This window comes from Neolamprologus brichardi, chromosome 17 (genome assembly GCF_056152115.1).
Source record: "Neolamprologus brichardi isolate AB-2024 chromosome 17, ASM5615211v1, whole genome shotgun sequence".
Lineage (NCBI taxonomy): Eukaryota > Metazoa > Chordata > Actinopteri > Cichliformes > Cichlidae > Neolamprologus > Neolamprologus brichardi.
Genome location: NC_142120.1, coordinates 34,590,198 through 34,712,093, shown reverse-complemented (window position 1 = coordinate 34,712,093; position 121,896 = coordinate 34,590,198). Strand labels below are relative to the sequence as shown.

Genomic DNA, 121,896 nt, shown 5'->3' with positions numbered 1-121,896 from the left:
AGTCACGATCTACCATATTAAGGAGCTGGGGTTGACACATTTGCTTAGGTGCCAACCAAAGAAGCTGGATTTTGCGGTACTAAACATTACTGTCTTTGGAACAATAGGTCAGGGTTTCAATCCTGGTCAGGGAATGCATTCTGTAAGAGTATCCACAAAACACTATACTAGCCTGGAAGTCAGCTGTTGAGGAACAACGACAAACTGAAAAGAAGTATGTCTGAAACAAGGCATACATGGACTCGATGAACTGGCAGCTGACTGCAAGTTCTGGCAGGTAACTGGCAGGTTACTGCACAGCATTTAGCATGAGCAGCATGGATATGATGAGGCAGCCCTGGTAAAGGACATCAGTCTAATAAGTCTAACTGAAGCACATGATGCCCAACCACTTGCAAGGAGAGATGCTGAGGATCAAAATTGACGGCAGAATAAAGGTAGCAACCGAGGCGATGACACACAGCAGAAATAGAGACTCATCAGAACAGGCAACATTGTCCAATCTTCTGCTGACGAGTATTGCTTAGCCTGTATGAACTGTAGCCTCAGCTTCCTGTTCTTAGCTGACAAGAGTGACACCTGGTGTGGTCTTCTGCTGCTTCAAGGTTCAGTGTGTTGTATTCTCAGAGACACTCTTCTGCATACCTTGCATACAAGTGGTTAATTGAGCTATTGTTGCCTTCTTATCAGCCCTTATTACTGCCATATGATTGGTTCATAGACATATATCTTAAACAGTTGAACAAATGTACCTAATAATGTGAGCAGAGAGTGTAACTGCAGGCCGATCGTATCTGTATTTTTTTTAGCTTGATGCACTTAATGAACTGGAGTCAGTGCGATTGTGTGTGTGTGTGTACATTTATATTTTTAATCACAGACTGGAGTTCATCATTAGCTAAGCTTTGTATTTACCCTTTATTTAGTCTTTATGATCACGATCAGATTTTGTGATTTGCCCCCTCCCCCCAACAGCAAATACCCCGTGTCACATTTCAGCAGACAAGCTCGTCCTTATTTGCAGGTCAAACTGGATGTTTACATACACGTTTCAGTTTCATAATGATGACAAGTGGTGAGGCGTATTCACAATATTTGTGTCATGCACACTGTTGCTGCTCGTCCACAGCGGTTTACCTGGCGAGCTGTACCTCCGACACCCACTCTTTCATCTCCCCATAATTGCTCCATCAATCCAGTGAAGAGGAAAAGGGGAAAAAAAGGAAATGAAACAAAGTACTGCCCTGTGTCGTGCGTGCGCAGCTCATTTAGCTCTCGGGGTAATGAGAGCTGTTGCGTAAAAGTGCAATCAATTTCTAATGTGCTGGTTTACAGCACCCACCAGACTGACAGCCGAGTCAATACATGACAAAGAAGTTTAATGGTGTTCTTTGGAGCAACAGTCTACATTGATGCGTGATGAGGGGAGAAAAAAAAAGAAATAACAGGACTCCGAATGAGCGCTGGGAGCAATGACTGTGTCAAAACTGCTCAGAGGAAATTGGCAGGGAAAGATGGAGGAGCTGGGATTTCTGGCAAGAAAATTAAAGGTGACTCAGTGATGAAGGACTTTAGTGTTAAATAGAGAAGTCTGTCAGCCCCATAGGTAAAGAAACAAACTGACACTGTGTGTGTGTGTGTGTGTGTCAGATTGATTTCAAACCAAGAGAGACTGTTTTTGAGATGTGATACAGATACACAGACTACTGCACAAGTATAAAAGCAAACATTCTTTACATTGTTAATGAATACATCATTTTACAGTAACACAGTCCCCGCCCACACAAAAAGTGAAATAACCAACCCCTGGACACGGCAGAGGCCTCTATTAAGATCGGCAATAAGGCGCTAGGCAGTGTTGAGGGAAATGAGTCCCTAAGGAACGGGTAACACGATCTGCTAATTTAACCATTCGAGTAATGTGAAGGAGCTATTTAGGAAATCCCGGGTACACCGCGTACCATTCTGAGATTAAAAAAAAGGAACTGGTGCTGAAACAGAAGAGAGGGTGAAGAGTCACTTCATGCAGATTTCATATGGAGAGCCGATGACGCTGATGTCACTGTGGCGCGTTCTCCTGCGCGTCCTCCTCCTCCTCAGACTCTTCCTGTTGGCTTTTCTTCTGTGAACAGGAGAAGAAGGAGAGTTTAACCCTTCACTGCAGTCATCTGTCATTTTACACTAGTGTAGTGTTTGAGTTGAGTATAACATTAGAAATTAGTACTTTTCTTGCACGTTTTTTATGGTAATGCTAATCAAAAACTCTCCACATCATATGATTAAGTTTAGGGGAAGATCGCAGTAACGGAGTCAGCACCAGATGAGCTCAGCATGTCCAGTGGTTACTGATGGGATGCTCTCTAAAGGTCCCAGCTGCGAGTACAATGGTGGTCAGTCAGTGGTCAAACTTTAGAGAACCTGGGCTACATGCTGGTGCAAGAAGTTGAGTTTTTTCTGCTGCAGCTGCAGCTGAAAATGCACTGACTGTCTTTTGTTTCAACGCCTGAATGGCAAACAACGTTTGCGTTCATGCATGACGAACACGTCGTCATGCATGAACGCAGCTTTCCAGAACCTACCAGCTTGAGGAAGTCGATGAGTTTGTATGCATCCTCTCCTGTGGAGAGGTCGACAAAGTCCCGTGGAATTCTGTAGCTCAGACAGGGGCTGGGTTGCACCGTCACCTCGCTGGTGGTGTAGCGGAACGCCGGGCCTTCCTGCACAGGTCCACAGACACACTGAGCATTCATTAAGACTCCAGAGTGTGTTGCAATACGGGACATACAGTATACAATGACTGACCTGCTGCTCTGCGACCTCTCCAGACGTCAGCTCGCCCCAGGTGAACAGCAGCGAGTCAGTCACCTCTCCGAATGGGTTCAGGTCGATGAGCCACACCCTCCCCTGCGACACACACGAAGACACATACTACACGTAAATGCAGCTCACAAAGTGTGTGTTGGTTTTTTTTGATTTATCAAGAAAAACATTCAGTATCGAGTTACCTGGCTGTCTCTGTAAACATCAAACACAACTGTAAAGCAGAAAAAAACATCTGAATGAGTAATCATTTAACATTCACACTATTGTCTCGCACAACTTCAAAAAGCAAACTTTTAATACCACCTCACATTAAACATTAAAATCACAATTAAGTGAAATGTCATCAGTCTTCGCTTTCATTTCCGTCCTGCCTAAATGACCCCATTTTTAACAGTACATATTTAATGACTTTCATTACTCCACAAAAAGTCTGTTTCTGTCTGAGGAGAACTTACGAAACTGAAAATACTGCATTAATATTTACATGTACAGGGAAAAATAAAAGCAGGCTGATGCTCACAGTCTTCATCCAGGACGTTGTACTGGATGTGCTGGCTGAAGAAGTCCTGAATGGCCTGGCTTATCTGCTCCTCCTGCTTCAGGATGTGCTGGTAATACTGCGTGTAGTCTCTCTGGGAGATAGCTGGGAGATCGCACAGACACATCGTCAGCACACTTTAGATTACATTTTATAATTGGTTCTAAATTAGCCTCCTGAATAACTGTACAGAGAATTTTTAAAAATAATTCCCGTCTCACGCATGAAGCGTACTCTCTTTTTGTCCATTTGTAGCCACTCGGTGGCTAACGTGATCAAACGCAGTGCAGACATTTATGGACAACACTCGTGTAAAAGAAGAAGAGGGACAGTTTTTACCAATCAGTTTGTTTTCTTTGACAAAGCAGCGAAACTCTCCGCCAGGAATCAGCTCACTCCACTTCCTCAGTACCAGCTGAAGAAAGAAGACAAGTGTTAGAGTGTGAGACAACCATTAAAGAGGAGACACTGGCGCTAGTAAGCCACTAGAAATAGTTAAATACGGCAGCAGATTTGTTGATAATACAAGGAAACCCAAAGAATGTGTTAGTGCTCTGCATGCAAATTACTCCCAACTGAATCAATATGTAATGAAGTTTTCAGATGACTCCATTATTCTTATTTTACTCACATGCAAGTCTGACATTTTAAACCAGGACTGGACAGGCCTGTGAAACGATGGTAGGTGCAGGATCCTTTGCAGATCAAACCTCTCTAACTTTTTTATTTGATCTTATTTAGTTGCACTACAGTATTTTTTACCCAGTCCTGTTATGTGCATGCAGTTCCACTGAGCAATGCATATAAACAACAAAGGGATGTGAATATCACTGTACACAGCAATGACATTACACAGGTTACTTTGTACAAACACACTGAAAGTGCGTTTACTTGGCTCATAAACGTGGCCGTGATTGTAAAGCAATCAATCAGCATCTCCGTTTCCTTGGAGACTCCAGGATTTCGGTTCTGCTGCAATGTCTTTTTTTTCTTTTTCCCCAGTGTGCTTCTATAGAGTCCACCTCTAACACCTGTAGTAGTCAAGTTTTTAAGTTAGTTGAATGGCGGGAAAAATCATGGGATCGACCTCCCCGACATTTTTGTATTTTCGCTGTCTGGCAGGATTTTAGCCAATCCTTCACATGACTGAACTCCAAGTTTGTGCTAATAAATGCTGGTAGGAAGTACAGACTCCTTTTGTGTAAGCATATCAGCTATAAACACTCATTGTTTCCCTCTGTCAGTTAAACTGATAAATAAAACAGCTCATGCAGAACAATTCTTTCCCTCCTTAGTTACGTATTAAGGATAAACCTTGTTTCTCTCTTTTGAACTGACATGTTTCTGTTGGATTTCAGGCCTCCTTCCAGAACTAAATGACTGGATGTGCATTAGAAGTTAGTGAGGGTGATCTTTGCCTGTATAGCTTATCTGGACTACCCTCGGGAAAAACCTAATACCCAATCTAATAGTTGACAAACTCCATCTTTATTGATATAAACTGAGGTGTCAAAACTTATTAGGGGAAGTCAGAAAAGGTCGCCACTTGTTGCTCTCATGTTTGTGAGTGTCTGTTTTTTGATGTAGCGGTTGGCTGACAATTATTAACTAATCCTATTTCATATGCAAACAGCCTAATGGCCAACACAGGATGACTCACCAGGTCACGAAAAACAAGCCTGTAAGAAAATGACCTCTCTTGACTCATGACCCAGTCATCGCTTTTCTGGTGAGTTTTCAGTCTCAGCTAGTTACTGAATACAATGTTTGTTTTTAAGAAACTACTGTTGTATTTGGAGTCAAACAGATCATAGAGATCAGGGTATGTTTTACAAGTGGCTGCTGTATGAGTCTGGAAAGTCCTCAGGCTTTTTAGTCAGAGCCAGCGCTCCCTCATAATCTCCAAAACCAAAATAAGCTCGGGGTTATAATAACAGGTGCTGTCACAATGCAGAGAGACTAACATGATTTCTTTTTCTGGAAATGTTGAGGAGTGTAAATGGTGAAGTTTTTTGTGAAACCGTTTCTCTCCAGTTTTTTGAATAAGTCTTAAATTTTAATCTTTGCATTTTTCTGTTGGGTTCTCAAAATGCCAACTTTGGGAGCCAGCGAGTGACTGAGGCGCCATAAAAAGACACATTTGTAGTTTGTGTTCATAAAGTGACAGCTCAGAAAAGGGTTTCACTTTTATTTTTGTCTAGGTTTTATTCTTCTTAATCATAAAGAGAGGTGGCATTTCTTGACTCCAGCTATATTTGTTATTGTCAGAGGGATTTACTCTGCTGTGACGGCTCAAATAGAAGAGCTACAACTGAACAGAAACGCTCTCTTGGTCTTGCTCTGAGCTCTGTATTACAGTGGGACAGCAGTATCACACTGTTTCACCCATCATCCTCACCATATGCTACTAACAGCTGCCACTGGCCCTCGGGCCATACTTTGGCAATCTTTTAACAGCGATGAGAACCACTGTGAGCTGATTTAAGTGCTCGAGTAATTTCATATTTCCATAACGACGCGGGGTCAGCAACCAGAGGGGTTTTTGTTCTATCAGTCCTTTTAAACAAGAAGCTAAACACTCAACAGCACCTTTAATATTTGCATCTGTTCAGCTGCTCATTAAAAGAATGATCTAAATTTGTACAGCTGCTGTTATTGTGTGCATATATATTTATATTTCTCTTACATTCTTATATATGTCTATACTTTGTATTTTGTTGTACAGTTATCTTATTTTCAACTTTAATTTATATATTTTATCTTATTCTTTCCCAGTTAAATTTACCCTTCATTCTAATTTGTGTTGTACAGTTATCTCATTCTTAACTTAATTTTTTATATTTTATTTTATTCCTTCCTGGTTAAATTTACCCTTTTTTATTTTCATATTTATTTATTTCCTATCTTATTCATAGCCTTTTCTTTTTTCTTTAGGTCACGAGCAGTTGTCCAAGCATTTCACTGCATATCGTACTGTGTATGACTGTGTATGTGACAAATAAAAATTTGAATTGAAATTGAATCACATGACAGAAATGCATTTAGGCATGTAGACATAGACAAGATGGCCTGTTGATATTCAAACTAAGTAAGGTGATTGAAAAGACTTTGAATGGTTGTTGCTGCCAGAGAGTCTAATCTGATTTACTTTTTTGTTGTCCCAGATTTATGTTGTATTATATTTTGTAAACATGTGTAAAGCAAGAGTAAATTAAGCCTCAGGGTAATGACACAAAAACACGTTTGGAGACTATTCTCTTAGCATGTGCTGCAGTGCTATTATGTATCTTCTTTATGGTGGGGAAAAAAAGTATATACCTCATAGTTGATGACTGGGTCTGGGGAGTCCTGGTCGCTGCATTGAAGGAATCTGAACATGGAAATGACAAAAAAATAATAATAAAAACCTTAAAAATTTACTTTTCACTTTCCCCGCACTGCTCTACAACCACTGCCCATACTGAATGTTTGTCATGGAGTGTGAAGCAGCGAGAGGTAAATCTACAGCCCAGCAAATTTTCCAGCCAACACTGCCAGTTCAAATGGGCCTGCGCACACCACACCAGGTGTTTTTCCTTTTTTCTTTCTGTAAACGAGCCCAGTTGTTTACGATTGTGATGTTGTTGTTAGACAACGGGACTTACGGCTGCGTGAGGTCATGCGTGATGAAGTCGGAACTTTTGAAGAGCAGAAATATATCACTGAGGCTGCGACACTGCAGGGAGCTGTTCAGAGCAATCCAGTTCGCATCCTGTAGGCATGGAAAACAAACACACACGTTAAGTTACACTGGATATAAAACGTGTGCATTCAGCTGTTAAAATGACAACATGCTGTGCTGCTAAAAAATGAGACCACAATAAATCATTTGAAAATGAGGCTGCCAAGAGTCCTACATGTTACAATCTCCCAGATTCTCCATGTGTCTCGACTATGAGGTAGGATGGCAATAAAAAAGCCTTTTCTTAGAAAGAAAAACATCCAAGCCAGGTTACAGTTTGCAAAAAACACATCACGTCTCCCAAAAGCATGTGGGAAAATGTGTTACAGTCTGATAAGACTATCTGGCCACAATTCCAAAGGCATGTTTGGTGCAAAAACCAAGGTAAAGCATGGTGGTGGCATAATCATGATTTGAGGTTGCTTTGCATTAGTCAAGGGGAAGGGAATTGTGAACACTCCCAAATAGCAGTCACTTTTAGCCTAAAACCTTCAGTATGACATGACAGAGAGCCTAAACGTAAATTCAAATAAAATGTAAATTCGAATGGCAAAGCTGGATTTCAGATCAAACAGAAAAATCAAATCAAAATAGAAGATCTGAGGGGAGATGTTAAGAGGATTGTGCAAAGGAGATGTCCTCACAATCTGACAGATCTGGAGGTTTTGCAAGGAACGGTGGAAAAATGTTGCGAAGTCAAGTTTTGCCATGCTGAAAGACTGAATGTTTTGATTATATCAAAAAGTGCTTCAATAGTATTAGCTTAAGGGTGTGCCCAATTATGCAACTAGCTTGTTGCACTTGGATTTATTTGGTTTTCACTTGAACTGTAAAGGTTATAGGTCACATCAAAGGTGGGAAACATGACTTATTATGGTTTCGTCACACTAACATCAGAAAAACCTGGCAGGACTATATGCCCTCATCCTTAATGAATAATTCATGAGGCATTTAGTGACAAACAGATGTTGGCCATGCTAACACTCTTCAATCTGAAGCAGAGGAAAGCAGTGTTTTTACCCGCGGTGCGCTCCAATTGAGTTTAGGGAATACACGCCCACCCAGGCTGTTTATGGCCTCCAGCACTTTAGAGGTGAACTCTGGAAACTCAGGAGCCTGGCAGAAACATGACATTTCAGGCAAAATGATACTACAAGCTTAAAGGTGAGGTCATACACATTTATTACATAGATACAACCTGATTTAAAGAAGAATGAGTTCACCTCTTTAGCTTAAATGCTTATATCTATATTAACATAACAGCACACATATGAAGAAACATATACATGGAAGTAATGTAAACTACAAACTGATACTCGGCTAATTTTTAGCAAAATGGTTTTATGTAATCATCCGAATTGACTGTCTTTGGTTTAACTGTAAATATATAATAATGAATACATAACATATATCCTAACATTTTAGATATAACAGAAAACCTTAAAAATGAGGCGCACTTGGACCCATTAAGGACACTTACAGTGACTGTTGTAGTTGTTTCATCGTCTGACCACTAGAAGGGAGGAGAGAGTTAGAAACATGATCGGCCATGCTTCACATGAGCATCCACCACTGTAACAGCACATATGTGACACCAAAGACATGAAAGCTTAATATGTCCCATTTAAGGTTTTAAATTTGTTTCACACTTATTTAGGTCATATTCAGTGCGATCCATTTATGATCTTTGTGACGTTCTTCCAATCTTGAAAAAAGGCTCCAGCTTACCTGAATGTCTTCCTCTGCATCTGAGTCGCTGTTGTTAGTTTGTGTCTGCTGTGTGTTGTGGTCACTTGAGGGAAGAGAGAATGAGGAAAAGGGTAAAATCAGAAGAGACAGCATGTAATCTGTGAGCAACTGTCATAACGCCCAATTACGTTTAAATCATGATTTCCACGACAGAACACGTTTGTGAAATTCCACATAGGAAACATAACCGTCTGTGTGTGCGTGCGTAGTTTGATACCTCCCAGAGACTACCAGTGTCCCATCGTCCAGTAAATAGTCTATTACATTCTGAGGCAGTGGAAGAATCAGACTGGAAAACAAGACGAACCACATCACGTATATAATACACAGAAAACAACAAAATATATTAAATAAAAGCACAGAAGTAGAAGAAAGGTGCACTGTTTACTATTTACACTCACGAAGACAGAAAGGGCAGCTGTCTGCTTTTTGTCTGTCGGCTAACGTTAGCAGCCGGCTAGCTGCCCTTTATTTTACAGCAACAATTATAAAAACGTTCAGTGGACTTGCTCTACAAACGTTAGCAGTTTACCTTTTAATCGTATGTTTCTTAAATATCGGATACCAAACCGAAAACTGACAGTTGACAACTTGCTCCTTCTTCATGCTGCAATATCCTGTAAAGGAAACGAGTCCATCAGTAAATAACTTCCGAATCTCTTTTAGAAACACATTAAAATTCTGGCTTGAAATTACACAAAATCTTCACAGTTATGAATCGATTTTAATTATTTTAATTTTACTCAGAAAACGGTGAAAATAAATACATTAGTTAGCTGTTGGTACAATTAAAAATCGTTTCATAAGTTTTCGCTCGGGGAATCATTTTCATGGTGCACATGTAGGCGTGCCGTGAGCTGACGGAGATCGTTTATTAAAAAGAAGACCTCACTGTGGATGCCTTAAACTACAATTGTAAACGTAAAAAAATAAAAAAATATTGTTTTTTAAAGAATTAACCGGATTCATATATAGGTGTATTTTCCGTGAAATGTCTTATTTTTTTTTTACTGCAAACAAAGACGATCATTAAAAGTAGAATGAAGTAATTGCTGGATTTGTATTGTAAATATTTCATTAAAAATGTTAACATTGAAACTGTTTAAGTCTCTCGGTTCTTCCCATTATTGTGACGTTTGTTGTATCAGGAAGTGGCAGCAGAGTGACTCATCTTCGTTTCTCTACTCTCTACAACTAGTCACAGACGAAAGGGAGTTCACGTGAGTTAATTTGAGTGTTTTTTACAAATTTACCGGATTGTTAAAAGTTTGAAATACTCGAGCTCTGGCAGTTTGTAGCACTGTGACGGGTAAAGCAGATACCCGCCGTTAAATAAACAAAGAAACACAGGGAAGGAAAGCTAAATGCGGAAAGGTAGGGGGAAATTGAACGGTCTTGCAGTTGCCTGGCTCTGGCAGCTAATTGAGTAGCTCATGATCTGAAACGTCTCTTCAGCGTTTAAGCACGGGTCGATACAACTGCTTTATTTTCCTGCCCAGGTCAGGCTTTCTGACTCGTCTTTCTTTCATTTTCAGTCGGACAGTAACAATGAGCAACCACGAAGAACCCAAAGACACTGCAGCTCCTCACATTGTGAAAGAAGAGGTGTGTGTGTGTTTAAATGTTTGTGAATGAGGGCGTTCAGAAAAAAAATGTCGACGCTAGCAGTATAAAATTGCTATAATAGTGCATTGGCTATAAATTGGCTTCACTTGTGTAATATAAAAATTGTGTTATACAGTTTAAAGTAATAAAGTTTCAATGTGGAGCTTCCATGTTAGTTTACTGAACAGTAGGCATGTGATGAGCTGTGCGTATGTGTTTGTTTGTTTTCTAGCTTATTGCGGCAGGGAAATGGGTGAAGCTGGAAAAGACTACATATGTGGACCCCGCTGGAAACACCAGGTATTGTTCTGTCTGTGGATTTCCATATTCTCAGTGAGATTAATTAACACTGTTAAAATAGTGGATAGCAATATAAGACATTGCCTGAGTTTAAAATAATGAGTGTATGTGCAGTGACAAAAATATCTTTATTTAATTTAGAAATTTGGGAAATGTTGGTGTTTATCCAGACAAAACAATACATTTAATGCGTAATATAATAGCTTAAATAAAATAGAGTAGCTTGATAGAATAACACAGAACACATTGCTGGTCTGTTGAGGTGAAGAGAGAGCCAAATGTGAAAGCAACGGTACTGTTTTACTGTTAGTGCTACATCCCTACCCCCACCAATGGTCATGATCTATGGGTAGCAATGGAAAGAATGAGATCGCGAAGCCACACTCTGGAAATAAGCATCCTCCGAGTGGTGGCTGAGCTGAGGGCGAGAAGGGGCTCTGGGTAGAACTGCTGCCTCTCCACAAAGGAGTCGTCTGAAGTGGTTTGAGCATCTAAGATAGTGCCTGGGTCCCTTCTAGGCAAGGTATGTCTTACTTGGAGGAGACCCCATGGTAGACCTAGGATTTGCTGCGGACGTTATGTCTCTCAGATGGATTGGGAAAAACTCTTTCCAATGGAAGATTTGGAAGAGGTGGCTAGGAAGAAGGAAGTCTGAGCATCTCTGCTTAGACTGCTACCCAGTGACGTAGACACATAATTCAGTTTTTTTTCACCATCATTCATTTTTACTCTTAGCGACGTACAAACCTGTCTGAAACACTCAGTTTCAGACAGGTTTTTTTCTGCTCTTGTCTCTATACGATGTCAGTAGATGGTTATGTGGATGTTTCCTCTCAGGAGCCCCACCCACCAACTGTTCAAAAATGTTGATTTTGATGGGCAGCCAATCAGAAGAAAGTTAGCTTAACTGGAAGAGGAAGGAAGGATGGTAGAGCAGCACAACAGGTCCACCCTTACTTTGATTACCTGTTTTAAACCTCCAGAACCTGGGAGACTGTGAAACGGACAACAAGGCGGGCCAACACTGAAGCAGATGGTGAGCGTATCTTCTTTCATTTTCTGGTTGTTCAGCTTTTGCCAGAGTTATTGAAGGCATAACACATATTTCCTCCAGGTGTGGGAATAATCGCTCTGCTGAAACGGACGCTGCATAAGGACTGCGTAGTGATGGTGAAGCAGTTCCGCCCTCCTCTGGGATGCTACACTCTGGAGTTTCCTGCAGGTCAGTTTTTTCACTCATGATGTGCTCGATGATGGAGTATGTTCCAGGGTAATGAAAAGTGCTTAATCATCTCCAAGTTGGCACTTTGTTATTTTTCTGTTGTTTAGGATTGATCGATGAGGGGGAAACTGCCGAGGCGGCTGCACTGAGGGAACTGAAGGAGGAAACTGGTTACACAGGAGAAGTAGTAGGAGTCACTCCAGGTACTATTACACACCATACTGCAGAAATTCAGGGATCGGCAGGATGACGTGTCCATACACATTTTATCTTTGAAAATTCCAATAAGAGCGATAAGGTTTTTAAGTAGACTGATAAGTTTGTTTTGGCTAACATTATTGCTGTGCTTGCAGCAACCTGTCTGGACCCTGGTCTGTCTAACTGCACCATTCAGACTATCCTGGTCAACATCAATGGTGACGATGTGGAGAATATCAACCCAACACAGAAGCTGGGTGAGAAAACATTTCATAACTCAGTTTTTTCACCATCATCATTCATTTTTACTCTAACTTGTTTAGGACATAATTCAGTTGGCCATGTTGCCTTCATCACTTTTCTTAGATTTACTTACAAGCAGAATTCCTGTGCAGTAATCTGAAGCCGGTGCTAAAATAATTAAACTCTATTCTAGAGAGAAAACTTGATGTCTTTCAAATATATATATTTTTTACCCTGAGCTATGCTTGATGGGTCACTGTTTCATCTGACATGATCACGGACAGAAAGTTGGTTCATCATTTTTCCAATCTGTAAATTGAAGTTTTTGTGATCTTTCTGTTAAAAATGAACAATATCTTCGTGACTTTGTGTCACTGTAGCTCACCTGCTTGAGCAGCTGATCTAATGCTGAAGCCTATTGCAGCAGTCTGGGTTAGTGTAATGACTCGAAAGTCTCAGTTGGTTTTGACATTCAAACCTTCCAGCCTCTGCAGTTCAATTGGCAATTTAGAAACAAAGTATCAATCCTGTCGTGTTGGTATTGATCCGATACAATACCAAGACTAATTGCATCTGCTGTCTCCTGTGAGTTTTACCTTTGTCATGAGCATCTGTACTCAAACATGAACTGTCCCTATCAGATTGTCCCACTGTTATCCAGCGTTCACGTGTTAAACCTCCTAAAACAGGGGTGTCAAACTCAAATACACAGTGGGCCAAAATTCAAAACTGGAACAAAGTCGCAGGCTAACATTAATATTTATTGAAAAAAAAAATCTTCCTCCAGATATAAGAATTAATCTTTTCTTATGGACTCAAATAAGTTTTGCTGGAAAACTGAATATGGAACAAGCAACGCTTAATACTAAACAATATATATATTAGCTGTATAATACCAGTAGGCCAGCTCTAATAGTAATTTGGTATGGCTTCGCGGGCCAGAGTTTGACACCTATGACTTATGGCAAAGTTACAGTCTCAATGTTATTTTTTATTTTTTCTCAGTGTCTTCTTGAGGGACAGTATGTGTACGCAATATTAAATTAATGTTTAAGTCCAGGTTATTGTGCAGACTCAGCACAGAGCATCAAAGAGTTGATTTGTAGTGTGTCACATCAGTGTGGCGGCAGCTGTCCTGGTAGCCATTTTTGGAATTCCATAAGATACTATGATTCATATCAGTATGTCACACATAAACACATTGTATTGAATGACACAAAAACAGAATCTTATGAGAATGATAAGATTCTGCTAACATTCTGTCCACATTTGATAACCTGGTTAGTGATGTGAAATCATCATCAATGTGTGTGGGCAAAACAGAAGCAACTTTGGATTTCTAACTACAAATCCATTCTCTCTTGTTTCTTTTTGTCTTTATCCCACTCTAAAAGTTGGATGTAACAGTGAGACCAAATTCACAACCCAATAGAAACAGATCCAGGTACATTTACTGCAATATTCAAACTGAATACAGGCTGCTGGCCATTGACATGTAGCATCCTTTCGACTTGAAGTCACCTGGAACTGTAGCTGTGCTGTAAACAAATAATGAAGCACAGTTTGACCAGAATAAGAACTAGAATCTTTAACACACTAAGATAATAAAATACACAAGCTATTTGGCTGGTAACTGGCAATAAGCCAGAGGACTAATGGCCCAGAAGGCCCAAATGAAACTAGTAATGTCCAGACATCTAGCCTATATTAGTTAATATTCATTAACCTATTTAAAAAGCACTTTTGCTCTGTTTCAGGTAAAGTGTAAATCTGCACCTCTGATTTGTGTGATTACATTTTCTCTTTGTCTTTTTCTGCTGCAGCAGCCAAAGTCTGATTTATTAATGACAAACCTGTGGTAGAAGCATCATAACATCAAGAAAACTGGACAGTTAAAGGATTTTTCTTTTTACATAAAAAAGAAAAAAAAGTTTGATGATGAGAAATGTTTAAGTGTGACAAACATACAAATAAATAGGAAAACGCTTTTTCACACCATTGTGATATAAAAGACTTACTTCCTTCATTCTGTTCATTGACCCCATTGTGGACCACTAAAATTTTGTATACTATGTAGTGTATACCTTATTTACTTTATTTATTAAATTTTGGGTTTGTTTCGTTTTTTATGCACTACATTAGACAACATCAAAATAGCGTTGTCAAAAATGACAATAGCGTTGGCATTTTTGTTATTTGTGTTTTGTAATCTTTATAAAAACCTAGAAAAAAAACCACCTCTTAATCTTTGGTATATGGCGAGGCGCTGTGGACATCCAAGTTTGTGATTGTGTAGATTTTTCAAATCAATACCATGGTTGCATCTACTGAAAATCTCTGTGAAGCTTAAATCTCAGTGACCTTGACTTCAAGGTCAGAGGTCAACTTTTCTGAAAATCGGAGGAGTTTCACATTTATAACACAGGTATGTCTACTAGGAGGCTGAAGGGTAGCACTATATATTTATAAACAATCAAAAACAACAATTTATTTCCAATTTGTATGGAATTTATTTCTGTAAACATGGTGTTTTAGGTCGGATTAAAGGACTGATGTGATGGTAAGGTGTCCGCTGCTCTGCTTTGAATATTGGTAGGCTTTTTTTTTTTTTTTTTTTTTTTTTTTAAATTTTCACAAGAATTGCTAGTTCCCCTAGAGTTTTGGCCACCCCAGCAATCAGAAGATTCCCTATGAGCAAGCATTTAGCGACAGTGGGAAGGAAAAACTCCCTTTAAAAAGGAAGAAACCTTCAACAGAACCAGGCTCAGGAAGGGACAGTCATCTGCCGCGACTGGTTGGGGTGGGGGGAGTGAAAATTTAAAAAAAAAAAAAAAAAAAAAAAAAGCCAAAGTGATAATTATTGGAGCAGCTTAATTAATGTTTCCGGTGTAATTTGCTGTTAACATCCTTTTCCAACCCTAGTTTGTGTTTTTATCACTTTTGTCCAGGGTGGAAGATGCCATGCTGGAGATTGACTCTGTATGGTTTTTCAATGTTGATACTTGGGAACCTGTTGGAGAGGCCAGGGCTGAAAAAGGGATGCCGTAGAACCTGAGAGGGTGTTATCCGCTGGTGTGCATCAAAGGCCAACATCTCTTTAATTAGGCTGACAAATAAGCGTTGGCCATCTTCTGGTCCTCGTCTAAGCATCATTATTTGTTCGAGGTCATCCAGACGTTTAAGTTTTATGTATCTTGTCTCCAAAGATTCATATCCTGTCTCGTATTTAAATTGTTGGGCGGTCTTAAATGTCCAGCGTTGTTGGTTGTAGTTGTAGTTGTCTTTTGTGAAATAGTCTTCAGTGTACACGCCAGGATCGAGAACATGATCTGGTGGCTGACCCTGAGTCTCTATGATGAATTTCAAAACATCATAATATTTTTTTCCAGGGTAGAGTGGCACCCCTGTAACAAGCTCAACAGCCACCAGCCCCAGAGACCACATGTCACATGCTTCGTTATAAGGAAGGCCAAGCATAACCTCAGGTGCACTATAACCAACCGTCCCCACACGGTCACCAGGCATCACTGCAGACACAGGACATGCGAGGCCAAAGTCTATAAGTTTGACTTTGATGGGAGACTCATGGCGGTTTACAACCATGATGTTTCCAGGTTTGAGGTCAGCGTGCACTATTCCCACAGAACCCAGGTGGGACAGAGCATTTGTGAGCTGACCTAAAATTGGCCTGACTTCACTTATGGGGAGACGCCGGTTATTCGGGTCCCATATGTAGTCCCACAGGCATTGATCGAGGAGTTCAAATTTCAGGCAAACTCGCTCTCTGTCAAGGAAAAAGCCGTTCCATTGAACAATGTTGGCGGCATCTGGATCCAACCTTCTCAGCTGCTCCAGGATGAAAATTTCCAGTTTTGCCTGTTGCAGAATATCAGGGCGGCTCTTGTTCACCTTAATAGCCACAGCTTGGTTGGTTTTGGTATCACGGCATTTGGCTACAATACCAAAGCCCCCTTCTCCGAGGAAAGCCTCTACCTTGTAGTGGTTTCCCAAAATGCTCCCTTCAACTATTTCAAGCTCATCTGAGCTGAAGGATGGGCTGGCTGACGTGTGGACGAATACTTGCTGAGAAAATTCAACCGAGTTTTGAAAACTGCAGTTGATTTTCTCTGATCTCTTGCATTTCAAGTTTGAAGGGTGCTGAAAGACCACAGGGTTTTGTGGTCTTTCAGCACTCATGTCAATGCAAGGGGAACTCTTAGGGTTGAAAAAGGGATGCCGGAGAACCTCCGCCGGTGTTATGCGCTGGTTTGCATCCAAGGCCAACATCTGTTTAATTAAGCTTACAAACAAACGTTGGCCATTTTCAGGTCCTCGTCTAAACATCATTACTTGTTCGAGGTCATCGAGACGCGTCAGTTTTATGTATCTTGTCTCCAGGGACTCATGTCCTGTCTCGTACTGAAATTGTTGGTCAGTCTTAAATGTCCAGCGCTGTTGGTTGTCGTTGTCTTCAATGAAATAGTCTTCAGTGTACACGCCAGAGTCTAGAACATGATCTAGTGGCTGACCCTGAGTCTCTATGATGAATTTCAAAACATCATAGTCTTCATTTCCAGGGTAGAGTGGCACCCCTGTACCAAGCTCCACAGCCACCAGCCCCAGAGACCACATGTCACTTGCTTCATTGTAAGGAAGGCCAAGCATAACCTCAGGTGCACTATAACCAACCGTCCCCACACGGTCACCAGGCATCACTGCAGATGCAGGACATGCGAGGCCAAAGTCTATAAGTTTGACTTTGATGGGAGACTCATGGCGGTTTACAACCATGATGTTTCCAGGTTTGAGGTCAGCGTGCACTATTCCCACAGAACCCAGGTGGGACAGAGCATTTGTGAGTTGACCTAAAATTGGCCTGACTTCGCTTATGGGGAGACCCTGGTTTTTACGGTCCCTTATATAGTCCCACAGGCATTGATCGAGGAGTTCGAACTTGAAGCAAACCCGCTCCCCGTCGTGGAAAAAGCCGTTCCATTTAACAATGTTGGCGGCATCTGGATCCAACCTTCTCAGCTGCTCCAGGATGAAAATTTCCAGTTTTGCCTGTTGCAGAATATCAGGGCGGCTCTTGTTCACCTTAATAGCCACAGCTCGGTTGGTTTTGGTGTCACAACATTTGGCTACAATACCAAAGCCCCCTTCTCCGAGGAAAGCCTCTACCTTGTAGTGGTTTCCCAAAATGCTCCCTTTAACTATTCCAAGCTCATTTGAGCAGAAGGATGGGTTAGCTGACATGGTGAAATGTGTCGGCTTGGTCAGTGAATTGCTAAGTAACGCGAAATTCTCTCAAAACTCTCCAAAAGGGTTTGCTTACTGTCAGGTCAAGGTCCGTTGAGCAGCAAAGTTTAACAGAGCAAAGCTCCTATTTAAGGGTTTTTTCTCTCAGCAAGATGATGACATCACAAGAGATCAAAGGCATTCTATTTTTGATCAATGGCATTCTATTTTTTTTCAGTTGAAACACTGGAAAAAAATAGTGTTTCAACAGGGCAGGCTGGCGCCCTGTGGGAGGCAGAGGTGATAGGGTAAGGATGCAGAGGATAAGAAAAGATCTTATCTGTCAGCTCATCAGCGAGCAGCCGCAGAATCTCAGGTGCAGCTTGGCAGGAGATGGAGAGTGAAGACAAAATCAACAATGACTTATGGCAGGGGTGTCAAACTCAAATACACAGTGGGCCAAAATTCAAAACTGGAACAAAGTTGCGGGCTAACATTAATATTTATTGAAAAAAAAATCTTCCTCCAGATATAAGAATGAATCTTTTCTTATGGACTCAAATAGGTTTTGCTGGAAAACTGAATATGGAACAAGCAAAGCTTAATACTAAACAATATATATATATTAGCTGTATAATACCAGTACGCCAGCTCAAATAGTAATTTGGTATGGCTTTGCGGGCCAAATGTAATTAGGCTGCAGGAGTTTGACACCTATGTCCTAAAACATGAAGAGAAACTCAGTCTTCCCTTTTTTTTATGCTTCTTAAAAAGCCAATATCATTATGTTAATCTTGTTCTCTTGTGTTGTTTTTTTCCCCCCCACAGATGATGGAGGTGAGTCATGTTTCAGTTCCCTTTTTAAGTAGCCCTCAGACATAAAGGCCCATGTGACCATTTCATTGATCTTCTCCTTCCAGAATTTGTCGAAGTTATTCTTTTACCGCTTGACGAGTTCCAGACCAAAATAGACGGTGCGACTTTTTTCACACACTAAAGTTTGTGCAAGCATTCAGACTGTAAGAATTTAAAGCCTAATATGAGCTTCCCTCATTTTACCCCACAGATTTGTTGCAGAAGGAAAAAATAATGGTGGATGCTAGGGTGTACATCTTCGCCATGGGGATGGCTCAGGCCTTCTTTAAGCCAAGAGAGCTGCCTGTGCTGAAGCAGTGAAGGCAACCCGCTGAAGATGAGGAATGAGAGGAAGAAATAGTCTCTTTTTTTTGTTACACGGGGCTTCTGCATAGGAGCACAAAATTTGGACGTGTGTTTTTAAAAATGAGGATTTTTTTTTTTATTTCAAGTTGTGAAATCAAAATATTTGTGCTTTTGGGACTAATAGAGCTATGTGTTTAAAATCATGCTCAAAACTGAAAACTTGAAGTCAGAGGAGGAATTCTGTGAGAAAGCAAACCTATGAAGAAGCCCTGTTTACACTACATGTGCTGGACCAGTTTTTGCTCTTGGTGTGAAGATTCCACTATAAATCATGGTTGGGCTTTAAGACTGACATATAGTAGTTTCCAAGTTGTTATAAGATAGCTTGACTTAACACAGGTTCTTGTAGGTTGTATTTACTGATTTGAAAACATTCCTTTACATGTACTTACATACGGTTTGACTTAATGAGAGAAAAATCCATCTCAAACTAATTACCCGTTTAAAAGCTGGCTGTTTGGGCTTTGTGGGGTAAAAAACAGACTTCACTAAGCTAAATAATTCCAGCTCATGTCTCCTTTGGTCATTTCAGAATGGAAAGGAGCCATTGGTCACAAAAAAAAGTGATAACGGTAACATAATTAGCAGATGTATTAACATTTTAAGAGTGTAACTTCGCTGTAATGTACAGCAAATGAACTCTATTGATTTCAGTGACTGCTGTGCCTCAAACATTGATGTGGTGCAATTACCTGGAGATTGGTACTGTATTTACCCTAGCACCTAGAAATTACTGACCCATGAATAAACATATTCCCCCTACTTGTTCTGGAATATGTGCTTCTGTTTTAAATTTTACTCTTTAACAAACAAAGATATGGAAACTACATGGTGGTTTTTTTTTTTGGTTTTTTTTTTAATTTACTTTTTACTGCTTTGGTGAGGAAATTTGTGGAACAAAAAATGATTTGAAGGCAAATGCTTAGAGTGCTCACTTTAATCAATATCGAACTATTATGATGCATTTTTAAAAATTATTATTATTATTTTTTGCTGTTACAGTTGTAAATGCTTATAAGAAACATGGCTGCCATTTCAAATAAGATCAGGGAATGTGTAAATGAGCCCTGTAAGCCAAATAGAGTTCTATCTGTTATGTTAAGGGTCTACTAATCAAATCAGTTTGTCATTTAAATAAGAGGATAATCGTTTATATTTTATTTAATCAGTTTTTAAATTGATTACATTAATCTTTCTTGCTCACTTTTGCAAAAACTTTGTGGCATCTGTATCAGTCTGGATCAAGCCATTGAAAAACTGGAACTTCGCTCGATGTCGCAAAATGCGAATTTCAGCTTTCCAGTAGGTGGCGATGATGCGCCTTTCAAGTTGGTTTGAGATTCAAAGAAGAACAAACCGACCAATTACACCAGACCTGCAACTTCAGAAGCTTTCCTCGAAAACAAAAACATACATGCACGTTTTCTCCAATGAATCCCTGTTAACGTTAAATTAGTCCGCTTACATTTAAGAGAAGTCGCGTTTTTAAAGTAGTTTTTGCATTAGCAGCACTTCTGGGAGAAGTAGTGCTAATGTTAGCAGGCACACACGGGCTAGCAGTGATCGTTTGTGGACGTTAGCTTGGACGGTTCGGGGGTATTTTCTGAGGCTGTTCGTGTGTAAAGACTTCTCTACGTGAAATTATGGGGCTTTGTTACTGAAAGATTGTAGGCGTAGCAGCAGAAAATGGAGGTGTCTGTTAAAGGTAAGTTCAGGATTTAAAGCTAAGTACACTGTATGTACTCATGTACTACTTTTGAAATGCACGTATACGAAAAATAAAGTTTTAACGAGATTTTTTAGACTTGTTGCCATGTTTTATCCCACAAAACTGAATATAATCTTTAAAGTTAAACTAGTTAGCAAACAATTGTAGGCTGAAAGCTAAAGAAAGGCTTACCTTGCATGCAGGATAATCCCAGTACTGTGATTTGAATTGTTCTGCCACCGCTGGATGTTGTGTGGTTTCCTAGGAAAGGCCAAGAGGAGGCACCTGAATGCAGAAGACTGTGATGGACTGGGACAAAGAGCAGTCCTCACCCGGCCTCACACCTTTAACCAGAGGATGGGCAACCGTGATCCGAACCGGGGGCTTTACCCCAGGACACCCACCAAGCGGCCAAAGTTTGGTAATGTGGTGTAAAGCTTTTATTACAGTGTGGTGTGAGAAAAAGAACACTGAGCATGTGACTTGGTAAATGTTAAATGGACTGGTTCTTATATAGCACTTTTCAACTCTATATGTGCTTTATATATAAGTGCTTTATACAACTAATTAATTCACCCCATCAAGCACTTTTAACTGTTAAGTCCTGACTGCTTAACAGATGACCTGCTCTACCACGTGAGCTACAGCCACCCCCAGCCAGACACAGTTTTTGTAGTGGACTGTAAACCAAGCAGTCAAGCGGTGATTGAAGTGCACTGCATTTAACTGTAAATTTAATGCAATTTTAAATATGTGACCCAAAGATATGTTGGAGCAAGTAAGGCTGAAAACCACCAATAAAACTATCAGAGATCAGCAAAGACTTTAGAATTTGATAAATCAGCAGCTCAGTGACACCAAAAGAAATGAAAGAACACAACAGACAACCTTACTAAACTAAACCAATGATTTATGGATGTATTTTTTGCCTTTTGACAAAAAGTCGAAGGAATCAGATTATAAATCTTTGTCCTTTTTCTCTTAGCACCTGCCACAGGAAGTCCTTCTGGGAGACAGAAGGGCATCAATGAATTTTTTTCTGTGGCGCGAGTCATCAGCTCCAGTCCGCACAAATCCTCCCTGCCTTCCACCTCCAAGGAAGAGCCAAGAGCTGCAGAAGAAGAGGAGGATGAGGATGACGATATCAGCCTGTTGGCTGTACCTTTGGCACCACAGCTCAGGGTAACAGCGGAGGAGGAGATCGATGACAGTCTTTTAGCTTCTGTGATGATGCCAGAGCCTGAGGCAGGCGAGGAGGAGATTGACGATGCCAGCCTGTTGGCTGTTGAGATGATGCCGCAGTCTAAGGTGAAGGTAGAGCAGCAGGTGGATTATCTGGAGGGAATGACGGCTGAGATGTTTGGGAATGATGATGAATTTGACCACTGTGACATTGATAATGAAGAAGAGGAGGTGGAGGCCCTTCCCGATGCCCACTTTGGGCTCCTGGGCAGCAGAAGCGGCTTGCTGAAACCCCAGGGCTGCATGGACGACCTTCCAGAGGAGGTGCTGAGAGAGGTGCTGTGCCTCCTACCTGCCCAGGACCTCTACCTCAATGTCAGGCTCGTTTGCCATCGCTGGAGGAACATCGTCCAGGACAGCACGGTAAGATGACACCAAACAACAATCGCAAAATAAAAATGAGCACGTGGAGCGAAATGTTAAAGTCATGTTGGATGTGCTTCTCTTCACAGTTTGTGCCTTTCAAGAAACAATACTATCGCTACATGATGAGAGAGAGGCATACAGAGATGGAGATCTGCTCCATCCTGAGGAACAGCGGTATAACAGGGCCAGCACCTTCAGAGCACAGCATACGAAAGCTAGTTGTGTAAGTTACTTTCTTTAATAAGAAAAATTACAAAACAGTTGAAGTTCTTGTAAAATATCCACCACATGAAGTCTCGCCTTGAACTGCAGAAAATTATTCATGTATTTCTGGTTAATATGATTCTAATATGACTGTTTCTGATCTGTTTGGGAAGTGATGCAAGTCTCTCCTGTATACGAGTTGCTGTGGCCACCCTCGCTGTAAAAAAAACAAAAAAGAAACAAAAGTGTAAATAAGCTGAGCTCACATTGTGTGTGACTGGAATTTGATATCAATTTCTCATTTTTAAAATGTCACTTTGTGTGTTTGTGTTGTCTTTATTATCAGTTTAATGGCTCAGCATAAGGTTGGAGAGCGCTTGAGGCCAGATGACGTTCTGGAGCGTGTAAAGAAACATCGCCTTTTCCCTCAGGCCGAGGCCTCCATCAGACTGCGTATTTCTGATGTTCAGAAGCACTTTAACCTTGGAATTACTGTATGACTCACTCATTAATACATAAAAAATGCCATGTGATCATATAGAGACAATCTGAGTTTTAAAGTGTGTCCACAATGGATCTGATTTCCAGGGTCCTAACCCGTATGCAGCCATGGCTGTCATACTGATCCTGAGTGAGGGTGTTGGTGATGTGCAGGCCTTGGTGTCTCTGCTCACGGGCTGCATGTCACACTCGGCCATCACAGAGTACCTCTGCCACATGGCCATGATGCTGCTCGCTTTAGAAAGGAACAAAGTCACTGTCAGTAACAGGTAAGATGAATAACGAGTAGCAATCCAGATTTCTGTTCTCATCATTCGTCACACTGTTTGTTTTTCTTTTTTCTGCCTGCTCAGGTTGCATTACAACATTTACTATGTCCTCCACCTGATGGAGAATGGCCCCTTCCCTGTCAGCTCTCCACAGAGCAGGTGAGGTCAAAATATGTTAGTTCTGTAATACCGATACAGGGACGCTAAATATCGATATTTTATTCAGTGAATTAAAATACTTTGAGAAGACTGAAGAAGAGCGGCTCAGCAAGCTTTCTTTCTGTATGTGATTTGAAACGTTTCTCTTGTTGCAAGAATTTATTCCAACTGGTCCTATAATTCTCAGCAGTTTCAGTCAGCTCTCGTAAACTCTCATTAGGTGAAGCCCATTAACCGATTAAGATAAGAAGAACTTTGTTTATCCTGAGGGAAATTCTTTTGTTGCAAACATGCTCAATGCAACGAGAAAAAATGAGCGCAGATAAAATAAAATGACATAACTATCACTACAAGTAATTATGACAAGTGACATAATGTTAGTGCAATGAATAAAGAGAGTAGCAGCATATGATGGGGGATGAAACAAACATTCAGTAACACACAGGTGATAATATTTCACAATCTGAGTGAGAACAAAATACAATCATATTAATCCTAGAAAATCATCTACCGATGAAAGAAGAGCTGTACAGTCTTATTGCCACCACAGGAAGGATTTCCTGTGGTGGTCAGTTCTGCATTCAGAGGCGATGAGTTTTTTCTACGTGTGCTCCGATGGCCCATCATGGAGGCGTAGAAGGGTTGTCCATGATACTGAGACACTTTTCTAGCATTTTCCTCTCAGACACCAGGTTCTCCAGTCTGACAGCCAGGACAGAACCAGCCTTTTTAACCAGGTTGTTCAGCCTCTTGCCATCAGCTGTCTTCACCCCACTGCCCCAGCACAAAGCTGCAAAGAACACAACATTCTCCACCACAGAGTGATAGAACTTGGTAAATATTTTCCTACAAACATTAAAGGACCTGAGCTGCCTCAGTAGGAAAAGCCAGCTCTGGCCTTTCTTGAAGACAGCTTCTGTGTTCTTGGACCGTCCAGTTTACAGTCAGTGTGTACCCCCAGATACCGGTAGTCCTCAACTACCTCCACAACAGCCCCTCTGATGGTTACAGGGGTAGGAGGAGGAGCATGCTTCCTAAAGTCGACAATCAGTTCCTTTGTCTTTGCGATGTTAAGTTGGAAATGATTTAGCTCACACCACACAACAAAGCTGTCCACCACACTGTTGTATTCCTCCTCCTTTCTGCACATGACATGACTGAGACGTGTACCTGAAGTCAGACATGTAGAGGGTAAAGAGGAATGGTGATAGGACAGTCCCTGTGGCACTGCCGTGCTGCTTAGGATGTTATCCGCGTGGCAGCTCTTCAACCAGACATGCTGTGGTCAGTTTGTTAATCCAAGCTACCATTGATGCATCCACCTGCATTTTCTTGCGCTTATTGCCCAGCAGTGATGGACTGATCGTGTTAAAAGCATTCGAAGAACATGACCCTCACGATGCTCTCAACGATGTCCAGATGAGAATAAGCCTGGTCCAGCAGGTAGGTGATGGCGTTCTCCACGGCGATACGGGGTTGATAAGCAAACTTTAAGGAGTTCAGCCAAGGCTCCACCAGCAGATGCAGGCGAGTCTCTCCAGCGTCTTCATGACGTGTGAGGTCAGAGCCACTGGCCTGTAGTCACTGGGGATCGACGGGTTGATCTTTTTGGGGACAGGAACCAGGCAGGATGTCTTCCAGAGTGATGGGGCCCTCTGCACTTTCAGACTCATGTTAAAGATCTGATGTAGAGCTCTAGACAGCTGTGCAGCACAGCACCTGAGGGCCCTGGAACAGACACTATCAAGGCCAGCAGCTTTACTGGAGTGGAGTATGCACAGTTCCCTTTTGATGTCATCTGCTGAGAGGGACAAAGAGAGACAGGCTGAGGGAGCAGGAGAGGGGGGGAGGAAAATGGAGAAGATGGGAAGAGCTGGGTGTGGGGACAGGAGATGCAGGGCAGTCAAACCTATTGAAGTGCAGATTTAGGTTGTTTGCGCATTCAACATCCCCATCCATCCACACACCTCTCTTTTGTCTCAGGCCAGTAATGGCCCACATTCCCTTCCACACCTCCCTGGTATTGTTTTCTTGGAGTTTGCTTTCCAGCTTTCTTCTGAGGGACTTCTTTCCCTCAGCAATCTTGGCTTTGAGCTCCTTCTGCACACATTTCAACTGTTCTTTGTCACAGTTTTTGAAAAATCTCTTTTTCTTGTTTAGTGTAGCTTTGATGTCTTTGGTTACCCAAGGTTTATTGTTGGGGAAGCAATGAATGTTTTTTTTTTGGGAACCACATTTTCTGCACAGAAGTTGCTATAGTCTGTAACACAGCCAGTCAGATTGTCAAAATTGTCCCCATGAGCATTACAGAGAACATCCCAGTCCGTTGCCTCAAAGCATCCCTGCAGAGTCTCTTCTGTCTTCTTTGTCCATCTTATAACAATTTTTGTGACTTCAGGTTGTCTCTGGATGATAGGTAAAAGGGCTGGAGGTGGACAAGGTTGTGATCAGCCCTGCCCAGGGGAGGGAGAGGATGGAGGTGTATGTCTCAGTAGCATTTGCATAAAACTGTGTTTTATTGACTCTGGTTTTGCAGTCCACATATTGCTTGAATGTAGGTAAAACAGTAGAGAGATTTGTGTGGTTAAAATCGCCCGTTACAGCCACAAAAGTGGATGGGCTTTGATTCAGGAGGTCTGCCGTCGCAGAGCTGATGACATCATATGCATGCGCCGCGTTAGCGTCAGGGGCGATGTAAACAATGATAATTATGACGAGGGAAAACTCTCAGAGTAGATAATACGGTCGAAGACCGATTGCTAACAGTTCAGTGTGTTTATTACGCACAGCCGTCCTCACCTTAACGTGACTAGAGGAACACCAGCGGTTGTTTACAGAAAGAGCGAGTCCTCCTCCCCTTATACCGTCATAATTACTTGCAAGTTGCTTAAACCTTCCTTGATGGAAGTTCAGTCCTTTTTTTCTGGATCTAATCAGGTTTCAGCTCATGATGTTTAACTGTCTTAACAGGGATTCAAACTGCAGACCAAACTAATTCACTGCAGACCATTTTTTTCTGATTGATTTTTGCTTATTCACATAATAAACTAACAGCCAGTGTGATTTTCTTTTTTCCTGAACTTGTATATGCAAATAATTAGAGCTGGACTGATGCTTGAGGAGTTTTAGCACTTTTTTTGTTTGTTTCTGGTGTCTCTGCTAGGCGGCCCCAGATCCACCTCACGCAAGAACAGCAGCAGATCCTCAGCCACAATATCCAGGATGACCACGTGGTTAAGATAATAGCATTTGCAGGTACAGTAAAGAAGTGGAATTGGAGACAGTGCCCTTACATGAATCTTTTAGGTCAGCCAGAGTATGTGTCACTGGCCAGTGGATTGAATGTTTAAGAACAACACTGCAATGTCCGTTTTCATTAACTTTTCCCATTCGTTCCCATTGCATGTACTGTCTGCACTAAATACGTTTAATGCTATAGGATTTGAGGCATCACCAGGGGGCGCTCTTTCTCCTTTATAACACCTTGGTAAAATGGGTCTAATATGCTCATTTTTATACGCTCATTTCTTTATGTTATAGCTGTGGGATTGCCCTGGAGGAGCGTTACATGATTTCATGAAGCCTTTTAGCCTGAAATGAGCCGTTTTACCTCTGTTCTCTTTAAGGTTCTGCAGCAGACAGTGGTATAAAGATGCCGTCAGCCCGTAGGGAACATAGATGTAAAATATGAATCTTTTGTCATCAGTGCAGCTTGTGTGATGTAGGCTACATTTGCAGATGATGGGTCTTTGTGTCGTAGCTTCATTAAAGGTCAGTGCTGTGTGACACAGGTACGGGGAAGACTACCACACTAGTGAAGTACGCTGAGCAGCGGCCGGACCTTCGCTTCCTTTATGTGGCCTTCAACAATTCTGTGGCTTCGGAGGCACGCCGCCGCTTCTCCAGGAACGTGGACTGCAAGACCGTCCACTCGTTGGCCTATAATGACGTAGGGAAGAGGTGAGAATCAGAGTTCTCAGATGCTCGTGATGGCAGGCCTTCGTTTTAATACTATCGTGCTCTCTTCTCTCCCTTTCAGATACAAATTCCGTGACAAGCTGACCTTTAACATGAAGGCTTTCGCCATCAGTTCTGTTCTGCCCAAAGGCCGCGGTGGCTTCACCAAGGCCAAAGTGGTTATGACAACCCTCAGTGCCTTTATGGCTTCTACAGATGAAACCATCACTATAAGACATGTTCCCAACTCTCGTGTGACTAAAAACAACTTCCGCAAGGATATAGATCATGATGAAAAACTGGTACAAACGTTTTAAAGTATATAAAGGATCGGCACTGTACCTATGAAGTAAATTATTATGAAGCTACATCTAAAGTGTGTTTTATGTTATCATGTTTCAGTTGGTCGTCCGTGATGCGCAGAGAATCTGGAAAAAAATGAAGGATCTGAATGAGAAGTCAAAAGATGCCTATTACATGACCCACGATGGTACGCCAACTGTGAAATGAAGAAATATAATTAAGTTTACTACGTTGTGTAAAGAAATGATGGAGGATCACTGGAACATTTCATTCCCAGGTTACCTAAAGTTATGGCAGCTCCAAGACCCAAAGCCTTGCCTGTCGGGTGCATACAATGCTCTTTTCATTGATGAAGCCCAGGACTGCACTCCCGGTACTGAAATACTCCCACAGGCTCACATGTTTGCAGAAAAGCAAATCCTTGACGATTTAGCTTTTATGCTTTCATGTTGTCCACTGACTGTTGTTTTTTTTTGTTTCAGCCATCATGGATGTGCTGCTGTCTCAGAGCTGTGGGAAAATCCTGGTTGGCGATCCTCATCAGCAGATCTACACCTTCAGAGGAGCTGTTAATGCCTTGAATGTTGTTGAACACACCCACATCTATTACCTCACCCAGGTACACACAACTACCCAAACACACCGAGGTAAACGTGGACAGAAAATGTTATTTAGCATCACATGTGTCAAAGTTGACAAATACAGCAAAAGAAGAAAGATACACTATACTGCCAAAAGTATTCACTCACCCATCTACATCATTGAATTCAGGTGTTCCAGTCACTTCCATGACCACAGGTGGATAAAATCACCCAGGCATGCAGACTGCTTCTATAAACATTTGTGATAGAATCGCTCTCAAGAGCTCAGTGAATTCCAGTGTGGTGCCGTGATAGGATGCCACATGTTCCTCGCTACTAAATATTCCACAGTCAGATGTTAGTGATATGATAACAAAGGGGAAATGATTGAGAATGACAGCGACACAGCCACGAGATGGTAGGCCGCATAAAATCACAGAACGAGGTCAGCAGAGGCTTTCTGAAAAATCAATCGCCGCAGACCTCCAAAGTTCATGTAGGCTTCAGATTAGCTCAAGAGCAGTGGGGATAGAGCTTCATGCCTGAGCAGCTGCATTCAAGCCTTGCATCATCAAGCGGAATGCAAAGCGTTGGATGCAGTGGTGGTGTAGAGCACCACTACTGCATTGGCCCCTTAGCACTGAAAGGTACCCTTAACGCTTCAGCATACCAAAACATGTTGCACAGCTTCATGCTCCCAACTTTGCGGGAACAGTCTGACCTCAAATGTGCTTTTGGAATAATCATCAAAAAGAATGTTTTTGTTCCCATAAACACACTCCTACATCTTGTAGAAAGCTTTCCCAGAAGAGTTGAGCTGTTGAAGTTGGAGGCATCAGATCCAGTCTGGTGACATGTAAACAAAGCTTAAACTCAGCTTTTTGGCCATCCGTTTTCCATTTTAGTACAGTGCGACCACACCGGCAGTTTCCTTTGACATGTTGTCAGTCAGTTTGGAGTTCCAAGGAAAAGTTAAAACCTTAAATCTAGCAGTAGCTAATATTAGCTAGTAGCTCATAGTCATGCACATCAGCAGTTACAATGCACATCAGGTTGCAGTAGAAGAAGATTAAAGCGCATGTGACCATCTCACTCATTCAGCCTAAACGTGGGAGATTGCAGCTTCACTTGGGATGATTCTTCCAAATATTCCAGCAGGAATTATGATGTCACTAAGAAAAACTGCTATCAGTTTCAAGTAGCATGTTATCTTCACTTAACCTGCTTATGTTGGCGTGTGTCAAGTAGCTGACTGACGCCTGCAAGCAGGAAGACAACTGCCTCGTGTGCATCTTTTCCTCCTCTCACCCTAAATAAATCAGTCACAGCAGATGGCCCCGCCCCTCCCTGAGCCTGATTCTGCCGGAGGTTTCTTCTTGTTAAAAGGGAGTTTTTCCTTCCCTCTGTCGCCAAGTACTTACTCATGTCGTATGATTATTGGGGTTTTCTCTGTGTTATTGTAGGGTCTTTACCTTCAAATGGTGACTGTTGTTGTGATTTGGTGCTGTATAAATAAAATTGCATGTTATAAAGTTTGCAGTTATACCTTTCCCCTGCTATTCAACTGTAAATGTCTTTATAAAAAAAAAGGGTCAAGCATGTATAATCCTTTTTGCTCCTATTATTAAACCTTCATGCCATTCATGTTGTCCAGAGCTTTCGATTTGGTGCTGAGATCGCCTATGTGGGTGCCACCATCCTCAAAGTTTGCAAGGGAGTTCAGAAAATTCTTGTCGGAGGAAACCAGAAGGGTAAACTTCTCCAATGTTTGGGGGTTTTTTTCACATTTTTTAATTTTGTGTTTATAAAAATGTAAAAATTTGTGGTTTTTCAGAACCAGTTTCAGTTTTTTAAAGACTTGAGCATAATTGATTTTGACTGTTTTGTTTATTCTGTAGGCGGGGTGTGTGACAATGCTGCAGACAGAGTCGTTGAGGCTGTGGGGGCAGGTGCGTGCCAAAGCCGAGGGAAGACAGCCATCTTGTCTAGGTGCAATTTCGGCGTGTTTAGTGAAGCCGTTCGACTAACAGATGCAAATCCCAGCTGCAGGCTCCACTTCATCGGCGTGAGTGTGTATCCACATATAATTATACGAAGGGATGCATTACGTTGCGGGTCAAATTTGATCAAAAATTAAGACTTTATAATGTTTGTTATCAATGTATGTAATCAGTATGTGATATTGACATTTTCTCTCAGGACATAAAGAACATCGGGCTGGACCGTATCATGGATGTATGGCACCTGCTGCAGCAAACAGGGCAGCAGCTCCAAGAAGGAGAACGAAGACCTCACTGTAAGAATAAAATGATAATTTCCCATAGCATGAGACTATTGTGACAGGAGTATATTTGTGGTATATTTGCTTTGCCAAGTCAATAAATTGTATGCATGTTTTAATCCATCTGCTCTCTTTCAAACTGCATTGAGCAATGATGCTCCCTGTTCTGCACTTTTTACACCATCTGCTCCATCTTCTGATTGGAGGGGCTCTATAGCTTGCCATTGATACCAGAGCCAAACATATCTTACCAGCCACTGTTAGATTGTGGGGACTGAAGGTGGCTGTTTAGCAGCAACTTTCAAAATCCTAATAATCATATTGTTGCTTTGTTTAGGGGAAGAAAAAAAGTAAATAACAAAGTGTATCATGAAAAGAAAGTTTTTATTCTGTAATTGTAATTTATTTCCTGTAGTTAAAAGGTTTATATTAGGCTTTTAGTGCTTTCAACTGCTTTGTTTGTGTAGGTTCTCAGTCATCCAGGTCAGGCGCTTAACTTGAAGGTAATGGGATTAATTTTTTTAGGTTTCCAAAGACGTTTCACTTCTCATCTGAAAAGTTTTGCTCAGTTCAAAAGATTTGGTGGGGAGTCCGGTTCTCAAGCACTTTCATTTACTGTTTGAAAGTTAAAAAACTCTTGAAAAGTTCCCAAATGTGTTTTGGAAGTTCAGGTATTCAAAGATCCACGAGGTAACATCTTTCCTCTGATCATGATCCAAATATTAAAGATGTCCACGAAGTCCTCAAGTCCATAACCCTGCAGTGATAATCAACCTTATTCATACTCCTTCTTTTAACCATGATCAGGACATATTTAATAATCTCTTTATTTCAACGTCCGCTGTTCTGTGCTGTGTTATTGCTCTAGTTTTACAAATGAAGTAAAAAAAGGAAAAACAGCGTTTCAAAGAACTCAAACTTCGGACACTAATGTTGAACTTTCTCTGCTTTCAGACATCAGGGACCCCCTGATCCGCTCGTTCGCCTCTCGTCGAAGTGAGAATCCCTTCTTTGCTTTCAAAAAATATGTTGAACAAACAGAAGATAATGAACTCCAAGCAAAGGTGACAATCGTGGAAAAGTATCGGAAACGAATCCCCGAGCTGGTGTCAAGACTGAAGGCCTGTTCTGAAAACGACTTATGCAATGCAGGTACACACACACACACACACACACACACACACACACACACACACACACACACACACACACACACACACACACACACACACACACACACACTGCATTATCCACAAAGAAGCCTGGAAAAATAATAAATAAAGTGACTTCAGTTACTAAAAAGAATTAAAAAAAAATTTTTTAACCTTTATTTAACCAGGAAGATCTCATTGAGATTAAAAACCTCTTTTTCAAGAGAGACCTGGCCAAGATAGAAACACTTATTCCTTTCCTCAAATAAGGATGGAAAATGTCTTTTTGGGTATCAAAAGCGGGGTTGATTTTAGAAGTTAAAATAATTTTGTGTTTGCTGAAAAATAAAGAAACGGCAGCTCAGTTTTTTCCTGATTCTTGCTTGTTTATTTAGGTTTTACTCAAAACCTGGATTTTGTATTTCCGTTTAGAACGTAGTAGGATACGATGTAACTGTACAATAGTGAGGAATATCGTGTCGTGGGAGGAAAAAAGACAACTTCTGCTTTCTACATGGTGCTATTTTAACCACACTCATAAAAATCCCCTTCAGATTTTTGCATGCAGCCAGATTCAAATGTTTATACAGCATTTCTGGGGAATTCAAACAAGCATAAACATCCATTACTTCATTTTAAGCTATTCTTGAATTTGCTTGTGTTTGTTGTCCATTTGAAAGCTCTGCTTCCAGTTCCACTTCAGTTTTTGGCTCATGATGACATAACACAATCACAGACTGGCTTCAGATTTGTCAGCTGCACGTACATGATGTGAATCTCCTGTTAGCGACGTAGATCGACCAGTAAATTGAGAGCTTCGCTTTTACACTCAGCTCTTTGATGGACCGGTACAGCATCAGCATCACTGCAGCTGCAGCACCAATCCGTCTGTCGAACTCCCGCTCTCTTCATCATTCGTGAACAAGACCCTGAGATATTTAAACTCCTCCACTTGGGGCAGAAACTCGTCCCTAACCCGAAGTGGGCGCTGCACCCTTTTCCGGCTGAGGACTATGACCTCAGATTTGGAGGACACAATGTATCCATTTTCTGATGGGTACATTGGGACTTCTTTCATGTGGTTGTCATGTTTAAACAATGCTCAGCTGTTGATAATGGACCCCAAGGTGTCTCAGGAAAATCCTCCCTATATCACTACACTACCAGTACCCACAGCCTCAATGCACAAAAGTTTATTCTGTTCATCTGGACGTAGCGTTTTCAGTGCGAGAAATGTTTTGTCACTCATCCAAGTGACTTCTTCAGTCTCAGCTCACTGCGAGTTGCCCCAATCTTATAAAAAGTACAGTTGCAGTCACTTGGATGAGTGAAGAAACGTTTCTCGCACTGAGAACGCTACGTCCAGAAGAACAGAATCAACTTTTTGGGATTTACTTATCTGGATGACTGAGCATGAATCAAGACACAGCCTGAATAGTTGACAGAAGGCAGGATGGATTCTTTCATGTTTAAACTGGCAAACCGACTCTCAGCTCTTATTTTGTCCTGCTGCGCCTTTGATTTGGGTCAGTTCTGCACTGTTCCTTTCTTTAACTGCATGTACATGTGAAAGCTCCTGAAATATGAATCTGCATCCAATAAAAACTTCTTCTACCCTGGTTTGTTGTGTTGGGGTGGTCAGTACAGACTCCATCACAGTAAAATACGGTGGATTTGTTCTAAATAATTTGAAGATGATTCCAAATCCCTTTGCTGAATCATTAACATTAACCTTATAGTGATGTCTATAAATCTTCTCGTGATGACTTCATGCGTCATGCCAGGGACTTAAATGACGTGGGTGACAGCCATCACTATAACCACTGCCGACACTCAATAATTTTTCTATGTGTTTAATAATTTTTTATTTAATTTGATGCTGATTTGTTGAAATTGGAACAAGCACCAGGAAGTGAAGCAAGAGGAAAAAAGCAGGGGACTCGTCGTCTTCTTACTCAGTGACAGTCTTTGTCTCTCAGACCTCACCATCAGCAACTATAGACTATTTATTTTATTGTTATGGAGATGTTCACATGAGCTGGAACATCTTTTCTTTTGTCTCTTTTTTCTTTCAGGATTAGATAGATGACTTTAATTGTCTGGAGGATGGAGTCTTTCTTTTAACGAGTGTTGTTTTTCCGCTCTGTTCTGGCTCTCCTTCCAGACTTCATAGTTGGAACTGTCCATAAGTCTAAAGGTCTGGAGTTTGACACCGTGATGGTCACTGATGACTTCGTCAAGGTTCCCTGTTCTAAGCACAACCTGCGCCACAGTCCTGAATTCTCATTTGGTATGTTGTGTTTTTTGGGTTGTTGTTTTTTTCTTGGACCTTTTTGTCATGAGAGGCATGAAGCACGTCTAGTAAGGAGGATGATTTCTACCTGAAAGCGGGAATGTTGTTTAACTGTTGTTGTTTCTCCCCCCGACACACAGCTAAAATTCCTGACGATGAGTGGAACCTGCTGTACGTGGCTGTCACTCGTGCCAAAACGACTCTCATCATCACAAAAAACATCCAGCGCATCATCACAATGGCTGGGGTACGAAACTCTCACACTGTGCATCTCACTTCTTATCCTGTTGCTGTGCAGTTTCAGTAACGCCTTCACATGTAAACCTCATAATGGCATCAAAACAACACGATCATGAGAATAGATGCACTTCATTTAAACCAAACCTTGAGAAATGACTGTCACAGCAGTCACAGCTTTAAACACAACCTGGAGCACATTTAAAAGAATGAAGAAATGAGAAAGTTTAAAGAACGAAAAAAAGCTGCCCCTTGCTCTCAACTCGGGACCCGCCCAGCTTCACGTTGTCAATCCTTTCGCCTTTTGTCGAAGCCACACAAGTTTCAGATTACTGCAATGCTGCTTCTCCCTTACTGTGTGTCCCGTAATTTCCAGTAAGTGGTACTGAGGGTGGTTTGGATCCATGTGTTTTCCATTATGATTCAAAGACAGAATTTCCTCCAAAAAACACATGGCAGTACAGTATTCAGGACAAAGAAGTATTTCTTTGCAGTAACATGACCAGGTTTGATACATTTTTGGACTGAAAGTCCAAAAATGTATCAATCCCTCTGCTGCCTTCCGGACTGAAAAACCCCAAAGCCAGGTTGAAGCCAGAATGTGGCCGGGAAGTTTAAATGCAGCTCCAGCTCCATGGAACAAATACAGTTGTGCTGGAAGTTTCCATACACTCATCATGGGCATGACTGTCATAATTATGTGGGTCTTTTTGGGGGGATTTCTTTGAACTATTCTTTTTCCAAGGTGGAATGATTACACAGCAGATATTTTTAATGACTTCCCAAAACAAGAATTGGGAAAATTAAATGGAGAATTGTAGATTTACAAAATTTGGTCATGTCTTTCTGAGCGATTTCTTAAAATCTGTACGTAAGTACAAGATGTTCGGATGGGTCACTCCTTTCAGGATCTGGAAGACGACCCAAGCTGATTACAGGATTTATTCCAGGCAGCTGAATTTTCAGTGTGAAAATAAAAAGAAGAAGAAGCAATGAAGTAGAACAGCGACTGCTATAACAGGCAGCTGTGCCAACAATTTTAAAAAAATCAGTTTTTCTTGGCTGATTGTTTTATCTTTTTTTAATACCACTTCTTGACAGTGATCACTGTTTGACAGTATATACAAACACTAATCACTCTTTCCTCAATACAAAATATAAGAAGGTGCTCAGTGTTTCCCTTTTGTCAGAGGAAAAAAAGACATGACTTGCTGGACACTGAAAGTTTTCCCTCCTTATCTTTTTTCCTGACTGTTTTTCCACTAGTTTAGCATTTGGCTAAGCTAGGGTCAGCATGAGGAGGTACCTTGGCCCTACAGAGGTCGAACAGGTAGTCCAACTCTTTCAGATGGGACATCAATGCATGTCTTTGCCAAAAGGTTTGCTGTGTCTCCCAGCACAGTCTGAAGAGCATGGAGGAGATTTCTAGGAGAGTTGTTACAAAAGGGTGTGGAGAAGCCATGGAGAACACTGTGCTTCATCATCAAACGTGGCTGGTTTGGTGGTGCAAATTGAAACAGCCTTCACTTTGATTTTCAGGGTGTCTTTAAATTCAGCCCTCTGTGGGATGATCATTTTCATTTCCATCAAATGATGTGACATCCTTTTGTTAGTTTGTTCCCATATCAGTATAGATATCCAGTAGGATTTTTCTTCTCATTGATCCGATGTATTTTGAAAGCACTGTATTTGTTAATTAGCATTTCCAGTGACTCAAAGGACTTTGATTTTCAGCCCTTTATATTTCCAGTACAGCTAAACGAAAACATTTTCTGTTTAGGGAGGTTTTATCAAGCTTTGATCTTTTGTAAACATAGACTGTTGCCTGAACTCCACGATAAAGTTTTCCCATTGTAAATGCAGCCCAGTCGGTGTACAGATGTTGGGAGCCGAGTCAGTGAGATCAGTTTTTGCAGAAAGCCAAACACAGTCTAAAACGCACACTCTAAAAGGAGAGGTGGGCAAATTGCATGGCCATAATAGTCTGTTGTTGTCTTTTCTTTTTGCTTCTTGGGTGGTTGTTGGATTCTGTTTGGGGAGGGGTATGTGGTAATGACACCTTCACCTCAGTTTTTTTGAAAAAAAAAAAAAGTGCACACAGACTTTGAAACTTTGGTAACACAACAGCAATGAAGTTAATGCCGCCATTGCAAGTGCAGTTTACGCTTACAGTTTACCCTCTGTCTCCTCCTGGATGGTTTAAGTATTTTATATAGACGTGTGATGGTTAAGGAAACAGATTCTGATACGATAGCAGCTTTAAACAGTGAAGCAATCTCCCTGAAGCAAGAAGAAACAGAAATAGCTGATCATGTTTGCTCTGCTTTTATACTTCCTGTGTTTTCTCAAGTGGCTTTCACTTCTCTGTCTATAAATTATTACCAAACCTTTTGGGCCCTGTATTGTTTGTTTTTCATGGAGTGTTGTTACCATGGTAATTTCAGTGTTCATCTGGAGGACGAACTGCACCACCGTAGGGTCTCGCCAAGAACTTCATCCCGATACATAATGGGAGTCAGGGTGCTTTTGCCTAACCTGTAGAGGTCTGTGTGTCCCTCGATGGACAGTGTTGGGGAGTAACGGAATACATGTACCGCCGTTACGTATTTAAAATACAAAATATGAGTAACTGTATTCCGTTACAGTTACCTTTTAAAAAGGTGGTATTTAGAATACAGTTACTTTGTTGAAATAAATGGATTACACGGCGGTACTTCCCTGTTTCATATTGTGGCGGGTCAGGACTGTTTGGGTTTTGTTTGACAGCTACGGTCTGTCGTTCCAGGTGGCAGCGTTACGGTTGCCATGGTTACAGGGTGACGCTCCCTCTCTGCTTGTTTCCTGGATGAGAGAGGCCTTTTTGTTGTTGTTGTGCTAAGCTAATAGGCAGAATGCTACCGGTATAGCTCTAAAGAATGTAGCATCATAGGCAGTGTAGTCCGTGCTGCAGGGAGAATGGACTGCCATACACGTTATGTGTCTGTGAGCGAGGGAGGGAGAAAAAGGAAAAGTACGAGCTGTCATCGAGCAAAAACGGGAGCTGGAAGCATGTAAATATAATAATAACCACTGCAGCCAAGAAGAGAGCCTGACGAGCCCAGTTGTAAGTAAGCTATTAAGACTCGACTGTACACCGTGTTCGTGTTTTCCTCCAAAAACAATAAGTTCTGTTGGAGCAGCCTTTCAACGCCTCTCTCTGTCTCTGCTAGCAAAGTTGACCCAGACAACAAAGTAAAGCTAGTTTTCGGCTACGAGCCGGACACAGAACCCACCGTATTAGTCAGAGGTCCCTTTACTACGGTTCGGAGCCGCGGACCTTCAGTAACAGTAATAAATCACAGCAATAGTACATTCACGTAGTTGTGAACAGCATGATAATATATTAAGTAATCCAAAGTATTCAGAATACGTTACTCTCATTGAGTAACGTAACGGAATACGTTACAGAATACATTTTGGGGCATGTATTCTGTAATGGAATACATTTTAAAAGTAACCTTCCCAACACTGTCGATGGATATGTTTCCCAGACCATCACTGATCCACTACCAAACTGGTCATACTGAACAATGTTACAGGCAGCATAATGCTCACTGTGGCTTCTCCAGACCCTTTCACGTCTGTTACATGTGCTCAGGGTGAACCTGTTGTTATCACACAGGGCATCAGTGGTAGAACTGCCAATTCTGATATCATATGACAAATACCAATACCAGGCAGTGAACACAGGGCCCAGTAGAGGATGTTGGGTCCTTAGGCCACCCTCACAAAGTCTGTTTTAGATTGGATTGTTACTATGGGCATATATTCGTTTTGTTCTTGTACATAGTTAGACGATTCTTTTCATGTTCAGCCTTGTGAAACTCAAAAGCTAAAAGCCACATGTAGTTTGACATGGTTTAATGCTTTACGAGTGTCAGTGCACATCACAGCAACAGCTGGCTGACACGGGTGGGCTGGATTTGGCTCATGGGTTTGGTTTTTAGCATGTGCACTCCCAGACTGTCTATCAAATGTCCTGCTCCTTGTATTCCAGGCGGTTTTATCCATATAAATGAAACTGTCTGCCATTTCTCACTGTTATCTCCAGGAGTACTTTTTTAGGTCAGAGATGCCCAGTTCCCTACTGAAGAGCGACCAGCCTCTCCCATGCTCCATCGCAAACTGTCCCAACTGCATCACCCCAGGCTCAGCCTTCATCATGTGCCGACAGCAGATGCGATGTGTAAGACCCTTCTTTGATGTAAAGGATAATATTATAATATAAGAATATTATTTAATTCTTATGTTTCTACTTTTGCCCTCCTGCAGACCGATGGGTTGTCTGAAGGCGGGCCGCTGTGTGAGAAGTGTGTGTGGACCCGCGTCGGGCCCATCGCCTTCCTCATGACCGAAGACGTGCTCTCAATGGCCGAAATCCCACAAAGACTCGACCTGCCGGTCCATCATGCATTTTTCCTGGAGCTTTTTTTCTAACTGCTCGTCTTTAAGGAGCTACGGTGATACGGTCCGGTCGGGAAAATAGATCGAAACGCTCAAAGCAGGACACAGACAGCTGGGGCTAATGTTTAGTTAAACAGACCGACTACTGAAAAAGTATTTTGTCTGTTGTGATTATTTTTATACTTTTTGTATAATTTGTGTGATTTTGAATTAGAGAGTAGAGCCTCCAGCCTTGTGTGACTATTAAAAAAGGTTTTTTGTGCCACTTTTTTTTAAGTCTTCCTTTCTGTAATCAAATCTGATTACATTTTAATAACAGAATAGTTTGTAACATTTTGCAGTTTTTAAGAATGGTCCTTGTTTGTAATCTCATTTGTTTCTCATTTTGTTTTGCTTTACAAGCCCATCTGGTTTGTGTTCAAAAGCAATGACCGATAATTATAACAGGAAACTTCAGTTTCTGTATTGTTTCATCATGAAGTTTACTTTTTAAACTTTGAAGTTAAACAAATTCCAGATGGCAGAACAGAAATGTGTTTACATGCACTAGTCTTGACTGAAAAGCTGTACAAGTTCCTTGAGTTATGGAAAACAACAAAGACAGGAAGAGCAAATGTTACTTAACGACACAAAATGTTGACATATTTCAAGTGAGGTTACTGTGGAAGTGATGTTATCAGTGTCCACTTCCTGCAGCCTCTCAGCAGTCTGAGGTTCGTTGTGAGATAGGAGACTGCAGCGATCTTATTTGCAGAAAAAGAAAGCTGTAAGCTCACACTCAATGCATTTAACACAACTTGTCAAACATGAGGCTTGGGGGGCCAGAATCAGCCCACCAAAGACTCCCAACATGGCCCACTGGAAAGCTTTGGAAAATGTGAAGGTAGGTAGGTCGATTTTGGACTTGCACAGCTTTTACGTACTGACAAAGACCTCAGGATCCATTCATATTGCACCAAAATAACTAAGTCATACATAAACATTTAAATGACAAAACACGATAGTTTTACTGCTCTGCCCATCTTAAGGGTTTAGTCAGTCCCTCATTTAAACATCTAGCACTTACGCCCAAAGTAATGGTACATATTTAGTCATGATTTGGATGTCAACCTGAAGCACCGCACAAACAACTTTTTTAGTTGCCATCATATAAAGGTCACAGTTACAAATGGAAACACCTGCTGTAATATTAACATTTTCCGTGATACTAAAGATATATATACAAAGAGGAGACTTTCAATTTCGATCTTTAGATTTTCTCAGGAAGGAGAGCAGGTGGTGCCACAAACATGTTTTGCCTTGTTTTTTTTTACCTTTATACAGAAAACTTTGGCGTGCCGCTGAGCAAAGTGAAATTATCTCTATAATCTATAATCTCTCTTGGTGGTTTTAACACTGGAAATCAGTAGCCTTGCAGACATATTGCATGCAAAGAAACACCTATGGTTGGCTGAAAAAAATATAGCAGATAAAAGAAGAAAAGGTACATTAAAAATATAATTAACATCCTAAGGCTACAAACATTTTTGCTTCAAATGCACTTATAGGGCCTCATTATGCAGAATCACGGATTGGCATGCAGACTGGACCACAGGGATCACACCACCAACCTACTGATTAGCTGATGACCTGTAATATCCACAAGGAGAGAAGAATTTTCTAAGGAGAAGGACTTTAACACACCACAGATTTCAGCTATCATCAGAGAGCCTTATTATAAACAAGCTGTCCCTAAATGCTTTTAGGTCATGACATGATGAGGAACAGGAGTGTAGGCTGATCACCTCCACCTTAGAGCAAGGGGAAAAGTGAGAGAAGACAAGAAAACCTTGAGAAGCCCAGACACTTACTAGATGTAAAAGTCTGGTACATTTCAGATTAATTATGTGCTAAATAAATCAAAGGATGCTGTTCTGTTTCTTGACTGGATATCAGTGGGGATAAACATATTTGGCTGGTTCAATAAAGAAACCAACTGCTGGCTGTTTGAACAAATGTTTCTTAAAGATATGCAGCTCAGCAGGAAGAAATACCATCAGTTGATGATTTCATCAGTGTAACTCACAGATATGTTTATGCACAAGTAAGAGTTTGTCTAGAGGCAACATACCAGTTTGATCTGGTTTCGGTACCATCAGGGTAACAGCCCCGCGTCTGCTAATAGCGGAAGCAACAGCTCTGCTCCTCATATGTGAAAAAAAAGTGTAGCCAAGTTCATCCCAGTTTGTAAAAAGGCAGATGCTACAGCACCAGAGGCATGCTTGACCCAAAGGAATGTCATCATTAAACTTGGTTAAACTTCCTTTGCGCAATTCTCGAGATCTGTCAAGACAAAACTTCCATTTTTAGTGTCTTCAGATGTGCAGTTGATTAATATCAAGCCAATCTGATTTGGATCTGGAGACCATTGCTTTCACAGAGGCTGCCAATGATAAAAGCTTGACTACATGATGTACAAGCTGTTCTTATCTCATCACCTCCTTAGTAGGTATTTGGATGTCATGCTCATGTTGCATTATGCTAGCTGAAGAGAGAGACATCACTTCGATCTCGTCCCAAGGATTACGTATAGGCCTACACTCGAACCTATACCTGTTACACTGCTGAACACCTTCAATTTGCATGCATCTACTGAACTTTGAACTCCCACACTTTCTTGTGGAATCCCTTACACGTGTAGCTGTAATTGCTAGCGATTTTGAATCAATCTATGTGTGGTTTAATGAAATTCCTTTGAGGAATTTCTGGACATGGAGCGTTTCTATCTGTAAGAAGAATCAACAAATCACAAAATAGAAGGAGCGCTCCACACACAGACAGGCAAAGGAAATATGAAAGAACAAATTTAAAAAATGACTAATCTTAGTTTTACTGAGCAGGGGGACAAATTTAGCTTATTTTGGTATTGAAACTTAACAGAACTTCAGATTAAACCTCAAGTTTGGTTAAACTATTTTAATGTCTCAGCCCAAGTGTGCTTGCTTTACTCTGAAAACTTCACTCATTATGAATGTTTACTACCTCAGGGTTCTGTTGGGTTCCAGTTAACAGGATGTGGCCATGACATTGCCTACCTTTATCAACATCTAACCTTGATACAGATTAGTTGACACTATTTGAACGCTTTACCAGGCGTTGTTGACTCTGTGATGGTAAAATGCTTCTGCTCTGCATCACATAACAGATGGAAGTGTGTTAATATCGCTCCAAGCCTGATTGTCTCTGTGGTTTGGAGCATACTGGGATATTGATTCTGCACTCTTACATGGACAGCGGTGGTGGGGTATAAAAGACTTTCATGCACTTTGCTGCACATTTAGAATTAATGTGATAAAAGCTGAAAGTACACGAGAGATTTTGCATTATTTTACACTGTTTAATACAACTGCTATGAACTCTTTCTTTAGTAAATGTAGTGTTTCTACTGCTCCGGTACCAGCACATGTAAAAATACTGCTGCCAAATCTGTAACAATTAAAGCTTAAGCTAGTGGATCTCAGTCTATATAAACACAGGCTTCATTGGAGGGTCCCCCAATATGACTATTACCTATTCTATTCATGGCTATTAGTTATTCCCATAGACAAAGACGTGTGAACTGTGATATAGCTACTGTTTAATAAATGTGCATTTACCATCTTCTGTGGTCTCTTTAAACGAACTCTTTTGTATCTAATCACAGACTGTGGTTAGATACATTTTCATTTAAGTTTTAGTTCAAGGTTCGAGGTTCAAGGTTCCTTATCTGTCACATGCATAGTTATACAAGTATAACACACAGTGAAATGTAGCCTGACACGCTCCTCAACATGTGCAAAAATGAGTGGGGGGGGGGGGGGGGGGGGGGGTAGAGGAAGAACATTACATATATATATATATATATATATATATATATATAGAGTATATACATTGGGTGAATGTGCAGTAGTAGCAGCAAGCAGGTGAATTCTGTACATTAATATGAATAGACATCTGACTATTTTACAGAATAGACAATATAAGCATATTTAAAATTAAAGGAATTTGGAATCTACATTGTGCCTGGGCTTAGAGTGTCTGGAAGAGAGTCCTGTCTCAGTCAATTATAGATGATGTGAGAGAGCGGGTGTGTGTGTTTAGGGCTCGGATGGCTTGGGGATAGACAACTGAGGAACTCCTACGACAACTGAGGAAATTCAGGGTCTCTCCAAAGATCCTCAGGATTTTCTATACAGGCGCTGTGGAGAGCATCCTCACACAGAACATGACATCGTGGTTTGGGAACAGCTGTGTTAAGGACCAAAAAGCTCTCCAGAGAGTGATCCGTACAGCAGAACGCTGCTGCAGGATTGCTCTCCCCCTGCTTCAGGACACCTACACCAGGAGATGCCGGACTAGAGCAGCGCAGATACTGAAGGACCCGTCCCATCCTGGCAACAAACTGTTCCAACTTCTGCAATCCGGCAGAAGGTTCAGCATCATGGCTTTTGGTAATGTTGATACATATTAATTATTTGGAGGGGACAAAAATATTTTCTCTAATAGATGCCATAGCACCTCTCCTGGGCTACTTATAAATCAAGGGTTATAAATCTAGTGTTTAACTAGCTTGAGAATAAATAGTGTGGAAATATGTTCGATCACAGTCATTAAGGTCGTTTTTCTTGCTAACCAGAATCTGGATATTTTTGATCTTGTGACTATAAAAATAAATAAGGCTTACACATACACTGGAGCAGGTACTTGGTCCATTTTGGACCGCCTTTACTTTCCTTGCATCTGAGACTTCAGATCCCTGCTCTCCTCGCATTATCTTCTATACACGTGAAGCTAAAAGCGCTCCCAGTTTGGAAGCAGGCGTCTTTTGGATCCCCATTTAAACTGCTTTGAGGAATTTCAGGGGATGGATAGCTGCCTTTGGAGAAGTCTGACCTGATGTTTTTGTTCCCACAACTTCAAATTCCAGCTTAAATAACTCTTACTATCCATAATACACTTCAGCCACTTTCCCCCACCTCAGGCTCCTCTGAAGCTAGGATGTCTCCCTCTGAGCTCTCAACTTCTTTTTTGAATCAAAAGGCTAAAAACGTTTCAGCATTCAGATGTGTTCATCTAACTGTTGTAGTGCTCATGAAATGAAAATACATTTAACAAGAAATCCACACAAAAATCAAAACAGCATAATCATATCACATCATTCTGTTATCAAGGAGGACCTATGTCCTCTACACGGACAGAAGATAAAGATAAAGGGGCTTGTAAAGATAAAGATGTAAAGATAAAGGGGCTTGTAGACTATTCATGTAAAGCAAAAGGTTGACACGTAAGCTGGATTGAACTAAGGTATCAGCTGGGTTCACAGGCAGAATTACGCATTGCAACGTGCGCATCGGACAATTTCTTACCACGGTTCATTGTTCATTCAGAATTATTCTTAAGCAGGGCTGGGCAACTCCAGGCTTTGAGGGCCGGTGTCCTGCAGGTCTTAGATCTCACCCTGGGTCAACACACCTCAATCACATGATTAGTTCATTACCAGCCTCTGGAGAACTTCAAGACATGTTGAGGAGGTCATTTAGCCATTTAAATCAGCTGTGCTGGATCAAGGACACATCTAAAACCTGCGGGATACCAGCCCTCGAGGCCTGGAGTTTCCCCACTCATGCTCTAAAGCATTGGGCGTGCCGGTTAAATGGGTGGAAATAGAAATATGTTTAGCTCGAGGTGTATTGTGGAGAACAATGTTTTAAGACAGCAGCATTAACAGCTAAAACAAACAAACAAAAAGGGAGAATTTCTGTGCATAAGGCACGAAAACAATGGTTTTCATCATGAGTGAGAGGATTCTGGCCCCATTCCAAGTCTGTTTGCAGAGCATCAACAAACCCAGGTAATTAAATATTGACAATTTCCTTCTTGCATAGTTTTGTGCAGACACACTGTGAATGAGACCCATGCTTTTGAATTCATTACTGTCAAAATGTCACTGATTTCAAAAATCCTTTTTCAGTTCTCTCTTGGTGGTTTAACACCTCTGTATGCCCATACAGCTGTCCTTCTAACAGATCTCCTTTTCTTGAATATCTGATTGTCTTCATCTCTGCCAGGATGAAGATCTTCATACTCTTTCTCTCCTTTACTAATCCATGTATCACAATACACACTACAATAACAACTGAAGTGATGCTGTTTACTAAAACTCTGGGCTTTTAATCACAGGAAATACATACATATATATATTTAATACAGGAAAGTTTAGTTTGTAAAAACAATAGAATGAAGTACCTTTAACAAGGTGGTAGTGAAGATAAAATATTAAAATACGACTTAATCATTCTCAAGTAAGAATGCTCCAATTTAGCGGCTGAATTAAATAAAACAACTTCACTATAAGTTGAAACAGAAGAAGAAGAAAACAACAAAAATTATGCCTTAACAGAGTTAATTATGTTTATTTTTTATTACATAAAAGAAGCAAACTGCTGCTAGGACAAAAACAACTGAGTAGTCTTTTTTTATATATATATATATTAAGCTTCTTAGGCTATATAAACAACTAAAATAATAGCAAGATAGCCCTGATGATTTGGGAATGGTGTTGTTGGAAGTTATTAGTCTGTGACAAACACCATCTGACCAGAGTCCAGTTCTATGTGAGGGTAAGAGTCAGTGGGAAAGCCACAGGGTACTACAGTATATACAAGTCCACTTCAGATGGGCCAGGATTCATGGGTTTTACTTCATCTGGTGTCTGCACTGGGATGTGCTTTTCTGACTTCCTGAGTTACAAAAGGGAGAGATGGCAATGAGATTGATTAAAAAACAATTAACTGTAACCTGATGGGTGCATGACAAAATTCATCCAAGCTCGCTGTTATCCAAACATTTTCTTTTACCTTTGAAACATTAAGGCGATGATGCCCAAAGAGCAGAGAATCACCAGTAAAACAATGACGGAGATGGATTTCAGCGTTGCTGCTTTAGAAGGTCCTGCTAATAAGAGAAAATAGTGAACATCAATTTCTACCCATGTACTCTTCTCATTCTCATTTTCTCCACAGAAAATAATACATATAATATGGCATTTTATCAGACATGATGGCTTTGTGAATCTTTCATGTGCTTCAGCGTAAACATCAAAGCCTATAATGAAACTCAGTGGGATTCTGTGCTGTGCCTGCAGCGTGTCCTAGTCTAAAAAAATCTGGGAGGGGGGGGGTATTTAATGCTAAATAGTGCAAAGGCTTACATGGTCCGAAAGCAGGAAGGAACGCTAGGGGAAACAAATAACCAGAAGCCACAAGGAATACATATACAGCTAACTCAAGGAGCAGAAACACTATGAAGGCACACAAGTATGTGGGGCAACTCAAAGGACAAGGGAGAGGGTGAGAAAATAAATACAAAATGTGATGAGGCTGGGGAACACAATGTGAACAAATCAGGGATGACAGACATGCAAACCTGTCACAGAGAAAACTAATGGAAAGAATAAGAAAACAACAGACTATACAAAATAAGCTTAACGCAGAGTATTCATGAAAATAACCGTAAACTGATACAAGGAAACGAGGAACTAAAACTCACGATACTTAGAAATGTGGCGAACAAGAATAAACGATAATGGTGAAGAGATTAAGATCAAAGTGAAAATAAGTTCGTCTTTACCTTTGGTAAAGCACTGCGGCCAAGATTGAGTTACAAGAAAGACTTTGACCATTTAGATCACACTGGAGTGCACAGATGTTCTTCTCACTATCTCGTTTTCTGCCAGAAAATCCCCCACAGTCCATGGTGTCAGTAAATGACCACAAATAGCAGCAAGGCTCTGTGGCAGTGTTAACTCTGTTATTAGAGCTGTGTGTTAGACAAGCATGTGAAACCTCAGATACACGCCTTTCTTTAGAGACTTAACAGCTAAAATCTAAAAACAAGATAACATAGCTCAGCTAGCTAGCTCAAGGTGAGGCTTCACTTTGACTTCACACTGCTTTTCTAAAGAATACACACCATTCATAGCTTAGAATCATTAGCAGGGCATATTTGACCTATGGGATGCCCTTGAAATCCTTTTATAGGTGTTTGTGTTTCATCTGTGGTGCTTTTAAGGCAGAAAGATGAATTATTTCTGGATGCTACTAACTGTTAATTGTCAGTGTTTTGTTAAACTGCTTTGATGACTTCCTTAACAACCCATGTTTATCTGTCCTCGATATGGTTGTTCAGCTCTGAAAGGTCGTCTGATGATGAATGTTCCAGTTCTCTTCTCTTCTCTTGAAGAGGACGAAGAGGTGAGTTCATAAGCACGTTGGAAAGGATGCGGTTAGTCATTAATTTTGGCTGTAACGCCAACTGGGCAGGTAAAAATAAGCTGTCAGCAACCGCGAAGCAGATAATTACTGCTCTGGTATTGCAGTTTGGAGCATTCTGGGAAATAGACAATGATTGCAAAAATATCTGGCACAACTTCGCCTACTTCCAAGGTGCATGGAGAGGATGAAAGAATTCACAATGTAGGAACTCCAGCAACACTTAAGGGAAGATGAACAAGTTTAATAATTGACTAACGCGTTTCAGCTTGTTGCCTTCATCAGTGATTGTCTGGCACAGAAGAATATCTCATGCACTTTGGTCATATATTTAGTCTAGAATGTATATATTTGATCAAAACTTGAGAGGATTTTGTGTCAGTTCACACAGTTTGTTTTAATGCTGATGCAAAGTCTGACATTTGTGACCTTGCGCCTTTCATGCATGATATGATAATATGCTTCAAGTTCAAAGTGTGTGGATTGCTGAATTTCTGTTCAAAGAAGTGCACATGTGAAACTAAATTATTTGCTCAGATTAGATTTTTTTCCTCTCATGATAGAAAATAACTAGTTTTTTTTTTTTCAAAGAAATGAATATTTAATATATTATTTGGTCTTTGCGTGGAGGCTACATTTCTTTTTTTTCTTTTTTTCCCCCCCCCTGTCCCGTTTGGCTCTTTTGCCATCAGAATTATTGTCTAAAGGCGAAGAAAGATGCCCAACAGATTTACTTTACCAAATTGACCATCCCAGCTTTGCCGTAATGGTCCATTTGATTCACCTTTTATTGTTTATTTTATTTTAACTTGCTGAATACGGGACAGACTTGAATGGGGGAAAGAAAAGGGAGAAAGAAAAACAGCTGAGAAGAGGGACGGGGGAGAAGGGCAAAAAACAAAAACCAACAGAATAGCAGAAAAAAAAAATACATACAGTGTGCTTTGAGGTATGAGCCAAAAAGGGTGTAGTTTGTGTGTGTGATCACCCGTGTGTACACCTGTGAGCATGGACGCGCTTGTTTTTTAAAAGGTTCCTTCATGTAATGATCTGCTAGAGGGTGTGGGGAGCCACTGCCCCGTCCTCCAGGGCATGAAGCAGGTATGCAGGAGATCAAGACTCCAGACATCCAGAGGCCCTCAGAACACAGGAGACCAAGGAAGACCAACAGAGGGGCAGCCGCGCCACTGTCCCAGAAAGAGCTGAGGAGAGTCCCAGATGAGGGGCCACTCAGCAGCCACGGAGCAGAAGCCAGGGGGGGTTGCAGTGACGTGCCCGTGAGCTCCGCCGGCAGCCAGCTGCGCCTGAGTGACCGAGCCCCAGGCCGCTGCTAAGGAGTGAGCCGGTGTGAGCCGGGGACGCCCATCCCCGGACACAAAGAACCACCAACGCACCGATGTCTGAGGGAGTCCGCCCCCGGCAGGGGAAGGCTACATTTCAAGGATTAAAAAAAAAAACAAAAAAAAAAAAAAACACAACCCAGAAAATAAAATACTTGAAATATTAGAATATTGCAGTATGTAAATTACTTTTCAACCCTAACTAGTCCGAGGATTACACTTCAAGTACAAGCAACCACTGGTCAACAAGGTCCAGTGGGCACTGCAGTCTTCCCTTGTGTAGATAAGCTACACAAGGGAAGACTGCATTGACTACCACATGATGCTCATGAACGCCCTTCACAAGGCGGGTAAGCACAGTATATGGAAGACCAGGAAAGTCAGTCCATGAAATAAAAGCTGTAAATCACTTTATAATTACTTCTATGTTGATAAAATATTTGATATGTTACCAGAGAATACAACTACTAATCCATCAATAAATACTTTATTAAACAATTAAAAGCCTTGATTACATGATTCATCAATGCAGAATTTAAAAAAAAAAAAAAAAAAAAAAAAAAAAGTGGCACAATGTGATCTCCATACTGTAGTTCATATCTTACTGCATTTCTTTTTTCCCATTCACAGTAACATGTAATAAATAATTTAGCTTCTTTAAGATCAATCTCCATGCCCAAGTAAAACTTGATGTACTTAAGTCAGACAAATCAGACTTGCCTGACTTAACAAACAGGCATAGCTAACAAAGTGGCCAGTGATCGTTTCTCTAAGGGGCTAAAATCCATTTGCCAGGTATAAATAAGGACCCACACAAATTACTGAGTGTTTGAGCAGAAAGCGTAGCAGCTCCAAAAGACATGTTGTTACTGGCCGAAATAATACTCTGCAGAAAACTGAACAAATAATTTGGTCTACTTGTGTCCATCGAGCCTGATTGATACTGAAGATAGGAAAGTATTATATAATTATCGTTTTTGTACAAGAGTTAATCTCTGTGACAAAGCAATACATTGCATCAATGCCTGGCTAGAGGCAACATTTAGTCTGAGTAACTCATTATCAGTTTTAGTATTTTCATGAGATCTGAATAATAAATAAAAGAAATAGAAATCAAACACTTCCCACCATAGCACCAGAGCAATGGTTGACCCAGAGGGATGTGAACAATAAAGTTCCTATAGAGTTGTTTTTTGGTAATGTGAAGCTAGAAAGCTGTTAAGATGAAAGTTTCAGATTGAGCCTCTTGCACTGCGATATTAAGATGGCTGTGATTCTTTGGGATGACGTCCACAGAAGTTCAAATGGGTTATCAGGCACTGATGACAACCAGTCCGACGTGGAGCTAAGAGTCTATTCTTCACTTTAGTGGGATGTTGCTTTTGGTAAAACACTGCTGCAGCTCTCTGCAACCGCAACAAAGTCTGTGTGTTTTACTGGTCCACTGCAGGTGGGCCAGGACTCATGCATTCAGTGTGTACAGCTCCTCTGGGTCTTGGTTCACTGGGGTGTGCCCTCTTCGCCTCCTGAGACAAAAAGGACAATCAGGATTGAAATGGATTATAACCAGCCAACTGCAAAACAATGAGTATATAGAAAGACAATCCAAAAAGTATTTTTGTTTTTACCTTTGATACAGTAAGACTATCCCTGCAGTACAGAGAGTCACCAGTAAAACAGTGATGACCGTTGCTGCTGTGGTTGTTGCAGCGTCTGCTGCAGCATCTGCAAATGGGAGAGAAAATCCTTAATGTGCTCCAATTCAGTTTCTTCACTGAAAAGAGGTAGAACATGACTGCATCTCATTAAATACATCAATTCCAAGTCTGTGTTGTGAGTTAAGTGTTTTCAAACAATCTCAGAGAATGTACTGTCCTAAACACCAATGAGGGAATCTACACCGAGTCTGCTCTGTGGCCTTCAGCATTTCTAAAACGTCTTGCTTCACAAACCGCGTTTAGCCTCAAGGGACTCCCTGCTTGTCCATCGAGAAGTTGCATCACTGACTTACAAATAATACACAGACCATTATCACCACCTGCTTCCTTTTGCTACCAAAGCAGTCCTTACTTTACTAGACTTGCTTTGGATGTATCACAGTGGGGCCTGCGTGGATTAAAGAAGTTTGATCCACACATGCCACAGATGCTTCATGTTCCTACTTGCTCACTAATATATGCCACATAACAAGTGCAGTGATGAAGAGATAATCAGTGTTATTCACACCACCTGCTAGTGGTTCTAAAATATGTTATGGCTGATCAGTGTATTAAATGAGATCATCTCAGATAAGAAATAATAACGCCGTTGAAGCTTACCAATTTCAAGCGCAGAATGGTTGGCGTTGTTCATTGTGTCAGTCTGTCCTGTTGTCTCCATCACAGGTTCTGCTTTTCCAGTACAAAATAAATAAAATTTATGCAAATTAGTGCAATTGTAAAGGTAAAAGACGTAATCAGTGTCATGCCTGAAAAGTTTCTTATGCATGCACATGCAGCTTTGTGAAATGCTGGGGGAAAAGCAGATATCAAAAGGTTAAGCTTTATGTACCACTTAGTAAATTACCACAAGGTGGGGTAAGGTTGGGTGGCAGTGCTTGTGTTTAAAACAAACAAAACACAAAACAAAACACCACACAACCCCCCCCCCCCCCCCAAAAAAAAACAAACAAACAAACAAACAAACAAAAAAAACACAACCCCTATTGCATTTATGGCTTATATAACCTATGCTTTATTTCACAGGCTTATCAGCTGAAATCCAAACATACACAGCCTTCTGTAACAGCTAACCAATTCAATATGTCTTCACTTTGATAACTCTTTGAAAGTCTTCTGACATTTCTCAAACAATCCTTGGTTCATCACAAATGATTCTCCTGAGTTTCATTCTTTTGATAATCTGCAGATTCAGGTGTGGACAGTTACTGCATCTGCCCAGCAGGGGGAGCTCCCAATGCAACAGTGTTTTTCCTTTTGCAAGCCTCACTTAACACTAGTATTTCTTCATACATTTTTAACAGTAAATGGTATGGTTACATGGAAATGGCTGTGTGTGTGTTTCAAAGTCAAATGATTTGTTGTCATTTTTGTTTGGCTTTTTGCAAAGAGTCTTAGTACTTGAACAGCAATCTGAACTATTAGCTCTCAGAAATGACTGTTTTTAATATGATAATTAACTAGTGTTACAGCATTTATGATAAAGAATAGTATAGGTCTCCTTTAAATAACTGCTTATATAAATACTGCAATGACAGCTGTCTGGATTCAATGGAAGAGACGGCACATTAGCAGCTTCAGCTGTTGTTTTGGTAATGATATCTGTACTGCTTTAAAAGCAAACAACCCACACACATTTATGTCAAAGTATGATATTTTTTACATTTTACGTTAATGAAGCCCTAGTTTTGAAACTTGAGCCTGTGATCACAAAAAATTATTGTTGAAGTAAATTCATTTAGATATTGTCTTCATATGGCCCAGAGAAGTTTCAAAGATGGCTTCAGAAGCCCAGACTTATTTCTCAAGCACTTTGATATCCTGTGAACCAGCATTAGCAAAAATATCATCCATTACATGATTTTATATGCTGAGGGCACCAAAGTCCTGCAGCCCAGGTGTTGTACAATTCACTTTTTAAAATCCAGTTTCAAGTGCAGAGAAAGGCTTATTCACCTCTGCCTAAGACTTTGACCTTGGTATTAAAACCTTAGATGGCAGTTTCGGTTTCAGTTCCTCCTAAATTATTGTCATAAAAACTTTCCTTTGGAAGTACAGCAACTAGAGATGCACAATCTTTGTCTCCCCCGACCTGCTGTTTGCTTAGAGTTTAGTTACACGGCCTGCACCCATTTAACCAGTTACTCTTTCCAGTGTACAGCTCTCTTTCACCATTTGTGGTTGAAGTTTAACTGGAACTGCTTTTGAGGTTTGACCTGTTTATAGCTGCTGTTTGTTATGAAACAGATCTGGGTTTCAGACTTTGTGTCCCGTGTCCTGGCTTTAGCATGACAGGTAGGGAAGACCCAAAGCTCTAAAGGCTACCAACCTTTTGAACAGCACTGTGCTATTCAACACCCAACCATAAAAACAAACCTGTGCTGTTAATGCTAATGATTGTGAATCACAACATTGTAGATTCTCTGTAAAACCTCAAAAACTACTTCAGTTCCCTTTTCACATCATATTTACAGTACACAGTCCATTAAGTGCCCATCCCTAGACGTCCCTTATGTCACCAATGTAGAAAGTAGTTTCTGCTACAGGACAATTTTTTTTTTAATTTGAGATTTTAACCAATTCATTGCATAGCTGTGAGTGCCTAAACTCATCTGCTTTCACCTAATACAAGTGACAGAGTGGTTTAGTCCACTACATGATCTGGACTTGGAACAGCTGATTTATTTCTATAGGTGACCAGATTACTAAAAGTAGTTTCAAAGAAATTTGTCAACAGTTTCTATTGAAATTTTGGCATCAATGTGGCAAGCGTAGCATTGAGGACGCCAGACTATTTTACCACATTGACACTTTGAGTCAGACAGATTTCGTTTCACTAGTTCTAACGAAACATGTCCACACTGCATGGATTACTAAAGCGTCCAGTTTGTATGTTCAAGAACACACAACGTTTGTGTTTGATTACTGGCCTGTATTGTTCATACTTGCAAAGGACTGTGAGCGATTGAGGGTTTAGGCAGTGAAGACTACAGGATGTTTATATATGATGACAGTCCTATAATGTATGAACAGTTACACACACACACACACACACACACACACACACACACACACACGGGAAATCTCTAAGGTTGGATTACAAATTAATCTTTTTGAATTTCCTTCAGTCTTATAAAAACACTGAAGCAGTTAAAGAAAAGCACATGCCCTCAAAAGTATTCAACTTAATCACTGCAGGCACTGACAGGTTAGAATAATTGTGCAGTAAGTGAGTGGAATTTGAAGCCTATCCATTCTCTTCTGCTTTGGCACAGAGTCAAACAACCATTCGCACACAGATTCACATCTATGGACAGTGTTGGGGAGTAATGGAATACATGTACCGCCGTTACGTATTTAAAATACAAAATATGAGTAACTGTATTCCGTTACAGTTACCGTTTAAAAAGGTGGTATTTAGAATACAGTTACTTTGTTGAAATAAATGGATTACACGGCGGTACTTCCCTGTTTCATATTGTGGCGGGTCAGGCCTGTTTGGGTTTTGTTTGACAGCTACGTTCTGTTGTTCCAGCGGCAGCGTTACGGTTGCCATGGTTACAGGGTGATGCTCTCTCTCCGCGCGTTTCCTGGGTGAGAGAGCGCCTTTTTGTTGTTGTTGTGCTAAGCTAATAGGCAGAATGCTACCGGTATAGCTCTAAAGAATGTAGCATCATGGGCAGTGTAGTCCGTGCTGCAGGGAGAATGGACTGCCATACACGTTATGTGTCTGTGAGCGAAGGAGGGAGAAAAAGGAAAAGTATGAGCTGTCATCGAGCAAAAACGGGAGCTGGAAGCATGTAAATATAATAATAACCACTGCAGCCAAGAAGAGAGCCTGACGAGCCCAGTTGTAAGTAAGCTATTAAGACTCGACTGTACACCGTGTTCGTGTTTTCCTCCAAAAACAATAAGTTCCGTTGGAGCAGCCTTTCAACACCTCTCTCTGTCTCTGCTAGCAAACTTGACCCAGACAACAAAGTAAAGCTAGTTTTTCGGCTACGAGCCCGACACAGAACCCACCGTATTAGCCAGAGGTCCCTTTACTACGGTTCGGAGCCGCGGACCTTCAGTAACAGTAATAAATCACAGCAATAGCACATTCATGTAGTTGTAAACAGCATGATAATATATTAAGTAATCCAAAGTATTCAGAATACGTTACTCTCATTGAGTAACGTAACGGAATACGTTACAGAATACATTTTGAGACATGTATTCTGTATTGGAATACATTTTAAAAGTAACCTTCCCAACACTGTCTATGGGCAATTTAGAATGACCACACACAGACACACACAGAGTTCAAGAACCAGTACAGTTCCTTGGCGTAACCATCTTACTTTGACATCATGTGGTCACAGATAAAACAAAGCAGATTAGATTCTGAAGGGCTACTTCTGGCTCAGAAGCAGTTCGTTTTACATTCAACGTCTGGTGAGCCATTAGGTGCTAGAATAGCGTCTCATATCTGAACGGTCCCTTCTCATGTCCATCTTGGTCTCAAGCAGAGCTGATTAAATGACAAAAATATATTTATATTGTAGAGGGTGCCCATTTTAGTGATAAAGGTGTCAAAAGGCTTGAAAGAGAGTATAGTGGGGAAAGACCAAATAAACCCCATAATTTAGTAGCTTGTCGAACCATCTTTAGCAGCAATACTTTGAAACAATCAGACTCGCATCCTTGAGGAGGAAGTTTGCCCCACTCTTCTTTACAAGGTTGCTTTATTTCACTCGGGTTTGCCACCATTTGTTTATTCACAGTATTCTCAAGTTGTGCCACAGACTTTCAGTCAGGCTGAGGTCTGGGTCATTGCAGACCTCAGCAGCTATGCCTGGGATCACTGCCCTGACTCCATTTGAACAGAGCTTTAGCTGTGAGACAAATGGCCTCATATTTGACTGTAGAATACTTTATATAGTGGGGCTCATGGTCAACTAAATCACTAGGAAACAAGCCCAAATCATCACCTCTCTGCAACACCATGTTTGACAGCAAGTATGAGACAGAGCCACTGAACACAAGAGTCTCTATAAGTAGTCTGGGGGATGAGGTTAGTCATGACTTTGGGCGTCGGTAGCAACATTTCACCTGGCACACTTGAAAGCAACAGCTCAGCGGAAGCTAACTGAGAAAGTACGTATGAATTTAAGTTCTTTACCGTGGGTGGTTGTCTGTGTACTGGTTCCTTGTTCAAGCACTGTGCTTGCATTCTGCATCATCTGGGCAGTAGAAGCTGTTGCTGAGAAGAAAAAACCCACCTCTATTAATACTGTAAAAACCCTGACCACATCTCACACTGCTAAGATTAGTTGTAGCACGAATTATCCCTCTGTTATGAAACATGCGTTTGTTCCATTATCCCAAACTAAAACCCCATAACTATCTTCAAGCATGCATGGAGTTTTATACTGCGTTTGATTTTACATTAGTTAGCTTCAACATGCCACGTATATTACAATAGCTGAAAAATACATGCAGGATTTAATGTTATCTATCAGTCCATTTTCTTCCACTTATCCGGGGCCAGGTCGCAGGGGCAGCAGCCCAAGCAGAGAAGCCCAGACCTCCCTCTCCCCGGCCACCATTTAATATTAGTAACGGAAATTAACATTTTGTTTAACGAAATGTTAAAGAGGAGCTGGAGTTGTATTTGTTGCTCCCAGATTAATTTTCCTCAGATTAATAAATACAAACAGCAGCAGGATCCATATGAGCATCCCCAAAAGGAGCGAGCTGTGCACATTTACACTTGTCACATTACAAGTAGCTTCTTGTCTTCACTCATTTATGACTATCACTTAGTCATGAATGAGTAAACAAGCTTTCCAAAAAATGTGGTTAGTCATAGTTAACTTGAGTTAAATTTCACTAAACACACCTAGGCATGATTACTGTCATATATGTTAAAGAAATCACTCAAGCAGATCCTGTCTGACAAAGTGAAGTAGATGTCAAAAAGCAACACATCATGCTAACCCTAAAGAAAGCGTCATGGAGTGGTGAGCCTACCAAAATTACCCCAAGAGCCCACTGGCAGCTCATCCAGGGGACAAATCTACAAAAAGCCCCAACATTTAAAAAAAGAAAAAAAAAAAAAGATGCAGGCCACACTTGCCTCCGTTAATGTCAGTGTTCATGATTCAGCACCAAAAATAATAAAAAATAAATAAATAAAAAAAAACTAAGTTTTTTGTTTGAGTAAATAGTCAATGGACTGATGAGACAAAGGGTTGAGGTTTGCATTTCATTACATCTGGAATACAGCTAACAAAGCACTTCAGAAAAGAACATCATACCAACAGTCAAATGGTAGTGCAATGATCCGTGTCTACTTTGCTCCTTCAGAATTTGAACAACTTGCCATAATTGACTGAAACACTTATTCTCTCAGTCAGAAACTCCTGTAGGAGAATGTCCAGGAATTTCATGCCATGAAGCTCAAGTGCACTCTGAAAATGATTTTTAACTTAATGAATGAAATCATTAAGAAAAAAAACAAAACTGGCTTTCCAGGGTTAAGTTTGTCTAACACTTAGATTTGTGTGATGATCTGAAACATGCAAGTATGACAAATATGCAAATAACAAATGAGGAAGGGGAGGGGTGGGGGTTCACAGCCACAGATGTACACAGCAGAAATGTAAACTGCCCCACTGATCATTTACAGTTAACCTGAGCATGACAACTGCTGTGAAATGAATGACTCATAGGAGCTGGGGCGTTTTTACTTTACTGTTAGTACAGGCCCAAACCAAGTCCCATAATTTTCAAAAGTTAGTTCTTGAAGCGGTGATTATGATATCAAGATTGTCTGGTTGCTCAGCTGAGCTGTGTTGAACTATAATGATTAAAGCAACTAACCCTGGGAACACGACCAGAGGTTTCTGTTACTGGATACATTTTGATGTGACAAGAACAGATGCTCTTCATTTCCATGATGCTAAAAATCATAAATAAAGAAATAAAACTACATTTCTTGATGTCATTCAAAGCAGATTTGCTACATATCAAATATTTTTGTGTTGCTGTAGAACTTGAGGTTTCACTACAGTGAACCATTTCCTTTAATAGTAGCTGCACTGCAACACCTCCTGGATTACTTGGAGAGTCATTTCACCCAAATTACCCAGTTCAAATTTAGTCTTTTAGGACCATTTGCTCACTGTACACTTAAATAGCCCATGTTACATCTACTAGTTTGAACATTCCAACCTCTAACACTGCAATATATCAATAAGAATAATAACGAAACCCTCTCAGGCTCAAATTAAACTTTTTGTTGCTAATGCACAACCAAGTCCTGCAGTGGTACTTCTGAGTAAAAAAAAAAAAAAAACAACTCATAAAATATGTATGTGGGGTTGTTAGTTTTTAACTGTTGCAAATCGGCAACGCCTGCCTCGAGAGGGTTAAACTAAAAGGAAATTCATGTGTCTGACTTAGTTCATCTGCCATTTGTATGAGAATTAAGAAGCCTGATGGCTGCAGGTACTGGGGTTTGTTTTTGTTCCATAAGAAGTTGTAAAATGGGTGATAAAAGTAAAATGAGTGTAATACATACACAGACACTATACATGGATGATGGATCTAATATTAGTATTACTGCCACACCCTTGAGACATTTAGTTTCCTTTTAGTTTATTAGTAGTGGTTATAGGTCACGGTTTTTGATCGTCACAATCATGCAAATAGAGAACTTACTGATAGCGGAAGTACTGACGGAGTAAGAGGAAATATCAGTGTGACTCTCTGCAAAACCAAACCATCATTAAGCACACATGTCAGCAAAGTATGGCAAACACCATTTTCCTTAGACAGACGCTTACCTGTTGTTGCTGTTGTTGTACTTGTTGCTTTTGGTGGTTGTGTTGTGGTTATCCTTGGGTCAGCTGAAACATGGCAAAGAAATGCAAGAGATGCATTTAAAAAAAATTAAAGTGGGAAAGCTTAAAAAAAAAAAAAGTACTCTATGGATCAGAGATCTATTATAGATTATAAATCTATTATCACCGCATTCTGGCTGAAAGTATTGTAGACTTGACTAAGATCCAACTATTCCCCACGTCCAGGGTGTTCTACAGGTAGACAGTCAAATCCCTTTTACTTTGCATTAATTAAAGTTCTTCACTTCACTGCATTCCCATGATGCACTGCTCTGCACATCACCTGTCTGTCACAAATCACCCCGATACTTGTCTCCATCTGTTCCACTTTGCCTGCATTTTCTTCTCCTCTCTTGCGCAATGTTCGTTGTTTTGGATGGTTGACCATAGACATTTAAAAAGGCATCTACATTCCCTCTTTGCATACTCAGCTTTCCAACAGTCTCCCTCTCATTTACATACATGTACCGTGTCTTGGTTCTACCGACCTTCCTTCCTTTACTTCTCCAGGCTCTCTTAAACCTGCTTCCTGCTCCCACTCAAGATCACAACGTGAACATTCTAGTCCACACAGACTCATGTCTGACCTCACTCGTCATTATCATAGCAAACAAGATGATGATGATGTAAGCCCACCTCCACAATGACCTCATTTGTTGCTGCATCACCTTCAGATTTTTCCTCTGCCACTCCTGACTTCCTCATGAAGCACCAACCTTATGCTTTCACTAGATTAAAGACAGTACAACTTCTTTTGACTTCTTTTATATACTTCTCCATCAGCACTCTCCAAGAAAACAGTGTATCTATAGTGCTCTTTCTACAAAGCCTCGTGGGACGACAGCAGGAAACGTGGACAGCTAATGAGGCTAAGAGTGGTACACATTGTGAGTATAATCAGCAAGAAGGCAACTAGGAAAGTCAAAACAAATACAAAGCACAAGAGACAGACCACCAGAGTAAAAACTGGAAATGACAAAGACTCAGCCATGCATACTTGCAGAAAGATGACCATGAGACAAAACTGGAGAAACAGAATAAAGAACTAAAGGCAAAAATAGAGACTGAAAAGCATCAGATACTCATCTCCACCTGCATGATAAACAGAATTCTTTTTTTTTTTTTTTTTAAATCAAACCCATAAAACATAAGTCTGGGTACAAGACCCAGGGAAAGTGACATTTTATCCCCACTATAACTGCACATCACTGCCGTTCTTGTAAAAATAGATATCAGCACCAGTGCACTTCTTCATTCCTTAGGCATTGTCTAATTGTGTTACACAGTGTCTCAAAAAGTCCACTGCACTCACTTCCTCCTTACTAATCTTCTGGATCCCCTAAATTACTAAGTGTCCTTCCTCTGCGCTCCCTTTCTCATGTCCTTCTTTCATGAAACCTTAAAAGTGCTCCTTCCATCCAATGTTTTGAGTCTATAGACAACCTTTCATCAAATCTGTTTCCTAGCAGGTGAATAATTGTTTGTGGTGTGTAGAAACAGGTGCATGCATGAGATTGTCACTCTGTAACCACTCCCCTAGAGAAATATTCAATCATTTCCTTTTACAGTAGATAAGGTCACCTTTGCGCCAAGCTAGAGAGTCTAAAAAGGAAACTGCTCACAGTTCACATCAGCTGTGACAACACAAAAACAAACCACATGTGGGTGGCTTTCCACTGCACCCGAAAAGGAACCATTGCATTCTCTTATCTCTTGTAAATTTCAGACTTCCAGCCAGAAACCTGCCGTCAACAGTTCTAGTATGACTCTACATTTGATAAATCGGAAGCGAGGGTGTGCCAGTGTACTAGAGAGCGTGGGATGGTTTAGTCGGCTGGTTTGAGCCGAACCATCTCGACACACGGGGCTGTCAGTACTGTTGAGGTTTTATCAGTAAACAGAGGCCTAGTGTGACTTTTATTCAGCCAGAGACAGACAAAGACTAAATAATCCACGATAAACAGACATCCTTCGGTTGTGCCGCAGATACCAGCCACCAGCCTATGCTCTGTATTAATATTTTAAGTTCCTCCAGGGAACGCATGTAGGGGCTGGCCTTCTATAAACCCTCTCCACCCATCCAGAGCAGACTTTCAGGGTTACCTAGCAATTCAGTCATCCCCTGGGGTAATGACTGAACATAACAGCTCCCATTTTTCAAAGTAATAATGGATAATGGATTCGTGTTATGATAATACCAGTACTACTACTTCTGAGCACTCAAAATTCAGACTGTCAGCACTATTAGCTACCATTAGCTGTAATCTAAGAATCTAGGGTTATAACAAATAACCCTAGATAGATGAGAGATGTTTTCATCTTTGGCGTTAAGAAAAGTACCAGCAAATAATACTTACGTATACACACCAGCGATGGTTTGCTCCACTGTGCTCCAGGATTTTCGCATTTGATTAAATTTGAGGTTCCCGCTTTTCTCAGGTAACCATCCATACATTTGTAGCGAAAACGGGCATCTATTTTGAAGCAGCCTTGTTGTGGGAGGTTTGTTAAATTCAACTTTGGAATTTCTGGACATGGACAGCTGTTATCTGTAAAAATAATGATGATAATTTAAAAAAATAAATAAATAAAACCATACGATTAAAAATAAATAACCAGTATTTTTTGGCGAATGGTGTACGTAAGTTATAATTCTAACTCTAACTTCTAGCAATGTACTAATGGTAACCTGATGGCGTCAATAAAACCTTTTACATCATCACATACACATCAGGTAAACTCCGCTTCTAAGTCAAAAATTTAGCAGGATTCATAACGATACACACAATTGCGACTTTGAGCATTTAGGTTTCACTATGAAGATTTACGATACGGACCCGACTCCGAGACGGCGAGAACAATGATTTACCAAAAATAACAAACAAACAAACCACAAATCAAGCCGCAGGTATGTCTTCAATAAGCAATTATCCCCCTCCAACATATCTCACCGTAAAACGCTGAAGTGTGCGAGGTTATGCCTTCTAATTGAAGGACTTGTCTTTGAAGGTGATCAAATTTAATCACTGATTAAATAAGCGATCAGCTATAAAGAAAACAAATTGTGGCACGCGCAGTTTAAAGCACTTTCTGGAGCGTACTCGCTCGAGTTGAAATTTGTTTGCACTTACCGCTGCTGGATAATTGAGGCCAACAAACTATCATAACGCAGACGGGGAAAGCCAGTGAAACCAGAGCCATCGGACACCTCGGTAGTGACTTAAAACATGTTCACTAAATAAAACCAGGCCGGTAAAGACCATCGTCGCTGTCGCCGCGGTATTTCTTTATGTTCACACTTTCGCTTTATATCATGACACTCCCCTTGTGCTCGTGTGTGATCCGCCCATTTTAACAACTGGGCATATTTCTGCAGAAATCGCTGGTTTCAAATGAGTCATCCGGGCGCCAGATGCCGCAAGAGCGTAAAATGCCGGCAAATGTTGGCTCTTGGTTTTTGTTTTTGCGCTCAGGCTTCCGTTACGAGCAGTGAGGAGGTATATCAAATGTGCTGGTTAGCCTTTTTAAAGAAAAAAAGTAGATTAATATTAACTGACTTGTAATTAATTTTAAATCCTATATAATAGTGGTAGGTATAGAGACAGTGGAACGAATGTTGGGTCTTTTCTTGACACATTTCATTAGGAGCAGACATTAGCAACACTAGCCTTAGCTTTCGTTAGCTAGCTAACGTTTCCCAGTTTCTCCTGGGAAATTTGCTTCAGCATCAGCGACAAACGACGGAATCACAAAAGGTTATAGCGGAGATTTGTGATTTAGCTGTTGCACGTTATAGCCGATTTTATTTTTTAATTTTTTTGCTTTTCCAAGCAGTGAAGGACTGAATGATGATGCCGTAGGCTCGATAAATATTGAGAAGTGAAACGTGTTTGTGTGTCCGAAGGCAACAGGAGCACTGACGGACAGCAATGTCGCTCTATGATGACCTCGGTGTGGGTGCCAGCGACACTAAGACCGAAGGCTGGTCCAAGAACTTCAAGCTACTACAGTCCCAGCTGAAGGTGAAGAAGGCGGCTCTGACACAGGCCAAGGTGCGTGCAGTACTACACATGTATTATAGTGGGTCATTCAATCAAGCTTAACGTACACTTTTGTTTATAAGATGGTCAGAAACATTTTTATTAGCTTGTGAAAAAAGCTCTTATTTTTATATTGTTAGATATTAATGTAATTTAATTAACAAAATATTTTATATTATTTTACATTTAGTCTGAAAAATGTTATGAAAGTTTTGAATTAAACCTGGTCTAGTACATCCCAGTCTAGACTCACCGGTGTTTGCCTCATTCTTCCCTTCTATGTAAAACTGAGCGGTTGCCGTCAGCCTTCATTAAGCTGTATGATTTAAACACAGTATCAGACTAAGTTAATAGTTCTGCAGATTTTAATAAAACTTCTGCGGCTTTACAGGACTTTTAAAAAAAAAAAAAAAAATAAACAAATGGCCGTGGATGGAGCAGCTACAAAGCTCACTTGTCATCACTTTGGAGTTTGTTGATCAGATGCTTTGATGAAGGACTCCTACTCACTTTTTCCCAGTAAAGGTTTTGATGTTGATCACAGGAGGCACGCTGATGTTTTGGACGCCTGAAACAAGTTTTCTTTCACTCAGCCTGAGCTTACCGTCTCGGTAACGGCTCTGCCTTTTTGCTCTTTGCAATCTGTGTATGAGTAAAAAGAATATGGCTCCATCTTAAACCAGCGTTATCATCACTGCTGCTGTTGTGTTATCAGTGCTTTTGTTGAAAACTGGAGGCTGTGTGGACTTAATTTGGTCAAACCTATTATTTACATGCTGCTCCTAAATAAGTTTCTATTGTAGGTTTGTTTTTACATGTAAATGTGGGTGAAATGCTTGCATTTCCATGGTGACAATGGCACGCTACAGAGTCGTATGTTAAACGAAGCATCAAAGCAAAAAAATTGTGTTTAAAAACTTTTTTTAAATTGAAATATTTGATTTACTTGATGAATCATTGCAGCCCTGGGCAACATTAACTCAAACAACCACTATGAGTAAACCACAAATGAGTATGCCGAAAAGCATCTCTGAATGAACTTGTCTATATACAGCAGTTTTCTTGCCATAATTTGGGCTTGTTTATACAGACTGAGGGTTTTTTTTTATGCTACTTCCTTTCTGAGTATTGTTGCTGACCATGTCCATCCAATCATGACCACTGTGTGCCCATGTTCTGATGGCTGCTTCCTGCAGATAGCATCCCATGTCACAAAGCTCAGATAATCCCAGACTGGTGTCTTGAATGTGATAATGAGATCCCTGTGCTCGAATGGTCTCTGCAGTCACCAGATTACAATTCAGTAGAGCATGTTTGGGATGTGCAGCCAACATATCCACGGCAACTGTCTGTCATGCCAGTGTGGAGCAAATGGTTTTCTGTTTGATGTATTTCTACAGTCACTGATCAGAAGAAGAACAAAGTTAATTGGTTGTTTTGTTTATGCTTTTCTTTTCTGTAGACCCAGCGGATGAAGCAGACCACCGTCTTGGCGCCTGTCATTGATCTTAAGAGAGGAAGTTCCAGTGATGAGCGACAGATCACAGACGCTCCTCCACATGTTGCGGCTGGCCTCAAGGTACGGCTCACAGTGTTTGTTCTGGATGGGTACTCAAGACCAATGTTAAACTGTTACTGGGTTGGTCAGTATGGAAATATTGAAAAACACCTGGACAAATTATGCTGTTTATGCAGCATTACTTGAGTCTTAAATATCTGTTAGACCCGGTCTTTTATAACGACAAAGCGGGTGGTGATCGTGTCTGACGTTGCTGTGTGTTCACATTCTCTCTGATCATGGCTTGCAGGCTGAATGTTAAAAGCAAAGGCTCGCTTTGAGACAGGTTGCATATTAGTAGAGTAACACCAGCAACCTTTGGAAAGCTTTACAAGGATTCTTTTAGTCAATGCTTCCTCGGATATGATGAGATTTGCTGAACTACAAATGAAACTGTTTCCAAAACAAGTTGAGACTGAATGCTGTTTTTAAAATAAATCTGCTGATTTGTTTGATAAGCAGCAGTCACTGCTTCTTTAGTGGACACTGGTCAGATACTAAATTCTAGCTTATTCTCAGTTTCTACATGAGACAGGAAGAAACAGATTTACACGGCTGTCGTCATGGTTCAGTGATGAGTGTATGTGGAGCTGCAGCCACTCCTTTCTGGGTGACAGTGAGGCAGCGCTGCAGTAGAGATGAGCAAGGTGGAATGAAATAAGTTTTATTTCTTTAGTTAAGAACAACTGCTCTTTGCTTTGCAGGTATAAAGATAATTGAACAATCACACAGTCTAATATGCGTAAACATGTATTAAAAACCACATTTCCCCTGCTTTCATCCACCCCTTGTGTGCCATAAATCCAGCTTTATCTTTAGTATTACATATAGTATTCTATAGCGTAATGTTGTCAACCAGTTCTTTCATGTTGTCTGTATTTTGCTGTTTTTATTTATTTATTTTTTAATTTAATTCAGTTGGATCTTTGCCAAAGATGCAGAGGGAGAATATAACAGTGTCCCGTGTAAAAATTGTAAAGGAACTCATTTATCTCACTCATGTGTTGCATTTGTTCTCCATGTTTGCTGGTTCTTGCTTTAGGATGCAGTCCCCAGTGCTTTCTCTGCTAGTGATGTGCTGATCCCCTTAGCAGACGAGTATGACCCCATGTTCCCCAATGACTACGAGAAGGTGGTGAAGCGTCACAGAGAAGAACGGCAGCGACAGAGGGAGCAGGAGCGGCAGAAGGAAATTGAAGAGAGGGAAAAGTATGGCTGTTTTCTTTTGTTTTGTTTTAAACTCTCCTCAGTAGGTGATGTATTATACAAGCTAAAGATTGACAAACTAGATGAAATAAAATACTTGAAGCTTTCTATTCTTCCACTTTTAAAATGATTAAAAGAGACTTTTATTTATTAGTTTTCAGGAATTTGGAGGATCTTTACTGTGATTTAGAAATGAACTGAATGAAGCAGACAACTAAATCTGAATGTGGGCGTTGTGTTTGCAGGAAAAGGAAAGACAGACACGAAAGTGGAGCTCCCAGTGGTTTCTCTCGTTTCCCGGCAGCAGAGGAAGACTCGGATGAGGAGGAGGAGTACGAAAAGGAGAGGAGGAAAAGGAGTGAGTTCTTGAAACACCGAATGATGTTTTGACTCTGATTTGCAAGCAAAATAATCTGTGATCTGATCCTTATCCACATTGTTTGGACATTTAGCGTCTCGTGATTTCAAAGTTGACACCCTAGATGGTTTGTGCCCCTCCCAGAGATTACTTGTCTTTGTTTTCTTATCATAAATTGATCACTGAAGTTATTTTGAAAGTAAAACAAAAAGTAAAATCCACTTGCCTGATTGTTTGATCTGTTTTTGTTTGTCTCAGGCATGGGTGGAGCAGCCATTGCCCCTCCATCTTCCCTTGTGGACAGAGATGGTAAGTCTGATAAGTCTGAGGGGATGTTTATCTTTTAAAATAGAAGTAGCAGCATACAACTGGCTCACTGCAGGATAATGAAGAGAAACTGTAGGGGTTTTTTCTCCTGCAGGGTTTGGATTTTTAGGGAAAATGGGGCTTATGAGCTTGAATATTTTTAGTAGAATTTCATTTAAAATATATCTGAATTTTCTTTCTGTGTCATGGACACAGAACGTGACACACAGATTTTGGGATCTTGTGAAAACCGATGGGCTGGTGAAGTCAGGATTGTCAGGTTTGAGCTTTGCTCCACCGTGCAATACCATCTGAGAAGTATCTGATTGGGAGTGGCTTTGTTTGTCAGCATGATGGCACACATTAATAGTGTGTTTACACGCATTGGTAGATAGATATATGTTTTTACTGGATAGATAAAGGCACATCTGGATATGCTGGAACACTATCACTCATGAATTGGCCTCCTCAAAGCCTCAACCTTATTGAAGCCGTGTGGGATCATCTCGACAGAGAACGGGACACAAGGCAGCCAGTGTGTACTGCCACACTGCATTTTAAGTTTTTTAACTTTAACACCGTACAAAAATTTAGCTTTCAGACTTCTGAATGCTCAATTCTAGTCATTTCTTTCTGCTCCTAGCACATATAATGGCAGTAAGAGTGGATATCATATACTGTATTTCCAAAAGTGCTTCCTCACCCACTCACTCACGGCCAAAGTGGATAAAATCAAGCACGTAGGCTTTCATACTGCTTCTACAAATGCTTGTGGATGAATGGATTGCTCTCGGGAGCTTAGTGAATTCCAGTGTGGTACTGTGATAGGATGGCAACAAGTCTAGTCATGAAATTTCTTCACTGCTAAATCTTCCACAGTCATCTGTCAGTAGTGTTATAACAAAGTAGAAATGATTGAAAATGACATCAACTCAGACATGAAGCAGCAGGTCATGTAAAATCAGAGAGCGGGGTCAGCGGTTGTTAAGTGAATGCTTTTGGCAATATCGTGTATGTTTGTCTCAGGTTACTACAGGGCAGCCTGTCGAGGAAATGGAATGATGGTGGTGTTAAAGTTAAAGGAAGAGGAACTAAAACATGGTTTCAGACAGGATGAATATTGCTGTATTTACCAACCCCCATCTACCTGTGACTCATGCAGTTCCAAATAAAGATGTGGAGCTTCAAATGACCATAATAGGTCACCTTTATATGCCTAAAGTTTACTTTGAATGCATGTTGACATTGCAGTTGAGCCCTTTGTTACTGCATTATAACTCATCAGCTATTTTCTGTTTGTGTGTGTGATCTCAGGCTCTTCATTTTCCTATGAAGAGGAGGGCCGTCCTGCCAGAGGCTCAAAGGCGGCCATCCCTCCACCTATGTATGAAGACTCAGACCGGCCCCGCTCACCACCCGGACCGACCAGCTCCTTCCTTGCTAACATGGGGTGGGTGCTTATATTACACAACAAGTAGACTCATATAGTTACTTCATTTATTTCTGCTTGAATAAAAAGTACTTCAAGTTAAGTACTACAGTTAATCAGTTGTATATCATGTTTATATGTACTGTATAGCTGAATGTTTCATGTTATGCATTAACATTGATTCTCCTTCACCTGCAGAGGCACAGTGGCCCATAAGATTATGCAGAAATATGGCTTCAAAGAAGGCCAGGGCCTCGGGAAGCACGAGCAAGGCCTCAGCACGGCGCTGTCCGTGGAAAAGACCAGCAAGAGAGGTGGAAAGATCATCATAGGTGACGCAGCAGAAAAACGTAAGAGCGACCTTTGCTTCTTTTTTTTTTTTTTGTCCTTTCCATCTTTAGCTTAGGGCTGGGCGATGCCTTTGTGTTTGTTTTGTTTTTAAACACTACATTAGCAGGTTAGATCAGAGAAGTTGGTTGATCGAGTTATAATTTGATCATTGTGTCACATAAATGTTTGTGCAGTCATATAGATGTTTACGGCTCTCTCCCCTGCCCCCACTCTCTCATTTCTTTGAATTCTATGCTCACTCTCACAGTGAAAACCAAAACTAAACTGAACTATTTTAAACATAAGACTGCCATTTGTTAAAAACGACATTACTTCTTAACTAAATATACAAATTAAGAAATGTATATTAATTTGTAATCATGTGTCAAACTGTCAGTTTAGGTTTTTATACAAATTCCTGCAAATGTTTCACTCTAAAAGCCTCGTTAAGACATGAAGCATTTCCTACCAGTGAGACTCTGGTTAGAAAGCGAAACAATAAGCTAATGTTTTCTTTCGTGATGCTTCAAGAGTTGACTTAGTGACTCAGTTTACACTTGAACTTACTAAGCGTGGGTAAATTGGCACGTACAAAAAGACCTTATAGGAAAACAGAAATCATCATTTGCAGTCAGGTCATGACTGTATCTGTGTTAATACAGTTTCTGTGCCACTTGTGTAAACAGGCACATTACAGTTTAGTTGGGTTTTTGTGTGTGTGTGTGTGTGTGTTAATGTTCCCATGATGGATCAATCTCTGAGTAAAAACAAAACTAAAACCCTGAAATACTTCAAACCCATCAGCTCACTGTAAAATGATTTCTGCTGCTTGTAATAATCATCCTTACGTATCTAGTAAGGATTCTTCTCCCTCCATTACTCAATGTTAAGTTCACTGTACCTCTGTTTATTATAATGACAGTGTTACCTGAAGCATGCAGCGTGTGGGTCTCAACCCTAAACATGCAGGAGTGAAAAGCCAGAGGTCGGACCCAAAACTTTGGCTTCATGCTCGTAGCTTTGTGCCATCCAACCGTGCCAGTTAGGCGCTTGTAAGACTCCTAACAGCATTTATGACAGGCACATGTGTGCCTGATGTGGCTGTGGGGTCACGGCAGAAATCTGCCCCACCCTGAGCCTGGCTGTGCCAGAGGTTTCTTCCTGTTAAAGGGGAATTTTTCCTTCCCATTGTCACCAAGTGCTTACTAATAGGGTGTCGTCTGATTGTTGGGTTTTCTCTGTGTTATTGTTGGGTCTTTTCCTTACAACAGTCATTTAATTCAAGAGGGTTGCGGCCCACTTAAATACCAGAAAATGCCATGGGCCAAATCTTAAAAGAAAAGTCAAGTTACAAGAGAAATCAATTCATTTCCTAAAAATTCTGTTTAAAAAACCAAACAAACATAAGCAACACAGGCTTTTTCGCTCTAAATAGCTCAAACGTATTGCAGTCATATGCTAAGTGCTGAGCCACTGTGTGACCCCACCTACCACTGGGCCCCAAGTTCCAGTGCAAGAGCAACATTACTCACTACTCTGCCCTAAATAGTCAGAGTAGTGAGTAATATCACAAACTAATCACTTCCTATTACCAGTTTGAATTCCCTTTTTATAGAAATGAATCATTTTATATAAATATGTAACTGTAAATGTTTATAACTTCAAACTGAATTTCTGTGATTGCTGTGGGCCACCTGCAGTACCTTCATAGCCCACTCGGGGTCCCCAGCCAAACCTTGAGTATCACTGCCTTACAATATCAAGCTGCTTGAAGTGACTGTTGATGTGATTTGGCGCCATATAATTTAAAATAAATAAATATATAGGTCTCCATCAATTTTACAGTTTTGGTTTATTGGCTTCTGTTCATAAAATACTCTTTTATGACCCTTTTAAACCAGATTAGCTCAACTGGATTTTTAATTTTTTTTTATTTCTTCACATTGTGCTCCAGTAGCACGCTACTCTCAGCCTGCCCCTCAAGATCCACATCGCCCAGCCCTACCACTCGTGTTCTGATGTTTATGCCCCACCCCACCTTTCTGTGTTCCTTTTCACCCTGTCTGCTTCAACGTGATTTACTATATCTGTCAGCTGCATGAAAAGCTGCTTTTGCCTGTATTGTCTCAAGCCTGTCCTGGTCTGTGTGAGCATGTGCAATATTCAGCCGTCCACTGTTTTCACATACTTTTGTTTTGGGTGTGACCACAGCAAGAATCCATTTCAATATCAGTTAGATGTTTTACAGTGACCTTTACATGCATGTCTTTTCATTTTTTGTGTGCGTGTGTGTGTTTCTGTGTGTGTGTGTGCGCGCGTGTGTGTAAGCAGCAGGCTCCAGCCAATCAGGTGCCACTGAGACTTCAGGCTCTGCAGGTTGGCCTCCACTCCCATTTTCTCCCTTTCATATTGCAGAATGTGCCACACGGATCATCTTTAAAGTTTGTGTTTGCATGACTTTTATATACATGCATACTGTCACACAGTTACTCTATGCGCGTGTCACAGATTCATTGTATTAGCATGAATCTCTGCATCCATGTTCTCTACGCAGCATATTTGTGTTAAAACAGCTGTCAGCTTGGACACATCCAGTTATTGATACCTTCGTACCTTCCTGACTTATCACATATGGTAACTGGGGGTATTATAAGCTGAGTTGTAAAGTAGATGAGGGGTATTTCAAAGCTAACTTACTTTATTGGAACCTTGCATAACCACATTTAATATAGACGTGTGGACTTTGACCTACAAAGAAAGAAGGCTGCTAGTGCTTCCACTGCTAACATTGATCATATTAAGTTGGTGTTCTCTTACTTCAAGAGTAGATGATTAGTTTAATGGTTAAATTTCTGTTTAATTAGGACATTTGCACTTTGGACACCTACATTCTTCCATAGCTTATTGATGTGAGTTTGTAGCCACATTTGACACCAGGCAGTAGCTAAAAGTGCGCTAAAGTGTGTATCTGTTCTCAAGGGTAATACTGCACACTAGGGCTGCACAATTGATTGTTAGAAAATTGCGATCTCATTTCCAAATGACAACGATTAAAAAAAAGAAAAGAAAAAAAAGATGATGATTGTACCGCATTTTGATCCGGGACATAATCTGCATGAAAACAAATGACAAGGGCGGAGCCTTATACCACGTGATACAGAAACCAGCTGGCAGGGAAAAAACAACGGAGAGCACGTGAGAGATGATGAAGCTGTAAAGGCCAAGAAAGTGACAGGAGAAACTCCGTCCCGGTCAACCACCCAAACATCAATAACGGGAACCTTATACAGCGCTTCCCCATACCCGTCGAACTCCCGCAGGCACAAAGAAATTACGGAGGCTGGCTAAATATATGGCTGAGCAAAACAAGGGATTTAGGAGAATGATCAACACCCTAGACAAACGCTACACAGTGCCGTCCCGCAACTATTTTTCTATTGTTGCACTACCTGCTCTATACACGCAGTGTCGAGCAACGGTGGAGACGGAATTTCAAGCAGTACAACATTTTGCGGCAACGACAAAACGTGAGACATTTATGGTTTTTATGTTCAGTCTCAACTGTTACGAATTTGATGTGCAGTTAATAAGTGCAATAAATATTTATATTGGAAAAGAAAATCATGAGAGAATCGTGATCTCAATTCTAAGCAAATAAATCGTGATTCTCATTTTATGCAAAATCGTGCAGCCCTACTGCACACAGCTGTATCCTTTTTGTCTGGCTCACTTTTATCAGCAGGAGTTTTGGTTGCACTCTGTCTATGACCCTGTTCACAGCTCACTTAGCTCCACTCAGTGTTTCACATGTATAGACTGCCCTCTGGTGGCGTCATTATGCAGTGCACTATAATATGACAACCTCGATAAAGCATCAACAGTGTCATATTATATAACACCAAATCTCTCTGTTTGTTTGCTTACAAACTCGATCTGATAATCAGGAGTTGAGTAACCCAAACTTGGCTCATATCTTAGTCCCCTGAAGCTTCCTGTCTATATCAGATAATGGGAATATTATTATGTTGCCTGGCAGCCACCTACCAGTTGGCAAAAAGTGATTGAGTTTGTGCACCTGTAACACCTACAAAAGGATCTTATTATTTTAATTTAATGACATTAGTATCTAATTTATCATATCTTGAATATTCATATTTCCATGTACATCTGAAGTCAAGTTTACTGTATTTAGGGTCTATATCAAAACTTTAATGTTGGATAAATAACTGTATAATTGTACTTTTATGCTAAGGGCTTTCAAGCCATGTGAATTCCTCCAGCCTACTAAAGCACTTTCTTTCCAGCTTGTTACTTTTGCCAGGTGCTACTGTAGGTAAACCATAAGGCTAATGTAAATAAGCCAATGTCATAAAAAATTTAGTTATAAAATCCTCTTTTACTCTATCGTCTTCCATACCAGTTTTTCATTATTCACTTAATCTGTGGTAGACACTGTCTGGATACTGAGTGTTGTAGTAGATTCCACAGATGGTTGACTTAAAGGTCATATATGCATGGCAATACATTATGTTTATACTATGAGTCCCCTAATTATCTTCTATTTATCAATTTGGCCTCTATCACCTTTTTGTAACTTTTGTAAATGCGATTCGATCAAACAATACTGTAGTCTGGTTATGTACTGCAATCTGCAACACAAATGCTCTGCTGTGCTATAATGCTGTGATGCCGCCCAGGCTGAAGCTGCAACTCGGCCTCAATTTGAAAATTGATTTTAACCTCCTAGGACCTGGCGTCCACATCACATTTTGGGTTATTTAGACCAAAATACTCAATTTTGCTCTACAAGGGCCTGATATCAACTTACAAGGACATTATACTTCTACTGTTCTATCAAAATTTTAAACTAATATCCTCATATGTGGCTCTTATTTTTCTTAAAGACAAAAATCAGGTAAAAAAAAATCTGGTAATTCTTTGTTTTTACGTTCATCTGGCCCCAATCAGCCCAAATATCAAAGAGAAATTAAAAATGCATGCCGTGGAAGGGTTCAGGTCTTAGGAGGTTAAGTCTTCCCTGCTTTGAATTTGGTCTGTGCTTCTTATAGCAGGGTGCAGAGTTTTGCCTGTACAGCATGCTCTTTGCTGCCAACGCAAACAAGCTTCAAGTCTCCCTCTCAACAGCTTTTCATCAAATGTTTGGCTTCTGTGCAGTTTTCACTCTTTGACCTGTTCTCCTAACCCCTGGACAATTATTTATGACAAGTCAAATCTGCAATGTATTCCATTATGACTTAACCCAGTAAAGCCTGCACATTCACATAATTGCCATAAAATTCCCGCCTTTTTTTTCTTTTTTTAAAAATTGGGGCATTTATGGAAAATTCTGACAAATTAAAAAAACAAACAAACAAAACAATTAACATCAATTCGTATACATGAGTTTGTTTTTTTGTTTTTTTTGCAATTTATTGCTTATAGCCATATATAGCAAGCGTAGATTAAAAAGGAAATAGCCGATTTGTAATAAGAGGCCAACTCCTCCCTGTCATTAAACATGTCAGTGTTTCTGTTTAACCACTAGAGGGCACAATTGGATATCGCTCCATCCATGTTTACCTTTTCTGTATGCCTGTTGAATAACTTGAGCTCTGTTATCAGTGTTGTTTATCGTCCAGTTAAATGAGTGTCAAATAAGAACATAGCTACTCTGATAGTCTCTTATATTCTCTAATGTGCTAGCAGCTTAAGCGCGCCCTTTAACCGCTTATTATTATTATTATTATTAATTAGTAATATCAATACTTTTGTCAGATCGTCATTTAGATTTCCGAATGTAGAAAAATAGTGTGGAAATTGCTTTTTTTTTTTTTTCTTTTTTTTTGTTTTTTTTAGTTGTTTAACTTAATATCTAAACGGAAAAATATAAAGATGAGCAGAAAAACTTCAGCTCTGTTTTGTTTTATACATTTCAGTATTTGAGTGAGACTGGCAACTTGGTCACTTTCCAGAAATCTTAACAGTTTTATTACTTGAATGACCCAGAATGACCCAACTAGATGTCAGACGAAGCAGATATCAGACCAGCTGACGCAAAACAAACTGCTGAATTGTTTCATTTATCATCTGTGTTGAATCAAGCTCCCAAGTTTTGAACAGTCCCGCACAAATCCACTTATCGTCCGACACCTTCTGTTGCTCCATCCAGCATACCTGCTGCCTGTAAATATTCTGATGATAAGGAAAAAATTATGATCACCTCTGTTTTCTTCCAATCAGCTGACTCCTCCAAGAAGTCTGACGCAAACCCGCTCACTGAGATCCTGAAAAACCCGACCAAGGTGGTCCTGCTGAGGGTACGTGTAATTTAACCCTGTGTGCTGTTAAATCCCCCCTTTCTAGGTTTGGCTGCTATAGCATTAGAAACATGATCAGTGGGTTATAAGTGGCACATGTTATTATTTCAACACAGAACACTGGGTTATGGAAGGACTGCAGTTTAAGTATGAGATTATGACTAGTCTGATGTCCCGTGCAGCTTGGTTACATGTGTCGTTTCCCTTCGTAGAACATGGTGGGGCGAGGAGAGGTGGACGAGGACTTGGAGGGAGAGACGAAAGAGGAATGCGAGAAATACGGCAAAGTAGTTAAATGTGTCATTTTTGAGGTGAGATGAAGTGATTTATAAAACTCGATTTACGTAAAGTCATCAAAACAGAAGCGTGAAGATTCTTTCCTCTGTCAGATTGCAGAGGTGCCAGATGATGAAGCCGTCAGAATATTTCTGGAGTTTGAGAGGGTGGAGTCGGCCATCAAAGGTCAGTATTCACTTCTTTTAAGTGCCATCCCTGGAATAGGCCTCAACTCATGAAATATCAGGCATTTGCATCAGACCATGTTGCCTTCAAGTGTCACAGGAGCTTGAGGAACTTCCTCGCTGTGCACTTGTTCATAATGAAAGTGGTTGCCTCACACGTTTCCATTCTCATTTAAACAATGGTTTTCAGTCTGCATATGTAGGCGACTGTTTCCTAAATAACTTCATGTAACAGCATCGCACTTTTCTTTTTTCTTTCTCTTTTTTTTTGGGGGGGGGGAGGAATCCTTGCATAACTGCTCTAATAATGTGGGTGAAAATGTGTCCCATTCTAAATGAGTTGGCCCAGATCAGAAACAAGGTGAGACTCCCATTCCCTGCGGTGTTACATCATTTGTGACCCAGCAACCCAGGCGTCTCCCTGTGGCACCGGCAGAACCGCGCTTATATCACAGCTCTCAGAAAGCAGGGCAGGTTCTCAAAGAACGACACTAAAACCTGTCAGAAAGAATCAAATTAAAAGTCTCACACTAAGTGATCTGTTTCTGGAGGTGATGGCGAAGCATCCGGAAAGTGAAGTCTGAGGGCATGTTCTCGCACTCATAGGCCGGAGATGATTGTTGTATTTGGTGTCCGTCAGGGTAGCTGTAAATAATATGCTGGAACCCAGTTAAACCTGATTTTCTTCTGTCACTGTGTGAAAATGGGTCATGTTTATCCTCATGTTAGCTATGATTCCCCTACAGGGAAGAGAACGGCGAGTGTAGCATCTAGCACCTGGTTCATTTAAGTTAGTTTCTTCTAGTAGAGGTGATTTAGCTGGTTTTTGCTCATGAATTTCATTTGTAGTTACTTTGGATATGGCTGGAGTTGTTCAAAGTGCAGTTAAGATATACCAGTCTGCCCATAACATCCACATTTATATCTCCCCTCCAAGGTTGCATCTTTGTGCTCCTCTGGTCATCATGTGCAACTAAGACTTGAATCCACCAATTGAGACATCAAGCATGTTGCCAATCTGACTGCAATCTGTCTACATTTGATTTAAACAGACCAAACAGCGCGGTTGTGAAACACCCTTTGATGGCTCCCTTTAAGCCCTGTTCTGATCTTGACCTCTCTCTGGGATTTTTATCGCTCATTTCGAATGTGCACAAAAAGCAAACGTCAACTTCCCCATTAAAGCGATCGATGCTGTCTTGAGTGTTGAGACAGGGTGAGCGTGACAGTGACTCAGAAGTAGTAAGAAGCAGTTTTGGGTGACAGGATTCAAAGGTCAGACTGTCGGCTAAAGCCTCTCAAACACTGAAACATACTGTATTCTGCTAGAACACTACTAATCAGACATACAGAGTTGTTGTTGTTGTTGTTGTTGTTAGTTTTTTTGTTTTGTTTTTTAAGCAGTGGCCACCCAACAGTACATCACAGTAGTGTCCACGCTTGAAGGAATGCAATACTACCCAAGAAGATAAAGTTTGAGGTTAAATTTTCCCGGCTATTCTTTGAAAGGTTTAATGGCTACATAAAAACCAGCTAAATAATCCTGTCGGTTCTCTTCACTGCTGACGTGAGTATGAGGTGATGGAAAGGTTACAGAGCCTGGTGATTGCACATTGTCCTCAAACAGAAAGTTGTTCATTAGCTTCATTAGATTACAGATAGTAAATGACAATAGTTAAAGGAACAGTTTGTCATTTTACTGAGAAGTTGTAAAGGTTTATAATGATGAATTTAGATCTGTTGTTGGACATTTAGCACTTTCTGCTCAGCATTTACAGAAAGAGCACAGTGACTATTGCACATGAGAGGTGGAAACTCAGATTTTTGCAATTGGCCCTGTTGCATAGGTGTTTCTCGGAGTTCCTTTCTCAGGGCACAAAATTTAGTGAGGGGAATATTTAAGTTTTGCTATGCATAAGATGTATATGTAATAACAGTTTTTTGCACATCGGTTATTGCTGTGTAGAGGAGACATCGCAGTAAGTTAAGGGTGCGCTAGAAGTGCGCTTATTGATTTATGTGGCATTCCAGATGAGGATGTGGTTAGAAATGGATGGATTACAAAGCCACCTAATTCTACATTTGTTTAGTGAACTCTGAAATGACCTGGAAAGTAAAAGAGTCACGCAGTGCCAGCAGCAGCAAAACTTACTGCACTTCTTCAATTCTCGGTTTCTGGTTCCTGTAAACTGCTTCAAAGCGAAACAGCTGACGAATGGCAAGAACAGGGAGAATGACTATGTTGAATTTGGACCCTGTCCTTAGTATATTCAGGCCTTGGATATGGATGTTGGTCATGATGCATTTATGTTAATAAATCTTTATCAGGGAAAATGTGTCTTTTAATTTTTAAGTTTTATTACACTGAAATTAAAGCGTTTTGATTTCAGGGTCATGAAAGGTGCACATGGTTTTCACCATGATCTCGTGATCGTCTAACACGTGACTGTTTGTTTTGTTTTTTTTTGTCATGGGTTACACAAATTCAGCTGCATGCACTTTGGCAATAGGTGTACGTCTGTGTAATCATATTGGATTTTTTGCATGTGATCTATTTTTGTTTTTCTGTCTCTTTCTCAGCGTAGAACCGTTATGGTGGTGCTGTCAACATCGAAGCAATTACTAAAGCCTGTTTCCATTCTAACGAGCTCATGACTGCCACTGTAGGCCTACACTGAACCTACACACGCATATTATATTGATATGCTTGTCCTGATAGTAAATTACCCACAGCTCTTGGCAGATTGTGCGTGTCACATTGAAATGAACAGAGTGCGCCTGCGTTTAGAAAACAGCACAACTTTTGTAAATCATCCGCAAAACTAACCGCACCCATAACATAAAATAATTGCTCTCTTTAACCCTTGTGAAGAAAGCACGTTTAAAAAATGGTCTGGATTCATCTTTGAAAAGATGCACAATTGTACACTAACCATCTGTTTCCATACAAATCAAGATGTTCCCCTTAGCTGCTGTAGTCATAACACACATTGTTTTGTGCATATGCACGCGCTTTATGGCTGTCTACCAACTGAAGTGATCTCCGGCGTCCTTCAAGATCCATTAACATGCTTGGGACACACATGCCTCAGTGACTAATGCTGAATCCTGTCCTCTCACACAGTCGGATATGACGCGTCCTTTTTACAGGATCATTACCTCAGTGGTTCATCTTTAGGAGACAGTCCTGGGAAATGACCCTGACATAAAATTTCCTATTTTCCTAGAATGCAGAAGTACGAGAGGCAAAAAAAAGTTTTCTTTTTTTTCTCTTCTCGAGTGTTGTTTGCTGGGAACTACCAGCATGAATCGGCTGGTTTTCATAAACAGTGTAATAATTTATTTTTTACAAAGGAGAGATGAACTGATCTTTGGAGGTCACAGAGAATAAAATACCATAAAACATGTTGAGACAATAGTGACTTTGTTTTAGTTTGTTGTGTTTTGTTCTTCCTGTGCGTAAGTGATACAACATTCTCATGTTAGCAGGAATCTGCTTCAAAGGAACACAAGGTTTCCAGATTTGTGCCAGATACTCCACAGCATCTGTGTTCTGATGTCTTTGATGGGCCTGTTTTGATCAATGTTTTTAATTGAAGGCCACATGCTTACCCAGTAAATATCAGAACAGGGTGCAGCCTCAACTGTACAACTTTTTAACAGCCATATTGTTAAAAAAAAAAAATCAGCATGCAGCTGAGTTGTTGGGTATCTATACTGATGTGGACTGGGTAAAATGTTCGGAGTGAAAAGATGCCACGTTTGTTTCATGGAGATGGAAAAAGATCAACATTTGTATGTGAAAATGATGGAGGTTGGTCCATTGGGCTGAAAATTCACTGCAGCAATTGAAAATGGTACTCAGTAAGCCCCACATGCATGTATGCATTACCAGGGCTCGCAAAATCGCTAGCCCGACGTCCCGGGGCTAGCGATTTTTCCAGTCGGGCTACCAAAATCTATCTCTGCCCTGCCCGTCGGGCTATCGTAGGAAGGAAAATATATGTCAATGCTTTTGCATTCTTTCGCCAATGTAGCTGAGTAATTATGTCATTGGCATCGATGAGCCACTTTCAATGTGTGACATATTGAAATTGCGTTTGAATTTGCGCTTGCTTCTTGCTTTCACTTTCATTTTGTGATCGCGAATTGTGTGCAGAGAGCAGCAGCACTGATTGGTGAGTGATGATTAATTGCGCACCAATTCCTCTGACATCGTCTTATCACTCATTAGCTTACTATTCAAACGCGACAAGTGAAATCTCTCACAGGAAGCTTAAACATGTGAGAGGTTGAGTGCGCAAAGAATCGCTGACCGTTATGTGAGTGTGTGTGTGTGTGTGTGTGTGTGTGTGTGTGTGTGTGTGTGTGTGTGTGTGTGTGTAAAAGCAGCAGGATTTAAGCTGGTATTTTAGGTCTGCCCAGCTAAATAAGACGGGTCAGGGTGAAGTAGGGGCAGCCAAAGAAAAGCCTACCGCAAAACGGAAAAGTTATGACAAATCAGACTATAAGGCAAAAAGAAAGTGCAGCTTTTTTGGTTTCATGGACAAAATAATTTCTGTGGCTGGAATATGACGAGCTAAATAACATGACGTTCTGCCAGGTGTGTTGTGAGTTTCATTTGATTTCTGAGTCGACAAGCGCCTTTGTTACTGGGACCAGTAATTTTAAGAAAGACCCCATCAGAACCCATGAGAAATGCATTATTGCCCAGTCTGCAGTATCTTTCCCAGAACAAACAGCAATTGCAAAAAAACATACTAAAAATAAACCAAGCACAACAAGAACTCCTGAAAAAGCTGTTTAGAACAGCGTGCTATGTTGCAGAGAGTGAATTACCACTGGCAAAATTTATCAGTCTTTGCAAACTTCAAAAAGCAAATGGCCTAGATCTTGGTTCCACTTGCCTCTTACCCGTGACTTCAGTGGAAATTTCAAATTCAGGATCTGACACAGACTGCTTCATGTTCTACACAGTTCTTACAAGTTCATAGAAATTTCTGTTCAATTTGAACCAAGTATTTGAGTTGATGGTTGTAATTTTTATACTGTTGTTGTGATTTGCATTTTAACAATTTTTTTGATTAACTTTTGTTTCCGTTACAATATTATACTTTAATGTATAATATTGTAACGGAAACAAAACAAAAAAAATGGCTTTTTTTATTCAGGCTACTTAAATTTATTTTGGGCTACCAAAAACTGAAGAATGCCTGCCCAAAGGGCTACCAGAGAGTTTGAAATTTTGCGAGCCTTGATTACTGATATCACAACATGCTCCTAATGAGATCATGGGTGTCCTTGGGGGATTTCCTCCTAGCTCGGAAGCATCAATGAGTTCCTGGATGATGCAAGGTGCAACCTGCCAGTGTCAGGTGGACTGAAACATAATGTCCCAAAATGTGGTGGATTTTGTTCTTTTTGCATATGACTCTACTTTGTTTTTTTCCAGGTTCTGACATTAATTGTTCCTCTCTTTTGCAGCTGTTGTGGATCTGAACGGACGATATTTCGGTGGGCGAGTTGTCAAGGCCTGCTTCTACAATCTAGACAAGTTTCGGGTTTTGGACCTCGGCGAGCAGGTTTGAATTCACCCTGGGAAACTACAAGAACCACCACACAAGAAGCTCACATCATCTCCCCACATGTACATAAACCTTTTTTATATTTCCTGAACAGCAGTCTGTGTAGTGATACATGTCTGTAGTATATTGGCTTGTTTGTCCTGTGTTGGAAAAAAAAAAAAACACAAAAAACTTTTATGTAAAAAGAATAAAGGATATAAACAACATTGAGTTGATGGTTTTGTCATTTTTACATAGAAGATTTTCTGTTTCTGGTTTTAAATCTTCATTAGTTAAGACAACAAAGCTCATTCTTCATGTTGACTGTCGTTGTGTTCTTAAGTGTCAAAATATGAACACTAATATAACGAGAGGTTAAACTCTAGAAACCCACTCCAATCATATGTTGTATCTCCAGGAAGCCTACTTTCCTTGTCTGAAGTTTGTCTGACATAACGCAGGTTCCTCGTTAGTGTTAACACATCCCCAGGCAGAGACTGTCTTGATTTAGCCTTGCCGGATTATAGGAAGGGGACTGGGACAGTGAACGCAACCCCAGCCTCATTCAGAACTTATGTAAGTGCGCCAGAAGGGCCCTGGAGGTTCCCGTGAAAAACGTCAGGAAGGATCCCACTGGAGAAGGTTTAAATCAGATCAGGGAAACGGGTTGGACAGAGAAACGGAAACAAGAAGCGAGACCCATTTAAAAGATTTAATCATTCCATTCATTTAGGGTGGTGAAAGGTCAAAGGTTGAAGTGATGGGAGTTGATGGTTAAAAGCTGAGGAATAAAAACAAATGTTTGATCGACTGCTCTTGTTGATCATTTTGATTATGAAATAAGCCCAGCTAAGAGAGCATTAAATTAAACAACAAAATGTTAAGTTGATTATTCAGTCTTTTACTGAGTGTGTGCAGTGTGTTTGTGTCAGAGTGCAAACCAGGAGCAGTGCTTGATGTTGAGCGTGTGTCCTGAGCATGCACAGCAGAGTGCTGTTTGGTCTATGAAACTAACGAATGTGTTAACAGTGAAACTTGAGGAGGGGTGGTGGTGGGGTGTTTGCTCACAGTAGTTCCCGTAGTGGAGCGCACACTCGCACACCATGTACTGAGCTTGAGTATTTATTGCACTGGCCTCCGTTTGATGCCACCATGGGCCACTTGCTGTAAGTCGTCTCTTTTCTGTCAGCCACTCCAGTGTAAATGACGTAAAGCGCCTTGCATCATATCCCACGTGTGGTATGCTCCCCAACAATTATCGGGTCGCCTCCTGCAGCATTCTCAGGCTGATCTTCAACAGTGTTGTGCAGCACTTGTCAGGAAGTTACCCCGAGTACATTACTATTTACAGGTTGGCTGCCGGTGGCATAATTCAAAAGAACTGTTTATGCTTTCCTAGTTATCCTGATGACAACTTGTGTCCAAGATATTACTCCAGATTATGATCTTTAAATCAACAAGGTGACAAAAATGAATTTTCCACGAGTTTTCCACAGCCACTTGCATATCAAATGCATGCTATGAAGACCACTGCTCTGCTCTTACTTCAAAGGGTCATCGTTCTCTTGATCTCCTTGTTTATCTTCTATTGGGCCTTGATGGAAGCCCTCAGTTCATCCACTGTAGGAATCAAACAGTTTGAACTCTTCTCCCTTTAAGCCAGCTTTCGTCTGATTGGCTGCCCCTTGCAAACACAAGAGCACTTGAGTGGGACTTCTGTGCTCACAGGCAGAGCTCAACATTTATGGCCAGGTGCAAAACTACAACTAGTTCCCTTGTTAACTACATGCCTTCAATGATACTGGGAACATATACTTTGACTTCGGAGGTTAAAATCCGGTATGTGTCTTTCACATTAGAGACAGTTAAGCAAGGTTTCTGAATAGTTTTTAAACTAAACTAAAACATGTCATAATAAATTGTTTGTTCATTGAAGACTGGTTCCAGGTGACTTCCATAGCTTTACAAAATAGCCCGCAGAGAGGTCATTACAATCCTGACCTTACACCATGTGTTAGGGGGCACAGTTTGATGTCATAATCCAGAAATGTAATACATTTAGCCTGTAGTGATGTAGTGATGATGTCCTAGTGAGGTGGCTGTTACATTTTTTCCACACAAGTTGTATTTCGGAATATTAAAGAAAGGTTAGTACTGTCCAAAGATATTGAGCCAACCCTCGTTTCTTTTATATGTTGCAAGGAACATGCGAAACTGTACATACAACAAAAAGAGTACAATCGCAGTTCACAATTGTGAAACCTGGCCCCACCTTATCATGTGAATTCATAAGGTGTCACAATTCACAGGTTTGACAATGAGCTCACCCGAAACTCTGGCTGATTGGGACCCACACCCATTTTCACACCTTGGCTCAGGCGATTAGAGGATCATCAGGGGGTCCTTTTGTCCCTCTGTGGGGGGAAACTCCCACTAGGTTTATATCTGGGACTCCCCACCATTTGACCTTAGAACTGAAGAAGCTTCTCGGATGAGAGCTTTGAAGCTCCTTTGACTACAATGACCTGGATGACTGAGAACCTTCACAGACATGTCCCTTAGTTAGGCTCCCGTGACCTCAAACGATGGACTGATCACCGCTCCTCCCCTTCATTCCATGCATTCACACCCACACAGACACACACCTATGCATGCGCACACACACACATCAACAAGCTAAGTGTTTATTGTTATATTGTTACTCATTTCCTTTGTCTCCCTGATCCTCTCTCACCTTTCTGTCTGTGTTCTTCACAGAGTTTTTTCCTCCCAACTGAGTGCTTGCTTAGGGGCAAATTGAATACACAAAGCGAAGTACTGCAAATGATCCAGTAATGACTTTTAAATATACGTCTGTAAATTTTATCAGTATGACACCTCATAAAGCTCAACACTACATGTTTACTTTCAAGACTGTGATTATTTTCTTAAACGTTTAACTGTAATCACTTTGTCCTTCTGTTTGTGTGTAGAAAGATGTCAGTCAAATAAAAGACTTAATCAAGAGTTTCCCTTCAAAATAATGCTTTAATTACCAGATGCCTATACAGCCTTGGCCCCATTTGGATTAACAGCTATTTTTATGGGAGCTCATTCCAAGACAGACAAGCTTCAAGTTTACTCTCCTGAGACAAAATACAGTCTGCATCACTGTCACTGTTCCTGCATCTTATATGAAGTCACAGCAGTCTTAAATATATATATTTAGGGTTTTGCTCAGTCATCAGCAGTTTTCTTATCTCAACACTTTTTTGCTCATTTCCAACTCTTTATTGTTGACCATTTTTACCTTATGCTATTCCCCTTATGATTCGCCCCTTAATTCATGTTTTAAGCTAGCTTTCGTCCGATTGGCTAGCTCATGCAAACAAAACATTTAATAAACAGCAGGTGGGTGGGGCTTCTCTGCTTATCCACTTGTTAGGTGATGACATATCAGCCCAGTTCCAAGCTTCTATTGCAATAATTGAGGTTGTCATCTTTTTAGGACGTTTGTGTCTTGTTTAATTGGATAGAAACCAGCCTCATTCTTGGTCTCTTCAGCGTTTTATTTGCACACCAGCAAATTAGGAAATCTTTAAAATCTCATGGTGTACACTGCAGCCCATGGACACTTCAGAAGATTTCAGGATCTTACTTAGGATCAGGACTTTTTCATATCAAGTAATCAAAATCATGCGGCAACATATTAATGACTAACCTTGTGATGTGGATGGATTATGTCAGATGCTTTCCTGGCTGAAGTTTAGTTCTGCTTTATGATGATATGATAGAAAGTTATAGCAGAGCTGTGCATTTTACAGTTTTTTAGAAATTCTTCAATCGGAGTGTCATCTTTAGGTGGGAACTAACTAGCTAATTTCCTGCTAACATCTAACTGCTAAACTTTATAAATGTTTTATTTGGAAATCCTTGGAAGTTAAACTTTATTGTAACACCTTAGAGAAAAGAAAATTGTGAAACAATAATCAGAGTAATAATTCTCAATGTAAAAATGTGAAGACTGATTATCTCAGTACCTACAGTATATAATATAAAAAGATTCTGAGAATCTGGAGAAATCTGTGCACAAGGGACGAATGAAGGAACAAATTAATAGAGGATGTTTGTGAACTTTGGGCCCTCACTTGCAGAAATCAGTGTCTGTGAACATAGTTTTCTGTTCCATCCATGAATTCAGGTTAATGCTCTATCATGCAAAGAAGAACCCATATGTAAATACGATCCAGATGCCAGCATATTCTCTTGGATGAAGCTAATTTAAAATGGACTGAGGAAAGTGTAAAACTCTTCTCTGGTTTAATTTACTTTTGGAAAACATGGTTGCCAGAGAGGAGGCATTGTTATTGGTGCTCAGTACAAAAACCTGCTTCTCTTGAAGGTATGGCAATGCATCATTGCCTGACCAACTGGCAGCTTGCGCAACTGGAAAGGAACCATCAATGCTGAAAGGTATATGCAGGTTTTAGAGCAACATATGCTCCCATACACATGGCATATTTTTCAGAAAGGGCTTTGCATATTTGCACACAATGCTAAACTGCACCCTACGGCTGTTACAACAGCATGACTTCGTAGTAGAAGACTCTGGGTGGTGCACTGGCCCGTCTGCAGTCCACACCTTCCACCCATTGAAACTATTTGGTGCATCATGAAATTGAAAATATAAACCAGTTCAAAGTGCAACAATATTTTTCTTAAAATCGTGGAGCTTTACAGTTTAATTGAATAACTTTATTTATGTTCTGTTGTGAATAAAATTTGAAGGTTTATGGGATTTGCAAATCATTGTATTCCATTTTTATTCACAGTTTACATCATCCCTATGTTTTCAGAATATGGGTTGTAGATATGGAGCATTTATATTGTTTAGATCACAGGTCACTTAATTACTTACTATTTCAAAATTTGACCATTTTTTAAAGTAATGAGATCAGCGCTAATCAGACCATAGTTAGAACAGTATACATATTTAATAAGACATAAAATAAGAAAAAGCACAGTCAGCCCCTTTAATTAGGGCTAACGTGGCTGTGACCAAAATAATAAGAAAAAACCCTCCAGTGTTACAGTTGGTGGAAGGAGTGTGATAATATTATTATCTAAAATTCCAGAACTTTGTCAGTGCTTCTACAAACATTTATATATGTCCTGCTTTCTTTTTCTGGGGAAAATATGTTTTTTTTTTCACAGTCATTCCAGCTGAACCCTTTCACTGCAGACTCCGAACATATCTCAACCCTCCAGGTAAAGTTCACAACCTCACCTTGTTGGGGTTGCGTGGTATGAATATTTACGATGGATGTAAATTCCACAACTATTGTGTCCACTGTTTGTTCAAGAGGAAAGAGTTTGTCACTCTGATTCATTCGGTAAACAGGACACGATGTAGAGAATCATGGTTGGTTTGGAGAAAAGGTTGAAAGGAGGTCAGAAGGAGTCCCAACTTAGGCAATGAAGAAGTTTCAGACTGTCCCATATTTTTTTGATGTTACTATGTGGCACTTTTTTTTTTTTTTTTAGAAAGATCTCACACACGTCAATACATTTTTAAAAAGCCATTATAAAGTCAGTAATGGGATCATAGAAAGCCTGTTGATATTTTATAGTTGGAGAGTAATGTATCAGTTTGTCTGTCTGCTCAGCTATTCTGAGCTCTCCCTTTGCAGACTGTTGTTATAGTGCTCAGGCTTAAGTTACAAAGCCAACTGCAAAGCAAAGGCAGTTGTCTGTTGGGAAAGGATAACTGAATGTAAAAAAAACACGTTTAAATGTTTAAAATTAACAAAGTGACATTTTTAGAGCAAGGGTTTAAAACCTTTCAAATAATACATACATATATACATACATACATATATATATGTCATTAAACCTCTCCAGGTTCTTCAGCTGTTAACCAAACATGAGCTTCTTTCAGTATCATTTGTCTGTCATTTCTGCCTTTCCACGTCATTTCCCTTCGAATGTCTTTATTGCGCTATAAGATGAAAGCGTGCTTGGCTAATGCGGGCATTTTTGAAAAAGTTAAATCCACACCAGTGTATGTCTAATGATACCCATTGTGACTCAGTGGGACGGCCCAGTATGAGGAAGGAGAGAGAGGTGATGTGAGGCTCTGCACGTCTCTTCTGGGGTTGGTTTCACACATCTTTAGACTGAACAAAGTAGCTGAGATTTTGTTGGGGGTTGCGAGTGGACGTGGAGAACGTGGGGGCGCAAATCACCTTGACCACAAAGACCGTGGACGTGGAGGGAAAAAAAGAAAAGAAAAAATTGGTTTCAGACATTAAATCGTATCATTTTCGAATCGTTCTTTGATAAAATAACGTAAAAAACGTAAAAAAAATATAAAAACAATAATATTCGAAAATATTATGAATACACAGAAACACACAGAAAAATTGTTAATGTTATACATTCACACTACACGTTAGACCGAGACAAAATGGAAATTAATGGCAATGCTGCATTTTGAAATGGTAAAAAAATATTTAAAAAATAAACCTACAGCAGAAAGCTTCAGGAATATTTGAAAATCAGTCTTAGTCTTAGTCTTAATTAGTCTTAGTCTTCCACGTGGAGCTTTAATTAATAAACCGGATATCAGTTATACCCGCCGCTGGCGCCGCTGCTAAAAATAGAATGAAATGAGTAATATACCGTGGATTGCAGTCGGTTTAAGAACTATTGCACACAATGTCGATAATGAAAAAAGGGTTACGTATTAAGTGCTGTTCTAAGGATCACTACAGAGTGGCGCTGTGGCGCAGTTTGTGTGCGCGTGTAATGTGTGTGAACGTACGTGCTTGCGCGCGCGCGTCCCAAGTCACGTTGTCTGCCGGCCGCGCGGGCGGAGTTAAATAGCGGATGTGTGGCACAGGCCGGTAGATTAAACTCGGCTCTGCACCGGTCAGTACGCTGAACACACTGAACGGAAGAACTACGCTCTAGTTTTACATCGCCTCCGGCTCTTCGAAGTCTTTTAATCGACGGGATTTAAGCGTCTTAGTTCTCCTGTGCAGTTCATAAGGCCCAAAGGAATGCCCAGAGAGCTCACCCAGAACAGGATCCAAAAGATCTGGGTTCCCACAAAGGATGACAGGCGGAGAGGTAAAACACTGCAGATATTATGCTTTGCTCGTGGGTACCTCAGTAGTTACTTAAATGTAACGATAACTGGTATTTTCAATGTATTTTCGCGTATTAACGTACGCTAATCAAGCTAGTTTTTTTTTTTTTTCTGACGACGTGCGAGTGTGTTGCTGGGTGGGTATTGCCGTATGAATGCTTATCACGTCGCCAGGTCGCTGCATTGCTGTAAAACAACCCCGTAGTGTTACTTTTGTGACTGAATTGCAGTTTTGGTCGAATATTCTTGAGTCTTTGGGTGATGCACTGCACCTGCCGCGTACGCCGGTCTTCTAAATCACCGGCATGATTCATTCATTCATTGATTGGTGGTCTCGCTCAGCACGTGCAACACGTCACTACCTCTCTCCGGCCTAACTAAGCTCCTGTTGCCATGGTTAATAGTGCCTTCCCCTCCCCCGCGCAACCTGCGAACGATGCTGGTTCCGTTTTCTGGTTGGTCAATCGGCAAATGCCCGTGAATGGGGCGGTGACTCGGAAGCCTTTCTTGCTTCTGGATCATTTAAAACTGAATTAAATGCTAAAGGAAATGACCTATTTGATAGAAGTAAAGCGAATTTCATGTCATTTACGTCCCTAATTCGTGTGGTGTGTGGGGGTTTTTTTTTTCCTCCCTTTTTGGTCTTTTTGATATTTTGTGTGCTGTTACAATTATTTGCACATTTTTTATTAGTAGGTTTAGAAAAAAAAAAAATCAATATAACAGTATTTTTACCCCACTAACAATACACATGAATGCACTGGTTACTTCATTCTTCTGACTGATTATTAATAGGATTTTGCACATGGTTCACCAATCGTCTGTCAGTGCTGGGAGTTTGGCTTAAGCTTTGTTTTAGGTCTGATCCAGAGATAAACCTGCAAATTTATCCAACTGAACCTTTTTGTCATAAGACCTAAAACTATTGGTGATCAGTTGTGAAAGATGGAGGTTCAACACAGGGAAGGCTGACTCTGATGTCTGAGCATCTCCTTAAAATTTGATCCATCTTTCCGTTTAAGCACTTTTGTGTTGGGGAAACAAGATTAGCAGTGCTGTGGGGATGCGTGGGCCTATTTGAAGATGAATGGCTGATGCTGCACGGACAGAGGGAGCAGCCGTGACACGAAGCAAGCCCTGTAAAATCTGCCATGAGCCTCTGGGGGTGGGGGGGCTTACTGTATATCTGGTCATGTGAACACAAATTGTCCTGGCTCGTGAAGGCTAACAGAAGTGGGTCAGATGTGCAGTGAGGTTGAAGCTGAACGCAAGCCCTCCAGCGGGAAATGGAGATTATAGGTTGGTGACTTGAAAGAATAATTCAAAACCCGTTATTTATGCAACTGGATACAAACCTTAGTTTGCACAGCAGTTAATTACTTCAAGTCAGTGTTTCATTGATGCTAGTCAAAATAATGGACCTGTAATTAAAATCATTGCATACTGTCCAAGTTTAAAATAATGAGATTGGTATATGTTCACCTAATCACTGGAGCAAAAAGCTGACTTAAAAAAAAAAAAAGAGTCTTGGCTCTGCCTAATGTCACATAAGGGTATATGTCTGTTATGGTCATCTGTGACCACAGAAGCCCCAGCCACTTGCTCATCAAATGTTGTTTACGATGAGCAGCCAATCAGCATATTGTTGGCTTAAAGAGAGGCTTGCCTAAGAGATGGGACCTAGGTGACCAAAAAGACCCCTAGAATAATTGAAGTTAAACACACAAAACATGTTTTACGTTTTGCCAACAAGCACAATTTTGATATCTCACAATGTCTCTACAGCAGGTGGTGCTCCCCACTTCGCCAACCCACCCACCGTCATTGTCATGGTGGGTCTGCCGGCTAGGGGCAAGACGTACATGTCCAGGAAACTCACCCGCTACCTCAACTGGATCGGCATGCCCACCAAAGGTATGCTTACAGACGGCAACACACATTTGTACACTGTTCCTATTTGTTCAGTAGCTTATCAGTTTCACAGTAACACTGTGGTCCTGGAAGGAAACGGCATCAGCTCATGTTTCCAATTCCAGGACGTTGTGTTCACACTTGTTTGTCTTTCTCGTGTGTGTTGCAGTCTTCAATGTAGGAGAGTACCGCAGAGAAGCAGTCAAGAACTACAGCTCTTATGATTTCTTCAAGCCTGACAATGAGTGTGCCGTGAAAATCAGGCAGTAAGTTTCCCCTCATGTTGCACAAACACCCCAAATAAAAACACATTTTGTTTATTTAAAAAGAAGAAGAAAACAAACGTTTCTTATCATTGCTTTTCAGGCAGTGTGCCTTAGCAGCCTTGAGAGATGTCAGGTCCTATTTGAAGGACGAAGGTGGCCAAGTAGCGGTGAGTTTTCCATTTTCTCAAATAACTTGTTTCTGTGACAACCTTATCCTGTGGTGAAGCTTTTCTTAAACCTTTCTCTTTTTTTGTAGGTCTTTGATGCTACCAACACAACAAGAGAAAGGCGAGACATGATCCTCAAGTTTGGGGAAGAGAATGATTTTAAGGTACATGCTGCTAATGTTATCAGAGTGTCAAAGTACTGAATCAGTGATGTGGAGCACCTTTCTAAAGTCTCACTTTTCTGTTTAGATTTTCTTCATCGAGTCCGTGTGCGATGATCCCAGCGTCATTGCGTCAAACATCATGGTGAGTCACAAATATAACCTCAGAGACATTACTGTGCTGCTTTTACACAATGCTCACAAATCTCTGGCATCAGGCATGTTGTTCGCCGTCTGACAGTTTTCCGTCCTACGCAGGAAGTGAAGGTGTCCTGCCCGGACTACCGGGACTGTAACAAGACTGAAGCCATGCTGGATTTCCAGAAAAGGATTGAATGCTACAAAAAGAGCTACCAGCCTCTGGACCCAGATCAACACGACAGGTAAAAAAAATAAAATTAAAATTTAATTCTCGGCTTGGATTTTTCTTGCTGGTTATGTCGCATCATTGCAAACCTTCAGATGAATCATTTGCATCCTGTCTTCTCCCAGGGATCTCTCCTTCATCAAGGTAATCGATGTGGGTCGCCGTTTTCTCGTCAACCGCATCCAGGATCACATTCAGAGCAAGATCGTTTACTACTTGATGAACATCCACGTCCAGCCCCGAACCATCTACTTGTGTCGGCACGGGGAGAGCACAGACAATCTGAAGGGAAGGCTGGGGGGTGACGCTGGCCTCTCAGCTCATGGCAAACAGGTACAAAAGAGAGCATAAGAGCTTCCAGTTGATCGGCTGATACTTTTCTTTTTTTTTTTTTTTATAAACCTTGCATAATGAACACCAGGTGATAATGACTACTGCTTTGCCTGCTGTAGTTTTCGTCCGCCCTGGCTCGATTTGTGGAGGAGCAGCAGCTGAAGGACCTGAAGGTCTGGACGAGCCAGCTGTGTCGCAGCATCCAGACTGCCGAGCACCTCGGAGTCCCGTACGAGCAGTGGAAGGCTCTTAATGAGATTGATGCAGTGAGTGTCACTTAAAGATGTATTTTTAGGTTGTATTACACATTGCTAATCGCACATCATGTCTAAGCTGACTACGTGCGCGGTGTGTTCTTTTAGGGAGTCTGTGAGGAGATGACGTACGATGAAGTGAAGGAGAAATTCCCTGAGGAGTTTGCACTGAGAGATGAAGATAAATTTTATTACCGCTACCCTGCTGGAGAGGTACACGAGCAGCCATTTGGTGCATTGACACTTTACCTCATAAAATATAAAGCAATTTTTTTTTTTTTTTTTTTTTTTTTTTATAAACCCTCCTCCTTCCCCTTCTACCTTTGCAGTCCTACCAGGACCTTGTGCAGCGGGTCGAGCCAGTCATCATGGAGCTGGAGAGGCAGGAGAACGTGTTGGTTGTTTGCCACCAGGCCGTCATGCGCTGCTTGCTGGCCTACTTCTTGGATAAGAGTGCGGGTGGGTACTCCAAATCCCACAAACCCGCCTGGGTTCAAGGTCAAATTCAAATGTGTCCTTGCATGTGTTTTTAAACTTTATTTATATTTTCCTTGCCATTTGTTATTCCAGATGAAATGGCCTACCTGAAGTGTCCCCTCCACACGGTGCTCAAACTCACCCCAGTTGCTTATGGATGCAAAGTGGAGTCAATCTCCCTGAATGTGGAGGCAGTAAACACCCACAGGGAGCGACCAGAGGTAATGGGAGCTCATTGTCACTTCCTGTGTCTGAGCAGCTGCTGTTCATTGTCCTTATTCATGAAACTCCACGCATGTGTTTGACCGTCGAGTCTGTTTGCTTTGGTTCCCTGCAGGAGGTTAAGAGAGGTCCTGGCACCTTGATCAGGAGGAACAGCGTGACTCCCCTCACCAGCCCAGAGTCCAACATTAAGAAACCTCGCATCGACGACCTGGACGAGGCCCCAATCCAGGAGTTGCCCCCCTCTGTTTCTGCGCTGGCCCTCTGCAGCCCATCACACATACCCCTCACTCTCCCTGGACAGGTGGGATTATCAAAACCTTTAAAATTATACTTTTTTTTTTTTTTTTTTAGGCTGTTGGTGTTAAGATAATGTGGAGTTTGAGAGGCAGTGTATTTGTACTCAAGCAAAGTAGATTGTTTATCTTGGCTGGATATCCAGCTGAACAGTATTCAGCAAGTGACGAGTCACAGATGCATTTCCTTCCTGACAGCTTCACTCACACTTCTTCTCGTCCTTTTTCTCTCTTTCCTCTGCCCTCTCCTCCTTTTCCACACCTTTCAGCACTGGCTGGGCAAAGTTTGCCTGTAAGTATTCAGGATATTCTGTCAGCCTCTTCTGTGTGCTGTGCCGTATTCAATGACATTTCTTCTTCCGGACTTCCACAGTACTCGACTGTTTTACAGAAAAACATTGTATTAATAATAACTCTAAACTTGAGTAATGGGAAATGATGATTCATTACAAAATCCTGCCTGTGGAAGCAACGGGAAAAGGAAAGTTCTTAGTTCATGGGGAACTCCCACGTTTTTGTTTAGCATTCCTGTCATTCCACTCTGTTTTCATCACTACTACACTCCTGATCCTCATGCTGACTGTCCTGTTCTTGTCTTTGTGTGTTTTGGTCTATTCTCCGCCTGTCTTGTGCTGCTTAAAGGTGCACCATCCTCCACTATCTAAAGGTGGTTTTGCTCTTAGTCTTTCAAAGGTAAACACACTTTAAAGGCTATGCAGTTTCTTCAGTTCTTCTAGCAGCCACATCAGTGCATTACTTAAATCTGCCAACCACAGCAAAGTAGGATGAGTTGGCTTAAATTGTTCTGTGTCTTTATTTGCGGAGCGGAGCCATGTTCGAAATCATCTGTAAACAAACTTAATTGTATAATTAAATGAGTATGCAACAGCAGTACACTTCACTGGTGGCATGAGGATAGGATTTGCTGGTGCAGTGGAAAAGCATGAATAACAGTGCAGGGTGTGTGCATATGTGCGCATGTTGTCATAATCACCCAAGGATTAAAGCGATGCAGCCACAGCCACCTATTTGCACAGTGGCAAACTCGACGCAAGTTTTCACAGCACCTAAAAATATCAAAGAGCAGATTAGGGCTGAGAAAACATGCGTGACGTAATGTGTGGTTAAGACATTACACTATCTTTGGCCACTCTTTGCGTAAGACTGCTGCCTTTTGTGTTATGGATCTGTATAGTAGCTATGTAGTGCACAGCTGCCGCAGCACAAAGTGAATCTAAACTTCTGTTTTGTTTGCAGAACCTGATGAGCTCACCTGGTTGCCATGACATCCTGCAGCCCTGCCAGTGAAACATTACCGACATGTGGATCATTGAAGAGTCGGTGCAACAACATCAAAGTAAAATTGTTCTCCTCCAAAATCGACTTCTTTTCTCCTCCTTAAAGCCCAGGACACAAGTTGCTGCACGTCTTACTGTTCAAAACACAGTTATTTTATTTAATGTCTCAATTTTTTTTTTCTGTGATTGAATCTGTTTTGAAAAATATTTTATAGAACTTTTGCATCTCTGATGGAAACCAATTTATTGTGGTTTATTGCTTTGGAGAGACCAAAGACTGTTATGCAGAAAACTTTTTTCTTTTTTTGTCTTTAGTTTACACTGTCAACTTTGTAGTAGTTGTACACTGTATTTTCACATACTCATTTTTTTTAAGTTATGTAATTGATTGGTTTGTATGTCGACACTACACAATGAGCAATATTTTGCACAGTGGCGAAACATTTTGCTTCTGTTCGTCAGTTTGTTTTTCATGTTACTGCACAGTAATGATGAAGGTGATCTTTGCCGTAGAGTGCCTGTAGTGCTTGTTTTGCAAGCCTAATGCTGCTTCTCGCCATTTTTCTCCAGACTCGTTACTTGAGAGGCGCCACATTTCACCCATGAACTCTACATGTCATCTCAATATTTAATTTCTCCATTTAGTTTCAGTGCCACAGTGCACGCTGATCATTAGAGATGTCTCTGATGGGAAACGTTGCTTCAAGTTTATTTTCTTTTTGCTCTCATTGTCTGCTACGCACAAAGTTAAGCACCTATATTTTTGTTAAAATGCGTGCTGTTAATAATATCTCTGTAAATCTTAGTGTACATATGGTACTTGCATATACATATGGTGTAAGTGACATTGTATGGGAGATGACTTGGAACCCTTGTGGGAGACTTGATGAAAATGTGTGTAACTCTTTGTGATACTGTGTTGTGACTGAATGGAAAGTGTGACGCCTGTGCCGAAAACTGCTGTATCAGGCTTGCTTGAGATACTTGAAATGTTTTCTTTTTGTAAAAGTGTTTTGTTATATTCCTTATTTATTTTTAAGTAGTTGTGAATAAGTATTCGGAGGGAAAGACACTGTTTTGATAGAACTGTACATTATTATATATATTCTTTTTTTTTTTCCCTCCCTCTTGTTGAACCATTAAATTCACTTCATGGGGGAAAAACCTTGTTTGTTTTCATTGGCCCATATCCAATAATACACAGGCTACTCTGGTTCCTTTTATGGAGCTAATGTGCACATGACATTGCATGTTCTGGCTGTCTCACCTATTCACATGAGTCACCGAGTTGCACAGAGTTGCAAGCTGCTTATCAGCCTAAAATGGACTCGGGAAGTAGCTATGACTAGCACTGATAAGCCTGACACTTCTCTTTTTTTAAAAGAAGGTTGAGTTAATGGTGCAAATGTTGTTGCTTGACAAATTACAGAAGGAATGGTACGAATGCAGAGTGCAGTGCTAGCATGACGTGAGTTATTTCTGCCAGCATAATGGCTTTGCAGCAAGAGTTAGCATGCTGAAAGCTACACTATAGCACCGATGAGGTAAATGTATACTTGACATAACTAACTACAGTGCCATATAGCACAATATGAGAAAAATATCTGGATTAAACAAAAGCAACAATGTAAACCTGAAAATTAAATACACATACAAAGTATCAATATCAGCAGGGCAAAAACAGGAATTAAGATGACTTGAGTGAAGACCAGAATAAGTATTCACTGACATTAGGTGGTCAATGCAGCACAACAAAACTTCCTTGCTGTGTGTAAAGTGTTGTGATGAACTGTTATCATGGTAAATGTTGCATTTGTACAGAGTAACTGTCCTTGTGTCAGCAGAGCTGGATCGGTCTGTTAGAGAAGGTTCTCCACTGCCTGTGGAGTAAATGGTGCAGAGGGTGGTCAGGATTATCCATAATAGACAACAGTTTGTTCAGTGACCTCTTCTCCACCACAGCTTCAACAGTAGTCATCATATTACACCGCTAAACAGCAACATGTTGATATATGGAGGTTCACGTGTGCCAAACTTATGTGCACTCATCTTGTGTATATTGTTTCTGTTATTGAAACTTTTAGCTAAACATGCTTTTATTCATTCAACTTTGAGCTCTATTTGTACCACCTTTTTGCATTATGTGTGTCTTTAACCATAAACAAGTTTAATTTTTGTATAGTAGTTTACATTTGGACAATTGTGCATTAGTTATAACTGATTATACACACAGTCATACAATAAATTTTAAGACCGGATATAACTAAGTTGATTAGAAATAAATATAATTTATTTAATATAAATTACATTGTTGTTCAATATAATGCATGCTGAAACTATTGGCTGATTTCACTTGATCTTTATGCAGCTATTCTGGGTTCCTTGAAGACTTATTCTGTAAGGAAACAGCCAAGCAAAATTCAAATCCAACTACTTGCTTAACAACGCCGGCCAAACCAAAGGAAGAAGACAGCAACACATTTAAACGACTCATCAGAACGCCCTAAAGAAGAGCACAAAGGGCCCCTGAGGACAGCATTCATAACAATACAGAAAAACGACACATGAGGACACAGAAAGGCGCAGGCCGACGACAGGAAACAGCTCAACAAAGACTGAAGCTAAAAGCTGAATTTGCACAGACAAATGTTTTGTCATGACAACTGACAAAACATTGGTTGTTGACATAGTTTTGTCCCAAGCGAAGTAGACAGTAGACAATAGAATAGAAGTATTTTATTGGCATAAATGAGACCTCATACATTAGAGCATTTTTTGTGCTCTAAAGTAAAGTAAAAATTGTTCATTTTATTTTCTATGACAAGACAGTCGTCAGACTGCTGGTTAGAATGGTAAATAACCATCTGCAGTAGACACCCTTCGTTAGAAGTGCTACTTGTTCAGCACATGAATGGATCTGTGACCTTTGATCTAAGCCTGCATGCTAATGATTCACCTCAGTTTAAGGGCCAGTCGTCAAAAAGCTTAATTCGGCTGTTACCAGAGTCCTTCAGAGCATTTCTTAGCCATCACTATTGTGAAGCATTGTTTAAAATGATTTTATTTTTCATGGCTGCAGGGATATTAGAACTGCACGGATGTTTTCTGGAAATTATTCTTCGCTCACTACCTTTGCATCATCACCATAGATCCTTATTATTCAGTTAATAAGTTGGGTTTATGTACTAAAATATTTATTTGTGCAGATGACACAATATCTCCATTGAGATACGCAAAGTAGGAATTGGTTTGAGGTCCATCTTTTCCAACTAGTTTCCATAAGTAAATGACTCGAGAGTTTTATTGCCTCCTGATATCTAAATGTGCTCCTGGCGGATGGAAAATTCTGGCTTAGCTGCTGCTAAGCAAAGGCATGCAGTTGAAAAAGGACTTCATTCAAAATGTGTGCAAAATGTGCAAAAATCACCACAGTATATTGCAAATTTCCACATTTTCTGTTTACCACTTATGAGCTCATGAGACTTGATGAGTTACCAACAGCTTAAAATCAGAAACACATGTCAGTAGTTTGGGTTATTGTTTTAGCCTTGATGCACTTGATAAGTCACTGAAATTCACTTTAATTAAGAGTTGGTAGTTCGTCTTGTAATTGGAAGGTTGCCGGTTCGAGCCCCGGCTCGGACAGTCTCGGTTGTTGTGTCCTTGGGCAAGACACTTCACCCACCGCCTACTGGTGTTGGTCAGAGGGGCCGATGGCGCGATATGGCAGCCTCGCCTCTGTCAGTCTGCCCCAGGGCAGCTGTGGCTACAACTGTAGCTGCCTCCACCAGTGTGTGAATGTGAGAGTGAATGAATAGTGGTATTGTAAAGCGCTTTGAGGGTCTCGAAAAGCGCTATATAAATGCAATCCATTATTATTATTATTTTAATTAATATGAGCTAAACATTTGTCATACTAGATGCTTCTCCCTTCCTATATTTGCCTCTCTCTTGCCACTGTGTCGCACACACTATATTTGCCAGCTGGATGTGGTATTTCCCCATGTCTGAATCATGGGCAGACCAAGTGTTTTGGCTCTGTTTGGTCATCCTGTGGGCAGAGTGGCTATGTGACTGCTGTCAGGTGCACCACTTGGTGCTCTGCCTCCCTCTCAAACACACACACAGACACACACTGACCGGCTTCCTCAGCACTCACAGGCAGTGAAACTCTAAAACCTACTTTGCATTGTATCTTTGCATGTTGTTGTCGCTCACATTGGTACACTTTACCTATTCAGGTTTTCTCCTTAGTAATAATCAGCATTTTGCATCACGTTTGCTCACATTTTATTATAATAAGTGACACATGGAAACTTGCATGTGGCTTGCCACTGGTAGTCATGGTTAGCCCGGTGTGTGTGTTTACATGTGTGTTGTCTGTAATCTCTGTGGGAGAGAGGAGCTGCTGTGTCAGGCATCTGAATGGTATGTGGACTCGTTATTAACAGTCTGAACTAAGCTAGCAGCTCCACAAATAGCCGTCTAATGCTGCGCTGACGAAGGATTGTGTGTGATCCCAATCAGCCAGGTTACAAAGGCAGTAATACCGACTGGCCTAGTTGATCAAGGCTGAGCAATCTACTCAAAACTCATTATCTTACTTGAATGTGGACAGTTGAGATTAGCATAAAAAGAGGACAGGTGACATTTTTAACACTCTCTTTCACAGACTGATTCATCATCATCAGGTGACCGGGCATCATGTCTAACTCTGTCTTACCCATGACTCAGCAGCTTGTCCTGCTTAGTTCTTACTCATGTGTCCCTGCCCCACTTGAGCCCAAAGTAATCTTCTTTCATACAGAGTGTGCATGCAGAATCACAGAGACACACACATTGTATGAACTCGATGACCCAGGTAGACTCAAAAGTGCAGTGATTTACAGCCAGGGGTTGCTTCTGCTTCTGCAGCCAAGTATATGGAAAGATTTTGTGTAGTTGACTAGTGAATAGCTGAAAGTTATGGGGGAAAAAAAGGTTTTTAATGGTGTGAAGTAATGAATGTGATTCAAAAGTCTAAGCTAAGTCACTAAAAGTAATCTGAACGTGTTTAAAATTGTTGAACATGCCCCGAGTGCAAGCAAGCTTTCCTAAAATGTTTAATGGCAGAAACAGTGCAAACACACTTCATTATTATTTATGGGGAAATAAAATTCTCTTAATTAAATTAAGACATTTAAGACATGATAGGTGGTTCTCTGCAAACATCTCTTCAAGACGTCCCTTCAATGTTGTTTTTTATTACCCGCTGGAGGTTTTTGTTTGCTATTTTGCACATATTAATGCTGGATCATACTCACACCCTGCAGATTTTCTACAAACTAAGCTCATACTTCTGAAGTACTGGACTTCACTCTTTACACTGGAAAGACAGAGACGATTATGCACTGTGACGTCCAGAGGCAAATAAGCTCTTGATGAAGCAAATGATACCACAGGAATAAAATTTACATAAATGGTGTAAACACTAAATATTGCATGGCTGTCTGTTTGCAACTATTGCACAAGCAATTAAAACCAACTAATTAAAAAAAGTGAGACATGCATAACCTTTTTGTATTCTCATATGTTCAATATTTCCTGGTTTAATGTCCTGTTATATTCAATACAGTGAAAAATCATCCTTTGTTTCTTTATATTTTGCAAAGAAAAATGTAAATGAAACATGTTAAACAAACGTGGAAAAAAAGTATATAAGGCAAAACAGTTTAAGCTCTAATCAGCTTGAAGGTCAGTCTGTGCTATGGCCACGTTGATTCTTAAACAGTCTGATTTCTCTAGGACAAGCAGCCTTCTGGAATAGTTCTCAAGAGTCCTTCAGTTTAACAGACACAACAAAGTCTCTTTGCCTCTTGGAGGCAAAAAAGCAAAAAGTGGTTCAAATCTTTCTCATAGTATGTATATGATTACTGGACTACTACATAGACTGACTACTTGACTATTGGACCTTAGCCCTATCTCCTCTTGCTGCTCCTCTCATAAACATATTTGAGATCGAACCAGAACCTTTTTAAGATTACAGCACTGATGTTTAAGAGGTGGAAAGATTTCTTCTGTCATTTGACAGCGCAGACACACCTTTGTGCGTGCATTGCAACACTGTCGGTAAATAAACTTTTATGCTTTTATGACTGCTCGTCATCAGCAATCAAATTCTTGCGGGGGTACATCAGTGTTTGGGATTTGGTTGGGCTTGAGAGTGGAAGTTTACCAGCTCTACCAGCAAAATGCATCTTACAACAAACTCTTGCCCTGCGCTCCACAGACCCTGCCACTCTTTACCTCTAAATGGGCCAAACTAAATTTTAGAATACTCAGGCTTCATCAAACAAATAAACGCACTACTTTTTATGAAGAACAGAAGACGTTGGTCGACCGTGGTTCAGGGGGTTGGATGAATGGATAGATGCAATCCATTATTATATAAAAGTCCTTGCAGAAATGTACAGGAATGCTTAAGCGTGAATTATGCTTCAGCTTAACTTATCTCGTAAATGGAAACTCTTTTAACCCTACGCTGTAACCTTCTGTGTAACCTGATGTGGACCTCCTGAGAAATGTAACTATATGTCAGGTCAATGCAGCCCACAATGGCTTGAACGGCGTGGAAGCTTGTGGTGTAGGGTTCAGTTTCCACTTACGACGTAAGATTTCCCACAGAGGTCTAAATCAAGTTTTATTAGTTGATAGTTTGATGTGTATTAACACAGATATCTGTTTAATGGTAAGAATTAGGCAGTATTTTATCATACACACCCACCCTCAGGCTAAAGTTGAATTTGTGTTTTCTGTTTCTGTCCAGTAAAGAATGCATTACCTGCATTATTTGTGCAGGGGAGTGAAAACTCATCCCTCTCTCTTTGTAGAGAAGCCATTGACATGGAGATTTTGCGCTGAATGGAGAGGATAAGTCTTTCAGCAGGCCTTGAATGGAGCTGAGTAGATTAAATAGAGCATGTGTTATCCCTGATTACACTGATGGTGGAATAATAGTCCTTTTACGTGCTGCTCTGCAAAGTTGCATCGGCCTCACAAATTTTTTTTTTTACTGTAGTGAGTCATCTAATGTTTCGTCTGTGTCACATGGCACTGGTAGATACAATGTGACACAAAAGCAGCACCTTTCCCCCCCCAACCATATTCAATGCTTTTAGAATACTTACGGTAACTTCTATTACTCAACAAATGTTCTCTTTTCATTTCCAGTAATATAAAACATGGAAAAAATGAATTTTGGTTTTGTTTTAAGTCACCAGTTTTAAAAAAAGGTTGTTCTGTCACACTCTTGTCACACAATGTAAGACAATCTTTAATGTAAGACTTACCCTACACTGCACATCCTCAATTTACTTTTGTTTCCAGTAAATGTGGATGACACTCTATTCTCTATGTTGCATTATTTGTGTTTCTTTCTGAACAAGAAGGTGAATTTGATCTCCAAACTACTATTGGTCTCAGGATTATTATTTTGGTTATCAAAAATTTCATGTATCTTTTATTCTATTATATACCTCAATGACCACGCTTTGATTAGAAAACCATAACCATAAGGTCAGAGATATGGTTTAAGTTAGACCCTGAGCTGGGATGATTAAATTGGGTAAAGATGGAATTATGTCAATGAATGTAAGGAAAAGCAGGCCCTGATGAGACATTGTTTAGTGGGAGCTCCCAGTAAGGCAAACATCCATCCATTCGCTTCCGCTTATCCTTTTCAGGGTCGCGGGGGGCGCTGGAGCCTATCCCAGCTGTCATAGGGCGAGAGGCGGGGTACACCCTGGACAGGTCGCCAGTCTGTCGCAGGGCCAACAAACAGGGACAGACAACCATTCGCACTCACATTCACACCTAGTGGCAATTTGGATTTTCCAATTAACCTATCCCCACAAGCTGCATGTCTTTGGATGGTGGGAGGAAGCCGGAGTACCCGGAGGGAACCCACACAAACACGGGGAGAACATGCAAACTCCACACAGAAAGACCCCGGCCTGATGGTGGAATTGAACTCAGGACCTTCTTGCTGTGCGGCAACAGTGCTAACCACCGTGTCATGGTGGTCATGACCAGTACACCACTGTAAGTTGATCTCTACTTTAAAGAAAAAAAAGGTAAAAAAATGAGAGGGAATATTTATTAGGTATGTTAAATACAAACATTTCCACGACTGTATTTTTGGTATTTTTGGAACCATATAAATACAATTGAATTAAACTGAACTGAATTGAGCAGATTATTCCATTAAGGAAGTCACAGAGGCCTTTGCTTTAGTTGCCCCTAAAGTTTGGAACAGCTTGCCCCGGGCAGGTAGGACCTCACTAACACTAAACATTTTCAAGACCTGTTTGAAAACTGTTTTATTCCTTGTCATTTAAACACGTTGGTGTTTTTATTTTTTAATTGCTGATTTCTTCTTTTAATTAAACAGGACTTTGGCCATCACCTGCTGTTTTTTTTTTTTAAATAAATCGACTTGGCTTGACTTGTGTTTTTTGAGGTTTCTTTGAATTGATGCCTTATAATGTAACAATATAGTGAAGGTTCTGCAGAAGGATACACTAGTCCGAAATACACGTTAGGAAGTTGTTTTTGTTTCTGTCATAATGCCTCTATTTACTAGTGTACATCAACAAGAGCAAGTACAGTGAGAGTGGTGGGATGCAGCAAGCATATCTGACTGGAAATGAAATCAGGATGTTGTCTTCATGGAATGAAGAGCATAATTATGCAAGTAGGGATTTAAATATAGAGAAGTTGACATCTGACTGACTATAATAGAAAATGAAAATGTACATTTTTTAAACAAACTAAGTCAAAAATAGCTACATATGAAACCAAAAAGCACACAACTGAGTTCCGATTTCATCTTTAGATAGTTAACGATTACTGATTGGTGAGCTTTGTTCTGCTGGAGGTTTCTTCCTGTTAAAAGGGAGTTTCTACTTTCCACTGCCAACAAATGACTGCTCATGGGAAGTTATCTGATTGTTTGGGTATTCTCTGTATTATTGTTGGAGTATTTAACTTCAAGCACCTTGAGGTGACTGCTGTTGGGATTTGACACTATATAAATAAAACTAAATTGAACTAAACCTGATCAAAAAGTATTTACAGTACACTCTGAATGCAAACACTTGAGTTGCTTTAATGAAAAAGAAAGCCGGAATAAGGAAGTGATACTGAACAGGCTTTATCACCCAAGAGTTCTTCTGACATTATTAGACAACAGAAGATTACTTCCTCATATCAGTATACTGGAAATATCATCTAAGTTAATGGCTCGCAATTTGATGAGTAAAAGGATCATCCAGGTCTGCAGACATGACAGCATTAGGATAGACAGTAGAAAGTGGGATGAGTGATAAAGAAAGCTATCAGAAAAAGCAGAGGGAAAGAGTTAGGAGAAGCCAGATGGTGAAGCCTGAAATGGAGAAGAAAAAGCAAACAAAGGGGAAAACAGAGGAGAGAAGAGATGGTGTGAAAAGGAGGAGGGGCAAGGTGTGAAGGAAAAAAGCAATCAGGGGAAAAAGTTTTAAGGATGACTACTTGGTGAGGTAAGCGAGGTCACATTCACCTGAGCACGCCCCTCCTTCAGTTTATCTCCGCATCCTCCCCCACCTCTTTCTCCTTTCCACTCTACATTAATATTGGATGCTAGAGAGTGATGTGCTGAGGCTCATGTAAGTCTCAGGAAAGAGAGAGAGAAAAGCAAGGCGGGGTAATGTCACTTATGGGAAGTCAAAGCAGCACTTGAGCTTTACATAATTCGATACCAACAGGTTGACCAAACCACTTATTTGGTCAAGGAGAGGAAGAAAAGAAAGCGCCAACATGCACCTTCTCATAGTCATTGCTTAGCAGCAGAAATAAACTAACTGGCTTATTTTAATCTGACAGGGTGGAGCTGCTGATGTAACATTGCCAAGATTCTGAGGTTGAGACATCTTGAGTTCATTAGTCCGACTGATCACTGTAGACACTTTGTCTGGCTATGTATGCATTACTCTGCCTTCACCCTACGTTTTCAAATTACAAACTAATGCTGGAGCTCTAGTCAAACAGTGACACAGTGAGAACAGCCCGATGCCTAGAAACAATACTGTCCATTTCCTAGCAAAGTACTGTGAGTTCATTCAGAAACGTTTTTGTTGGCAGTAATTCTAAGTGTGGAAATTGTAAAGAAATCACACGTAAACACAGAGGATTATGTTTATTAGGTTTACAATGCCAAAGGCAGTGAAAATAGCAAAAAACAACAGCTTCAAAAATGTAATAAAAGTTAAGCCTGATGGTTATAAAGTCTCACCGCCGTGAGTAGCTCCGCATGTTTGAGTTGGCAGACTTTCATGCTGCATGCCCTTCATGACCTAAACGCATTAATGTCTCCTCCTGAGATTAAATAGGGGAGCTTTCACTTGTTAGACAAATGTGTAAACTACCAATGAGAAATACTTTATTTATGCATTGATTAATCTATCCCATACTACTACTAATAATAAATACTGAAGAATCTCTACATCCTTAAGTAACAGAATCTGCTCATCCACTTACTGTATACAGCCTCTGTGTTGGTCTTCATGTTCAGCCTCTTGTTGATGCAGACACCCAGGTACTTGTACTCTTCCACCACACATCTGGTTTTAGTCATATTCAGAAGTATTCAGAATTTAGTCATACTCCTCCCAAATCAGTCCACAAAATACTTACACACCGTGAACAGTCTGTGGATGTGTTTACACATATACCGCCAAAACATGGAATTAGTATATTCTGTCATTATGTTAATTTTAAGAATTAAGAATTTCCATGGTCCTTAATCCATTAAATTTAATTATTTCTTTCTCCAAAGAGAACCGTAAATATTTATTTTTCTTGTATTTTCATATGTTATTAGGTGTATACAATACAAATATATAAGCTTTCATAATAATTAGAGTCTCCCAGTCATGATTATCATTTGGATGCTGAGGGGAAAAAGGAACAAATGTGCTACGTTAAACCTGCAGAGGACCTTTATACTGACTCATTCCTGAAAAGTTGAGTCAAAGTGTAAAGCACTCAGCACTCAGCTCAAAAACTTGCCTCTGTCATGGTGTGGGGATGTTTTAATGCACACTTGGAATGACATCATCAGTGCTGAAAGGTATACACAGGTTTTAGAGCAACTTGTCAAACTTGTTAAAGCAGTACTGATAACAGAGGAACTAGCTGTAAACTCAACATTAAAACAAAACAAGCCCATTAGAAATATAATGATTGTTTTATTATTACAACACAAATTTGTAAAAAGTTGGGAGCAATGGAGGCATTTATTCACAGAGCATAGGAAGGAGGTTGGGGTGAATGGACTGGTTAATAAAACACTGGACTTTAGGTTGGGAACCTGCTACTTGTTTCTCAGTTCAAGTGCTTGCAAAAGCTTTGCAAACACTCCGGTTGCAAAACTCAGCTGTGAATAACAAGACTACTAATATAATTTGCGAAGCTGCATGACCAAAAATGATTTTAATTAGACTGCTGAGACCAGCTCAATACAAAGAGGCATGCATGTGTGAACATGTTTTGTGGTTTGGCAGTAATGTAAAGAAGCACTGACTAAGCACATTCATCGCTATTTTATAGCACTGCTAACTTCTTCAGAATTCTTCATTGCTGGTTCCTTTGGGCAACTTAAACCTGGCGTGTCTAAACACAATCCTGACATGAGAACACACACAAAGTGAAGAAACAACAGCTTCACCATGAGGGTTCATCATAAATGTGAACCTGTCTGAGTGAAAATGTCCGAGTACAGCTTGATGCACTAAAGTCATGTTTTCATTTTAGTATTGCATAAAAAACACATAAAAAAGACTTACGAAACAAAGTGGATGCAGTCTCTGTTCCCTAACTCTAGTAGCATTAGATTGTCGAGTCACTGTCTTTATCACTATTGATCACAACTGAAATCAGTGACTTAATTTAGCACTCAATTTAGTGGTTGTCTGTCTCTCTGTGTTAGCCCCGGCACTTCTTCAGTTTTATTTCTCCCCTGTCTTTGTCATAATTACCTCCAGCTGTGTCTCATTAAGTGGTAACATAAGTGGTCCTGTCTTCCCTTCAATCTCTGTATTAATCTAAAAGTAAATCTTTTTTTTTTAATATAGCACCTTTCTAGATAAAGATCACAAAGTGCTTAACAACAACTTTGTTACGTTGTATCTCTAACGCTAAGCGCTCATTCAGGTTTTCCTTCTGTTCTGTATCTCAACCTTTTTTTCCCCACTGACCGGTTTAATGTCAGACAATATTTTCACGGACCAGTCTGAAAATACAAAATAAAATGATACGACCAAGACAAAAACTGTGGTATTTTGTAAATATATTAATAAATGCAAATAAACGCAAATTCACTGTGTAATTTTGTATTAGCAAAATCCTCCTGAAACAGCATTGAGAGTAACATCCTCCTCTCTGCCCCTTAATGCTCTCTGGTAACTATGGTAAATATTTCTTTCAAAATAAGACAAACAACTACAACATGGGAAAAAACCCCAGGGAAACCGAGCTAACAATAAAAACAATGAAAACCATAAATTTCACACCTGAGCCTCTCGCGGCCCGGTGCCAAACGACTCACGGACTGTGACCCCGGGGTTGGGAACCGCTGCTCTATCTAACTGTCCAATAGTCATACACATAGTTTAAATGCTGTATAAAGGAGATATATCACCAGTTCCAAGTAACTAAAATGATAAAAAAAAAAACAAAAAAACATGATTTCAATTTTTTAAAATTTTAATGCAGAAAAGTGACAGTTCAGATTCTGGTGAAAAAGGATGACATATCCTTCCTCTTTTTATGGAAACCGCTGCGCAAAATGACAACATCTTTCAAAAATATATATATTTTTAATTTAATCTGTTTAGATATATAGGCATATGGCATGGACACTTGGCTCCTGTAAGCCAAGTCTGGCTTGTTTTTAAACTAATATTGGACCAGAATCAAGTAGTTCAGTACTTGGGCTTAGAGTGAGAAATCCACAGCTGCTTGGGCACAGTTTGGTCAAAGCATTCAGTGAGGTGTGAGATTATTTTGGTGTCTAGAAAATGTTTGCATAGCTAAAAGTACAGTTGATATCACAATGGCAAACATTCCAGTGTGTGCCAGTGAATATTTAAACAAGGCTTTTTTAAAAAAAATAAAAAATATATGACCTTTGATAACCTTTTCATAATCTTTATTTTACTTGATTATCATTCTAAAATATGTCCGCACAAACAGTGAATGTGTGTGTGCAATGATACTATCTCTTAGGGCAAAACAAAGATATTGCAGTTGGCATTGGTCACAAATGGAGGTGATGTAATTATTTCAAGAAACACAGAAAAGTACCATTTCATCAATAAGGATCCTCAGATTGTCCAGCTTGAGTATGTAGAATAAACTGGGCAGCAGCTTATGTTTAGACAGGACTCACTGTGTACTTAGTGAGAGGAAAAGTACTGGAATGAATTGGATTTGCCTCTATGACCCAGCCGGACAAGGTGACGTATCCTCAGTACACTAAGAGCTCATTCATTCTGCTCGGCCCACAGCTATTGTGTTCATGTTTGGGTCTGTGTATATGTGGACAAACTTGTAACAAAGCACAGAGGCAGGCCAAGTCCACGAATTACATGACGAACCAGATAGTGTAGGAAAATTACAGTGGAAGTGAGAACAACTGTTATGAACTGTGTTTAGGTCACATTTTCAAAGCATAATGGGTTCAACAACAAACGAAACTGCATTACATATACAAACAAATAACAGAGGAAAGTGAACACAATGAGAGCAGTGAGATGCCCTATGTCACAAGTCCCAAGAACCCATGGTCAGGGAGCCAGTTGTGCCACCTGCTTGTTTTGTGTACCAACAGCAACACGCTGTTTACACTTCAGGATTTTAGTTAATGACCTTATGTAAGTGCGGAGGATGTTTATGCTGAGAGTATCTTAAGTTGAGGGATTACTTCACTAACACTGCTGCGACACATAAGTATAGGACAGGGAAGCCCGAGCCATTCCCTAGCAATAGAGTGCAATTCTTTTTACGCTTTCTTGCATGTAAATGCTCTGCGTATGGCTTCTTTGGAGGTCACGAATATTCAACAGTAGCAGGACAGATTAAACGTTTTACAGTTTTATCACATTCATTGACGCCATCTTGGATTGCTAACCCGGGGTTGGTGGAGCTGCTCCAACTTTCTGAGTAGGAAATCCTATTTAACAGTGAAAATTGATCAAAATTCCAACTGGGAAATTCCGTCTTCTGACTTAATGTGAAACACACCAATAGTCTGCCAGTTTGAGTGAAAAATAAGAACGATAGTGAATAAGAAGAAACACTGACATTATCTTGGTAGGGTGAGTCAGTAATAAATAGGACAGGTAACAACGGGAGTAGCATCTGTAGATACACAGTTACAAAAAAACAAACAAAGGAAAGTAAAACAGGAGCAGATAAAAACAGGAACAAACCAAGAGTGAACATCGGAGTAGGTTTTCATAACCTGAGGTGGCTTGTGGGGAGTGGACGATAAGCATAAAGCTGGATTTACAATGCTTTTTGTAGACTCGTAAAATTAATTGTTAAGTAAGCTGCAGTGTTAGCCTTGAATCAAAAGTCTTAAATATCTGATACCTCTGACAGTTAAAATACTGAGTTAGCATTTTGTTGGGATGTGTTTCAGAAAAAATATAAACACAGCATGTGATTACCATGATACAGCTAAACTGAGGGGGTCTCAGAGCATTGATTGTGGGAGGACACGCAGTATCCACACAAAACTGTCCCAGGTGACAAGGAGATGCGAACCTAGGATGTTCTTACAAATTCGTTAAAATTTTCTGTTAAAACACTGCCCTCTAATGGTGAAGGTTTATTAAGATTTACACCAGGTAATAACAAAAGGTACCTTTAACTCTTATGGTCTTGAGTGTAATACATGTATATATTTTTTGAAAGTTGTTGAAATACCATTTCTTCAGGTTTATTGAGTGACAAGGGCATCAGAGGTACTCCTACTTCAGAATGACAAGCAAATAAATAAACCTGAATAATTAAAATAACATTCTTTAGAGCCCAAAAGCGCTACAGGTTTATAAATAAATAAAGTTACCAAGCACTTACAGTACTTTTTAGAAAACTAGATAGCTTTGTTTTTGTTTTTTTGTTTTTTAGAAAAAAGGATAGCCTTCATACAGGTCAAGTTCTTGTGCAAAGATTTTACAGCCATTTCTTCAGCTATTTCCTGGTTAAGAACAGGTCAAAGGAAATATTTCAAAATTAGAAATGTGTCACTTTCACAATTTACTTTAGCACCTACTAAAAATGGAACCAACTTGAAAGTCTCCTTTTCTTATAAAGAAAATACATGTTACGCATCCTTGCATGCTGGAAACTTGTCTTCTGTGATTCATAAAACTGATATTGCATAAATGGTTTATAACAATATAGAAAGTAAAAGCAAAAAAACACAGACTTTTTCGGTTACCTCTCATGTCCTTTTTGCACACATTGACTAATCACTGAGGAGAACTAGTGTAAAAAGCTAATATGAGATAAGGTGATTCTTAAGCGTTTGCCAGAGTTTCAACAGTTTCGAAACACAGTAGCACTTCATAATTCAGCCTGTGACTTATGCAATTTCCCTACATTTACCATCTAATTCACCTAAACCCAGGGAGTCAGTTTTAGTATCTAAAAATATATACCAGCTCTTAATGGTACATAATAGGATACAGTAGAAAAAGGAAGTGATGGATGGCAGTTTTAAAGGAAGAAGAAACAAACTGGTTATTTTGAAAATAAATGAGATTACTCCCTAAATTTACAAGAACTGTATTTTAAATGTTTGCATCTAGGCTGGCTGTGGCTCAGAACGTAGGAGACTGTGTAGCAGGGGTCACTTGTTTGAAGTATCCTTGGGTAAAATAGGAAACCCCAAATAGTCCCTGATGCATCCACTGGTGTGTGTGTGTGCGCATGATATTTAGAAAGCACTTAGGATAAAGTCTAGTAATGGGAAACGTCTGAGTCTGAGCATCAAGGTCAGGAAGGCATTACTGTGAGAACTGTGTGTCTCAAACACTCCGTGATTTGTTCAGTTTCATTGCTCATACTTGACACCACAATACGTGATACCTAACCTGACCTCCAGTTTGCGAGGCTCTTTGCGTCAGAGCACTAAAAATCTTCAAATTATTCAGATTCATTGCAAAATTGCATTGTGCTTGGGAACGATATATTGTTATATTTGAGGAAGCATTCACAGGAATGCTGTGCTGTATTGAGGAATCAGGTTCCTTTGATGATGCTGAAATAAGTGATGATTGTCACTGTGCAGTACGTTTTGCAACCGGTTTGGATATTTTTAGTTTCATTGTTTCCAGTGTTGAACAATTCCCTTCCACAAACGTAACGGCTTTAGAAATTTCGGCTCACCCTCAGTAACCTCGTAGTGTGTACAGCCAGTTATCGCTTTTCTTGTTGAGGAAATATGAGTTGTCAGATATGAGTGGTCTCGAGTTGAGTTCAATTGATTTTGCAATCATGTATGAAAGGTAAAACATTTTTCTCATTGTCCAGCCTATCTATGTGTTCAAGTGCTTTTGATAATGTCAAAACTCTAAAAACATATCCTATAAGCACATGCTAATGTATAACGCTCACATCCTTTGTACGCATGTTTTAACCCTCCGAAGGCCAAGCAATCATCGCTTGTCACCCTAACCTTACCCCTGACCTTAATACTTTTAGTCATTCTTCTGTCATTTCCAAGATTATGGAAACCAATTTTTATTAAAAACAGAAGTTAAATATTGTGATTGCCCAGTATTATTGTTAGGGTCTGGTTAGGGGTCATCACCAATGATGCTGATTTTAGTAGTAGTAGCAATATAACCTCAGAGTGGTCAAAGATCCACTGTCACCTTCTTCAGGTACCTACAGTGGGTCTATAGATAAAAGTAAAAAACAAATTAAATTGTTAAAATCAATTCAAAAGACTGGCCAACAACCAAATGACCCAATGCTAACAGGAGCTGCAACATTTGTTAAGCTGTGGGTAGATGCCCGACTCACTCAGCGTCACAGCAGGTGGATTAAGTCCAGGAAACTAAAACTCCCTGATCCTCTGTCCTCACCTGGAGGACAGTTCTAATTGTCTTTTACACTGCTTTATACTGATCCTTGGAAGTGGAAAATCTGAATGGAGTTTTTAACAATACAGATGCATCCATTTCTTTACAAATCTATCTTCTGATTTATCCTCTATTCAGTTAACCCTGTGAGCTCAAAGTCATCATGGCTGGTAACCCTGACCTGATATTTTAGAGAAAAGCAAACTTTTTCGTTGTGTCTCGTGTTTCAAGTGTTTTTTCATCCTTTTATTTACAAGATGTGGATAATTCTTGGAGAAACAAGTTGAGGTTTCAGGTTGGGGTTGTCACCGATGACGACTTAGGCCTCAGGGGGTTAATTAGGTGGTTAATTTACTTTTTTTTTTTTTTTTTTTTTTGCCTGTCTCATTTGGTTCTTTAGCCGTCAGAATTGTTGTCTGAAGACCAACAAGGATACCCAATGGATTTATTTTGCCAAATGGATCATCATGGCATTGCCGTATTGGTCCATTTGATCGACCTTTGTTTTTATTATTTATTTTATTTTATTTTCAGTTGTTACAGACGGGACAGACATGAGTGAGGGATAGGAAAGGGAGAAAGAAAGAGGAAGGAAAAGAAAAACAGAAGGGGAGAGGGACAGTGAGAAAGGGGGGAAAAAAAATATCTCCGGGATCACCTGTTGAGAGAAAAAGAATAGAAAACAAGCAAAAAAAACAAACAAAACAAAGCAACATACTATACACAACACCATCGCATTAATCTAGCTAAGTGTAAACAGCAGTAAATACTAAATATTGAATGTTGTTGTGCAGCACGCAGGACAGACAGCGCACAATGTGCTTTGAAGTAGCAGCCAAGAAAGGTGTGATTTAAGTCTACAAACAGTGAACACCTGTGTGCACACCTGTGTGGATCGGCGCGCTTGTATTCAAATGGTTTCCCCATGTAATGGTCTGCAAGAGGATGTAGAGAGCCATAGCCCTGTCCCTCAGGGCATGAAGCAGGCATGGAGGAGATCCAGGCCCCAGACATCCAGAGGCCCCAGAGTGCAAGAGCCCAAGGAGGACCACCGGAGGGGCATCCGTGCCACCTTCATGGGAAGGGCTGAGGATCCCCAGACGAGGGGTCACCCAGGTGGTTAATTTACTGACCTAAACGATTGCTGCATGTCTCAGACTTTGGAGCCTAAGTCTGAGACATGCACTTTGATGGATTTTGTGAGAGCATCTCTATTAAGGAACATATCATGACAGTATACGCTCTTAGCTGCTGAATATCCTCTTAACAGTCAGGTTACATGGCCCACTAAGATAACCTCGATCCCTATATGGGGAATTAAGTACATCAAACATAGCACAGACCAACATGTAAACTAAACATTTGGTTTCAAGTCTTGATCTACTTAACAAAGTTAAAAATTAGTACACTGACTTAAAACTAAAAAAGTAATTTTTTTGTTGTTGCAAGCATTGCAAAATTCTAAGAGGCATACTGTATTAACATATATGATCTGCTCTTGAACTCAATTGTTCAAATATTCTGAGAATATCGATGGTGATACTGCATCTCAAAGATCCAGTTTCTTCTCTGCGCACAGATGCATACCTGGGATAAACATGATGACATGTGCAAGGTTTCTGAATGTCACTTGTCAAAGGCAACACCTTGATTTCCTACATAACTGGCTGAGGTGCGGTCAACGACACAGCATTATTTGAAGTTTTGCCAGAAAGACAGTTTCTGTCCTGAGACTTCAATCCAGTAGTTAGAAATAGTAACAATAGTCAATTGTGATAAAATGTAAAACTGATGTAATTCTTAATATCAGAGCTGCTGAAGGTCAGGTATTAGCAGGCTGTACTACAGTGTCTCAAATGAACACAGAGTCGACTTCGATGCTATGTCACATAAGATGAAAAAGCCTCAAATTGCAGGCAACAGATTGTGCAAGACATGGCCGAGAGAGTTACAGAGTAGCCAGTGAAGGACACATTCACACTAAACAAATGTGGTGCTGGGAAAACGCTTCAGTGTTTTTTGTTGTATCTTTTCACTTTATCTTACAGAGACAATAAGTGACATTTAATACAAAGATGAGTTGATTCATGCATGAAATGCTCTTGACAACCCAAAACATCACCAAGGAGAATGCAATCTAAGGCTAATGGAAATGTACACATAATTCTAAATAATAATAATGATAATAATGATGGTCAATTTGGTAATTTCAGTGTATCATCTGCTTTGCTTGGTGTCACATGGTTGACTGGATAATGCACTGCAATGGTTTCATTTCACTTTTTGTTTTGCTGTTTTCAGAATTACACAAGTATGAATTATGAAGATAAAACAAGTCTTGGAAGCTGTCATTTACTCTAAACCTGTGCTATTTCTCTTTATAATTTGGCCCATTATAGTGAGTGTGAAATATCAAGTGATTGCATGGCTGGTGTGTTAAATGTGTATGTGTACGAATGGGTTCATACACATGCTTGCTGACCAGTGTTTATGTCTAACGTGAATATAACCAGCAATCATTTCTATTTCAGTTTGGTAAATCAAGGTAAATTATTGGAGTACTTTTACCTATAAAAAATTAGCAGCAAGTGAAAGTGTATATATTTGTTGCCTCTGTATCTGAATGTATTGATATTTTCCAGTTGCATAGTGATAGAATCAACTATCAACAAACAACCACATGACGAGCAAAAGGCTTGTGAATTTCCCTCAGAGCAGCTGACCTAATGCTAGCCTTGCTGTGATGCACCTGTAACACTGCTGTCATCGTGTTTTATGTGTCATCATGGTTGCTGACTGACACATATCACCTGGGCACACTTCTGTTTCTCTGACATGTTGTTCTTGTCTTTTCACACCACAAATTCAAAATGTTGAATACGATGCAGTTCCTACCACAATGTAAATGCTTTCCTTACTATATTTTGTTAGCTAAGCTAGACATGCTAATTGAGACCTGTTGGTTATACAGTGAGGATTTGAGCTGTAACAGGAGTAATTCTTTGAAAAAGTAAATTGCTTATTACATATATATGAACATAGTAGCCTAAATATTTAGTTACAGCCAGTGGCTCCTCTTAGCTTATGACTAATGCTTACACGAGAAATAGCTAACCTGGCTAACTGGCTCCTGGCCTGTTTTATAGTTTTTAAAGCAGCTTTAACAGTTTTGTAACCCCTAAACAAAGTTCAGGTATTGCATGATATACTTATGACATGCATAATGTAAATAAAATAGACCTGACCTTTATGACAAACTCCATAAATTACATTTGAAATGCTTCGCAATTGGACGCTAGCTCTAGCTGCACACTTAAAGGTATAAACATTATTGTATTATTATAATAATAATTATTATTGTGGTATGAGTTTCTTCTAACTTTTGGCAAGAGAGTGAAAATGTCTTAAATCTTAACTGTTAACAAAAAGTGTTATGCTGCAGTATAAAGAGTTTATACAGTTAAAAAACAAAACAAATTACAGGTTACTAATAATGTGTTGGGCAAGCACGTGGCGCCCAAACAGCTTCATGTTTCTGGAATGGTTGATTTTTCCATCCCCTGATTTAGTGGTTTGACTAAGCATGTGGAGAGGGCTGTTTAACATGTTGGCCATAATCTCCCATCACTGTCATTTCTGGGTAAAAGTCTTGATGACTGCGCACGCCATAGCATTTAACATTGTATCATATCCAAACCATTCAGTAGCGAATCCCTTCTCTGCCTGCCCTCAGGGCAGTCAGTGGCACCCTGGAAGATATCGTTTCCATCATAATACAAATATTTGCTAATAAGTTAAAGATTAACAAATGACTATTTTTATAAGGAGACATCTGGATCCAAAACATGCCAGCAAAATGCCCCTCATTACAGATCTCAACCATCTACCTGATCTGGTCAGAGGTCTAGGTTCTTCCTTTAACTTCTTGCAGGTCTATATTTTGGAGGTATAATCTGGGCTAGATGATATTGTTAAATATAAATCTATGCTTCTCGATAAATATAGAAATCCTTATTAAAGTATACTGAAATGAAGATGGACTGAAATATAGGATAGGCATCAAACAAAAAACTGTATGAGTAGATTAAACTACATGGTAATTTAAGTAGCACATACTATCTGTGTCCCCAGTCATTTATGTGTGTGTGTGCGGTCACGGTTAATCTGTATGTCTGACCGTCTTGTAGTCTGTCTGTGTCGAGTTCAGTCTGTCCTCTTAAATTCATAATGCCATCTAATCTGAACTCACAATCACTTTGAACTCATGCTGGTGGTGGATTAAAATCAAATAACACACACACACACACACACACACACACACACACACACACACACACACACACACACACACACACTATTTGTGTGGTCAGTGAAAGTGAGTCATGATGGAATGATTCCCATCATGACTCACTTTCACTGACCACACAAATGAGTGAGATAGGCAGTCTTGTGACAGGAAGGGAAATCAAGTGTTTCTTGAATTTCCCAGTAAAATACTATTCATATGAAGGGAAAGCACGCCCTCTAGAGGAAAAACTGCAGAATCACTGTAAAATGAGCCAATGGAGGCCGCTCCCGAAAGCTTTACTGCAAATAATGTATTATAGCCCTTCTGATACTTAAATCTTTTACAATTGTACTGATTCTAAGTAGATTAAGTACAATCAGAGCACAATGCTACTTACATTTTGTTCTGAGTTTTTGATTTTAGCAAATTAAACAAACTGGTTTCCAAGCGCAGTTTTTCTGGTTCTGTTTTTCTCTGCTATTACATTGCATGTTACAAGCTGAGAAAGTTCACTGGAGCCCATTATTTTTAAAATTAATATCTAAATTAACAGCTGAAAATGAGAATTAGATTCAGAACTTGTACTAATCCGCATCAAATATGAAAAGTGAAAGAGTCTTAGAATTATGTTTGTGTAAGGAGACAGGTTTTATGACTGTGGCCTCATCTGGAAATGAGGAAACAACCTGGCAACGCTGCATTTGCTGTGGCTGCACAAGAGCTCGGCAACAAGGTGACTGGCAGCAGACAGAATTATAAAAAGTCGGACAGGAAATGTGATGACTAATAGGATTACGGGTTCGCTGCATTAGAGGACTGCAACAAGCTGTGCAATGTGATTGTGAGTGGTTAATTAATTACAGTGAAACAGGAACCCTGGCTCTTTCACTTTAGGTTTGAGGACTGTAGGTAAATCGTTTCCTTGTTTGGGACATTTTTTTTGGTCAAAGCATAATATATTTTATGTAAAGACAGATGCTTTTTAAATTTTTTTTATTTTATTATTATTATTATTATTTTTTTTAGCATTTTAGCTATTTTTTTTTAAACTACAGTTATTTCTGTGTCATGAAGTTATTATAATGATTCATTTAAACACAGGCAATTCAGTCAATATTACCTGTAAATAGAAAATTCAAAAAGAGAAAAAATAATTGTGATCCCGACTGTTTAAAAGCTAATGCAAAAAAAAAAAAAAAAAAAATCCCCCCCGCCCAAAATCACATTGTTCTTCCATAAAGACATTGCCCGCGGTTGTTAAAGGGAATATTCTTAATATTACTGGAGAAAAACTACACTATAACATAATAAAGTTTGTCACAGCTCTGCCACCTGCTGGACAAATTAGGTAAAGTTACATGTAAACTAAGAGAATGCAGCTAGAATTACCTCCACAGTGACTGTGATTTAGCTTATACAGGTGCATGCATGTTCCTGTATATAATGAAGTGATATTCACACACTTCCATTTCCACCTACAGACAGTTTTGAATCCCCAGCTGACCTAGCATGCATGTCTTTGTACTGTTGGAGGAGGCCAGAGTACAAAGAAGAAACCCATGTAGAAGGAGAACATGCAAATTACACAAAGCCTGAACTACTACAGTTCTGACCTAGTAATGACTAATTATGAAACACACACACACACACAGTGTGTGTGTGTATGTGTATACATATATACACACATACATACATAACACTTTCATGGAAACTGCATTCCATCCATCCATTCGCTTCCGCTTATCCTTTTTAGGGTCGCGGGGGGCGCTGGAGCCTATCTCAGCTGTCATAGGGCGAGAGGCGGGGTACATCGTGGACAGGTCGCCAGTCTGTCGCAGGGCCAACACACAGGGACAGACAACCATTCGCACTCTCATTCACTCGCACACTCACACCTAGTGGCAATTTGGATTATCCAATTAACCTATCCCCAAGCTGCATGTCTTTGGACGGTGGGAGGAAGCCGGAGTACCCGGAGGGAACCCACGCAAACACGGGGAGAACATGCAAACTCCACACAGAAAGACCCCGGCCTGATGGTGGAATTGAACTCAGGACGTTCTTGCTATGCGGCAACAGTGCTAACCACCGTGCCACCGTGCTGCCCGGAAACTGCATTCAAATAAGTCAAATACACTATGAATGTCCTTAGGTTTCATGTGAACTGAACTCAGCTAACTCTGCAAGCATGCCACCTGCTGGATGAGCAGAAGGTAAGCAAGTAATACCAGTAACCTCACTTTTTAGCATTTCAGCCAAGGGTAAGCAATGAGATCTTATGTATGGTTTACCCTAAACATTTATGCAGCCTGCCACAGCATACCAAAAATGTTATGAAAATATCCAGCCATATATGTATAATTTTGCACCATTTCAGCAGCTGTAGTTTGGACTAAGTTTGGAAATGAAATGGAAAAAGATGTAAATAAAAATGTTCTTTTTATTTAGGTGTTTTATTAAAGGAGGATGAATCCATCTTGTTTATGCCAAATTCTTTGGTTATTTGACTTACTGTTGCCTTTCACCCAGAGAACTGCTACTTACTGGATGTGTTCCTTTTTAGACTATTCTCTATAAACCTTAGAGATAGCTGAGTTGGAAAATCCCAATAGATCAGCAGTCTCTGAAATACTCGAACCAGCCCATTGGGCGTCAACGACTATTTTTACTAATTTATTTGCTCATTTTAAAGTTTAGCAGGTCATCTTGACTGCGTCTGTGTGCCTTAATGCACGGAGTTGCTACCATGTGAGCAACTCAGTGTGTATAATATATGTAAAATAGATTTAAGTAAGGAAAAATATGCTGCAGCAAAACACAAAAATGTAAGGCAAACAACTGAAGTCGTTTAGTAATTCAGAAATGTTACTAAATGTTGAAAATATAAGAGGTACAGATGTTCATACATTTGAAAATGCATGTTTGAGTAATACAACAAATAGACAGCTGAAAAACATCTAGTTACATTTTTTATTTTACAAGTGCTAGGCAGCAATTGCAGTCCATACACAGAAGTGTCTCTCAGCCTGGTTTGCAAAATAATATGGTATGGTAATATATAACATATAAAAATGATAAAAAATACATTTGAATATAACGGTGATTCATTAAGCAATCCTAAGACTGCAGCTGACAATGCTACAATCAAGTTCAAAAACTCAAAACTGTAAAATACTGCTGTAAACTTAGTTATGTTGTGGCTATTTAAACTCCACAAACTGTAAGTCTGCTAATGCCAGAGCAATAAGTTTGTTGTTTACAGTGTGTTGAAATAAATGCTATCAGCAAGCAACAGTAAACAGTTTAAAACACCAAAGATTAGTAAAAGGAGATGTGTGCAAATATATTTTGCTTTGAAAGGAAAGCCAACACCCTCTCGTGTGCCCACTGTTTACAGGAGGGGATAGATAAGATCTCTGCTTTGTGAATCAGGAAGTGGTCAGAGATTGAGCGGTCCGATAAATCTTGCTTTAGAAACATGGAATTTCACTTTTCATTCCCAAATATGGTTCAAGAAGGAACTTCACTGAGTCAGAACGCAATTTTTTGATCACACTGTTTTTTTAAGTTAGAATTTCTTAATATGAATCCAGCTGAAGACAAAGTGTTCTTTGATTGCACCTTAAATTAAAATATGCTCTGAAGTAGTTATATGTACCGTATCTGTGTGCTTGTGCATTTCATATAATAAAGTTAGACTCAAGTTGGACTGACCTCTGTCACAAGCTTACTTGGAATATTATTAGGAGTACTTAAATTACACCATACGGTGCACTCTACAAACAGCTTACTTCACTGACGCCTTGTAAAAGGGCTGGCCTCCTCTTCCAGCAGTGACATCAGTGCTTTAATGATTAAACTATTTTTAAGTTTTTAAGGAGCCACGTCCTTCCCCAAATGAACCTAATACATCCTTCTTCTTTCTAGATTTCTGACTTCTACTTGGCATAGTGCATGGCCTTTTAACAGAGTTCATGCTCATATACTATACCAAACGCATCAGTAAAATCTGATTGCAAATGTTACTGTTATGGTGGACTTTCATGTCAGGATCCATTGAGGTTTCTACCGCTGCTTTATGGATGGCCATCAACCTATCACTGCACACAGAAATGTCTTGTGTTTTTCTTTTATTTCAGGTTTTAATTATTATTAAAAGCTACATCCAACTGCTCCCTTATTCACAAGGGGTCTCTACAGCTCTGCATGCTGGATTTGGAAGATTTTTATGGTCGATGCCTTTCTTGATGCAAACCCTCAAGATATTTGTGTTTCCTACCAGGACTGGACTGGGAAGCTTTTCCTTGTTAGACAAATGTGCGAACCACAACACTATTAATAATTTAAATTACAGCTAGAGATTGCTCAGCTTAGCTTAGTATATATACTGGCTCTGCACGATTCTTTCCAAAGGCAGCAGATCCTGGAAAGATGCTGCACCTTGCCAAGAAATAGTCCCAGTTACAGTTCTGTGATACCATGAATTGTCATTTTCACAATAAGGTTTTTAGTTGATTTCAGAAATAGCATGTAACATTTTAATCCGTGAGCTTTTGAGGTGCTGAGAGGTGGATTTTGTTACCTTCTGAGAGAGCCAGGCAAGCCGAAGCATGCTAACCAAACACCAGATATCCGTTCTTCAGTATAAAGAACGGATATCTGGTGTTTGCCTGTGAAGGTTGTATGACTGATGCTTTTCATCACCAGCTTATTTGTGTACTCATTCCTTTAGCTTGTGTAAATTGTAGAGAAATGCTTTCCTCTGAGGTTTTTCTGTCCTTCCGACCACAGAAGTCCATCAGTGGTAATACCTTCAACAAAGTTTCTGTAATTTCTTTGATTATTATCAAATGGATTTCCTTGCCGTTTGATAATTTACTTGCTCTACATTCTATTCTCAAAAAAGACATTTCTTTTTGTGAACCCACACAAAACGTCTGCCAACTTTGGAAATGGAAGACCCAATCTCAAATAAAAGCCCTAGCCATTATCATCAATAATATAGAATCTTAAAATGGTACCCCATTTCACTGTGATGGTATTGGGGTATCTTAAGCTATGTGGCATGAGTAACTTGCCACGAAGGTCCCATTTATATTCTGTCTGCTGCCTTTAGGGGTTTCCACAATGGATCAACTAATGCTTTCTCATAGGAGTGATATGATTGTTGTTTTTCTGCTCTGTATGTATGATTGTAGGGTCTACCTTACAAAAGAAAGTGCCTTGAGGTGACTGTTGTTGTGATTTGGTGCTGTATAAATAAAACTGAATTGAAGTGAAAGAATGAAAAGTAAAAGACAAGCATCAGAAACATTTGATATGTTGTCTTTGTAATATTCTGATTTATGGAACATTGTATTCTGAATCTGCAGTGTGTAACCTTTTCGTTTATCTGACTCAAACTAAGTTTAGCCTGAAAAGAAGAACTACATGAATGAGAAGCATGCTAAAGAGAGAGAGATAGACAAAATACTTTTCTTTAAGAAACATTTTCTTTGCTACATGACTTTAAAAGTATATTTTATAATTTTAATACCATTTTTATATTGTTAAGTACTTTGTGCAGCATCGGCTGTTTGAAATGTGCTATATAAATAAATTTGACCTTGACCTTTTATAATGTCACCAGTTTTGGTGCTGTGGTTGATTAAAACACCACATGACAGTAGTATTACTTGCATGTTTTTTCTCAACACGACTTTTCTAGGCACAGTTTAATCTTGCAATGTGTCACAGTATTTAACAACCCAAAATAAACTTGGTTTGACCCAGAGGGATTTGAAAATATTCTAATGATGATGACTTTGTAATTTCCTTTCCCTTCTCCCAAATACTAGAAGGGAAAACTCCTAAAGTACTACTAAAGTGAAATGCAGCATGACCTGGGAGAGTACTTTTCCTCATGTACTGCTGTACATAAGGAAAAAGTGGTAGAATGAGCTTATGCCGCTGACAGATGTATTGCCTTTGGCTCCGAGCCTGCAGCTTCCTACAATGTTGCCGTTTGGTAGTAATCACTCAGAAATAGTTGAACAACTTCCAGCAGAAATAGCTGGAGGAGTAGCTCCAAACCCTTCTATTTACATCAGTTTCAAGGACAGGGAGCAAAACAAAAAATTGGGGAAAATGTATCTATATCCTTTGAATTTCTTTTATGTGTGTACAACTGAACCAAAAAGCTGGTCAGAAATAGCAACATTGTGAAATATGAACATGGCAGAATTTAAATAAAGAAATAAGTCCATAAATGGACAAAGGGTCAAAGAAGGGTGCCACCTTTCTGGTTAGTTTATGTGACTTGCATCAGAGAGGTCGAAGGGTGTTGTGTTCACATGATATACAAACTGGGACAAATTACTGTTTAGATCACGAAGCTTCAGCTTCAGTGGGTCCACATCAGATGATTCTTATGGGAAAAAGACACTGGCATTGTGCACTACAGGCAACAGAAAGCATACTGGCCTTGCCACATGGCTCTATCCTTTAATATGTCACAATAAATGTCATTAGCAGTACTAGAAACCTTTCCGTTGCATTTTAGGGATTAATTAATGTGTTTTGGTATGAAATTCTGTATCAAATGCTAAATACAAACACTGCCGTTGCAAAAGTTAAGTGTAATTATTGTAACAAACAATTACACTTACAAAGTTGCTTCAGTTCATTGAGGTTTGTAGCCAAGGTTGTATGCAAAGGTCTCTTAAGGTCCTGCGACGGGTGTAGCTGCCCACTTGGAATTACCACTCGTGATGCAGAGAGCTTCGACTGATGCAACTTTATCCTCTCCTCTTTAATTCAATTCAATTCAATTCAATTCAATTTTATTTATATAGCGCCAAATCACAACAAAAGTCGCCTCAAGGCGCTTCATAGATACAGAGAAAAACCCAACAATCATATGACCCCCTATGACCAAGCACTTTGGCGACAGTGGGAAGGAAAAACTCCCTTTTAACAGGAAGAAACCTCCGACAGAACCAGGTTCAGGGAGGGGTGGGGCCATCTGCTGCGACCGGTTGGGGTGAGAGAAGGAAGACAGGATAAAAGACATGCTGTGGAAGAGAGACAGAGGTTAATAACAGATATGATTCAATACAGAGAGGTCTATTAACACATAGTGAGCGAGAAAGGTGACTGGAAAGGAAAAACTCAGTGCATCATGGGAATCCCCCGGCAGCCTACGTCTATTGCAGCATAACTAAGGGAGGATTCAGGGTCACCTGGTCCAGCCCTAACTATATGCTTTAGCAAAAAGGAAAGTTTTAAGCCTAATCTTAAAAGTAGAGATAGTGTCTTTAAACCACCGACAATATGGCACCGTGAAAACTATAAAGATGCACAAACAAATACCATTAAACATTTAAGTAGAAAGTGCAGAAATGTTCACATTTTACTATAGAAAATGATTTTGATTAACCCAAATAGTGACATTGATATAAATCAATAGTTTTTAAACTATTTATGTTACAGCACTTAATAAAATGAATAAACGACAACCTTTCTGTCTCTTAAATACATAAACAATCATTTGCATCATTAAACCAACCTCTTTCTGCTTCCAAGGGTGCTAATCATGCTGAACCAGCTAGCCAACCTCCTCCATGCACATCTCTTAGCCAGTCTTTCTACACCACAAACAAATGACATGCATATACAATAAAAAACGAATTCAACCACATTGAGTAAACTTTCAAAGTTATAGCATGTGACAGATAAATAAAATACATAGTTTGCACGAGTATTTTCAAAAATTAAACGTTTTTACTCACTCTGAAGCAACGTGTTTGTGTCGTTTCGCTGAGAACAGAACAGGAAATCTGACACAATAAAAGAGGAAGTGCTGAGGTACTTTTCAAAATAAAAGCGCAAAGTAAAGTGGCTTTGCCGGCATTTACAACGGGACTGAGGTTGAGGTACGGAGTTTGGCTGGAACATTAAAGTATCTTGATTCTTTTCTTCTTTAGCTATGATCAGCTTGTAAAACCACCTTTAGCAGCAATAACTTGAAGCTATAATCTTTTGTATATGAACAGTACTCTTAAGGACCTACCATAGCATTTCAATCAATTCATTTTAAGCGGGTCGAAGTCTGAACTGGGCCATTGCAATGCCTTGACTCTTTTCAACCTTCTCTTGTACATTTGCAGTTGTGCTTGGAATCATTTTCCTGTTGCATGACTTAATTTGGGCTAAACTTAAGCT

At 40.1% G+C, this 121,896-nt stretch overlaps 7 protein-coding genes and 1 long non-coding RNA gene across 16 annotated transcripts; 4 read left to right on the top strand and 4 right to left on the bottom strand.

Annotated features, from left to right (window-relative positions):
* Positions 1 to 1,715: 1,715 nt before the first annotated feature.
* On the bottom strand, positions 1,716 to 9,646 carry cdc123 (cell division cycle 123 homolog (S. cerevisiae)). The gene is made up of 14 exons (XM_087830684.1): positions 9,599 to 9,646; positions 9,364 to 9,448; positions 9,049 to 9,120; positions 8,811 to 8,874; positions 8,563 to 8,595; positions 8,103 to 8,198; positions 7,006 to 7,112; positions 6,680 to 6,731; positions 3,701 to 3,776; positions 3,344 to 3,466; positions 3,006 to 3,034; positions 2,803 to 2,904; positions 2,580 to 2,717; positions 1,716 to 2,122 (listed from the first exon to the last, which is right to left on the bottom strand). Exons 2-14 carry the CDS (start codon positions 9,435 to 9,437, stop codon positions 2,060 to 2,062), a joined length of 1,029 nt encoding a protein of 342 aa, XP_087686810.1. The 5' UTR covers positions 9,438 to 9,448; positions 9,599 to 9,646; the 3' UTR covers positions 1,716 to 2,059.
* An 89-nt stretch (positions 9,647 to 9,735) lies between these two features.
* nudt5 (nudix (nucleoside diphosphate linked moiety X)-type motif 5) lies at positions 9,736 to 19,620 on the top strand. 2 transcript variants are annotated; one of them, XM_087830822.1, is made up of 10 exons: positions 9,736 to 9,752; positions 9,980 to 10,051; positions 10,367 to 10,436; positions 10,669 to 10,736; positions 11,720 to 11,772; positions 11,851 to 11,958; positions 12,066 to 12,161; positions 12,312 to 12,413; positions 18,558 to 18,611; positions 18,704 to 19,620. In XM_087830822.1, exons 3-10 carry the CDS (start codon positions 10,380 to 10,382, stop codon positions 18,811 to 18,813), a joined length of 648 nt encoding a protein of 215 aa, XP_087686948.1. In that variant the 5' UTR covers positions 9,736 to 9,752; positions 9,980 to 10,051; positions 10,367 to 10,379; the 3' UTR covers positions 18,814 to 19,620. The 2 variants fall into 2 exon arrangements, with proteins under 2 accessions (XP_087686948.1, XP_087686949.1); XM_087830823.1 differs by lacking the exons at positions 9,736 to 9,752; positions 9,980 to 10,051 and adding an exon at positions 10,066 to 10,205.
* LOC148098004 (uncharacterized) lies at positions 15,327 to 17,780 on the bottom strand. Its single transcript, XM_087830821.1, has one exon. The coding sequence runs from the start codon at positions 17,653 to 17,655 to the stop codon at positions 15,334 to 15,336; it is 2,322 nt and encodes a 773-aa protein (XP_087686947.1). The 5' UTR covers positions 17,656 to 17,780; the 3' UTR covers positions 15,327 to 15,333.
* Positions 19,621 to 20,202: 582 nt separating the features above from the next.
* On the top strand, positions 20,203 to 38,982 carry fbh1 (F-box DNA helicase 1). Its single transcript, XM_087830840.1, has 21 exons — positions 20,203 to 20,563; positions 20,832 to 20,987; positions 21,552 to 22,171; positions 22,261 to 22,397; positions 22,725 to 22,872; positions 22,967 to 23,148; positions 23,233 to 23,307; positions 26,471 to 26,562; positions 27,099 to 27,267; positions 27,347 to 27,566; positions 27,667 to 27,754; positions 27,845 to 27,940; positions 28,050 to 28,186; positions 29,803 to 29,899; positions 30,047 to 30,213; positions 30,348 to 30,444; positions 31,384 to 31,581; positions 33,745 to 33,870; positions 34,014 to 34,120; positions 38,201 to 38,335; positions 38,422 to 38,982. Exons 1-21 carry the CDS (start codon positions 20,545 to 20,547, stop codon positions 38,584 to 38,586), a joined length of 3,231 nt encoding a protein of 1,076 aa, XP_087686966.1. The 5' UTR covers positions 20,203 to 20,544; the 3' UTR covers positions 38,587 to 38,982.
* Positions 38,983 to 48,753: 9,771 nt separating this feature from the next.
* On the bottom strand, positions 48,754 to 61,097 carry il15ra (interleukin 15 receptor subunit alpha). 3 transcript variants are annotated; one of them, XM_006806480.3, is made up of 8 exons: positions 60,920 to 61,097; positions 60,146 to 60,337; positions 57,732 to 57,794; positions 57,607 to 57,654; positions 55,064 to 55,144; positions 50,500 to 50,571; positions 49,810 to 49,906; positions 48,754 to 49,707 (listed from the first exon to the last, which is right to left on the bottom strand). In XM_006806480.3, exons 1-8 carry the CDS (start codon positions 60,987 to 60,989, stop codon positions 49,644 to 49,646), a joined length of 687 nt encoding a protein of 228 aa, XP_006806543.2. In that variant the 5' UTR covers positions 60,990 to 61,097; the 3' UTR covers positions 48,754 to 49,643. The 3 variants fall into 3 exon arrangements, with proteins under 3 accessions (XP_006806543.2, XP_035770547.2, XP_087686482.1); XM_035914654.2 differs by having other exon boundaries at positions 50,500 to 50,568; XM_087830356.1 differs by lacking the exon at positions 57,607 to 57,654.
* A 78-nt stretch (positions 61,098 to 61,175) lies between these two features.
* On the top strand, positions 61,176 to 79,577 carry rbm17 (RNA binding motif protein 17). Of its 3 annotated transcripts, none has more exons than XM_087830353.1 (13): positions 61,176 to 61,285; positions 61,693 to 61,840; positions 63,291 to 63,407; positions 64,429 to 64,595; positions 64,838 to 64,950; positions 65,209 to 65,259; positions 66,571 to 66,706; positions 66,884 to 67,035; positions 69,347 to 69,391; positions 73,256 to 73,332; positions 73,545 to 73,643; positions 73,722 to 73,794; positions 79,278 to 79,577. In XM_087830353.1, the coding sequence occupies exons 2-13, from the start codon at positions 61,718 to 61,720 to the stop codon at positions 79,379 to 79,381; spliced, it is 1,257 nt and encodes a 418-aa protein (XP_087686479.1). In that variant the 5' UTR covers positions 61,176 to 61,285; positions 61,693 to 61,717; the 3' UTR covers positions 79,382 to 79,577. The 3 variants fall into 3 exon arrangements, with proteins under 3 accessions (XP_087686479.1, XP_087686481.1, XP_087686480.1); XM_087830354.1 differs by lacking the exon at positions 61,176 to 61,285 and adding an exon at positions 61,292 to 61,543; XM_087830355.1 differs by lacking the exon at positions 69,347 to 69,391.
* Positions 79,578 to 86,207: 6,630 nt separating this feature from the next.
* pfkfb3 (6-phosphofructo-2-kinase/fructose-2,6-biphosphatase 3) lies at positions 86,208 to 93,391 on the top strand. 4 transcript variants are annotated; one of them, XM_006806476.3, is made up of 16 exons: positions 86,208 to 86,467; positions 88,272 to 88,400; positions 88,567 to 88,663; positions 88,764 to 88,830; positions 88,920 to 88,994; positions 89,080 to 89,136; positions 89,250 to 89,374; positions 89,484 to 89,691; positions 89,811 to 89,957; positions 90,054 to 90,158; positions 90,275 to 90,404; positions 90,516 to 90,643; positions 90,760 to 90,948; positions 91,210 to 91,232; positions 91,583 to 91,633; positions 92,198 to 93,391. In XM_006806476.3, exons 1-16 carry the CDS (start codon positions 86,398 to 86,400, stop codon positions 92,202 to 92,204), a joined length of 1,608 nt encoding a protein of 535 aa, XP_006806539.1. In that variant the 5' UTR covers positions 86,208 to 86,397; the 3' UTR covers positions 92,205 to 93,391. The 4 variants fall into 4 exon arrangements, with proteins under 4 accessions (XP_006806539.1, XP_006806541.1, XP_087686727.1 ...); XM_006806478.3 differs by lacking the exon at positions 91,583 to 91,633; XM_087830601.1 differs by lacking the exon at positions 92,198 to 93,391 and having other exon boundaries at positions 91,583 to 91,637.
* A 27,596-nt stretch (positions 93,392 to 120,987) lies between these two features.
* Positions 120,988 to 121,499, bottom strand: LOC148098003 (uncharacterized). Its single transcript, XR_015716708.1, has 3 exons — positions 121,464 to 121,499; positions 121,241 to 121,319; positions 120,988 to 121,020 (listed from the first exon to the last, which is right to left on the bottom strand). It is a non-coding gene; the product is annotated as an uncharacterized LOC148098003 (long non-coding RNA).
* Positions 121,500 to 121,896: the final 397 nt, after the last annotated feature.

Excerpts from the sequence above, each read along its gene's own strand:
- cdc123 (XM_087830684.1), bottom strand. The coding sequence starts at position 9,437 with ATGAAGAAGGAGCAAGTTGTCAACTGTCAGTTTTCGGTTTGGTATCCG. Across the intron at positions 8,199-8,562 it reads AAACAACTACAACAGTCACT|GCTCCTGAGTTTCCAGAGTT; the intron begins GTAAGTGTCCTT and ends TGTTTCTGCCAG. Across the intron at positions 2,718-2,802 it reads GAGAGGTCGCAGAGCAGCAG|GAAGGCCCGGCGTTCCGCTA; the intron begins GTCAGTCATTGT and ends GGACCTGTGCAG.
- nudt5 (XM_087830822.1), top strand. The coding sequence starts at position 10,380 with ATGAGCAACCACGAAGAACCCAAAGACACTGCAGCTCCTCACATTGTG. Across the intron at positions 11,959-12,065 it reads CACTCTGGAGTTTCCTGCAG|GATTGATCGATGAGGGGGAA; the intron begins GTCAGTTTTTTC and ends TCTGTTGTTTAG. Across the intron at positions 12,414-18,557 it reads CAACCCAACACAGAAGCTGG|AATTTGTCGAAGTTATTCTT; the intron begins GTGAGAAAACAT and ends TTCTCCTTCCAG.
- LOC148098004 (XM_087830821.1), bottom strand. The coding sequence starts at position 17,655 with ATGTCAGCTAACCCATCCTTCTGCTCAAATGAGCTTGGAATAGTTAAA.
- fbh1 (XM_087830840.1), top strand. Across the intron at positions 22,873-22,966 it reads ACTTTAACCTTGGAATTACT|GGTCCTAACCCGTATGCAGC; the intron begins GTATGACTCACT and ends TCTGATTTCCAG. Across the intron at positions 27,567-27,666 it reads TAGATCATGATGAAAAACTG|TTGGTCGTCCGTGATGCGCA; the intron begins GTACAAACGTTT and ends ATCATGTTTCAG.
- il15ra (XM_006806480.3), bottom strand. The coding sequence starts at position 60,989 with ATGGCTCTGGTTTCACTGGCTTTCCCCGTCTGCGTTATGATAGTTTGT. Across the intron at positions 57,795-60,145 it reads ACCATCGCTGGTGTGTATAC|CTGACCCAAGGATAACCACA; the intron begins GTAAGTATTATT and ends GCCATGTTTCAG. Across the intron at positions 55,145-57,606 it reads CGTCAGTACTTCCGCTATCA|CAACAGCTTCTACTGCCCAG; the intron begins GTAAGTTCTCTA and ends TTTTCTTCTCAG.
- rbm17 (XM_087830353.1), top strand. The coding sequence starts at position 61,718 with ATGTCGCTCTATGATGACCTCGGTGTGGGTGCCAGCGACACTAAGACC. Across the intron at positions 63,408-64,428 it reads ATGTTGCGGCTGGCCTCAAG|GATGCAGTCCCCAGTGCTTT; the intron begins GTACGGCTCACA and ends TTCTTGCTTTAG. Across the intron at positions 73,644-73,721 it reads TTAAATGTGTCATTTTTGAG|ATTGCAGAGGTGCCAGATGA; the intron begins GTGAGATGAAGT and ends TTCCTCTGTCAG.
- pfkfb3 (XM_006806476.3), top strand. The coding sequence starts at position 86,398 with ATGCCCAGAGAGCTCACCCAGAACAGGATCCAAAAGATCTGGGTTCCC. Across the intron at positions 89,958-90,053 it reads CTCTTAATGAGATTGATGCA|GGAGTCTGTGAGGAGATGAC; the intron begins GTGAGTGTCACT and ends GTGTTCTTTTAG. Across the intron at positions 90,949-91,209 it reads CCCTCACTCTCCCTGGACAG|CACTGGCTGGGCAAAGTTTG; the intron begins GTGGGATTATCA and ends CACACCTTTCAG.